The sequence below is a fragment of the Lissotriton vulgaris genome, unplaced genomic scaffold (genome assembly GCF_964263255.1).
Source record: "Lissotriton vulgaris unplaced genomic scaffold, aLisVul1.2 SCAFFOLD_235, whole genome shotgun sequence".
Classification (NCBI taxonomy): Eukaryota; Metazoa; Chordata; class Amphibia; order Caudata; family Salamandridae; genus Lissotriton; species Lissotriton vulgaris.
Genome location: NW_028253230.1, coordinates 78375 through 222553, shown reverse-complemented (window position 1 = coordinate 222553; position 144179 = coordinate 78375). Strand labels below are relative to the sequence as shown.

The following is a 144179-nucleotide window of genomic DNA, read 5'->3' as shown; positions in this document are numbered from 1 at the left end:
TTCTGGCAGCGGTAGTGATGGAGTGATATCCAGAACAGGGACCGGGTCTGTTTCAATATGCAATCATCATCACCAACGAGGCTGAGACTAAGGGGAATGGGTTGGTACAAGTACGAGTGTGCATTTAGGAAGGAGATGGCCATGTGCCCAGAACTGGGGTGAGACTAGATGGAAGTGTGTCTTTGGATGCAGCATATGGGCAAAGGTAGGGTGGAGCCTGGCGAGAAGACTAGTACTAACTATAAGAAAGGGGAGACAAGCAAGGGACAGAAGCAGGATAAGAAGGGTCAGTTTAGGCAGCCCTTTCGGGGAGGGTGTGGCTGGGGGCGGAAGCAAGGAACTAGAAGACCCTTTAATGGGATAAGCAGCCTTCATAGTAGGGGGACATGCTCCTGGGGGAAGGCTTGTAGGTTCTTTCACACCTGCAGCAAGTGTGGCGGTACACACCCCACCACCTCGTGTGACAAGCGCGAGCCCGCCACGTGGTCTGCTAGACAAGACAAGTAGGCTCTCTGACCGGCCGACCCTGGCTAGGTCCCGCCCACCCCCGCCCTTCTCCCCACCTTGGCTACCCCTGCATGTCACCCTCCTGCTAATATGACCACTGTTGCAATTCCTCCCCCTGGTTCGCTTCCCGGAACTCTCCTGGCCAAAGGCCCGTCACCCATTGACATTCCGAACTTGCTACAGGAGTATCCTAATGCTTAGGACAGAACTGTGTTAGCGCACGGGTTCTTGGAAGGATTCAAAATTCCTTATCAGGGGCCAATGTTTGGCAGGGATTCTGTGAACCTCAGGTCGACTAGGGATCACCCCGAAGTGATAGGAGCCAAGGTTAGGAAGGAAGTGGCCCTGGGGAGGGTGGTACTCCCCTTTCTGCAACCTCCTATTCCACACTCTGTGGTCTCTCCCTTAGGGGGGTGGTCCCTAAGAAGGAACCAGGGGCCTTCAGGTTGATTCAGCATCTGTCCTACCCGGAGGGTGACTCGGTGAACTTCTGGTTGGAGGAGGGCTTATGCTCGCTTTCATACTGTTCCCTTGACATGGCTGTCGACATGGTTAGGAGGGCAGGGAAGGGAGCATGGTTGGCCAAGGCTGATATCGAGTCAGCATTCCGACTACCGCCAGTCCACCCAGAAAGCCAGCACCTCTTGTGCCTTCTTTGAGGCCTTCAGCTCATTCCTTCAGTGGGCACTCTCAGGAAAGTTTAACGTGGAGGGGGTGACCCACTACCTGGACGATTCCCTGTTCATCTGGGAGTTGGTACGCAGAAGTGCAGCAGGGGACTACAATGCTTTCAGGATTTGGTCCGACACCTGGGGGTGCCGTTAGAACCTGGCAAGATGGAAGGCCCTGCGCAGGTTCTCACTTTTCTGGGCATTGAGTTGGACAAGGCGATGGGTGTGTCGAGACTCCCTGCTGAGAAGTTGCAGGCATTGCAACAGGTTATCCGGTCACTGCTGGGGACAGACATGGCGCCTCTAGGTGTCATCCAGAGCCTCTTGGGCAAGCTTAACTTCACAGCCAGAGTCATTCCAGTGGGGAGGGTGTTTGCCAGGAGATTGACCAGGGCCACTGCTAAGGTTTCCAAGAGGCACCACTTTGTTAAGCTGTCATTATGTCTGAAGAAGGACGAGTTTCTGTCTCATTTCAATGGCACGGTTATCTGGATGGCTCCATGGGTTGACAGTCCTGAGCTTAGCTTGTTTACTGATGCATCAGGGAGGGAGGGCTTTGGGGCAAATCCTGGAAGAGCAATGGTGTGCACAGGAGTGGCCCAACGCCTGGCGTACGTGCAGCCTTACGTCCAAGATCACTGTCCTGGAGCTGTTCCCCATCGTCATCGCACTCCACCTTTGGCCAGATATCCTGTCAGACAGAAAGGTCCTATTCTGGTCTGACAACATGGCGGTGGTACAGGTGATCAATGGGCAGACAGCCAAGTGCCCACTAGTGCTGTGCTTGCTAGGGGAGCTAGCCAGAGGGAGCCTGCGCTGCAACATCGAGTGTAGGGCTAGACATATTGAGGGGTCAAGAATGTGGCAGCTGATGCTCTCTCTCATTTTCAGTGGCACCGTTTCCTGGAGGCATGGCCGCAGGCGAGAGCAGAGATGACCCCCTTCCCGCCAACCCTCTGGCGAATCTTGGAGTGGAACAAAAGTTGAGAGTACTGGGGGGGCGGTTCTTGGCCCCAGGTACTAGGAAGCGTTACTTGGCCCAGCTGGCTGCGTTCAACAAAGTGGTGGATGCTTTGGGCTTATCTGAGATACCCATGAAGGGAAAAGTATAGGCTTTTGTAGTTTGGGCGAAGAAACAGGACCCAGCTAAATCCTTTGTCATCAGGGCGGCCTTGAAAGGGTGGGCCAGAGAGGAGCCTAGGGTTCCAGACAGCAGGTCCCCTATCGATTTTACCATGCTACAGGCCATGCTGGATGTCCTAGGAGTTGTCACCCACTCGCCCTTTGAGGCTTCCCTATTTGCAGTGGCATTCTACTTGGCCTTTTTTGGAGCCTTCCGCATTAGTGAGCTAGTGGCGCGCTCTAAAACTGACAGTTCAGGGGACGCCTTGTGCATAGCGGATATCGGTTTGGAGGACAGGTTGACTATCCACCTCAGGTAGTCTAAAACAGATCAGGCAGGGAAGGGCGTAGAGGTGGTGTTAAGGCTGTTGGGTGACCCCAGGTAATGCCCGGTCTTCAAGGTCAGGGAGTATGTAACGCTGCGCCCAGTGACACCTGGCTAATTATTGATCCGTGCAGACCGGGGGCCTTAAACTAAGTATCAGATGGAGGGTATATTGGGGGCATGCTTGTCTAGGGCTGGCCTCCTTCGCACTGGCAAAAAATATTCCAGCCATTCATTCAGGATTAGGGCCACTTCCTCTGCATTTAAATCAGGCATTGAACCGGCAGGTGTGAAGAAAGTGGGACGCTGGGAGTCCCAATGTTACAAACGCTATATCCTCCCTTGAAGGCGCCTGTGTTGTAGAAAGTAGTTTTGCAGTGTTGTGTGATAATATGGTTTGCTGTGTTTTGCAGTGTTTGTGCAATGGCATAATGGAGGCGAATAATAAAAATAATGAGGTGAAACGTGTCCTTTGTTTTATCAGGGTCATGAGTGTGGGTCATTGGGCGCACATCCATCTCCAGGTTAGCCCGTTGGGCATCGATCAGGAACTGGATGCTTGGATTTTCACAGACAAAGTTTGAGTGGTTGGGTTACCCGGGAATGCAACGGAGCAGCCTCATGAACAGACTTGAGCACTCGCTAGCTACACTAGGGGCCCGCCCCAATTGTTTGGTGGTACATCTGGGGGGCAATGACCTCACTACCTCTGGGAGGACTTTACTGCAGCAAATGATGAAATCCGATTTGAGGGAGGTCAGCAAGCGCATGGGGCAGTGTGAGCTCTGGTGGTCAGATATTGTGCCGCGTAGGGTGTGTCACGGGGCAAAATCCTGCGAGGCGGTGGAGTGCTCCAGGAGATTTGTTAACAGTTCACTGAGCAGAGCGGCCTGGGTCTCATTAGACATGAAATGATCCAAGAGAGGGTCAAAGGATATTATGAAGTGGATGGGGTCCACCTATCACCAGTAGGGATGGACTTGTCCCTATTAGACTTGCAGGAAGCTTTAGTGCAGAAGGGTTGCAGGTAAAAAGACAAGAGCGGTTTAGTGGGGGGCTTTGGGGACGACAGTGGCTGCCTCCAGGGTTGTGTCTGACTTACAGGGTAATCTGGAAGCATATGAGTTCAGAGGGGTACCTCAGTGCGGCACAGAGGGGTGCCAGAGCCTAACCCCAGGGGCCTCATGGGAGGTTCCTGGAACATGTGTCGGCGCCCCGTTAGTCCTTCAGGCAGTTGACTTTTCAGCGATATTCATGCATTGCGGCCGATTTTTATCGCATTTGCGATAAACTTTGGTAATACCAAAGTTTATTTGCGATAAAAATCGCCGCAGCTTAGAGGTAATTTTTTGTCTCTAACCAAGCAATAGCGATAATTATCCCACATTTATTTGCGGGATGCATGCTAAGAGGGGTGGGGGCCTTTTGCCATGGTGGTACTATGCGGCGGCTCGGAGCAGGGTGTTTTACCTAACAGCAGCTGCCCCCTTTCAGTCCATCTGGAAAAACTCGGCAGGACTGAGAGATATGAATTTCACTCTTATCAGTGAATCCCTCAAACCAGGTCCTTTCTCCCTATCTGGAGTAGAGATAGGCTGTGACTGTATCCCTAACCTATTGTGGGAGAGAGACACCACAGCAGAAAGGTTGCCTGTCATGGCACCAGCAGCCCGGAAAAACCTCAGAGAGGACAGCTGAGCTGGTCTGAGAGGAACTGAGAGCTGTAGTGTGAGAGAGTTACTGCTCCGCTGCAAGGCCATCCCTTCAATATTAGTGTGAAGCTGTCTGGGATATGCAGCTGTGGCTGAGTTACAAGCTCTTCAATAGGAGGCCCTCTGTTGTAAATAAAGTCTCCAGACTTCTCAAGCTTCATCAATAGGTTTAATCAGGAGCACAGCAAAGTATAACACAACACCTGCTGACGGGTCTTCCAACTGACCCACAGCAGAACATAGAATGTACAAAGTGAACATGCTAACTCTAGAACAGAAAAAGTACATAGATAAATAGGATCATAGAGATGTAATGCAAAAACACAGATAGTATATTTACAACACATCTTCCCTCTTTGCAAAGAAAACAAAAACAAAACATTAATTACAGACATGGTCAATTAAGTAAGAAGGTGGTTTACGATACCTTTGAATTTTTGGACTAAGATTCTCAATGATGGAACTTTGAGAACTTGTAAAATCAGAATCAGATACATCACCACCCCTTCACCATTCCTGTCAGAAGGAGAAGAAAATGGAACACAATCTTCTGAAGATGAAAGCATATAACCACTACTCTTGTCATTATGAGAGTCAAAAATAGAATCTTTCAATGAACTAGAAACATGTGAACCATTTCTTTGATACAGAGCAACCCTCTTCATGTTCCACTTTTCCCCATTTGAAAGAACAACATAATGAGGAAACACCTCTGTAACACAGAAAGGACCTCTAAATTTGGTTAAACCTTTAGAGATCCTTCCAGATTTAACCTTTATAAAATCACCTTTTGAAATCTTGGAGATTACTTTAATGTCATTTCCCTGGGGGTTGTACAGAGAGGTGCGAAGATGAGACACACCGCAATGGGAAACGAAAGAACACATGCTGTGTGAAACTAACTGTGTACCATTATCCGTAACCATGACACTCGGGAAACCTTCTGCTTGGAAGAGTAACTTCAGAAATGTGATGGTAGTGTCTGTGGTAATATCTTTTACAAACTCCACAACCAACCATTTGCTGTAAACATCCACACACACTATAGCAAACCGTTGATGTAAATTGAGTTCCTCCATTGGTCCAATAAAATCTAAGCAAATAGTATGCCACGGGATATCAGGAGATGAAATCTTACCCATGGTTGACCCAACAGCAAGTTTCAACCTTTTTTCTCTTTCTCTACATGTTTCACAACACTCCACCCAGTGAGAAACCTGAGAATCCATCCCCAGCCACCAGTAATGTGCTTTTAACCTTTGTTGTGTTAACGTTTGGCCAAGGTGTCCCTCATGGGCAATAGAGAAAAGCTTATTCCTAAGACCTAAAGGAGGAACAATTTTGTCATTACGTAAAAGCAACTTGTCGTCACAACTAGAAAGTTCATCCAAGACCTTAACATAAGGACGAACGGCAACCTAAAGACAACTCTCCTTCCTGGAACCATGTTTAATCATACCAACAACCTCCTTCAAAACATGATCATCTTGCATGGCTTTAATCCATTCATCTTGCGAAAAGGAACCCTCACCAAAGGAAACAACATCTTGAAGCCAAGCTACACTTTCATCCATGAAATCAAATTGTGAGACTTCCTCCTCTGAATTGATAGCAAGTCTAGAAAAACAATCGGCTTGAACATTCCTCCAACCTTGGACATGTTGTGTCTCAAAATGAAAATCCTGCAGCTTTGCTGCCAATCTAGCCAACCTGGGTGACCCCTTGATCACACCACCCAGGGATAGAATGCGAATCAACAGTTTGTGATCCGTCTTGAGAATAAAATTCAACCCCCAAAAATAAGTCCGAAAATAGTGAGCACCCCACACAGCTGCCAATGCCTCCTTTCTCTATCACACTGTAATTCAGTTCAGACACTGACAATGTCCTTGAAGCAAAAGCAACGGGGCGTTCCTCTGAACCATGTTTCTGTAGGAGGACTGCCCCCAAACCAGTTGCACTAACATCAACCATGAGTGTGGAAGTACGTTTGGTATCAAAAGGTGCCAGAACATTGGCTTCACAAATATCATTTTTAATTTGTTTGAAAGCAGAATCCTGTTCTGAACACCAGACAAACTTACAGCCTTTCTTGAGAAGAGCCCTTAAACAAATTGTTTTCTCTGAGAAATCTTTGACAAATTTAGAGTAATACTCTATCAACCCCATGAATGATCTAAGCTGGTCTTTGTCCATGGGAGAAGGAGCTGAACGATTAGCTAATAAGAGATCCTTCGTAGGCTTAATTCCAGAGGCTGAGATTTCATGACCCAAATACTGGATCTGTTCCAAAAGGAATGCACATTTATCCTTACGTAATGTAAGACCAGCATCCCTTATTCTACTTAAAACTTCTTTTAACACATGATTATGATCAGAAACTGCGTTACCAAAAACAAAAATATTATCTTGAAAATAAACTACTTTTTGTAATCCTTTGAAGATTTCTGACACCATGCGCTGGAACACACTGGCCTCTGAAATAAGCCCAAATGGAAGGCGTGTAAATTGAAACATACCTTCGGTGGTAATAAAGGCAGTGAAATGTTTGCAAGTATCATGCAACTTTATTTGATGGTATGCACTCTTGAGGTCTAGTTTGAGGAGAATCTAGCACCATCAAGAGTGGAAACCAATTCACCTATATTAGGTAAGGGAAACGTGTCAGTGATATCACATTTGGTCAAAGACCTGAGATCAACACAGAAGCTCTATTTTCCATCAGATTTTTCAGAAATCACGACCGGAGAAACCCAAGAAGAGCCTTCCACAGTTTCTATGACTCCAGTTTGTAACATCTCTTCTAACAAAATTTTCACATCATGTCTAATGGCTAAATGAATCCTTCTTAATTTATGCTGAACAGGTAAGCAATTATCTATTACTCTAATTAGGTGAGAGTACCTCTTCAATTCTCTAAGTTAATTTTTCAAAACAGAACAAAAATCTTCAAAAATGGATCGAATAGAGTCATCTTCTAGAACCATGACCTGGTCAGGTGCTCTAGGATTAATGAGTATATACACATCATATTGATAGATCCACCCCAAGATCGGAGGATCATCAAATGACACGTAAACCTTACCACAGGTGGATCTATTTTTAAAAACAATGTCTGACTCAAAGTACCCCACAATATCTATACTTTCCCCTTGTAATCCCTTTGGAGAAATGTCACTCTTGAGTAAGACCTTATTATCCCACAATTCCTTGAAAGTAGATTGAGGAATAATTGTATAGCGTGATCCAGTATCCACCATGAGTGAAACTTCACGCCCATCTATACCAAACATAGCTTTTGGCCTATTCTGCCTTCTATCATCAGCATTGACAACATCAACATCATTAATCACTAACAGTTTGTTTCTTACAGACGGATAATTGTCTGTGTTATATTCAACCACAGCAACTTTTTGTTTATTTTTAGTCTTGCAGATTTTTGAGAAATGACCTAGGCGACCACATTTGAGACATTCCCAAATGGCCGCAAAGCAGAACCTAGTGGAGATGGTTCTCTTGACATTAGTTTTAACTTTACTTTTGACTACAGCTACAGAGTCATTTGCACCATATTCAGTATCGAAGTCGCAATCCTTTTCAGAAACCTCAGAAATTTCTTGTTCCATGCTCTTTTTTTCAAACTTTTACTTACTTTTAAGCACTTCTCAGACTCTTCAATCACTTTAGCAAGCTCAATTGCTGTTTTTAATGTGGGATTCTTCGCTGCCCACAATCTCTCTTCAATCTTGCGATTGTTGCTTTGTACAATTAACTGGTCACAAATTAGTTCGTCACTCATAGCCCCAAATCTGCATTTTATGGAAAGCTCTCTTAGACATGCAACGAAAACATCAAGTGACTCATCCATTTTTTGTTAATGAGTATAAAATTTGTAGAGGTTCATAACAAGATTCTCCTCTTTCGCAAATCTAACTTCAAGCCTTGCTATCGCTTCCTTGTACTCAACAGGCATAGCTTGGCCATTGGCTTGCAAAGCAATCGGTAGAAATCTAAAGATTTTTTGTCCCTCCTTTCCCAAAGTAATTAATAGAATTGCCTTTTTCCTCTTAGATGAGATTTCCTGGCTATCAAGTGCCTCCAAGTAATTATCAAATATGATGAACAAATCTTCCCACGAAATAAAAGGATTTCCGGGCTCATTTAAAAATGGAGGTGGTAGAGTAACATTGATCTGTTGTGCCATATTTTGATAACACTTTGAAAATAATTTATTTTGACAAGGTGACTATAATATAAGCGAGTACTTTCTTATTTTAGAGAGAATCCAGTGAAACAAATTGCTTTAAAAACAAAACTGTTATTCAAAATAAAACATCACAATATGATCAATAAAGGTTACCTCACGCGCAACTCTGCGAAAATGTAACTGTCCAAAAGGAGCAGAATTGTTGAAAATCCGACACTGAACGGTGAAATGAATCGGACTGTGTAAACATGAACAGTTAAAATGGCCGCCGGTCAAATCGAGGCTTGAAATGCACGTTGACAGCAGCGTCATGCGTCACTACCGGCAAACGTAATACATCATCCGTGCACAGAAATGGATCAATCAATCAATCAATCAAAGACATTTATAGAGCGCACTACTTACCCGTAGGGTCTCAAGGCGCTGGGGGGAGGGGGGTGCTGCTACTGCTCGAACAGCCAGGTCTTCAGCTTCTTCCTGAAGGAGAGGTGGTCTTGGGTCAGGCGCAGGTTGGTCGGGAGGGAGTTCCAGGTCTTGGCGGCCAGGTAGGAGAAGGACCTTCCTCCTGTAGTCGCTCTTCGGATGCGGGGGACGGCGGCGAGGGAGTGGTTGGCTGATCGGAGGTGGCGTTTGGGAGCGTAGAAGTTTATTCGGTTGTTGAGGTAGCTCGGGCCTTGGTCGTGTAGGGCTTTGTGTGCGTGGGTGAGGAGGCGGAAGGTGATTCTTTTGTTGACTGGAAGCCAATGTAGGTCTCTCAGATGTCCGGAGATGTGGCTGGTTCGTGGGATGTCGAGGATGAGTCTGGCTGATGTGTTCTGGATCCGTTGGAGTCTCTTCTGGAGCTTGGCGGTGGTACCGGCGTAGAGGGCGTTGCCGTAGTCCAGTCGACTAGTGACGAGGGCCTGGGTGACGGTCTTCCTGGTCTCGGTGGGGATCCACCAGAAGATCTTCCGTAGCATGCGTAGGATGTTGAAGCACGCCGAGGAGACGTTGTTGACTTGTCTGGTCATGGAGAGGGAGGAGTCCAGGATGAAGCCCAGGTTTCGTGCGTGGTCTGTCGGTTTGGGTGCGGTGCCCAGGGCGGGAGGCCACCAGGAGTCGTCCCAGGCGGAGGGTGAGGAGCCCAGGATGAGGACCTCCGTCTTGTCTGAGTTCAGTTTCAGGCGGCTGGTCGTCATCCACTCGGCTACCTCTTTCATCCCTTCGTGCAGGTTGGCTCTGGCGGCGGCGGGGTCGTTGGTCAGGGAGAGGATCAGCTGGGTGTCGTCGGCGTAGGAGATTATGCTGAGGTTGTGTTGGCATGCGATGGCTGCGAGGGGGCTCATGTAGACGTTGAATAGGGTGGGGCTCAGCGAGGATCCTTGAGGGACGCCGCAGATGACTTCAGTGGCCTCTGACTTGTACGGTGGTAGGCGGACTCTCTGTGTTCTTCCGTCGAGGAAGGAGATGATCCATTCCAGAGCCTTCTCCTGGATTCCGACGTTGCTGAGGCGCTGTACTAGGGTGCGGTGGCAGACAGTGTCGAATGCCGCGGAGAGGTCTAGGAGGATGAGGGCCGCTGTTTCTCCGTTGTCCATCAGGGCTCGGATGTCATCGGTGGCGGCGATGAGGGCGGTCTCGGTGCTGTGGTTGGCTCGGAAGCCAGACTGTGAGGGGTCGAGGGATCCATTCGTCTCAAGGAAGGTGGCCAGCTGCTTGTTGACGGTCTTTTCGATGACTTTGGCTGGAAACGGGAGGAGCGAGATGGGGCGGTAATTCTTGAGTTCGGTGGGGTCCGCTGTGGGTTTCTTGAGTAGAGCGCTGAGATTGGCGTGCTTCCAGCTCTCAGGGAAGGTGGCGGTGTCGAAGGATGTGTTGATGATGTCTCGCAGGTGGGGTGCGATGACAGCGTCGGCCTTGTTGAAGACGTGGTGAGGGCAGGGGTCGGTCGGCGATCCGGAGTGGATGGAGTTCATCGTGCGGATGGTGTCTCCGGTGCTGATCGGAGTCCAGGCGTGGAGGGTGGTGGTGGGGGGTGGTTGTTCGGTCTTGGTGTGCGTTGGTTGGTTGTTGAAGCTGTTGTGTATGTCCGCGATCTTGTTGTGGAAGTATGAGGCGAGGGAGTTGCAGAGGTCTTGCGATGGGGTGATGTCGATGTTTCCTGCGCTGGGGTTGGAAAGCTCTTTCACGATGTTGAAGAGTTCCTTGCAGTTGTGTGCGTTGTTGCCCAGCCGGTCCTTGAATGCAGTTTTCTTGGCGGCGCGGATCAGCTGGTGGTGCTTCCGGGTGGCAAGCTTGAAGGTGGTCATGTTGTCCGGTGTTGGTTCCCTTCTCCAGACTTTCTCGAGGGCTCGGCAGTTCTTCTTGGAGCTCTTGAGTTCGTCGATGAACCATGGGGCTTTCTTGCTGCTGGGTCTGCTGGGCGGGGTCCTCAGCGGGGCGAGCTCGTCTGCGCAGTTGCTGATCCACTTCGTGAGGTTGTCGGCGGCCTGGCTGGGGTTCGCTGAGCTGGCAGGCGGGTGCTGGCTCAGTGAGGTGGCGAGCTGGTCGGCTGTGATCTTGTTCCAGCTTCTGCGGGCAGCCTGTTGCTGGTAGTGGTGGGTCCTCGTTCTTTTGAAGGTGAAGTGGACGCAGCTGTGGTCCGTCCATTGAAGCTCTGTGGCATGGCTGAAGTCGATGTCTGTGCTGGATGAGAAGACTGCGTCGAGTGTGTGTCCGGCGAGGTGGGTGGGGGTGGACACCAGTTGCTTGAGTCCGAGATTGGCGAGGTTGTCGAGCAGGGTGCTGGTGTTGTGGTCGTTGTTGTTCTCCAGGTGGAAGTTGAGGTCCCCCAGTAGGATGTAGTCAGTGGAGGGGAGGGCATGAGGGCTGATGAAGTCGGCGATGTCCTCGCTGAATTGGGTGCGTGGTCCCGGAGGTCGGTAGATCAGGGTGCCTCTGAGGGTGGTCTTCGGGTCGGTGTGGATCTGGAAATGCAGGTGTTCGGCGGTGGTCAGGGTGTTGTCGGTGCTGGTCGTGAGACGGATGGTGTTCCTGTGGATGATGGCGATGCCTCCTCCCACCTGGTTGGCGGTGCGGTCCCTCCGGGTGATCTTGTAGCCCTCTGGGATGGCGATGGCGATGTCGGGAGCTGAAGAGGCGTTCATCCAGGTCTCCGTGAGGAAGGCAACGTCAGGAGCTGTGGTGTCGAGGAGGTTCCAGAGTTCGATGGCGTGTCTGTGGACGGAGCGGGTGTTGAGCAGGATGCACTTGAGGTGGGTGCTGCTGGTGTTCGACTTGGCTGGTGCTGGTGCGAGGCAGGTCCGGATGCAGGTGAACTTGCAGGCGTGGCAGCTGAAGGGTCCGTGGGTGCGTCGTGGTGTGGCTCGGTAGCATCCTGGGAATCGGCCGGTGTTGAGAGCGATGAGGGTGGCGGCGGTGTACGTCAGGCGGGTCGGTCGGTGTCTTCGTGGGCCAGGGGTCCTGGCGCTGGGCGCGGTCCGGTCGCGGACGGGCGCAGACGGGCTTACCTTTGGCGCGCCTTCGGCGCACAATCGGCGCACCCGCTGCGCGTGACCGCTGCGCGTGACCGCTGCGCGTTCGCACGGTCGCCATATATGGCGAAGTGCGCGGGGGGGCGGAGCAGCTGGGAGGCGGGAGCGTGGAGGGTACAGAAGGCAAAAGGGGCGGGGTTAGCGGAGGTGGCGGGAAGCGGGGAGGGAGGGCGTATGGCGGCAGGTAACAGGGGGAAAAACAAATTACAAATAAACAAGCTATACTAAACGACTAAACTATCTAAAGACGGCAAAAAGCAGCAGGGGCAGGGAAATACGATCACAGAAAAACAAGCAAAAATGAACGACAAAACCAGACAGAATACGGCAAAAAACAGCAGGGGCAGGGAAATACGATCACAGAGAAACAGGCAATAATGAACGACAAAAACAGACGGAAAACGGCAAAAAACAGCAGGGGCAGGTCAGCCGATCACGGACCACGCCGCTCGGGGGCAGGGGGCGTGGTCACGCGGCGGCAGGCAGCAGCGAGGCAGTCATGCAGGGGAGGCACTCGCAGCAGCTGGTGGCCGTGCGGCGCGGGGGTGTCCTAGAGCTTCTTGACAAGAAGAAAGAACTTCAACGCGTTGCCAAGGAATGCGCGCGCATTACTCACAAGTAAGTGGTTGCCATGTATTATCTTAGCAGATTTAAAATGTGTAGGTCCCAAATCGACCGGAACACTTGCTGAAGCTTCACTGCTTACCAGTTGAAAGGAGGAAAGGCAATGCTAGGTTCGTTTCTGTTGGGTAACTCTGCTGAAACAACACATGCATTAAATCTGCATGAATCCGATATGGCTTCCTTTAGAGTCGCTGGACAGCAGGCTAACGTCACCACAAATGTTGTAAATAAAGTCTCCAGACTTCTCAAGCTTCAGCAAGAGGTTTAATCAGGAGCACAGCAAAGTATAACCCAACGACTGCTGACCGGTCTTCCAACTGACCCACATCAGAACATAGAATGTACAAAGTGAACATGCTAACTCTAGAACAGAAAAGGTACATAGAGAAATAGGATCATAGAGATGTAATGCATAAACACAGATAGTATATTTACAACACCCTCCTGCAAAGTTACTGCTCTTCCATTTATGGCACTTTTCATCAGATTTTAGGTCTTCTAAGTCGCTCAAATAGGTGTATTTTGTGATATATATAATGTTTCCCTTGTCTTCATTGCCTGATTAGCTCACATGAAAGTGTCACTCATAACTGTTGAATGTCACTCATAATTACTCTGATGTTATGAAAATATCACACATAGCAATCTGAAACCTTGGCAGCTATGGTGGCTCCTCTGGAAGGCCATGGGTGCTCTGCTGGAGCTGGAGCCTGCCGCAGGAGACCAACCAGATAAAGTCGGAGTGTGTAGAGGGGCACCTATAGAGCCATGCAGTTTTTCAAAAAACATGGGGGGATGTGGGGCTAGAATAGTGAAACACAACTTGTTTTGGGGCCTTCTACCCTCCCTCCAGTTCTCGTGCCTTTTCCCCCCTCCACCTTCTCTCCTGTTGTCCATGCCTTTTTTTCCTCTCCCCGACCTCCCTCCCATTGTACCTAACTTCTCCTGTCCTCCACCACCCCCGCCAACCCGCCCTCCTGTTGTCTGTGCCTTTTCCCCCCGCCCTCCCTCCCTTCATACCGATGTCTGTGCCTTCGCCCCCCGCCCTCCCTCCCATTGTCCGTGATGCTAAGTGACAACCATTTGCAATACAATAGGTCTTGCATAAATTGGAGCCCAATTGTATTGCAAATGCTTTTTTTCCTTCTAGTCGGAGAGCAGTGAAAGGCATGATGTATTCTTTTTGCTTATGAGATGCTGAATACGGCAAATTCCTGTCCTAGAACCATCTTCATGTATTTGAATGCTGTATTATCATTATTTTTCTTATTATTCTTATTATTCTTATTATTATTAATATTATAAGAGTAAGTTAGAGGCCATTAAATTCCAACTCAACCATGGGGTATCCCACATCACAATATTTTTGTGTGCTGGCATGGTAATGAGCATTAATATGAATATGTATGACTAGGTCACTGTAGGTTTAGGGATTTATAAAGCACATGGCTATCCACAGACATCCCAGTGCTGAAAAGAAACAGGTAACAAAACTATCTTGTGAAAGGTTAGGGGAACAGCCATGTTTTAAGTTTATTTTTAAAGGATTGTTTGTCTCCAATCAGTCGCAGCTCTGGGTCCATAATGTTCCAGTGTTTGGGCACCAGGTGTATGAAAGACCTTCCACCCCACCTAGATCCCTTGATTCTACTAGTGTTCATCAGAAAATTCGACCCTGATCTGAGAAAGCGACAAGGTGAATAGTTGGAGATCAGAGTTCGTAACAAGGCAGAGCCTCTCGCATTCATGGCTCTGGGGGCCAAGCAGAGGGACTTGGAATTTAATCCTGGCCTGAACCGAAAGCCAGTGTAGCTCGCTCAAGGAGGCTCTCACAGACTGGTGCCTGGGTATCTTGAGAAGCACTCCAGCTGCTGCATTCTGTACTACTTGTAATCTGTCCATGACGTATTTGAGGGAGCCAAGGTATAACGAGTTGCCGTACTCAAGTCTCAAAACTACCCAGGTTTGTACCAGCGTCTTTCTTGAGGTCTCTGGGAGTAAGCTCATAATTTTCCTAATCATCCGAAGTATTCCACAACAAGTTTTTGGGCTTGTGCCTCCATGCCTGTACAAATAATTACTTTCTTAAGTGCCAAAAACAGCTATCCATTAGAACATGGTTGTCAAATAAAACAGGTTTGAAGTGATGTGGCATGCGTTGGCGCCTGCTCGTGTGTACATGGATCTATGAAACAAGAAAATGGAAAACTGTGCCACAGGCAGGGGGATAACCCAAACCCCCAAGGTAGACACAAAGTCTCTGAAGAAATGAAGCAAGTGGCCTGTGCACACCTGATAAATAAAGGCGGAGCAAATGCTGCGAATCTAGAATACAGGTCTATGCAATACAACAATCACAGTAGTCCAAAGTTGCGTTTTGTCCTTCGTTTAGTGCCAATATGATACCCAGCCAACACGTGTTTCATCAGGGTATTGGACCCTCGACTTCATCAGGGCTATTAGGCCGATGGGCTAGGAAGGGATCTATCTCTCAGCGAGTACCCCGACAACAGTCCTGAGACCTGTGAGTGTTCCTGTGCTCACTCACAAGTCTTAGGACTGTTGTCGGCTTACTCGCTGCCCTGATTTTACTCCTACGACCAGTGTATTCCTTGATGGTACTGACCACTGTATTTGATTCCCATTGTGGTGGACACACTCACCCACAGCAGCTGAGACGGAAGTACAACCGGCGGAGAGATAGATCCCCACCTAGCCCATCGCCCTAATTGCCCTGAAGAAGTCAAGAATCTAATACCCTGACGAAACACGTCTTGGATGGGCATCCTATCGGCATTAAACGAAAGACAAAATGCAACTTTGGACTACTTAGATTGTTGTGTTGCTGCTTTTATTTATCATGTGTGCTCAGGCCACATGCAAAGGGTGTAATATGTATTTGGAAAATATAGCCATGCAAGGGAATCCGGAGGTAGGACACTCTTGATGTATTGAGGTGAAATATAAATGAACCAAAACAATGTGACTCATGGATGTAAATTGTTTTCAAAATAAGAAGTACATTCAGGGGACAATAAAAGTAAAATATATGAAATAACCACATCATTAGGAACTAAAAATATTAAATGCTACAAACTATGTTTGTTATGGAGTCAAAAAGATAATAAGACAAACATCATAAAAATAAACAAATAGATCCAGAATTAAAAGATTATACACAAAACACTGGCAGAATTGGGCAGAATTGGAACAAAGTTGTCTATATTATATTACTAGAAGTGCAGAACATGCAAATGCAGCTAAAAGATTTTTCTTTCAGCTAGCCAGATGTTATTAAAGTGGATTTAAAGGTTGATGTTTGCCTGCATGGAAATGTGTCTGGAGGTCAAAAGGGTCCAGGGAATTAAGCATGGATTCATTACTAGCAAGGGTTCTGAAACACGGGTGGAGTGTCCTTGTCTTGGCATTAATGTCTTCACCAAAAACTCCAAAGAAAACTAAACATTAGCATGATACCATCAAAGCTGTTTATTTTTCAGGAAGTGTCCTTGTCCCCAAACAGGCTTGCTGTAAACCTTCTAGTGCCACTGCTACCTTCACGTAGGTGTACCCATTTAACAAATGTGGTGGACATTCCGACTGGCATATTACAAATGGATTATAGCCTATGAAACTTTTATTATGGTGGATTAGATATCCATCACATATTGATGAAGAATCCATCTCACCAAACTCTAAATAAGACCAAAGTCCCCTATTTTGAAGACTGTTTTTCAGATCCAGTATATGCGTTCCTGTTTGAAGAAGGGTCGCCAAACTCCTGTGTTCTACATATCATCATGTATACCCCCAGAAAGCAAGAGCATTCTCTGATTTCAGGATTTGCTATATTATTCAGTCACAGGGAAAACAATATCTATACCGACAAACAGGACACATTTCCAGTTGTGACAGGCCCACTGGCATTCTCTTAAGTAGGACATATCTTCCTCTGATTCACGACTTTCTGATTTCTACAGCCAAAGGAGGGATGTACCACACAGGAAAGGTGACTCCACTGGTAGGCCCTGGCCCCTTAAATCTTGTTTTTCAGTGGGGTCAGAATCACTTTAAGCAGAAAAGTGCAGGAGCAGAGATGAAAGACTGAGTTGGGGATACATTTCTACGATTTCCAGTCAAGCACATAGACTTTTTACAGTGGAGAAGCAGGCCTTCTTGAGCCTTCTTTTGGTGGAAGATTCTAGTGAATGTTGAGCAGAGTATTTCAAATGATAAACTAGTCAGTGATTCAGGATGAGGCCTAGCATTGTCATAAAAAAGTTCCTGGATGTCCTGGTCTCAGCATTTAAGCATTGTGGTGCATTTTCTATCAGACGTGTTGTGACTTAATTCCCCCTGGTGCATCCTCTTCTTAGTTGCTCAGCCAGAATAAATGTGATGTCTGCGTGGAATGTTGGAATGCCTGATGACAGTGTGATTGGAATGTGAGTGTGCTTGTTGGTATATGAGGAATGACTGTTGACGAGTTTCGGCTGAGCAACAACCATCAAGCTCCTGGTGGGATTCCCTTTTGGACATCTAATGAAATTAACTTGACTTATAACTTATATCTAGTGAAGCAACTAATAAACCTCTACATGGTAATACTTTATGGCTACCTCTTGTCATACTTGGAATTACTTATGACAACATTCTTGAAGGGGACAGGACTATGCCAGAGTTCAATGTTTCCAATAACCAAAATGACACAGCTACATCCCTGAATGACACAGTTAATTCCTTGATTGTTCAAAAGCTATCCCCTCACATAAGCACCCATTTGGCATTCTCATTTTATAGTGTCTGGCTCAAGTAAGGCTTCAAATGCATCTGTGCAGAGACGACATGGTCCCATAGACTACTGTTCTAAGATAAATGTCCCCTTAGTAAGCATGTGAAACCTCAGTGCCTTCCATTATGGCTATTTTGTAGCAAATCCTTCAGAGGACAGCATGTGCTAGAAATGGGATTCCTAGTTGGCTTTGGTATGCAACCGCCACTCTAGTCGGGGTAAGCTAGATACACTCTAAAGGATAACTTGTGCTCATCTCCTGGTAACTCAGGCTTATCTAAACCGGCAATGTGTAAAGTGTTTGTGCAACACACACAGTAACACAATGAATACACCACGAAAGAACTCCATGCAGCTTTAGAAACATATAGAATATTTATCTGAGCTAACAAAATCCAATCAGTAGAAGTTATGATATGAATTTTCAAAGATTAAGGGCCTGATTTAAATCTCAGCAGATGGGTTACTCCATCACAACGGTGAGAAATATAAATCCCATTATATCCTATGGGATTTATATTGCGTCTGACTCGTTATCTATCACCGTAGTAATGGAGTAAGACATCCGCTGAGATCTAAATCAGGCCCTAAATGCAAAAACAGTCCTTAGAAGACAGTAGCGGTCAAAAGGTTACTTGAGGTTTTGAGGGACCTATGCAAATTCAAAGTTCAGGCCAGTCATGATGGAGAGCTTGCTGGCTACATGACCCAATCAGGGCCTGCTGAGGAAGTACCTTGGATGGAGCAAATCATTGATGCTGAGGACACGCAGTTGGATGGCTGAGTCGGTGTCAAGCTTCACTGAAGTAAAAGCAATGCATTGTCATCGATCCACAAAGAGCATCATGGTCATCAGCGCAGGCTACAGAACTGCTGTTGTTGAGCAGCCTCTGCATCAGCATCGAAGGGCGATGGGTCCGTTTTGATGCTTGTAGTGGGGACAATGCGTCAAAACAACTGCAGGCACAACTTCTGAGGCCAAGAACTTGGGGAGGGCACCTCAGGAAAGGACAGGACTCACAAATTGCAGAGTCCAGCATCACAAGCAGGATTGCAGGAAGTCTTTTGTGCCCCTGGGACTTCAGAAAACAGGAGGCAAGCCAGCAAGCCCTTGGAGTTTACATGGAGGGAAGGCAGAAGCCAGCTCTCCTGCAGCAGAGTTAAAGAGCAGCAGGCAGCTGGGCAACAACCAGAAAAGCAGACCAGTTGAGTCCTTTAAGCAGCACAGCAGTCCTTCTGACAAAGATTCAATTCAAGTTCCAGAAGTGTCTGATTTTAGGGGGTCAGGCACCCAGTACTTATACCAAAAAGTACCTTTGATGTAGGGGTGACCTCAAAGCATCTCTCAGAAGTACACAAGGATCTCTTGCAACCATTTCTCATCTGACAGGCAATCTGTGTGGAGAAGCTTTGTGTGTGGACAGGACACTCCCTATTGAGGTGTTTGTGTCAGCCCCTCCCATTCCTCCTCGACCACGAAGGCCCATTAGAATGCAGATGAATGCTCAGAATGCACATGAGCCTCACCTTCCTGTGTTTTGACTGCCTGGAGGGAATGCACAAAGTGTAGCTGACGTGTATTGGAGACAGGCTGTAGGGCTCAAAAGAGCTTAGAGCAGAGAAATGTTCACTTTCTGAAAGTAGCATTTCGAAAACAGTAATGTTAAATCCAACTTCACAAGTAAGACGGATTTATCAAGACCTTACAAAACATATGAAACATGATAAAACTACTCCTCTCTAATCAGGAATTATGTCTTAAAAGTGTATTAAGGAGTTCCCTATGCTAACATATGAGAGGATTAGGCCTCACAGGAGAGAAAATTAAAATATGCAGTTTGTCACTACCAGGACATTCAAAATAAAAATGTGCATGTCCTACCTTTTACTTACATAGTACCCTGCACTTAGGGCTACTTAGGGTCTAACTTAGGGGTGATGTATACGTAATAAAAGGGGAGTTTAACTCTTGGTTAGTAGTTTTATATACCAAGTCAATGTGACAGTAAACTGCCAACACAGGCACTGCAGTGGTAGACCTAAGACAAGTATAAAATGCTACTTCAATTGGTAGCACAAGCTGTGCTGCATGCCCAATAGTAGCATTTAATTTACAGGCAACCTGCCTCTCTGTGGGAGAGAAGCTGGGCCCAGCCTCATTTAAACCTTAAAAAACTGTGTCCTTTCTCCACACAAAGGGCTGCATATCCTCATAGTTAGTATGGAGCCAGGGCTTCAAAGGGAAACCTCAAGAAGCTTCTTCCCCACTTCAACAGCACAACTGGGTATCAATATGGACCTCAAACACAACCACTTCAGTACACATCGGGGGATACTCTGCCAGAAAGAAGGGCTGTTGTACTGCTGAAGGACTGTCACTATCCTGGACTGCAATCTGCTGGATTTCTGCTTGGCTGTGCTAACCTGCTGCGTGTTGCCCTCTTGCCTGAGTGAGAAGTACTGGACCTGCATCTCTTTAACCCAGAGTGATTCCAAGGGCTAGTTGGCTGATCTCCTGATCTGAAGCCTCAGGGACATAACATGCTTCCAACAACTTTGCATCTGCATCTGCACTCTGCCATCTGTGAGTCTACCCTGGCAAATGGTGCCACCACAGTCCTGGAACTTTGGAAGTGGGCTTATGGTACTTTATCAGCATCTGCAGATCCAGGCAGAACTGAGCAGAACAGATGCATTTCTGCTTCTGCAGCGATTGGACCCCTTACAAAGACTCTTTTTTAAAAATATTTTTTATTGGAACACGACAAAAAAAAAAAGTACCCATAATAATCATCACACAAGACATAATACATAATTCATTACAAATTTCCCACACTACTTTTGATAAAGAATACATACGAGCGTACTACAAATACTAATTAGGAGAAAAAAACTATACAGTAAAAGATACACACAAATATACACACATCATAGGTTCTTTAAGTCTCATAAAAATCAGAAAAAATCCCCCATATTTTCCATCCCAATCTTTTTTTCCGTCTTGATTCGGATAACGAAAAGAGACTCCATTCTAACTTATACAATTTATATAACCGGGCTTGCCATTGTTGAAATAGTGGAGGTTTTTCTTGAAGCCATTCTACTGCAATACATAATCGAGCTACTGTCATTATAAAAAAAATAAAATGTCGAAAACGATAAAGTTCATTATTTTGAACATCACCAGGAATCTTCCCTAAAATCATCATTGATGGGGTAATTTTTAGATTGACCTTTAGAATTATTGACACAAACTTTTCAATATCTTGAATACATTTTCCTAGTATAGGACAAGCAAAAAAATATATATATACTATCTGCATTGTCCACTTTGCAACGAAAACATTTGCCATCATGACCTCTTCCCCACTTTAACATTCGAACCGGTGTATAGTATAAATCAAAGAGGCTTTTAAAAAATTGAGCTTTTAAATTAGCAGACATCAAAACATCTTTAGACAGCAAAATCAAATTTTCCACTTCTATATCATTGTCTCCCAATAGTTCCCTCCACTTTTCTTGTATTTTATCCAAATCATCAGGTTTCTCTTCCAAAAGCATGCAATAGAGAACACCTATCTTAACTTGTTGTGCAATACCCTCTACAATTTCATGCTTTTTTAGGGATATTTTATGTCTTGTGAAATAGTCTCGTATTTGTAAAAACTTAAAGAAATAATTTCTGGGTAAGCCGATTTCCTCACCCATTTCTGAAAAAGACTTGCATTCCCCTGCACTCGAAAAAAAATCTCCCAACCTAAACACCCTTTTTTTTGCAGATTCCGAGCCGCTCCATCCAAAAATATCATGGGTAAAAATCTAACCAAAATATGGAGTATAATATGACAATTTCCTTATATCAATAAGACGGGTCACCTACTTCCAAGTTTTATAAGCACTAACAAGAACCTTAAATCGTGTGCTTTTATAGTAATTGCCATCAATTTCATTGAAGAACATTTGTTTTGTATGTGAACCCATCAAGATCTCAAATATGGAGGGATAATTATGCATATGCTCCCTGGCGTCTCTTATTAATAAACATCTCATTTTTAACAAAAAACATACTACATAATATAAAAAAAGTCAGGTACCCCTAACCCTCCCCTTTCAATTGGTAAAGTAAGATATTTCATCGCCCGCCTAGGTTTTCCGGGACTCCAAATGAATTTACCACAGAGAGATTGCAAAGCCTGCAATTTGGGTTTCGGAAATTCCAAAGGTATAGATCGGAATAGATAAAGAATTTTCGGGAGGACATTCATTTTGATGACATTGGTCCTACCAATAATAGTCAAATATAGCCTCTCCCATTTCTCCAAGGAAGTTTTAATTTTATGGAAAACATTACTCCAATTAGCATTAACCAATTCATCCATATCAGTTTTAATATGTATCCCTAAATAAGTAACTTCTTCAACCACCCTCTCATCCTCCCAAGTTATGGCTTCAGAACAGAGAATTTGTGTTTTGGAAGCATTGAGTTTATATCCCGTTATCATGCCAAATTCCTTGGCTAACCTCTCAATTTCCAAACTAGCAGTTTCCGGGGTATCCGTAGCTACTGCTATATCGTCCGCATAAGCGAAGACTGAAAAAGAAAAATCAGTAACCATAAAGGGGGGAATCAACATATTCTGACTTAATAACTCAATAAAAGGATTAATGTATAATGCAAATAATATAGGGGAGCAGGGGCAGCCTTGACGGGTCCCTCTGGTAATATTTACCACTTCAGCGAGTCCGCCCAAAGTAGATATCTTTGCATTGGGTTTGAGATAGAGTGTTTTTATAGCTTTAATATATCTCTGACCAAAGCCCATTTTGTCCATTAAAATCCAGAGATACTCCCATGCCACTCGATCGAACGCTTTTTCCGCGTCTAATAAAAAAAGCGCTAATGTTCTTTTGTTAACAGCAGCCAAATCAAACAGTGTGATAACTTTATTATTATGTTCAATGGTACTCCTTTTAGGAATGAACCCATGTTGATGTCTGGACACTAAGGATGACACTACCCCAGATAATCGGTTAGCTAAAATCTTTGAGTATATCTTATTGTCCACATTCAACAAGGATATGGGTCTGTAAGATCCAACACTGTCAGTGGGTTTATCTTTTTTACAAAATACTACAATTGTTGCTTCGGCCCATGTGTCAGGGGGATTGCCATCTTGAGCTGTCAAGATTACCTTACAAAGACTCTCATCGCTGCCGCAACCATCATCGCCTTTGGAACTGCCGCTGTACAACGCATCCATGGCACAGTCCCTCACATCTGACATAGATGGCAGCCTCAACAACAGAATGTACATCACAGTCCTGCAGCTCTTGGAAAACCGACGCATCACCCAGCCTGCGCTCCACATTTCCGACACCAGACTTCACATCACAAGCCCTGTCGAAAGGATCCTCGAAGCAACAAGACCTCACACCACAGCCTTGCTGCATCTTGGAACTGATGCATTGGTTGGATTTTGGGGCACTGTTCTACAAAACGTAATTAAGGTATTTTGTACAGCAGGCCTAACTGGGACCCTGTAGCCTGTCTGCACTCCATCACAGTCGTACTGAACTTGATTTTTTGTCCAGTTTTGGCACAAACTGATGTCCACAGTCGGTGCGTAGTGCTTTTTGGTGCTATTTTCACTGAAACCTTAAAAATGTAATATCTCTGGGTCTACTGATAGGAATAATTTTATCTTGGTCTGGTTTTATTAATTGAAAATGACTTTATGTATATAGATCCGCTGTGGGCTCCTGTTGTGTCATGTTTTTACTGAGTTACTTTTTGAAGAGTTGCACAAATACTTTACACATTGCCTGTAAGTTAATCCTGGCTGCTCTCTGACAAGTTACCAGAGGGTTGAGCATAGGTTAATTTGGGGTTTGCTTGTGCCTTACCTTGACAGAATTTGTGGTTGCTGCTTGGCAAGGGCACACACTCCAGTCAACCAACAACATCATGTCTTAGTAGGGCTTATGCCAGTGGCTGAGCCTGCTTCACAGTATGTGCATTATTGATTGGGGCTTTTGATAAATGTAATTAAACTAACCACCACTGCCACAAATTCACTGTGAAATTAACTGTTGGGCGTTCCTATCTCTCATCCACCCACATGTTTTCACCTATTTTGCAGCTCTAATGTATGTAAAACACATATTTTAACATTATGTTCTAAAACATTCTGGAAGAATATTTACTAATATAATTGTAAGGTTTATTTAAAATTAGTGGCATATGAAATTAAAGCTTTTCCCACTTCACCCTTCATGAAAACAGATAAAGTTTAATGACTTTGCCTTACATGAAGTTTATCCATTTTGGGTGTTCAGGATAACAATTCATTTATGTAAATTGACCTGGATACATTATCCCTTGGAAAGCTGGATATCCACTAACTTAGGTAGGAGGTGCAGGACAAGGGCTCCCTGTAGAGGCCAGCATATTTTTTTTTCAAGGAACATCACAAGCTTCAAAGTTCATTACGAATGAAAAGTCTAAAAAAATACAAAAACCTGTTTGTATGTCTTTGTATGTGTATAATATTTCTATATTGCCAACCTAGTGAAATGGAAGCAGAACGCTGTACAGAGTCAAATGTAAGTATACAGTCAACAAGTGATTGGAGAGGAAGTCGGATTGTGAATTGCTTTTGCATTGTGATATTCTGTTATTTAAAGCGGTGAGCCTTCATATCTTTTTTAAATTGGAGTAGAAATGGGGTAGTCCAGATGGACACAGATATGTTGTTCAAGATCATGAGAGTATAGACTGAAAAGTAACTGTGGGTGTAAACTCTGTTCCGCTTGCGGAGTTTGTAGATTTATGGTAACTCTGCATTTTGTGTGGAACGCGGAGTTACCCACACCTCTGCGCTCCACAGCTGAGCGGAATTATTTTAGTGTTTGCACTCTCAAAATGCGCTTTTGCACGTGTGGGAGCAACTTACTGGAATGCTTGCAATCGCCAACGAGATTTACCATCTATTCGCAGATGCCAAACGATTTGGTAGCTGGCCGCACGGGCCGGGAGAGTGTACGATCATGAACACATCATTCGGGCATGCCATCGGACTTCCCGCAGAAGTTTTGCAAAGATCGCCATCCCAATCACAGAATTTGCAATCTGGAGAAGAATCTCGCTCAAGCAGCATCAAAACCTTATCGAAATGATGATTTGGACTAAAAAAAACAAATTTGATTGACATTTGGCTGTACTTTTCTGTGCAAGGAGTTCTTGTTCTTTTTTTACTTTTTTTTATAAGAGGATGGAAGTGCCCCAGACTCTCCATATTCCTGTTCCTGTCCAGATGGCTTCTCCCAGTGCTTTGTCCATCTCCTATTCACTCTTCATTTGGATTTGGAGCTGGAAGGATCACTCTTTGAGGCTGCTGTATCCTATATCATTGGATTTGAGTACTTTTGGATCTGAGATTTCACAAGTAAGTTGGAAAATTGGTGTTTGTTTGATTGGGGCATTGCACCTCCGTTTTTTTGTTATTTTCCTTTTTTTATTGTTCCACAGTATCTCAACAAAACAATTAATATAATACACACATTTATGTTACTTCAGACATGCATCTGCTTAGAAAACAACCCCCAAATACCTAAGCCAATATTCTGTTTCTTCACCCCTTTCACTGAATATAGACTAAACTCTAAATTAAATAGATTATACATCTTTGCCTTCCAACGTTCAAAAGAGGTCAGCTTGAAGCCATTCTGGCGCAATAGACAGCCGAGCGACAGTCATGGCAATGAAGATCAGATATCGGTGTTTGAATAAGGGGGTACCCTTTCCTAGTTGAGGCCCCGAACCCAAAAGCATAATTACAGAGGTTATAACAACCGGCATCCCAATAATTCTACTTTAAAAAAATGCTCCATACTGACAATAAAATTCGTCAAGTGGTAACAACTAAAAATTATATGTAACATATCCGCATTATCTCCCCCACATCGAAAACATTTACCATCTTCTCCTGTACCCCATTGAGCCGGCATATAATACAAATGGAAAAACGTTTTATAACATTGCACTCGCAAATTGGCAGAAAGCAAGGTTTCCATAGATCTTAAAATAGCATCTTTTAAGGATATGTTATCTACCCCCAGAATTGTAGACCATTTACCATTATGTTTCTCTAGATCATCCTTTCTGTGTGACAACAATAACTGATAGACCTCCCCAATTTTAACTTGTCGCTGAATGGCCACAACTACTATATTAGGAATCAATGTAATTCTTTTCCGAGTAATAAAGTCTCGAATTTGCAAATACTTAAAAAATTGTGACTTAGACAGGTTGAACAGTCTAGACATGTCCTCAAAAGAGATCAAAGAGCAATCTGTATTGACGAAATCTCCCAATTGGACAATGCCTTTTACTAGCCAGCCCACAGCGACACCATCCCAAAAAATAGGGGGAAGAAGCCTTACAGCGTTAGTAGTGGCATACTAAGATAATTTCTCAACTTGGCACAACTTACGTACTCTTTTCCAGACATTGAAAGCAGCTATCAACAACTTAAACCTTGTCCGTTTAAAATAACTTCCATCCATTTCTTTAAATAAACATTGTCGTGCCTCTGGTTCCAACAGAATCTGAAAAATTGAAGGGGCCTGTAACGACCGGATTCTCGGACCAGATAGAATCAGCTCACCAGAGCACCACCAATCCAGCCGAAATGTAACCACCTCCCTCGTTAGGACCTATTTACATCAGGTATCTATGTCTCCTACCCAAGGATGGGGAATTAGCAATATACATGCCTAAGTCTTCTACAATACCACACTCATACCATATAATCTCGCGGCAACTCAGACCCAGACTATTCTACCCTAGGGCAGTTCTGATTACTTACCATTACACACTGACTGCAACCAGTGCTCGCTCAAGCCACAATCCTGTGGGTACAGGCATCAGTATCCCCCCTGATGCCCTCTCTCTTTCCTTACAAGCCACAATCTTGTGGGTATAAACACCAGTGTCCCCCCTGGTGCTCTCATACTTCCCTTACAGGCCACAATCCTGTGGGTATAAACACCAGTGTCCCCCCTGGTGCTCTCATTAACGCCGCCTCACAACGACGATCACTTTCCTATGAATACCGTTAGCTTTTCATGTTGGGGAATCTTTCGCTATTTACTAGAGGTACAATACTACAATATTATAGATCACACAATGATAGCTAAATTATACAATTTACAACTTATTCTCTATTTCAAGGGCTCCTCTCTCCCTCATTATTCAGTTACCATTTACCTGATCGGGGGGTAGCGTCTGTTCGTGAAACAGTACCTGACTAGAAGAACGGGTTACCTTTACTATACAAGAACAAGAGGCACATGCTGGTTCACTAAGAACGGGGGTACTTTATTTATAACAATAACAATAACAATATAACACTATACTATAACATATAGCCTGCAAAGGAAAATGAAAGGTTAGAATGTGTGCACGCTAATAAGAAAGGGTTGACGCCACCTTGTTAATATGAAGTCTGGACTCAGCAGTCATCTGGGTTCCCTTCTCGTCTGTGCCTTGGCTCGTCTTAGGGTCACACCTCTGCAGTCACGGATTAACGTTTGCACCTCTATGCTCTGTCTCCTTTACTTCCCTCCAAGTCACTGGAACCTTCCTCTTATCAGCTGCTTTCTCTCTGGCTGTTCTGCACTACTCCTCTCTCCTCTCAATCACGAACCATCTTCACTTCTCGGCTTCGATCTTATAACTCAGTTTCTGCCACTCTAGTATTCGTTCCCTCAACTAACTGCTTCACTCTGTATGCTCTGATCTTAATGTCAAAGCTCGCCAGCTGCTCCAACTAAAATAACTTCAATCTTTCTAAGAGAGTATCAGCTTCTCGGTCTTTCTCGGACTTCAAAATGGCGACTGCCTGCCTTGGAATAATTAATGGCATTGATGCTAACGACTAGCTGCCGCCTACAGACTGACTGATTCACTACCTCATGCTTTTACTAATATGGATTTGCAAAAATAACAGGTGATGGACCGAATGAGGATCAATGTCACACATTCAACCCAGTCAAAAGATCTGGGTCCTAATCCATCGTTTTTTTGCACTCCACACCACCCTGGGTTAGACAATGGCGATATGCAAATCAGCTCTGACCCTGTGCCCCATGGGAACAGTCCAGTCCGAACTACAAAAGCCATGTCCTTCCCAGAACGGAATCAAGCATCCGAGGACCGGACCGGTTTCGAGGTAACACCTCTCATCAGCCCGGCTAGCTTGACTCCAGTGGTGTGGAGTGCCTGGGACCCACGTCTGGGCATCCCCAGTACACTTATAGCGGATTTGCAAAAATAACAGGTGATGGACCGAATGAGGATCAATGTCACACATTCAACCCAGTCAAAAGATCTGGGTCCTAATCCATCGTTTTTTTGCACTCCACACCACCCTGGGTTAGACAATGGCGATATGCAAATCAGCTCTGACCCTGTGCCCCATGGGAACAGTCCAGTCCGAACTACAAAAGCCATGTCCTTCCCAGAACGGAATCAAGCATCCGAGGACCGGACCGGTTTCGAGGTAACACCTCTCATCAGCCCGGCTAGCTTGACTCCAGTGGTGTGGAGTGCCTGGGACCCACGTCTGGGCATCCCCAGTACACTTATAGCGGATTTGCAAAAATAACAGGTGATGGACCGAATGAGGATCAATGTCACACATTCAACCCAGTCAAAAGATCTGGGTCCTAATCCATCGTTTTTTTGCACTCCACACCACCCTGGGTTAGACAATGGCGATATGCAAATCAGCTCTGACCCTGTGCCCCATGGGAACAGTCCAGTCCGAACTACAAAAGCCATGTCCTTCCCAGAACGGAATCAAGCATCCGAGGACCGGACCGGTTTCGAGGTAACACCTCTCATCAGCCCGGCTAGCTTGACTCCAGTGGTGTGGAGTGCCTGGGACCCACGTCTGGGCATCCCCAGTACACTTATAGCGGATTTGCAAAAATAACAGGTGATGGACCGAATGAGGATCAATGTCACACATTCAACCCAGTCAAAAGATCTGGGTCCTAATCCATCGTTTTTTTGCACTCCACACCACCCTGGGTTAGACAATGGCGATATGCAAATCAGCTCTGACCCTGTGCCCCATGGGAACAGTCCAGTCCGAACTACAAAAGCCATGTCCTTCCCAGAACGGAATCAAGCATCCGAGGACCGGACCGGTTTCGAGGTAACACCTCTCATCAGCCCGGCTAGCTTGACTCCAGTGGTGTGGAGTGCCTGGGACCCACGTCTGGGCATCCCCAGTACACTTATAGCGGATTTGCAAAAATAACAGGTGATGGACCGAATGAGGATCAATGTCACACATTCAACCCAGTCAAAAGATCTGGGTCCTAATCCATCGTTTTTTTGCACTCCACACCACCCTGGGTTAGACAATGGCGATATGCAAATCAGCTCTGACCCTGTGCCCCATGGGAACAGTCCAGTCCGAACTACAAAAGCCATGTCCTTCCCAGAACGGAATCAAGCATCCGAGGACCGGACCGGTTTCGAGGTAACACCTCTCATCAGCCCGGCTAGCTTGACTCCAGTGGTGTGGAGTGCCTGGGACCCACGTCTGGGCATCCCCAGTACACTTATAGCGGATTTGCAAAAATAACAGGTGATGGACCGAATGAGGATCAATGTCACACATTCAACCCAGTCAAAAGATCTGGGTCCTAATCCATCGTTTTTTTGCACTCCACACCACCCTGGGTTAGACAATGGCGATATGCAAATCAGCTCTGACCCTGTGCCCCATGGGAACAGTCCAGTCCGAACTACAAAAGCCATGTCCTTCCCAGAACGGAATCAAGCATCCGAGGACCGGACCGGTTTCGAGGTAACACCTCCCATCAGCCCGGCTAGCTTGACTCCAGTGGTGTGGAGTGCCTGGGACCCACGTCTGGGCATCCCCAGTACACTTATAGCGGATTTGCAAAAATAACAGGTGATGGACCGAATGAGGATCAATGTCACACATTCAACCCAGTCAAAAGATCTGGGTCCTAATCCATCGTTTTTTTGCACTCCACACCACCCTGGGTTAGACAATGGCGATATGCAAATCAGCTCTGACCCTGTGCCCCATGGGAACAGTCCAGTCCGATTTACAAAAGCCATGTCCTTCCCAGAACGGAATCAAGCATCCGAGGACCGGACCGGTTTCGAGGTAACACCTCTCATCAGCCCGGCTTGCTTGACTCCAGTGGTGTGGAGTGCCTGGGACCCACGCTGGGCATCCCCAGTACACTTATAGCGGATTTGCAAAAATAACAGGTGATGGACCGAATGAGGATCAATGTCACACATTCAACCCAGTCAAAAGATCTGGGTCCTAATCCATCGTTTTTTTGCACTCCACACCACCCTGGGTTAGACAATGGCGATATGCAAATCAGCTCTGACCCTGTGCCCCATGGGAACAGTCCAGTCCGAACTACAAAAGCCATGTCCTTCCCAGAACGGAATCAAGCATCCGAGGACCGGACCGGACCGGTTTCGAGGTAACACCTCTCATCAGCCCGGCTAGCTTGACTCCAGTGGTGTGAAGTGCCTGGGACCCACGTCTGGGCATCCCCAGTACACTTATAGCGGATTTGCAAAAATAACAGGTGATGGACCGAATGAGGATCAATGTCACACATTCAACCCAGTCAAAAGATCTGGGTCCTAATCCATCGTTTTTTTGCACTCCACACCACCCTGGGTTAGACAATGGCGATATGCAAATCAGCTCTGACCCTGTGCCCCATGGGAACAGTCCAGTCCGAACTACAAAAGCCATGTCCTTCCCAGAACGGAATCAAGCATCCGAGGACCGGACCGGTTTCGAGGTAACACCTCTCATCAGCCCGGCTAGCTTGACTCCAGTGGTGTGGAGTGCCTGGGACCCACGTCTGGGCATCCCCAGTACACTTATAGCGGATTTGCAAAAATAACAGGTGATGGACCGAATGAGGATCAATGTCACACATTCAACCCAGTCAAAAGATCTGGGTCCTAATCCATCGTTTTTTTGCACTCCACACCACCCTGGGTTAGACAATGGCGATATGCAAATCAGCTCTGACCCTGTGCCCCATGGGAACAGTCCAGTCCGAACTACAAAAGCCATGTCCTTCCCAGAACGGAATCAAGCATCCGAGGACCGGACCGGTTTCGAGGTAACACCTCTCATCAGCCCGGCTAGCTTGACTCCAGTGGTGTGGAGTGCCTGGGACCCACGTCTGGGCATCCCCAGTACACTTATAGCGGATTTGCAAAAATAACAGGTGATGGACCGAATGAGGATCAATGTCACACATTCAACCCAGTCAAAAGATCTGGGTCCTAATCCATCGTTTTTTTGCACTCCACACCACCCTGGGTTAGACAATAGCGATATGCAAATCAGCTCTGACCCTGTGCCCCATGGGAACAGTCCAGTCCGAACTACAAAAGCCATGTCCTTCCCAGAACGGAATCAAGCATCCGAGGACCGGACCGGTTTCGAGGTAACACCTCTCATCAGCCCGGCTAGCTTGACTCCAGTGGTGTGGAGTGCCTGGGACCCACGTCTGGGCATCCCCAGTACACTTATAGCGGATTTGCAAAAATAACAGGTGATGGACCGAATGAGGATCAATGTCACACATTCAACCCAGTCAAAAGATCTGGGTCCTAATCCATCGTTTTTTTGCACTCCACACCACCCTGGGTTAGACAATGACGATATGCAAATCAGCTCTGACCCTGTGCCCCATGGGAACAGTCCAGTCCGAACTACAAAAGCCATGTCCTTCCCAGAACGGAATCAAGCATCCGAGGACCGGACCGGTTTCGAGGTAACACCTCTCATCAGCCCGGCTAGCTTGACTCCAGTGGTGTGGAGTGCCTGGGACCCACGTCTGGGCATCCCCAGTACACTTATAGCGGATTTGCAAAAATAACAGGTGATGGACCGAATGAGGATCAATGTCACACATTCAACCCAGTCAAAAGATCTGGGTCCTAATCCATCGTTTTTTTGCACTCCACACCACCCTGGGTTAGACAATGGCGATATGCAAATCAGCTCTGACCCTGTGCCCCATGGGAACAGTCCAGTCCGAACTACAAAAGCCATGTCCTTCCCAGAACGGAATCAAGCATCCGAGGACCGGACCGGTTTCGAGGTAACACCTCTCATCAGCCCGGCTAGCTTGACTCCAGTGGTGTGGAGTGCCTGGGACCCACGTCTGGGCATCCCCAGTACACTTATAGCGGATTTGCAAAAATAACAGGTGATGGACCGAATGAGGATCAATGTCACACATTCAACCCAGTCAAAAGATCTGGGTCCTAATCCATCGTTTTTTTGCACTCCACACCACCCTGGGTTAGACAATGGCGATATGCAAATCAGCTCTGACCCTGTGCCCCATGGGAACAGTCCAGTCCGAACTACAAAAGCCATGTCCTTCCCAGAACGGAATCAAGCATCCGAGGACCGGACCGGTTTCGAGGTAACACCTCTCATCAGCCCGGCTAGCTTGACTCCAGTGGTGTGGAGTGCCTGGGACCCACGTCTGGGCATCCCCAGTACACTTATAGCGGATTTGCAAAAATAACAGGTGATGGACCGAATGAGGATCAATGTCACACATTCAACCCAGTCAAAAGATCTGGGTCCTAATCCATCGTTTTTTTGCACTCCACACCACCCTGGGTTAGACAATGGCGATATGCAAATCAGCTCTGACCCTGTGCCCCATGGGAACAGTCCAGTCCGAACTACAAAAGCCATGTCCTTCCCAGAACGGAATCAAGCATCCGAGGACCGGACCGGTTTCGAGGTAACACCTCTCATCAGCCCGGCTAGCTTGACTCCAGTGGTGTGGAGTGCCTGGGACCCACGTCTGGGCATCCCCAGTACACTTATAGCGGATTTGCAAAAATAACAGGTGATGGACCGAATGAGGATCAATGTCACACATTCAACCCAGTCAAAAGATCTGGGTCCTAATCCATCGTTTTTTTGCACTCCACACCACCCTGGGTTAGACAAGTATTCGTTCCCTCAACTAACTGCTTCACTCTGTATGCTCTGATCTTAATGTCAAAGCTCGCCAGCTGCTCCAACTAAAATAACTTCAATCTTTCTAAGAGAGTATCAGCTTCTCGGTCTTTCTCGGACTTCAAAATGGCGACTGCCTGCCTTGGAATAATTAATGGCATTGATGCTAACGACTAGCTGCCGCCTACAGACTGACTGATTCACTACCTCATGCTTTTACTAATATGGAAGCTTGTCCCTTCATGGAAAGTTACGGCCAGTAACCTGCCGCCCACCAAATTCTTGTACCTCCCAGTACCAAGGACACGTTCTCAGCCGGCTGGCCTGATGTTATGTCTTCGGAATGGAGAAAAATACAGTCTTTCGATAAGGGCCAGCCTGAGCTGGTTCTCTCCAAGCGAACAACACCTCGTAACTAAAACATTACATTTGACCTAGAAGCATCTCAAGCTGCCGGAGTAGTAAGAAAGATGGAGTCTCTCCCGTTTGAGGCCTACAAGGCCCAAAATAAGCATAACTCCATGGAAAGTATACTAACACTCTTACAAAAGGACGGATTATCACTAGTACTAATGAATCTATCCCCTAACATAAGTTTATAAGCCCTGATCTAAAGAAAAGGGTACGAAATTATATCAACACGCCTTGTGAATAGGCTCTATTTACGGTTCTAATCCCTTTATTAGAATGATAGTAGACTGAAGTCACCTCCAGTCACCTTTTCTCAAGGAAGGGCCGAAAAAGTCAGTCAGAACACTTCAACCTTGACTTTAGGCTACTAATCATTCGCTAAATGGAACTAACATCTGTAGAGGAATAATATGATACAAAACTAACTGATTTATTTCTCGTGCCAAATCTACAGTACTGGAGTAAGGAAGGAATGCACTGAATAAAGCAGCAAATAGCTACTAAAATGCTAATAGTAATCATAATACCCCCTAATATTTGTCGTAGAGAATGTAAGTCAGGTAACCAATTGAAGAGCCAGTCAAACCAGCCCTGGTCAATGTGTTTTCTAACCTCCTCAGTCAAGTCATGAAGTTTGTCAATATGAGCCTGAATGGATCTAGTATGATCTGATAAGTTGAAACAACAAAGGCCCTCAAAGTCAGAACAGTCATGTCCATGCTTGAGCAAAAGATAGTCAATGGCAGCCCGGTTCTGCAAGATAGCTCTGCGTTCACCCTGGGCGTCTAATAACATGTCAGATAGAATTGTAGAAGAATGATTGATGGACTTAACCATCCAGCAGGCCATTTTCCCAATAGATTTAGCCTTGTAAACTGCTAAAGCTGGGACAGCAATAATTGAAAAAGCTAAACTAAGGTATTCGGATTTGGAATATAAATGTAGTGAAGAATCACAATCTTCATGTAACATTACAGCATCACGAACAACACGGGAATATGTATTAGGATGTGAAGAAAACAACAATAGGCTCAGTCTAGTGATGGCACAAGGTCCTCCAGAAATGTTTGCGGGAATGTAGGGCCAGAAGGTATTACCACAAGAGAAAAGCCATCCAGAAGGTAACAACATTGTACGATAATGGCTGGGGGTAACTACTAAACTCTTACAGGTCATATTATTTCTAACAGAAGTGCATGATTTCGGGGGTCTTCGGGAACATAAAGTTCGTTCATGAGCAGAAAAGGAAGTTGCTGCTTTCAATTTTAAACGCACACATTCAGTAATTGCATTGGGATCGCAGGTAAGGAAAAAGCACAAGTCACCTTGTGTGATATTATATGTAGTTATTTGGGAATGAATCGGTGGTATTGGTTCTAAAAGTACAGTACACAAAGGACAGTATTCATGGGTAGCGAAATCTCCAAGGATAACATTGGGACGGGCATTTGATATACTAAAGATATGGGCTAGAGTCTCCAACAAAGCAGGGACAGCAACCAAACAGGTCGCTAGAATGTCAGTCACCGAACGCATCGGTGTTAAACAGAAATGTGGAAAGTTGGTAACTCGTTTAGCTAAAGTAGTCCAAAAGTTAGATGAAGAATCCCACGCAGCAAAGGAACGCGGTACTCGGGTTATCGAATCAACTAAAGTCTGAGGGTTCCCTCCTCTCCCGACGTAGCAGACCAAAAGGAGTCCAACGCCGACACATCCTTCAGCAACAGTCCAGAGAATGATCTGAAAGAAAATCAAATACAGGCATTATTCATTCTCGTAAGTAACATTTATCAGCCGGGACAGCTTCCCAGCTATCTTTCCCTGGTCTCATGACAAGAATTGTGTTATCATGACCGGTTGCAATAATTTCAGCTTGTTCAGGGGGATTTTTAGGCGATTGCACCCACACTCTTGGTCCTTGATTATCCGTGGAGCCTAAACCTTTTTGTCCTCGTACAGTTAGCAAAGTTGGGGCAGTGCCTTTTTGAATCTCACCACTGAAAACAGGCATTATTAGCAACTGAGCAATTCGGTCAGTTTTGTGAATTGGTAAATCAACCTCACTGCTATTCCGCAGGAGCACCTTAACCGCTCCCTGATAATCGCTGTCAATGACTCCTCCGAGTACTTGAATGCCTTTTAAGGCCAGGCCCGATCTAGGGGCAATCAGTCCAAAATTTCCAGTTGGTTTACAGACACCAATACCAGTCTCAATGATGACTCGATCTCTGCTTTTTATGGTAATATCATTCATGGCATGCAGGTCCGAGCCTGCGGAACCTGGGGTTGCTCTGCATGGAGCTAATGCTCCGGGGGAAATATCCCAGTACATTACAGTATTGTCAATTGAGTTAGGCTTCGCATCAATAGCTGGAGGAAACAAACGCATTAATGGAGATTCAGCATTCAAAAAGGGATGATTATTCAAAATTAACAATGCTTGAAACAAGTAATCTCTCCAATTTTTGTATTTATTGTCAGTTAATTTTCGTAATTGATCTTTTAGCAAACCATTCATTCTCTCAATAAGACCCGCTGCCTGTGGATAATATGGTATATGAAACACCCATTCGAGGTTATTCTCCACACAAAATTCCTGCACCAATCTTCCCCTAAAATGGGATGCATTGTCAGATTGAATTTGAAATGGAACACCATAATAGAGCATAATCAATTCCAATGTTTTAATGGTATTCACTTGGGTAGCTCGTTTACAGGGAAAGGCCACTAAAAGGCCACTGTATGTGTCAACAATGGTGCAAACATATTGGCAGTTTTTACTCATAGGGAGTGGACCAATATAATCAATCTGCCAAATTTGAGCGGGCAATTTTCCTCAATGTAAATGACCTTTAACAATTTGGGGTACTTTTCGTTGTCTAGAATGTTGACAGATAGGACAATGCAATATTGTGTCTTTAATCAGATTTAAAGGAATATAAATTCCTCAATCGGCGGCCCACCTGCTAGTGGCTCTCTCTCCAAAATGTCCTGCTTTCTGGTGGGCCCATTTCGCCAATCCCGCCAAATCAGAATCTTGCATGTCCACCACTGCCTCAGCAATTTTAGATTTCTCATCTGCAATGTTATGAAAGAATTTGTCAAGGGAGTCTATCGGTGTATGAGCATCCACATGAAAGATTGTAAAAGTACTTTGTGGGAGCATTTCCCAAATTTCTTGCCATAATTCTTTTCCCCACAGTTCTTTAGAATGCAATTCCCAATTATGAGAATGCCAAGTTGGTAGCCAAACCGCCAGTCCATTAGCAGTGGACCAGGAATCAGTGAAAATGTGACATGTACCAGGTAACTCTTGTTTCAAAACTTGATAAACAGCATATAATTCAGCAAATTGACTGCTCTTTCCTTCACCAGTTGTACTCAGCAATTTTTGTGTGATGGGATTATAGGACACTGCCTTCCAATGCCGTTTCTCTCCTATGTACCTCGCTGAACCATCCGTAAACCACACATGGTTTCTGTCCTCCGCGGACAGATCTTCAAATGGCTTACCCCATTTAACAGGGGATTCCTGTACTACAGGTACGGAGCAATCACTCCCAATCTCAATCGATGGCGCCTGCGCCACTTGCTCATGTAATGATGCTACACCTTTCGGTCCCACACGTGCCCTGTCTTGTATGTACCATTTCCATTTAATCACACTCGCCTCTAGAGCATGTCCAATTCGATGAGTTTTCGGCGAACTCAAAACCCACTGCATGATAGGAATTTCAGGTCTTAAAATTACATCATGTCCCAAAGTTAATTGCTCGGTATCCACCAGAGCCCAGTAACATGCAAGCAACTGTTTCTCAAAAGGTGTATAATGCTCACCAGCATCGGGTAACTTTTTAGTCCAAAAACCTAATGGTACTTTATTTTTGCCTTGTTTTTGCCACAAACTCCGATTTGCATAGAGACCTTGCACGGACACATTCAAATCCACATCACCATCGCACACAAGCCATAAATCCAAAGCATACTGAATCGCTTCTTTAGCCAAATTAAACGCATCCTGCTGTGGTTTACCCCATTAAAACACGTTCTTTTTACGAGTGACTTTGTATAAAGGGGCCAATATCTGACTCAAATGTGGAATATGCTGACGCCAAAAGCCAAATAAGCCAATAAAGCTTTGGGCTTCTTTCCTATTTCTTGGAACTGCAAAATCAAGAATTTTCTGCTTCACTTGTGGAATCACCTCTCTGTGACCTTCATGCCAATTGATGCATAAAAATTTTACATTTTGAGATGGACCTTGCAATTTATCGGGATTGATTTCCCAACCTTTTTCGCGTAAGCAATCAATAATCTGATCTAACTGAGTCTGGACTTGGTCTTGTGTCTCACCTTGAATCAAAATGTCATCAATATAGTGACATATCTGAATTTGCGGGTGTACAGGTACTTCGGACAAATGTTCCGCCACCAGCCGGTGACAAATCGTAGGACTATGTACATAGCCTTGGGGAAGACTTCTAAACGTCATTTGACGTCCATTCCATGTAAAACTGAATTGTTCCTGACACTCGGGGGCAATCGGAATTGAAAAGAAAGCATTGGCAATATCAATAGACGCATACCATGTACCTGGATGCTTTTGAATTCTTTCAATTAAAGTAATGATGTCTGGTACTGCAACAGTCAAAGGGGGTGTATGTTTATTCAATTTGCGGTAATCAACAGTCATGCGCCAAGAATTATCACTCTTACGCACGGGCCAAACGGGATTATTCCAAGCAGAAGTAACTGGAGTTATAACTCCTGCGTCCACTAAATCCTGTACCGTAGCACTAATTTCTTCATGGCCACCTGGGATACGATACTGCTTTTGAGAGACAACCTGTGTAGCCTGAGGAATTTTTATAGGTGGCATTTTTAAACGACCAACTCATACAGGCCTGGACGATATATAATTTTTACTTCCAAATGGATAACAGCCGTCATCTAAATTCAATGTCATTCCTTTCAAAATGTCAATTCCAATTATGTATTCCAGAAGTGGCACAACTAACACAGAATATTCTTTCCGGGGAATTCTACCTATTCTCATTTCAAGTGTAGTTTGCACTGCAGGGGTTTCCTTTCCACCTAAACCAGTAATTGTAAAATATTGACCTTTAAATTTCTTTGATTTTCCATGAATAGGAGTGGCCTCCGCTCCCGTATCTACCAATGCTCGGGCCCTTTGGATATTACGATGTTTCCAAAAAATGTCAATATCTACATAGGGTCTATTATCTTTGTGAGCCCACCTGCGTACTGGAGCTTGACCTATTTCCATATACATTTTTACTGCGTTCTGTTAACCAGGACAAATCAGGGTAAATGCTCTCATATTTCTTGGGTGTTAAAACATCATGTTCATATCCATCTCCATGACGAAATGGATTCCTGTCGTCTGCATGGTACTGTGAATTTCGATCAGAAAGTCTGTGTCGATCCTCCCTTCTCCTCAACTCAGGGGACCGATCCCTTTCATCTCTATATCTGCTGTTAACACGGTCATCTCTCCCCCTTTCTCTTTCCCCCTCTCGCCCTCTCTCTCTTTCACGCCGAGGGGACACATCAAGTTCATGCCGACGTCCATCACGACGATCAGAATCATTACGACGTCTATCGTCTCCACTGTCATCAGAGTATTCACGGTCACAGTCATTCTTTCGCACACGTCGGGCACCCTCCTTTCGATCCAGACCACGCTTGCGAAACATGTCCCACAAGCGATTATTAGGTTCACCATCAATGTCTTCCTTTTTCACACCATCAGCTAATAGGGCAAGAAACATATCACGTCTAGAAAATTTATAATCACCAGCAGTACGACCCTCAGGTCTGGACTGTCTTTCAGGTTTGAACCAGTCACCCAACTCACCAAGCTGACGGACAGATTCAAGCACCATAGACAAAGCATTGCCAGTTTGATTGATCAACGAAGTCATCATAACCTGCTTATAAGCAACAGGGGAAGAACGGATGATGCGATTGCGCACAGAAGATGTTAACAAACCATCCAATAATCTTTCAGCTGTACTCAAAAAAATTGCAGTTTTCATCACCTCCTCTTTCAGCCATTGCACCGCATCGCGCAAGGTGTACCGCGGCTTGTCATTCACAGGCCAATCAGATTCAGTGGGGTATTTGTGATTACAGCCATCAGTCGCTAACTGGAGTAGACTAGTCTGACCGGCACCATTAAAATTCCGAAAATTATCTTGCACAGTAGAATCGGAACTCAAAGAACAAAATTTCAAGGCATCTCCTGCATCTAACATGATACCTGCAGCGCCTAACTCATAAAGGAGCACCATCCACGTAAGCAAGGCCTCACCAGGCCGTTGTCGAAATTGTTGCAAAATGTCACTAACTTCCTGTTGCGTAAAATCTTCTAAACTATCCAAAGGAATACCATTTGGATTACCAGGAGCTTGTTGTAATTTTTGTTGAAAAACCGGATGCGCAGAAACCTCCGGACGAGCATCCGAAGAAGCCCGATCCATAGATTTAGAGGAACAATCAGAATGAGAGATTTCAGTACAATGGGAAGAGCGACCACGGTCGCCGGAATCATCATGTTTTTCACAAGAAATAGATTTACAATCACGTCCGGAGCGAGAAGACTCAAGCCTGTCAGACTCCTCAGCCGAGGAACCAGAATCAATCGAGTCCCAGATATTGCTGTCCCATTCATCGTGGTTCCAGTCCAGTCCGGCTTTCGCCACGACCAAACGTACCTTCCGTTTACAAACACGACCACGACGATTCTTATACTTGTATTTTGCAATTCGAACTGCAGCCCTTTCGGCTATTGTCTGATAAGTCTCAAGTTTGTCAGCAAGCAATTTATTTTGACATCGCAAAAGAGTATGAGCATTCTGCACTTCAACAAACTTTTCTTCCATATCCACATATTGGTTCTGTAATTTCAAAAATTTCTCATGTACAATCCTCTACGCAGTCACAACAATCCAACCTCTGCGTCCTAAAATAGGAAGCTCATCACCCTTCACTACCAGCGCTTTCTGCAAACAAGCAATCACATGAGCCGGCTCCGCCAGCTCCAAACAAGAACTCCAATTTTCACTCAAAGCAGTAGAATCGGCCAACTCACGGGCCAAGGCCTCGTAAGGCATTGATTCCCAGCCGGGAATTTCAACAGGCAATTTGAAAGTAGATCTCGATCTCCGCAAAAACATTTTGACAAACCAAAAAGATATATACAACTATAAACAAATAATATATAAAATAAAATTCGTACAAGCCGAGCGCAAACCAGCAAGATAAAAACAATACAGCGCACACAGGCTTCGTAAACAGTTCGCGACGCCAGATGTAACGATCGGATTCTCGGACCAGATAGAATCAGCTCACCAGAGCACCACCAATCCAGCCGAAACGTAACCACCTCCCTCCTTAGGACCTATTTACAACAGGTATCTATGTCTCCTACCCAAGGATGGGGAATTAGCAATATACATGCCTAAGTCTTCTACAATACCACACTCATACCATATAGTCTCGTGGCAACTCAGACCTAAGCTATTCTACCCTAGGGCAGTTCTGATTACTTACCATTACACACTGACTGCAACCAGTGCTCGCTCAAGCCACAATCCTGTGGGTACAGGCATCAGTATCCCCCCTGATGCCCTCTCTCTTTCCTTACAAGCCACAATCTTGTGGGTATAAACACCAGTGTCTCCCCTGGTACACTCTTACTTCCCTTACAAGCCACAATCCTGTGGGTATAAACACCAGTGTCCCCCCTAGTGCTCTCATTAACGCCGGCTCACAACGACGATCACTTTCCTATGAATACCGTTAGGTTTTCATGTTGGGGAATCTCTGCCAATTTACTAGAGGTACAATACTACAATATTATAGATCACACAATGATAGCCAAATTATACAATGTACAACTTATTCTCTATTTCAAAGGCTCCTCTCTCCCTCATTATTCAGTTACCATTTACCTGATCGGGGGTGGCGTCCGTTCTTTAAACAGTACCTGACTAGAAGAACAGGTTACCTTTACTATACAAGAACAAGAGGCACATGCTGGTTCACTAAGAACGGGGGTACTTTATTTATAACAATAACAATAACAATATAACACTATACTATAACATATAGCCTGCAAAGGAAAATGAAAGGTTAGAATGTGTGCACGCTAATAAGAAAGGGTCGACGTCACCTTATTAATATGAAGTCTGGACTCAGCAGTTATCTGGGTTCCCTTCTCGTCTGTGCCTTGGCTCGTCTTAGGGTCACTCAGTTTCTGCCACTCTGGTATTCGTTCCCTCAACTAACTGCTTCACTCTGTATGCTCTGATCTTAATGTCAAAGCTCGCCAGCTGCTCCAACTAAAATACCTTCAATCTTTCTAAGAGAGTATCAGCTTCTCGGTCTTTCTCGGACTTCAAAATGGCGACTGCCTGCCTTGGAATAATTAATGGCATTGATGCTAACGACTAGCTGCCGCCTACAGACTGACTGATTCACTACCTCATGCTTTTACTAATATGGAAGCTTGTCACTTCATGGAAAGTTACGGCCAGTAACCTGCCGCCCACCAAATTCTTGTACCTCCCAGTACCAAGGACACGTTCTCAGCCGGCCGGCCTGATGTTATGTCTTCGGAATGGAGAAAAATACAGTCTTTCAATAAGGGCCAGCCTGAGCCGGTTCTCTCCAAGCGAACAACACCTCGTAACTAAAACATTACATTTGACCTAGAAGCATCTCAAGCTGCCGGAGCCGAAAGAAAGATGGAGTCTCTCTCGTTTGAGGCCTACAAGGCCCGAAATAAGCATAATTCCACGGAAAGTATACTAACACTCTTACAAAAGGACGGATTATCACTAGTACTAATGAATCTATCCCCTAACATAAGTTTATAAGCCCTGATCTAAAGAAAAGGGTACGGAATTATATCAACACGCCTTGTGAATAGGCTCTATTTTAAGTTCTAATCCCTTCATTAGAATGATAGTGGACTGAAGTCACCTCCAGTCACCTTTCCTCAAGGAAGGGCCGAAAAAGTCGGTCAGAACAGGGCCTCCGCAGCATTACCTATTTCTTCCCCGGTCAATAAGATCTGCATCTTTAACAAAAAACATGTATAAAAATAAAAGGTAAAATCAGGAATTGCTAATCCCCCACGTTCAATTGGTAGAGTCAGGAATCGCATAGCCCTTCTCGGTTTACTAGGTGCCCACAAAAATTTAGAACAAATTGACCCTTGACCCGGTCACTCTACTACCGCACGGCCCGTGTGCCCAGATTCTGCTGCCACTGCCTGCTTGGCCCTCTTGCTGCCGCCGCTCCTTAGGGCCCCTGCTCTCCAGGCTTGCCCTCGCTCCCCAGGCTTGCCCAGGCTTGCCCTCGCTCTCCAGGCTTGCCAAGGCTTACCCTCGCTCTCCCCCACTCCGCTTTCCCGCTCTTTCCAACCACCCCTCTGCTCCCTGCCACTGCTCTCCTGCAGCCCCACCCCCTTCTCCTGTCTCCCGCTCCCCATTCGCTGCTACGCTCCCGCCTCCCAGCTGCTCCTCTCTCCCACTTTGCCATAAATGGCGGGGACTGCGCGTACGCGTAGCGGACACACTCAGCAGGCGAGACGATTGCGCGCCAAAGGCAAGCCAAAGTCAAGCCTGTCTACGCCCGTCCGCACCAGGACCGCGCCCAGCGCCAGAACGCCTGGACCCCGCCAGAGCCAGCCAACTCAACTGAGCTACGACACCGCCACCCTCCACGCACTCAACAACGGCAGACATCCAGCCTGCTGCCAAGGGTCCCTGAATCGCACCCACGGAGCCTTCACCTGCCACGCTTGCTACTTCACCTGCACTCGGTCCTGCACCGTGCCAGCCAAAACAGGCGCCAACAACAAACACCTCAAGTGCATCTTGCTCAACACCTGCTCCATCGACAGGCACGCCGTCGAACTACTGCACCAGTTGTCGCCTTCTTCACGGAAACCTGGATGAACGCCTCCTCAGCCCCCGACATCGCCATTGCCATCCCGGACTGCTACAAGATCATCCGGAGGGACTGCGCCAACCAGAACGGAGGAGGCATCGCCATCGCCCACAGAAACAGTATCCGCATAACGACCAACACCGATGACACCCTCGCCACCGCAAAGCACCTGCACTTCCAGATTCACACTGACCCCAAGACCACCCTCAGAGGAACCCTCATCTACAGACCCCCAGGACCACGCTCACACTTCATTGAGACCATCGCAGACTTCAGCAGCCCACTCGCCCTCGCCTCCCCTGACTACATCCTCCTAGGAGACCTCAATTTCCACCTGGAGAACGACCAGGACAACAACAACACCACCGCCCTACTAGACAACCTCACCAACCTCGGATTCAAGCAACTGGTCAACACCCCCACCCATTACGCCGGCCACACGCTCAACCCTGTATTCTCCTCCAGCAACCACATCTCCTTAAGCCACACCACCGAGCTCCACTGGACCGACCACAGCTGCATACACTTCAACTTCAGGAAAACAACGACCCACCACCGCCCTCAACAAACCCCCCGAAGATGCTGGAGCAAGATCCCCACCGACAAACTCACCACCTCCTTGCACCTAAACCCTCCCACCAACACCACAGACCCCAACGAAGGAGCCCGCAACCTAACACAGTGGATAACTGACTGCGCCAACACCCTTGCTCCACTGAAAAACTCTCCCAGCAACCTCAACAGCAAGAAAGCCTCATGGTTCACCAACGATCTCAAAGACTCCAAGAAATCCTGCTGTAACCTCGAGAAAGCCTGGTGCCACAACCAGTCAATGGACAACATGACAGCCCTCAAGAACACCACCCGCAAACACCACCAACTGATCCGCACCACCAAAAGTTCATCCTTCAGAGAACGACTGGACAACCACACCCACAATAGCAAGGAACTCTTCAACGTTGTGAATGAGCTCTCCAACCCCAAGGCCAGCAACAATGACATCACGCCTTCTCAAGACCTCTGCAACTCTCTGGCGACCTTTCTTCACCGTAAAATTGTCGACATACACAACAGCTTCGTCACTCAGAACACGTACCCCACGACCGAACCTAAACCCCCAACCACCACCATGTGCGCCTGGACTCAGGTCAGCACGGAAGATACCACCCACACGATGAACATCATCCACTCAGGCTCCCCAGCCGATCCCTGCCCACACCACATATTCAACAAAACCGACTCCATCATCGCACCCAAACTTCGGGACATCATCAGCAACTCCTTCATATCTGCCACCTTCCCGGAGAGCTGGAAGCACGCAGAAATCAGCGCCCTCCTGAAGAAACTCACCGCAGACCCCCTCAGACCTCAAGAACCTCCGCCCCATCTCGCTCCTCCTATTCCCTGCAAAAGTAATCGAGAGACCGTCAACAAACAGCTGACAGCCTTCCTGGAGACGAACGGCTCCCTCGACCCATCGCAGTCCAAATTCTGAGCGAACCACAGCACCGAGACCGCCCTCATCGGGGCCACCGACGACATCCGGACCCTGCCGGACAACGGAGAAACCACCGCCCTCAATCTGCTTGACCTTTCAGTTGTGCTCGACACGGTCTGCCACCGCACCCTGACAACCCGCCTCCACCACGCCGGGATCCAAGGAAAGGCCCTGGAATGGATCACCTCCTTCCTCTCCGACAGAACCCAAAGAGTCCGGCTCCCACCCTTCCTCGTAGAAGCCACCAAGATCATCGGCGGCGTACCTCAAGGCTCCTCGCTCAGCCCCACCCTCTTCAACGTCTACATGAGCCCCCTCGCAGCCATCGCACGCAAGCACAACCTCAACATCATCTCCTACGCCGACGATACCCAACTGATCCTCTCCCTCACCAACGACCCCACATCCACCAGAGCCAGCTTCCAGGACGGAATGAAAGACATCACAGACTGGATGAAGCTCAGCTGGACTGAAACTGAACTCAGACAAGACGGAAGTCCTCATCCTCGGCCCATCCATCTCCACCTGGGACAACTCCTGGTGGCCCCCTGCTCTGGGCCCCTCACCCAAGCCCACAACCACGCACGCAACCTGGGCTTCATCCTTGACTCCTCCCTCACGATGACCAAGCAAGTTAACGCAGTTACCTCCTCCTGTTTCAACACCCTCCGCATGCTCCGCAAGATCTTCCGCTGGATCCCCACTGGAACCAGGATAAACGGTCACCCAGGCTCTCGTCACCAGCCGTCTGGCCTACGCGAACACCCTCTATGCTGGGACCACCGCCAAACTACAGAAAAGACTCCAGAGCATCCAGAACGCCTCAGCCTGACTCGTCTTGGACATCCCCCGACACAGCCACCTCTCCGCCCACCTGAGTGACCTGCACTAGCTCCCTGTCAGCAAAAGGATCACGTTCAGACTCCTCACCCACGCACACAAGGCTCTCCACGACTTGGGCCCCGAATACCTCAACAACCGCCTCACGTTTTACATGCCAACCCGCCAGCTCTGCTCCTCCAGACTCGCCCTCGCCACCATCCCACGGATCCGCAGAACCACCACCGGAGGAAGATCCTACACCTACCTGGCGGTCAAGACCTGGAACACCCTCCCCACCCACCTATGACTCACCCAGGACCATCTCTCCTTCAGGAAGCAACTCAAGACCTGGCTTTTCGAGCAGTAGCAGCCCCCCTCCAGCGCCTTGAGACCCTAGAGGGTGAGTAGCGCGCTTTACAAATGCTCTTGATTGATTGACTGCAGATGTTGTCATTGGGATACAGTAAATTTTAATGGTACCGCTCTAAACAAATATAATACATTGGCTAACACATTCATCTTAATAATATTACTTCTACCAATCAGTGTAAGGTAAAGGCATCACCACTTATCTAGTGATTACTGAATATTATGTAATAACTTGATCCAATTGACATCAGCTAATTCCTGCAGAGACGATCTAATTTTGATACCCAAGCATCTCACTTCTCTTTCAACTCGAGCTTCATCCAGAGTTACTGTTTCAGAGATTAATACTTGTGTTTTAGCTACGTTTAGTTTATAACCCGATACCTGGCTGAATACTGTAGCAAGCCACTCTATTTCTTGGAGTGCTGAATAGGGATCCGAAGTAGTTATTGCAATGTTGTCTGCATATGCAAATACAGAGTACGAGATATTATGTACCGTGAAGGGTTTAATCGTAGGCATTGTTAACTAGCTGTTCAATAAATGGATTAATGTGTAATGCAAACAGCAATGGTGAAAAAGGGCACCTCTGTCGTGTACCCCTTGTGATGTTCACTGTCTCTGATAATAATCCCATTGAGGCGATTTTAGCGACCAGTAAAGTGTAAAAAACCTGGAGGGAGGTGACAAAACATTGACTAAAACCCAGACAAAACATCAATTCCCACAGGTATGCCTTCTCCACACGTTGAACGCCTTTTCTGTGTCCAATAGGATTAAGCCCAAATCCCGTGTTTCCATCAGGGCAACATCGAACAGCGTCACTACCTTGTTAACGTGCGTAACTGTACTGTGCTCGGGAATAAAACCATGTTGAGTCTGTGATACCAAAGAGCTGATGATTTCAGACAAACGGATAGCCAATATCTTTGAATAGATTTTGCTATCATAATTCAGTAATGAAATTGGCCTATACGACCCAACCAATTCAGGATCTTTCAGCCACATTCATCAAAGGAAAATGCATTCGCAAAAGGTGCGAATCGCAAAATTCGGCTATTTGGGAATGCAATTTCTATTTTTGGGAAGCATTAACATTTTTGTTATTTTCGCAATTTAAGAAATCTCAAAATTGTGATTTCTTAAATTGCGATTGCATTTAAGGAATCTCAAATTAAGATTCCTTAAATGTAATGCATCAAACTTTAAAAATTTACGACTTCGCAACTACGGGGAGCAAATTACAATGAAGTTGACCTTTATGGTAATTTGCGAAAACTTTGAAAAATGCACTAAAGTGCATTTTTCAAAGTTCCATTTATGAGTGTGCAAAATGTACTCCTAAGCAGATTTCAGAGTTACAACAGGGTGTCCTTTGGACACCCTTGCACCCTTGAAATTGCATTCTTAATTTGCGAATTTTCAATGGTGAATTGCAAATTAAGAATGTCTTTCCATTCATTCCTATGGGCCTCTAGGCCCATAGGAATGGATGGGGAAGTATTCCTTAATTGCGATTCCCAATTAGAGAATCGCAATTAAGGAATTTTAAGAAATCTCTATTTTTTTTTGCGATTTCTTGATGCATTGCAGTTTGCAATTCCTTAATTGCGATTCCTTATTTTTCGCAATTATGGAATCGCAAAATGCAATATTGATGTATGTGCCTGTTTGTCCGTTTTACTGAAAACTACTATAGCAGCCTCTGCCCAAGATAAAGGGGCAAATCCCTCTTGTGCAGCCCTGAATGTGCTCAACATGTCAATTTTAATTAGGCTAAAAAAAAGCTTATAAACCTCTGTAGGCAGTCTATTGGGTCTGGTGGCCTTCCCTAAAGCTTAACCACTTTTCATTGTTTTTTTAAAACTTATTGTGGTGGTTGGCCTGTAGTTCAGTTGGAGCCAAGTTGTTTCTTTGTAAGTAATGTCTTATCTTTTATAAAGGAAACATTTTGCACAGTTCATTGCATTTTCTCCAACTTTTGAAATTAATTTGCAATATTTATTTTATTCACTAGTTCAGTAGTCTGCCAATAGGCCTTTCAGCCAGTAGGCCCAGAGCTCCTCATTGGCGTATGAAACAACTGCGTCTGTGGTGTCTATTGAATTTAAACATCATTTAGGGCATGGATGACATTGGATTGAATTGCTAAATATGTATTTTGGGGAAACTTCACTTTTTTTGTGTGTTCATTAAATGCCTATGTTGGATGTGTGTGGTGTGGTTGTTGTATAACTTGCAAACCTTGTATAGCCCTGTGAAGTTTTGTGTTTGCATTGTTGCATTAAAGCTGTGTTGGTGGGGCCTAGCCATGTGGCTGGTGGCCATTTTGTGAATGCAGTCAGTGTGCTTTTGCCATAGGCCTGCTGTAACAAATAAAGTCCTTAAATCCAGTATGTATAAATAGGTATGATTTATTGAAGTTAAGTTCCAGATTAAGATAATAATAAAGACATAAGTAGATGTAAATATAAACCCCACCAGGAGCAGTTCTTCTGTCGCTCAGCCTGCCTGCCATCAACTGCCTCTCCACACTCCAGTCAGGTACCAAACATTCTAAGGTGTCATCAAACATTCTACCAGATACAGTGGCTAAGCAATGGGGAAATCTAAGCAAGGGAAAAGCCAGACATAAGCCAGATGTAACACATCCCCCTTCCTTAGAAAACAACAAACTGAAATTAAGAAAATATATATACAAATCAAAAAAAACACAACGCAATGTGAAAGGAACACATTACATTGCATTCTTAAATCTAGTTAAAATATAATAACAGTTGCATTTTCAAATATAATCACAATTGCATTCTCAAATATAATTTCATTCTCAAATATAACAACAATTGCACTCACAAAAATAATGACAATTGCATTCTCAAATATAATGACCCCATCCCTCTCCCTGGGGAAAATCAAATTAAACCATGCTGCCCCACAGTGGCACATCACTAACACATTCTAAGAAATTTTCCTGTAATCCAGCACTGGAACACACAGGTCCCTAAACCTCTTAAATAAAATTGAAGAACACTGCTCCCATAGCCTGGGATGCACAGGTACCTAAACTTCTTACATTGAATTGGAGAACACTGCTCCCATAACCTCTACATCCCTACAATAAATACAATATGAACTCCTCTAAAACCTTAGAGCACTTGCGTGGTTCATATCAGCCAAATAGAGTAACCTACGGCTCTTCACAACATTAAACAATTGAACTCCTCAGAGTTCATATCAAGAAAATTGAGCAATCTACGGCTCTTCGCAACCTAAAACTAGAAAAATGGAGCGCCTCAACATGAGCAACGAAGTGGCTCCCCCAAAAGTACATATTCAAAATGTCCAAATACAAGAAACTAATCATCAGAAAATTAAAATAGAAATAAACACCTCAAAAACTATTTGAGCACAAATGTGGTTCGAACAAGTATATCAGTATTAACACTTCAGCAAATATCATGAGAAATAAACAAGTATATCAGTATCAACACTTCAGCAAATATCATGAGAAATCAACAAATTGAGCACCCCAACAAAAGTTGAGCACACAAGTGGCTCAATCCAATAAAAGTAAACCAACACGAATTGAGCGCCCCAACAAAAGTTGAGCACATAAGTGGCTCAATCCAATAAAAGTAAACAACACAACACCATTCATAAGTAAGAAGTAGAGATACGTAAAAGTAACATAGACATCACCAACACTGTGAATTATGTTATCAACAATAGAATAGGCAAGTTAGTAAATATGAATAGTAAAGCATATTGAACAGTTTCCAAAATAAGAATTTAAAACAACAAAAGAAGTCACCGAAGTCTGATTGTTGAAATGCCGACAGTGTGATCTCTCACCCGAACTCCGAAATCTGATTGTTGAAATGCTGACAGTGTGATCCCTCACTCGAACTCATCATCAAGGACCAGAACAAGCAAAGTCCTCACCAGCAAAAACTTCGAAAACTTAACCAATGTTGAACCTATTAGAAGATCGTGATGCCACATTACTAGTAGTCCGCCTGAAGAAAACACATCGGTGTTGGCAATGCGAGTGAAAAACATATCGGAATTAAAGAAAACAAAGTCTTTAGGAATGCGAGTCCTAAAATGGCGGCACGCCACGTAAGCAATACCGGGTGGCTCTCGGCACGTTGTTGCTTGAAGACGTCTATAGGCAGCAATGACGACTGGAAGAAATGAAACGTCACACAAGACTCTCCAGAGGTCCTGCAGGCAGAGGTGAGAAGCGCACGGTAAAGCTTGCTGCGCACATTTGAATATTCAAATGTTGCACGGAGAATTATAACGGCCAATTAATACTTCTTTATAATTAAAAAGAGTCACTCACCAAAGTTTCAGACAAAAGCCCACAAGTACATATCCTGTCTGTGCTCCCGCAAACAAGGGCTGAATTGCGCTCCCATTAAACAAAACACCTCAGGACCAATGCCTCCACTCAATTGCAGAAACGCCGGTCCTGACTTCCCTCACAGGACAAAAGGCACAGGTGAAAATGAAAACGAAAACGAAGCTGCCAAGGTTCTCTTGTAAATGTCACTGAAGATACTGCTGCCGATTTTCCCTTCCAAGTGCGTTCTTACACACATCTCATTCCTCATAAGAAAAAACTGTTTCTTAACATCCAATGTGGCTCTAACATCAAATATAACGATTGTACTCCATAAAGACTGTTTGTGGTGTTTGTTGGACCAATCTTCCCAGGTAGAATATTAACAACAGGATACACAGTAGTTGCACGATTAAAGCTGTAGAATGGAAAACGCCTTGGGATGCAGGCTGTCCAGATGACCAGGGACACTGGTGGGGCTAACCAGGGCGTTTCTGTTAATTTACCTTTTCCTTTACAGCTTTAAGTAGTTCCTCAGTTGCAGTAGTAATTCATTAAATCAGTTTTCTTTCCACGCATAGGTTCTGTTCTGTACCTCGTCGCCAATTGTAACAAATAAAGTCCTTAAATCCAGTATGTATAAATAGGTATGATTTATTGAAGTTAAGTTCCAGATTAAGATAATAATAAAGATATAAGTAGATGTAAATATAAACCCCACCAGGAGCAGTTCTTCTGTCGCTCATCCTGCCTGCCATCAACTGCCTCTCCACACACCAGTCAGGTACCAAACATTCTAAGGTGTCATCAAACATTCTACCAGATACAGTGGCTAAGCAATGGGGAAATCTAAGCAAGGGAAAAGCCAGACATAAGCCAGATGTAACACCTGCATTATCTGTCTTACCTTTCTTGTTGTTGTGGTGGCCTGGTCATGTGGCTGGTGGCCATTTTGTGAAGGCAGCCACTGTGCCTCTGCATTAGACCTGCAACCCTTCTTTGTGGTGCCCATGCCTTATTCTTGATTTGCAAGCAATTATTTTCTTCTTTTATCGAGGAAAAAAAATGCAGCACATTTCACTACATTTTCTAATACCTTTGTAATAAAATTGCTTTGAATTGATTCACTATGTGGCCTAGTCTGCCAATGGGTTTTCCAACCAATAGGTTCAGAGCTACTCATGGGTGCCTGAAACCACTGTTTCCGTGGTGTCTGTTGTATTTAAACAGTATTTAGGGCATGGGTGGCATTGGATTGAATTGCTAAATGTGTTTTTTGGGTGTATTTCACTTTTTCCGTGTGTGTTAAACAATACATGCCTTAGTTGTATGTATGTGGTGTGGTTGTTGTGTAACTTGCATACCGTTTTCAACCCTGTGGATTATCCTTTTTGCATTGTTGCTTTAAAGCTGTGTTGTTTATTAGCATGCCTCCGTTGTCTGGTCATATAGGCCTGCTTGAGTTCATTGTTTTCTAGGCCTCCTGCTTGTTTTGAGGGACAATATTGCTGGTGGCCCTTTTATGGTGGTAGTTAGTGTGCTGCTTTTTCCACAGGCCTGGATCGCTTTCCGGTATTCCTCTTGGCTTACTGCTTGCATCCCCATTGCCAGCTACAGCTCCCTGAAGGCTGCATCCCATGTTATACACAATGCCAAACAGGTTCCATTACATTTGTATTTTTGTTTTTGTTCTTCTTCTTTCTTATCCTTCCTAAGGGTACACAGTACACCATGGAAGCTCTTGTTGTCAAAGTCTCACAAAGTGGCTACACTGTTTTTCTTTAAACTGAGTTAATAACATGTAATATTGTTAACAATAGCACAAACAAGTGTGACCACACACTAAGTTGAAGATTATATTTGTTTGCTTGTACTAGTAGTAATTGAACCACAACAATAAATGCCATGTTTCAATGATGTTCTTCTTGCTTCTTTGCTTTTAGGTGCAAAAAAGAGGAGGACGCGTCATCACCCATTGAACTGCCAGACAGAAGTCGTGCTGCACACAACGGCACGTGACATTTTTACCACAGACATCTCTTCAACTTGTGCTACTGTGTGCTGCTGACATCTGAAGAAGATGGCCCCTAAGAAAGGTACCAGTTCCTCCAGTACCAAGAAAGTTGCCATTGAGAAGAAGGAAATTCCACTTACCAAGACCGGTGTGCCATCCAAGATCTTTTTTGGGAAACCAAAAATTACACCTGCAGCAGTGGGATCCGCGGAGTAAGCTGGGAGCAGCACCCCCATATCAGTGGACCTACCCCACCAACCTAGGCCCAAGCCCATGTCTGTCACAGAGGCAGCCAGTCTAATCACGACAATGCTAATGAGCAGTGATGTTGAAATTGACTTATCGGTATTGGAAAGTAGTACCCAATCAACGCTGGAAACTCAGATAATTGGACAACAACAGCTGCAACCACCACCCACAATAGTAGTTGTTCTTCTTGAAGTAGGGGCGATTAAGGAAATAGAGCTTCCTGCAGAAGAAGAAGAAGAAGAAGAACAAGACACTCTTTCCCATTGTCTTCTAGATCCCTAGCAAGGAAAAGGACGGTTAGTCCAACAAGTTCTTCTGCAAGTCTCCCTTCTGAAGATCTACATGTCACTTGGAAGCCACTACCTCAGTCTGAGAGTGAAACATGCCACAAGACTAGGCTAGCGAAAAGGAATGTGTGAGAAAGCCTTAGAGTTATGGAGGTAGATGTAGAAAAAGAGGAGGATGATGATGACCAGCCAGTCATCAAGGACATTAGTCACGCCCCAGTGGAGACCAACATTACCCTATCTAAAATTGCTGGGAGGGATGTGGCATGGATACCACCAACACAGATACCATCAACACCACCTCCTGCTTCCATATTTGCATTTGCAAAGGCCCGGCAGCGACCTATATCCAGCACAACCACTGCAGTAGATGTAGGTACTGTAGAGAGTCAAACTCCTCTCCCGCCTACCAGTTCATCTAGCATTGAAAGTTGCACCAGCAGCTCCAGAAAGTTGACCTCCCCAGTTGGGGACTTCTTTTTTTTTTGCAGAAAGGAGGTGAACATTGTGATATGCTACATTTGTGGACAAGATGTTGGTCAGGGTAAGCTTGGTACAAACTATGGTACCAAAGGCCAAACAATCCATCTGAAAAAACACCACATGATCCAGTGGAAGGTGCACCGTAGCAGCCAAAAAACTGCACCCATTGTTGTTGGTGGATATGAAGGAGTAGAAGATCCAATTATGGTGGAAGGTGAACAAGAGGGAAACATTTTCTCTGGTACCCAAAGTAGCCGTGTCCCAAGCAGTGCAGTGGTACCGGCGTCAAGAAGATGTCACCTCCATCAGTGGCACCAGAAAAGAAAAAAATCCAGGCTACCATTCTCAGCATGTTTAGGTCAGAGGGGCAGTACGAACGCAACCACCCATTGGCACATTTGTACAATGAGAAACCGGCTAAAAGTATAGCGCTCCACTTTCTACCTTTTTCTTTTGCGGAAGGGGTGGGTTTCTTTGAATTTGCGACAGCCATCTGCCCAAAATAGAAGCTTTCCAGCCGGTCCTATTTCGCCAGAGTTACTGTTCCAGCACTACATCGCAATGTGCTGGAATTGCTTGGACATGTTTTGCAGCAGAGTGCTGTCCACACTATCCACCTGACAACTGACATGTGGGGATTAGAGAAAAGATATCTGCAGGTGTTAACACTGCTGAGATGTAATGCCACTCGGAAACATGCAACTGTAGCCATGTTTGCCATGGAGAAATCTCATACTGCTGCAAACATTTTGAAAGAGTTTAACAGCAAGGTCTTTGAATGGCTTCAACCTAGAGGGCTTAACATTGGTTGTGTTGCCACTGACAATGGCAGTAATATAGTTAGGGCCATGTACGATGGTGGCAATTTCAGGGTCCTGTTTTTTGTGCCCTGCATTAACATTATTATTCAAGACTTTCTTAAAAAAGAAAACCAAGTCAGCAGTTTGCTGACCACCTGCAGAATAATCTGCACACATTTCAGCCATTCTTTTAAAGTCCGGAAGCAGGAGAGGATCGTTCAACGTGAGCATAGAGTGCCAGTTAAAGCACTCATCCAGCAGGTGGCAACACGTTGGAACTCAACTTATTACATGCTTGAACGTCTGTTTGAGCAGTATAGACCAATCAATGAATATGTCATCAAAAGTGGGGATGCTACTGTGAAAGGCATGACCGTTGAGATGGACCAATGGGGCCTAGTTATATGCCTGACAGAGCTGCTACTTCCTTTCGAGCTGATATCTGATTTCGCCATCAGCGTCCCGGGCCCCAGGCGATTCAAAATGGCTACGGCTTCATCGAATGATGCGTACCGCACCGAACATACCTCTGGATCAATTGCATCGTTTACAGAAAGACCATGAGGAGCTGATAAATTATGAATCAATCGAAACTCACCTGGGTCCTTCTTGGGGACCACCCCTAAAGGAGAACAGACAAAATTCTGTACCGGGGGTACACTAAACGGGCCGGCGACCCGACCTCGGATAACCTCTTTCCGGATCTTATCCTGCACTACGGTCGTATGCTGCAAGACGGAAAGTTGATTTTTGCACGTCCCAACACCCTGAAAGTCCCCTACCGGGATGCGGAAACCATATGAAAAACCGTTCCGCAGCACCCCAGCAGAAGTACGATCCGGGTATTCACTGAGCCAGGGAATCATCGCCAAGGTATCAATCGGGGTTGGTAAAGGCGCCCCTCGGACTACATTAGACCTGTTTGGCGCCTCCTCTACCCCCATTCTCACCCGTTCTGGCTCTGCACGAGGACTCAGGATGGGGCGACCCGCAACCACTACATTCGTGCTTGAACTTGCACGATCCCTGGGGCCTAGTACATTTACCTTTGTTGAAATTGAAACAGAAACCCCTTTTCCCTGTATTGCCGGCAGGTCTCGAGTAATCGTCGGTACCCGCACCTGACCGAAAGGGCGTCCCTGCATATTGGCGGGAGGACTCGCCAACATTGCCCCCCACCAACGGCATTTTCAACATTCCTGATTCTTTCATTTTATCCCATGTTAAAGAATCATAACAGTCCCAGGTTAAACTTTTGTTATGCTCCATCGCCTTCCTGAAAAGGTTATCATAACAGAACCAATGGTTACCTTGGTGCGATGTCGAGTACCCCATAATTCGTGACTGATAAACTGGAAACTCAGGAAGCAATTCAGGCCTACGTTCCCCCAAAATCGACGTAAAAATTCCCCATGCATTGCCCCAGTTGCCAATATTCTCATTCATTTTAAAGGCGGCCATTTTTGCGCGCCAAACACTCGGATGCATTAGATCCTTTTGACCCTTAACATTTTCCACCTCATAATGATCGACAAGCAAGGAGAAAATATTCACGTATTCCCCCGCCCAGATCTTTTCCTTTATTGCCAAAGGAACATGTTGCCCCAATTTTTCTCTACGAGAGGGTGCTGACTCATCCCTCGCGATCGGCAATGGCCGCTTACCTGCACCGGACGCTGCTTCCGCCACTCGTGGCTTGTCTATCACTGCAGCCGGCGCGGGCACCTTGGCTGCATCTCGTTTCTCGCGTAACTGTTTCATCAGCGCTTGTGCCTCGGCAGCTGTGGCGCCCTCGCTACTGTCGCCCAACCACGCTGCTAGCTGTGCCGCCAACTCGGGAGGCATATCCTCAGTGGATGTCGGGGTGACCACAACGGGAATCGGATTCCCCTCCACCGGTACCGGGGCTGGCGCCTCGAGCGGGGCACAGGGAACCGGGACGTCTCCCCCGGCTGGTCCCCTTCTTGGCCTCTTGGGCTTCCCTCCAGGAGCTGCTCCAGCCGATGGACGCCCCGATCCCCCCTCCCCGTCTCGCTCCGCCATCCGCTTCTTTATTTCGGACATCTCCTTCACGAGGACCCGAACCATCTGGTCAGTCGTCATTCTCTTCGCGCCTTTCTTGGGCATCTTTCCGACAAAGTATCTGGAAGACAAAAAGAAAGATCAAAAACGCTCAAAATTGGCTCTTCGTTCTGTCTCGAGCTCACGTGCAGCGAGGAGGTGCAGCTTCAGAGCACAAGAACAAGAGGACGTCTTCTGGTCTTGCGTCCCTTTTATCCGTCTTCAGGGCGGGCGTAAACCCGCCCCTGCCTGCCCCGAGGGCGTGGCTGGCTGCGTCAGTGTCTAGGCCAGCCCACTCTAGGGCGGGAAAAGGCGCGCCCCGGCTACGCCGCTTCGGGCATACCAGCCGAGACGCGCCTCCCGCCCAAAAATGGCTTCCCGGGGGGATCGAGGCACTCCGCCATACGTTCGGGGGGACCGAGTGGTCGCCCCTTTCCAATATCAGTGGACCTACCCCACCAACCTAGGCCCAAGCCCATGTCTGTCACAGAGGCAGCCAGTCTAATCACGACAATGCTAATGAGCAGTGATGTTGAAATTGACTTATCGGTATTGGAAAGTAGTACCCAATCAACGCTGGAAACTCAGATAATTGGACAACAACAGCTGCAACCACCACCCACAATAGTAGTTGTTCTTCTTGAAGTAGGGGCGATTCAGGAAATAGAGCTTCCTGCAGAAGAAGAAGAAGAAGAAGAAGAAGAACAAGACACTCTTTCCCATTGTCTTCTAGATCCCTAGCAAGGAAAAGGACGGTTAGTCCAACAAGTTCTTCTGCAAGTCTCCCTTCTGAAGATCTACATGTCACTTGGAAGCCACTACCTCAGTCTGAGAGTGAAACATGCCACAAGACTAGGCTAGCGAAAAGGAATGTGTGAGAAAGCCTTAGAGTTATGGAGGTAGATGTAGAAAAAGAGGAGGATGATGATGACCAGCCAGTCATCAAGGACATTAGTCACGCCCCAGTGGAGACCAACATTACCCTATCTAAAATTGCTGGGAGGGATGTGGCATGGATACCACCAACACAGATACCATCAACACCACCTCCTGCTTCCATATTTGCATTTGCAAAGGCCCGGCAGCGACCTATATCCAGCACAACCACTGCAGTAGATGTAGGTACTGTAGAGAGTCAAACTCCTCTCCCGCCTACCAGTTCATCTAGCATTGAAAGTTGCACCAGCAGCTCCAGAAAGTTGACCTCCCCAGTTGGGGACTTCTTTTTTTTTTGCAGAAAGGAGGTGAACATTGTGATATGCTACATTTGTGGACAAGATGTTGGTCAGGGTAAGCTTGGTACAAACTATGGTACCAAAGGCCAAACAATCCATCTGAAAAAACACCACATGATCCAGTGGAAGGTGCACCGTAGCAGCCAAAAAACTGCACCCATTGTTGTTGGTGGGGATGAAGGAGTAGAAGATCCAATTATGGTGGAAGGTGAACAAGAGGGAAACATTTTCTCTGGTACCCAAAGTAGCCGTGTCCCAAGCAGTGCAGTGGTACCGGCGTCAAGAAGATGTCACCTCCATCAGTGGCACCAGAAAAGAAAAAAATCCAGGCTACCATTCTCAGCATGTTTAGGTCAGAGGGGCAGTACGAACGCAACCACCCATTGGCACATTTGTACAATGAGAAACCGGCTAAAAGTATAGCGCTCCACTTTCTACCTTTCTCTTTTGCGGAAGGGGTGGGTTTCTTTGAATTTGCGACAGCCATCTGCCCAAAATAGAAGCTTTCCAGCCGGTCCTATTTCGCCAGAGTTACTGTTCCAGCACTACATCGCAATGTGCTGGAATTGCTTGGACATGTTTTGCAGCAGAGTGCTGTCCACACTATCCACCTGACAACTGACATGTGGGGATTAGAGAAAAGATATCTGCAGGTGTTAACACTGCTGAGATTTAATGCCACTCGGAAACATGCAACTGTAGCCATGTTTGCCATGGAGAAATCTCATACTGCTGCAAACATTTTGAAAGAGTTTAACAGCAAGGTCTTTGAATGGCTTCAACCTAGAGGGCTTAACATTGGTTGTGTTGCCACTGACAATGGCAGTAATATAGTTAGGGCCATGTACGATGGTGGCAATTTCAGGGTCCTGTTTTTTGTGCCCTGCATTAACATTATTATTCAAGACTTTCTTAAAAAAGAAAACCAAGTCAGCAGTTTGCTGACCACCTGCAGAATAATCTGCACACATTTCAGCCATTCTTTTAAAGTCCGGAAGCAGGAGAGGATCGTTCAACGTGAGCATAGAGTGCCAGTTAAAGCACTCATCCAGCAGGTGGCAACACGTTGGAACTCAACTTATTACATGCTTGAACGTCTGTTTGAGCAGTATAGACCAATCAATGAATATGTCATCAAAAGTGGGGATGCTACTGTGAAAGGCATGACCGTTGAGATGGACCAATGGGGCCTAGTTATATGCCTGACAGAGCTGCTACTTCCTTTCGAGCTTTTCACACAATAAGTCAGCAAGGAATACTGTACTATGGGCCAAGCTATACCATTGTTGAACATGCTACAGGAACAGCTGCTGAAGGGGGTGTCTGCAATGTACGCAGGTGTGGAGGAAAAAAAGAAGCATATGAGTTGGTCTAGAGCTTAACCCTAGGCATATCTGAAAATACAAGGGTTCAAAGAGGCATTGTGTCATCCAACCATTACATTTCTGAAACGATTCTGGATCCAGGGTACAAAGCAGTACTGAACACTAACACATTGATTCCTTTTTCAGAAGTGGATATTGCCAAGTATAAAACCTGGATAGCTGCGGAAGCCAGTTGCTTGGAAAAAGAAAGGCTGGGAATTAAAGGCTCGCTACTCCAGCCCACAACAAGTACTGCAGGGCAGCCGGCGTCAAGTTCAATTTCAGAGCCTGAGGACAGTGCGGTTGTCTCACAGCAGTCAAAACCACAAACAACACCAAGAACAATATCAACAACAGCAAGAACAGGATCATCAGCCCCGTTAAATTGGCACAGGAATGGTATGTATGGCTAGGGCTTGTTAGGTCCAGTGCTGAAGCAAAGGCAAAAGAGGCTGAGCAAAGCGGAGCACCCCTGAGCATAAAGCAGATGGGCCAGGCCTGTCTGGATGACCCAACAGAGGTCTATATTGATCAAAACCCATTGGTGTATTGGTTTGGAAAAAGGGGCCGATAGCCAGTGCTCAGCAGGCTGGCGATCAATCAATCATAGGCATTTATATAGCGCTCTACTTACCCGGAGGGTCTCAAGGCGCTGGGGGCGGGGGTGCTGCTACTACCCGAACAGCCAGGTCTTGAGCTTCTTCCTGAAGGTGAGGTGGTCATGGGTCAGGCGCAGGTCGGTCGGGAGGGAGTTCCAGGTCTTAGCGGCCTGGTATGAGAAGGAAATTCCTCCTGTTGTCGTTCTTCGGATGCGGGGGACGGCGGCGAGGGCGTGACTGGCTGATCGGACGTTTCGTTTGGGAGCGTAGAAGTTGATGCGGTTGTTGAGGTAGCTCGGGCCTTGATCGTGAAGAGCTTTGTGTGCGTGGGTAAGGAGACGGAAGGTGATTCTCTTGTTGACCGGGTGCCAGTGCAGGTCTCTTAGGTGTCCGGAGATGTGGCTGTGTCGTGGGATGTCGAGGATGAGTCTGGCTGAGGCGTTCTGGATCCGTTGGAGTCTCTTCTGGAGCTTGGCGGTGGTTCCGGCGCAGAGGGCATTGCCGTAGTCCAGTCGGCTGGTGACGAGTGCCTGGGTGACAGTCTTCCTGGTCTCGGTGGGGATCCACCGGAAGATCTTCCGTAGCATGCGCAGGGTGTTGAAGCATGACGAGGAGACGGCGTTGACTTGCTTGGTCATGGAGAGGGAGGAGTCCAGGATGAAGCCCAGGTTGCGTGCGTGGTCTGTCGGTTTGGGTGCGGTGCCCAGGGCGGGGGGCCACCAGTAGTCGTCCCAGGCAGAGGGCGAGGATCCCAGGATGAGGACTTCCGTCTTGTCCGAGTTCAGCTTCAGGCGGCTGGTCGACATCCACTCGGCTACCTCTTTCATTCCTTCGTGAAGGTTGGCTCTGGCGGCGGCGGGGTCGTTGGTCAGGGAGAGGATCAGCTGGGTATCGTCGGCGTAGGAGATGATGTTGAGGTTGTGTTGGCGTGCGATGGCCACGAGGGGGCTCATGTAGACGTTGAAGAGGGTTGGGCTCAGCGAGGATCCTTGAGGGACGCCGCAGATGACTTCGGTGGCCTCTGACTTGTACGGTGGTAGACGGACTCTCTGTGTTCTTCCGTCGAGGAAGGAGATGATCCATTCCAGTGCCTTCTCCTGGATTCCGACGTTGCTGAGGCGCTGCACTAGGCTGCGGTGGCAGACGGTGTCGAAGGCCGCGGAGAGGTCTAGTAGGATGAGGGCCGCTGTTTCTCCGTTGTCCATCAGGGTTCGGATGTCATCGGTGGCAGCGATGAGGGCGGTCTCGGTGCTGTGGTTGGCTCGGAAGCCAGACTGTGAGGGGTCGAGGGATCCGTTCGTCTCGAGGAAGGCGGCCAGTTGCTTGTTGACGGTCTTCTCGATGACTTCCGCTGGGAACGGGAGCAGCGAGATGGGGCGGTAATTCTTGAGTTCGGTGGGGTCCGCTGTTTGTTTCTTGAGTAGAGCGCTGAGTTTGGCATGCTTCCAGCTCTCAGGGAAGGTGGCGGTGGTGAAGGAGGTGTTGGTGATGTCCCGCAGGTGGGGTGCGATGACGGCGTCGGCTTTGTTGAAGACGTGTTGAGGGCAGGGGTCGGTCGGAGATCCGGAGTGGATGGAGTTCATCATGCGGACGGTTTCATCGGTGCAGATCGGGGTCCAGGCGCGGAGGGTGGTGGTGGGGGGCGGTGGTTCGGTCGAGTTGGAAGTGGCGTTCGTCGGTTGGGTGTTGAAGCTGTTGTGTATGTCCGCGATCCTGTTGTGGAAGTAGGAGGCGAGGGAGTTGCAGAGTTCTTGCGATGGGGTGATGTCGTTGTTTCCGGCGTTGGGGTTGGAGAGCTCTTTCATGATGTTGAAGAGTTCCTTGCTGTTGTGTGCGTTGTTATCCAGCCGGTCCTTGAATGCAGTTTTCTTGGTGCCGCGGATCAGTTGGTGGTGCTTCCGGGTGGCAAGCTTGAGGGTGGTCATGTTGTCCGGTGTTGGCTCCCTTCTCCAGGCTAAACTCTGTGCTTTGCCCTGTCGCAAGAGTTTCTTCTGAGAATGTTTTCAGTGCTGCTGGTGTTCTTGTAACAGTGAAATGTACCAGTCTCTTGCCGCACAATGTGGAGAGGTTAACCATGATAAAAATTAATCAGCACTTTATACCACCGGATTACACAATACCTGAAGTAGCACAGCAGGAAGATTATGACAGTGTCTTAGTTCTTGTAAGTAATTTGTTAGATTACCTACTTCTGGGTGAACCACAAGAGTTTGAGGACAAGCTCTACTTCCCTGACAACTAGGCGTTCAACTTGTTAGTTTCTTTCTTCCTTATTTACTTGTATTATTTGTGTGTGTCTCTGTCTTTCTGGTTCGAATCAAAACAAATCCATCACCACCGTCTTACTTTTTTATTGCCGTATTGAAGTTGAAACTGTGTGCAGTCATCAAATAAGTAAGTCCACTCCTACAAGTCCTGATCAAATCCACTCCTCCTGACTCTCCCTAAATCAGTTTCCCTCAAGCCAGACATTGAAGAGAATAGTACAAGAACTTTGACTATAGCTATCCTCCTTTCCAAGCTGAGAGGGACTGACCCTTTAGAACAGGTAATGATGATGGGATGCATTGGACGCTGACTCGGAGTGATTGGTGTTTGTGTTGTTGTTGTTGTGCATGAAGTTTACTAGTATTTATTCTACACACACAAAAAGTGACTCAGGTCAATGTTTCCCTTCTTGTTGTTTAATATTAAAATTGTACTTCTACTGCAGGCCGATCCATTGCATTTTTGAATATGGAATCTATTCTGTACTAACTCAGAACTCTACAGAGTTAGACACCATGAAGATGATGACCATACTATACTCGCCACAGTCAGTCAGTAGTGTGGTGGTATGACTGACATTGATGCATTGATTTAGTTAGTTATTTTGAAAAATCCCATGTTGTTGCATTGGGTGCTCTGTCTTGCTCAAAATCAAAGCTAAGTGGAGGTTCGTTGAACGCCACGGGCATGCTCTGTCCTGTTGTTCTTGTAGGTTAATGCTGGAAACAGAGTAGTCATGATTTAGCCATGCCGCCTCTGAAAGTGATCTTGTTGCACTCCTCCATAATTTATGCATTTGAACTTTACTTTTCTCCTCGATTTTTCAATATCTCTATTGTTTTTCCATCTGCACTTACAGGCTGGCATTTACCCTGTGCTATACTGGGAAAACAACTCACACTTACATTACCAATCGGCATCCCCCAGTTCGGCAGTGGCACCCAAGATTGACATACGGAACGTCCATTGAAGGAAGGACCAAGAGGAGTGTCGAGATGCAACTCCCAATTTGACCATAACATGGTACCTTTTTGTATTGTCTTCTTTTATTTCATTTGATTTATCATTAACCAAAAAGTCATGATCATGCATGCTTTCCCTTTTCTCCCTTAATAGAATTATGATGGCCGTCTACCAAGATTTTGTGTTGTCCATGTGTAGTGTTTGTCTTTGTACAACCTTTCCCTCAAATACCCCTTCACAATAATTCATCAAACCCTAACCCTCTTCCCCCGGGCTGTGTGATTTATATTGAGGTATGACTAAATTAAATTAATTTATACCAATAATTCTTCACACACTTGCTGGAGGGCATGTGGTGAAAGCAACACTAACTCAAGGCAGGGCAAGGATCTTTTTCTGCTTGCCCACCCATGCTCAGTATTTGAAATTCAATTTCTTTCAGGAGGAACATAATCTATCATAATTTATTGCCAACACCGATTTATCATCCTTACAGCACTATAGGTTACGCTTGTCCACTTTATAGGTCAAGTCAACTACAGTTTGTAACTTGTAATAGGCTATCCCCACCACCCTTATGTTTTATTTTACTTTAGAATTGCTCATCATCGTGGGTTCTTGTTTGGCAGCCTTCTTGTGAACTGTAATTCATTCTACTACTGCTTCCCAAATATCCCTCAGGCGACTGACTGTCTAATTTTCTTTTTTTGCAAATGCTACTGCGTGTCTACTACTACTACCACCACCACCATGACATCTTGGGGAACCAAACTATCATCACCATGCAGCGATCGCTCTTCCTAAGTTCAAGTAAACATCAATCGCAGGTAGCAGAAGAAGTTTGGGGGAGGCATACTTAACAATATGGAAATGATTTAATTTATTCACTCACCCACACCCTACCGTTCTGAGGCCAGTTGCAGACTTCATAGATTAGGAGGAGAGACCGACAGTACTAGTAGGAGATGTCACTCACAAGTGAGAAAACTACATCTATCTGTTCGTGTGTTACACTATAGGCGGACTATTTAAATAAAAAACTGGCTGCTGCTCAGCAAAGAAAACCGTGTGAAGTAAAAGAGTAACCCCCCACAAAACATTTACATTGTATGTCAACTTTAAGTATAAGTAATGTATTCCCCTAACAAAATAAAGCAATGTAAAAATCCCACAACACCTGACCCCACTTAATCCCAACCAATGTCCAAAGATAAGGAAAGAGTCCAACCAATGTTTGCTCGAGTCCATTGTCCATAATAAATATAAACCCCAACTTTTCCCCAACGTCCAATTTCTACTCAGCAAAAAAAAAGATTAAAAAAGGGGCAATATGACTGAGTTCTAGCAGTGGGCTAGCTTGTTATTCTCCAGGACCTTTAGCCGCTTCTCTGGGCACGGCACCCAGAGGAACATGCAGTGCTTGAATGCTTTACAATTACATCCACATGGAGGGGAAGCAGTGTTGAATGAAGTGCGGTGGCCGGCTGCCAGACCGCAGTGCCGTACCACTGGGGGAGCCTGGCTGGGGCCCATGGCATTAGAGGAACCACCAGCCGCTGATATTCTTTGCGAATGGCCTCCAGCTCCTGGCGCTGGGCCATAGCAGCCAACTTCTTTCTGTTTGGATGTGCTTTTTATTAGGAAGGAGTAACTATATCAAGGAAGAAAAAAGACAATTGTAACCAATACTCTTAGCAAAACAGTAACACTAAAAAGCACAGTACATAACATTTCTGGTATCCTCCCACTTCCTTGGCCTCTACAATTTGTGGGCGTTTCAGCCATTACTACTACTAGGCCCTATGAAATAGACAAGTCTTCTTCTCTCTCTTGGTTAGCTAAATAAACCTTGTTGTAGGCATTCCAGCCCAGTCAGCTTGCGGCCTAGGCAAACACACTTGTGTCGCAGACTCAAGTTTTTTTTTTATTTACTACTGTCAGCAGGTGGGGAAGCTAAAGTCTACAACTACACAATTACCTTATGTTTCTATTATGGGCGGCCATTCTCTGTTACATCAATGGCAACTACTCCATTTATCTTTGACCCTGACTACTACAACAAAGTAGATGTTATCTGATCCAAATGATCATTGATTATATATGGGACAACATGAGGCACTTTGATTGATTGTGCCATGCAGCCAATAGTCCACCCATGGCAGGCTGATACAGTCGAAAATAAGTGACATAGGTAGGGAGTGGGCCTCTGAGTCGGAGGGAGGAATTTGATAACATACATACACAATATATGTGCTGTGCTGGCAAACTACTTTGAGTCAAGGGAGTATTCTGAAAATACAACCTTGAATCAAAAATGTTGCAAAAAAACAATCCCGTTGCTTTCTCGTCCCAGCGATTTTTCCATTTATCAATCATTGCATTGATCTTCTAGCCTTATATCTTTCTATTTCTAATCTTCTACTCTCCTTGGCTTTGCTACTCTGGCACAGTTTATTTTTTCTTTTACACTCTCTTCAAAGACTCTACATCCAGTGACAGTCTCTACCTATGCTATGATGATTGAATAACCATCCAGGCATCCAAATTAAACATGTCTATCATTCTTCTTAATCTTTCAACAAACCTTAGTTTCACCAACAACATACATTTGTCATTTTTTTATACCACCACCCATGTGTCCTTCCTTGCTTGCCTTTGAGTCTGACTCATAACTCCCCTGGAGGAGTCTTCCTATCACCCATATAGTTTCGCCCACCCAGGCAGACATATTTTCTTTCACCTTCCACTCATCCTTCAACGACCCATGCATCCGATTCCTATCAGCCACCTATGCATCCCACGCATCCTTCTCTGCCAGTCATATAGTACATCTCACCCATCCTTCCTCCCTCATTCCTTCTTACCCTTTTCGTTCAACCCATCCATCAAGGTTGCCTGACTCTTAGCCTTCACCATAAAACTTTCCCAGTTGAGTTGAAGTCAGATAGAAAAGGCAATTAGTTACTCAACTACTGCTGCTAATGCTATTGCTAATGCCAAGTAAAGGGTGTCTTCTTCATCCGTTGTTCAGAAGAACTTAGTCTTTCTCAACAAGACGTGTACACCCTTGCAGCAAGTGTGCAACTATTACTAATACGTAAGGAATATAAGTATAACGTACCCCTGCCTGCCACTGCTGCTGGCTCACCCACCACTGCGGCAGCTGGTACATCCGCTGCTCCCTCATCCGCTGCTCCCTCCTGGTTGGCATCGCCTGCCCCACCGCTGGCTCCGGCACAGGTGGTCGGTATGCCTACAAAAAACATTACACATTTTTTTTATGCCATATACGCCTCAAGCTGTTTATTCTTTTTCACTAGCAAGATTGAAAATGCTTAATAGAATAAATACATACACCACATACATCCCTAGTGCAAACTGGGTACTAGAGTTTAGTAGTAAGTGTTAGTATGTCCTATACTATCCTAAAAATAGGAAAATATCTGGTTGGGCATTTTGTTGGTGGCAATTGTCGAAAACAAGCCTATCAAGGTTAAAAAGAGGACAACCCAAAGGACTTGACTCAGTGGCTAGATCTATTGATGAATCTGAGTTTTAAAACTTTTAAAAAATAAAGAGTGGCCAACTGGGCATGGTACAGACAGACTAATAGTAGTAGTACAGAGTCGGAGGCAGTTAAAGGCAGAGATACCAATAATTTAGAAACAGATAGATCGAAGATGATTTGGTAAAGAATGGAATTAGGAAACAGAAATATTAGTTCAGAAAAATAAGGTGCAGTAAAAGTAAGGAAATGTAAATATTAATATTAACAACAGGAGGACCTACTGGGGCCAGCAGCAGAGCCCTCGGTAGAAGAGCGGTCCTGGCCCTGGGAGGCATCTCTAGCTCCCACTTCAGACCCCGTCGTTTTCTTGCCCCTGGCTGCTGATCATGTAAGATATAATAAAGAAAGAGACAAACATTGATGATTGGTGTGAAACAAATGAAATAATTTAAAAAACGTTCTAAAACATTTTTGGAAACTACCATTGCGATAAAATTGACCTAGCTAATCTGATTGAGTAGTAGTATTGCGGGATTCGCGGACCGTCTAGTTATTATTTATTAATTTAGTGTTCCATTCTGACTCCAGAATCCTAAACCTAAGTACCACCTGACCTAGCCCACCTATTCCAAAGACATTGGAAATGAATTGGCAAAAATATATTTGCTTCGTCTAAGTTTCAATCTCATTCGAAATCATCAATGAATCAACCCGCTTTGACTTCCCAATTAATCACTAAGTCTTCATTTCCATTTATTTTGGTCCTCAAAAATGCATAGATGGACACATGCATAAATTTGCATTCACCAAATTGTCGGTTGGCTGCTGCTGATCTGCTGATGACTTATTTTTATTTTTTATTTGTAAAGTTTTATATAGCGCGAACTAGATCCCAAAGGATATCAGAGCGCTTTACAAGAGAGACCAAGAGTGTAATGACAACAACAAATTAGTAAAAGACCGGGCTCATACAGTAAACAGAAGTAAGCGGGCCATGAGGGGGGCAATAATATGCATAGCAAAAAAAGGGGATCATATAATAAACAAGAGTAAGCGGGTCAAGAGAGGGGCAGTAATATACATAGTAAACAAGCCGTATCAAATGAAGGTACCATAGTAATAATAACAAAAGTCACCCAATCCCGTGAGTCTAACCCACTAGGGTAAGAATTTGCTCTTTAGGAATCTTTTGGTTTCCAATTTGAACGCTGTTGTCGAGGTGAGTTTGCGTACTTCTGGTGGTAGAGAGTTCCAAATCTTTGAGGCAGCACCTGAGAAATCTCAGAGACAAGTTCTCTTTTTGCTAAAGATGCAAGGTTTCAAGAAGAAAGTAGATGCGCTTGTTGATGCTCTCGCCCCACAAGATAGGTAAAGTTACCTTGGAGTATTGAAGTGAAGGGCTTTGTGTGCTAGAACTGCAATCTTCAGCTGGATTTGTACTACATAGGTAGGTTGTGGGGTTTTAGGTTTAGACCTATAATAACTGATAAAACCCCACTGAAAGAGAAATAGCTCTCACCAGTGAAAACATATGAACACTGAAAAAACACCTGCACAACCACAAACTAAATACCATTCAAAGAAAGGGAAAAGAGAGTGAAAAGTCTTTTTTTTTCTTCCTGAAGGGGCCAGTACAATGTAACTTTGTTATGCAAGCTAGCGGTAAGAAAGACTGGGCTTAATTATTCTGTTTGAGTTTTATTGTTTAGGAATGCCACTAATATATTGTTTCTTCTTCTTTCTGCTTTTTTCAGTTTTTTGGTCTTTGGTCTAAGGTTGCAGGGTTTAGAAGCATGTTTTAGGTGTTATTTAATTATTCTAAAAAATGTAGAGAATCAGGAAATATCAAAATCATATTTGATTTTTGGCTGTGTTTGATTCTTTCACTGATAGGTAAAATAGCTGGTTTCATGAGAATCTTTCCTAATATGTGTCATCACATTTACCCACAGAGAATGGATAAAAACCCTTAATACATCAGCCCACAGTTTTGAGTGGGTCACTATTGATAGTAGGTGAATTGCCAACACCTCAGGGTTTAAACATTCAATGCAAGGTATAGTGACAAGTATATGTATAGAGATTGCTATCACCAAGCATCTGGGATAGTGGTGAAAACATGACACCATACTTTTGGAAAACATGGAAGGCAGTAACACCTGGAATGCTCTCAAAAAAGGTTCTTTCCAAGTTCAACAAAGATTCAAGTGATATTGTTTGTATTTGCAGTGATTCAGCTACGTATATTAGAAAGTTGTGTGATGACCTGTCAAAATTGACACCCGAGCTGAAGTGATTCCCTTTAGGAGATCCTTGCCACTTGTTACATGGTATGCTGAAAGCATATTTACATTCTTCAGAGTTAATGAGGGTTGCTATTGACATTTTAGTCCATTCTGGTGCACTGTTTTCTTATGCACAGGAACTAAAATGTGAATATTTATAATATTGTGTTTTGTGTGACATCAAAGAAAGAGTCATCCTAACTGTGTCCCTTAGCTGATTTTTTTCAGTCCAAGGGGCTATGAATTCTATATTATCCATGTGGCAACCATTTACAGAATTGTTACTGAGTAATGATACCAAAGGGAAGAAATGTGTGGATCTTTGGTAGCATAAAGATAGTGATGTGAAAAAGTGCACTCTACTGTATTATTAGATTTTTACAGGAAAACATAACTGCTGTAGTGAACATAATAAAAAACTAGAGTCTCAAAAAACCCTTGTCTGCCAACTGTTCAGCATAATTGGTGTAGATGTGAAACATCTCTTTGAGAGTAGGCTGGGTGACACCTTTAGTGACTTTGACACTGCAACATGTTCCATGTTAGAGTGCTTGCCACTTGGTAAGAAAAGCAATGTTGGAGAGCAATTCAGAAACGTTTATGTGACAATGTATGAGAAATGGCTTGCCATGATGCATAGAAATGTCCCTTCACCACCAATGGCATTTGAAGTCAATGAAACCTCACTGTGGTACTCTGTATAAGTTCTAGATCCCTTCAGTTAAGAGGAATTTCCTCCGTAGTTTCAAAAGTGCTACTTCATTTTTGACTGCTTTAATAACTCTGAGGGCATAAGTGCCCAGCTCAATGTAAATGTTGCAGAACCTGCCCTGAGAATCGCAATCTTCAAGTGCACCAGTATTGGCACGGAAAGCTATGTTGGCGGCCAGAGTTAACAATCTGTGTACTGGCTGTTTTTGCGTTGCCCTCCTTAAGTGCCAATGTTGAGAGGGCCTTTTCACAGAGGTTTACATGGGAAGGAAAGAGCAAGCGCACATGATCAAAGACTCACTGAAGAAATATTGTATGGTGTACTACAATAAGCTTACTTTGCATAGTCTTTTTGGACCTCATATACACTGTCCATATACCATGTTCTATCAATGCCAAAAGCAAGCAATAATAAAAGCAAAATGTTCCATAAACACCGGAAAAACACTTTTTCTGTTGTTTTTAGTGGAGCAAAAATGTGTAACAACTGATAACAACAGTTTTTTTAGGTATTGAAGCCACTTGAAGACATTGAAAAAACCCCACCAGAATTTACCAAAACTAGAAACTGAAAACAGGAAAGTCTATTCATAGGGTAGCCAGTTGAGAGATTTAAGGACTGGTGAAATGTGCTCCTTTTGTTTGGCACCAGTAACTAGTCTTGCTGCGGAGTTCAGTGAGGCCCTTAGTGGTGTCAAGACGTATTTGGGAGGGCCGCAGAGAGTACCACTGCCATAGTCTAACCTCGACAGGACAAGTGGTTGTACCACCTGTTTGAAGTCATTTTGTGACAGGAAAGGTTTGATGTTTCTAAGAGTCCTTATCAAGTGGTTTGTCCCTTTACAAACATTTCTGATGTGATTGTTCATATTCAGGTGCTTGTCCATAGTGAATCCCGGGAGATTTGGCTGAGTCTATGATAATCGGAGTGCAGCTGAAGGCAGTGAAGTGAGTTAGCCAGAGATCTAGCTTGGGGATGTGATTTGATGGGGAGATGAGCAGGAACTCAGTTTTAGAAGAGTTGAGCAAGAGATGATTCTGGGTTAACCAATTTTGAGTAGATGTTATGATAGTATTGAGCGAGATTATATTTTTCAGGGAAGACATTTTCAGTTAGAGTTGTGTGTCGTCGGCATACATGTAGAAGAAAACATTTGTGGAGTTTAGTGCGTTAGCAAGAGGTTCCAAGAAGTGGTAGAAGAGGATGGGAGAAAGTATGGATCCTAGGGGGACCCCGATGATTACTAAGGAAGGCTTGGAGACGGAGTGGTTTGCCTTTAATCTTTGTGATCTGTGCTGGAGGAAGAATGAGAACCATAGAAGCACCAAATCTGAGAAACATATTCTATATTGCAAGATGGATAGGAGATTTTCATGATTAACCATGTTGAAAGCTGAGGAAAGGTCCAGGAGGATCAGTATGCAAGAATCATTATGATCAAGCATTTTTAAAATGTCATCCATAATGTGTGTGAGGGCCAATCCAGTGCTGTCCCCCCTCCGAAAACCTGATTGATGCTGGTCTAGTAGTTGGTACTTCTCTATGTGAGCACAGATTTGGTATTGAACACATTTTTCAAGGAGTTTCACTAGAGTGGGGATGTTGGAGATGGGACAGACGTTATTGAGTTCGGATTTGTCAGATTTGTTTTTTTTGTAGAATAGGTGAGACCTTAGCTGCTTTTAGGCAGTGAGGGACCATGCCTTGCGCTAAGGAAGCATTTACAATCTTCGTCCAGGTGGGGATGAGAGCGAACTTGATCACTTTGAATATGGTTGTGGGCAACGGGTCACAGAAGTGGTTGGACGGGTTGATAGTCTGAAGAATTTTGTTGATGTGTTTTTCAGTAAATTGGGAAAAGGTGCCCCATGACGCATTGTTCTTAGTGTTCAGGTGGGATGAGTTATACTTTTCAAAGAGGTCAGAGGGTGAGGTGGCAATAGAGGAGGGTAATAATAGGGCCTTCTTAGAAGCGAGGTCAATAGCGATGAGCTGTGATTTCTCCGTGAAGAAGGCATCAAAATCTTCACAGGAGGGAGGGTTGCCAACTGGGTCTGAGAGAATTGGAGTAGAAACAGATTGCTGTTTGACCAATTTGAAAAGTTTCTTGGGGCGGTTTGCAGCTTGGTCTAATTGTAGTCTAAAATAGTAAGTCTTAGCTCGCTTGATCAATTTGTTGTAGAGGCTCCTGACCTCTCTGAGTAGTTTTAGTTGGTCTGAGGAGGGATTGAATCGCCAAGAACATTCAGCTGCTCTAAGGTTGCGACGTTCTGTGTTTAAGTTATCGTTATACCATGGTTTGATATTTTAGATAAGGCATTTTTAAGTTGGAGTGGTGCAATGTCATCCATGATGAGGTAATGGTTGAATTGTAGGTGTCAGTGAGTGTTTGCACCTCGTTCTAGTTGGCCTGAAAGGAGAGGACAGATTTACAGTGGTCAGCGAGATTGCAGAGGTTTATTGATCCGAGGTCCCTTTTGCATACCTTTGATTTCAGAGATTAAGTCTTCTTCATCACCGCCTCCCTGTTAATAAAGAAAAGGATGCTGTGGTGGTCAGACCAGTCACAAGGGGTTATGGAGTTTTAGGTGATAGTCTGTTCCTTGGAGATGATGAGGTCAAGAGTTTCTCCTTTAGCATGTGTTGGTTTGTTACAGTGCTGAGTCAATTCATGAGCATTTAGAAATGATTTAAGGCAGCCTACCGCTGGATAATTGGGGTTAGACCAATGCAGGTTGAAATCACCCAGACGGATTTGTGATACAGCAGAGTCGATATTACTAGAGATGATTTCCAACAATTGTTCAATAAATGGAGGTTGTCCCCAGGGGGTTGGTTGAAGATGTGCAGTTTGCAGATCGGTAGGTTCTTACTTGAGATGCTTAGACCTAGGTATTCACAAGTATAAGGGGAAGAAGATTCCACGTCAGAGATCAAGAGAGTGTTCCTGTGGATACAAGCTAGCCCTCCACCCGTCTTTAGCGCTCTATCAAGCCTCATAATATCATGACAGGGAGGAACTAGGAGGTCTAAGATAGGGGTGGAGGCTGGATTTAACCAAGTTTCAGTGAGTAAGATAATAGCTAAGTCATTGTGTTGGATGAGGTCAAAGATGTCTGATGCGTGTTTATTGGCTGATCTGCAGTTTAGTAATTCACACTTGAGACGTAGTGGTGAGGGGGGAGAGAGTCTGGGAGATGTTCAGCCTGCTGAGGTTGTCAGAGATGCTGCATCTCAGATTGCGGGGAGGTTCTCTGTCCGAGTTGGAAGGATGGGGTGAATTTGCCTCGGCTGGGTCATGGTAGAATTGGCATTGGACGCAGGGTGGCACTCACTTTTCCTTGGGCAGAGTTGGGAGGGAATAGTGTTCATAATGAAGGGGGCTAACAGCTGAACTTTGTGCTCACTATCCATAGTGGATGTTCTGGGCCAGTTTGTAGAGCTGAAAAGAGAGCTCATCATGGTGAAAAGATCATTTGCTAGGTCTTTCAAGTCATGTAGCTCCATCGTGAGAAGGAGCAATTGTTGAGATTTGTCCTCTAAGTGCATCGTCAAATCTGAGTAGTGGGAGAGGGGGTGTAGAGTGTAAAGGAGAGTCCAGTGGCATCGGGGGGACTTGGAGAGAGCCTATGAGGTTTGTGGTGGTGGAGTATAATTCCTGAGTAGGGAGCTGATCAGTGGGTACTAGAGGACCATTTGACGTTGAGGTTGTAGTCTTCTCGATGGGGGAGGTCATTGAGCTGAGGTTTGTGTAGAACAGGGGTTGATGTGGAACGTTTCCCCGATTCTAGCCTAAAGGAGGGCAGGGTTAAAGGGATGGGTGATGAGGCAATGCAATATAGTCGACGAGACTGTGGTGCTTGAGGGGTCCACCCAGCAAGAGAGTCATCCTGTATTGGACGGATAGTCGGTGAAGGGATTGCGTCTGAATTAATGTCAGGCAGCTGAGAGGGAGAATTAGAGGATAGACATAGTCCTAACATGGGCGATACGTTACTGGGGTCACCAGATGGGGAGGGGTTTAAGGAGAGTGGAGAACTCACAACTATTAGAGATGTAGTACTAGATAAACTCATCGAGGAGGTAGTGCTTTGGTAGGGGTTGGTGGCGTTGCTGTAAACTGCTTTTTTGAGGGTGGGGTAGATATTGCCCATCTTAGCTAGATTGTCATTAGATGCTTGTATTAGGATGATCCCATTATTGTAGAAAGTGATAGTGGTGGTGGCCTTGAGGGATGGCGAGGGCAACGTTGTTAGCTTAAGACAATGCAGTGTTTTCTTAGATCCTGTTATTCGCGGCGTGGCGTACAGCACGGGTTGCCAGCATGCCCGTTTTCGGGTATAGAAGATGAGGTCATTAACCAGAGTACCCTTGTTCATGCAGACTTAGTTGCTATATTACTCACTCACTAACAAACTACAAAAGGTTCTACTAAGGACTGGAGTCAGCACTCTGCCGCATGTGACGTGACAGAGGACACATAATGCAGACCCCTAAAAAATTACCAACTAATACTAACTGACTAAACTACCTATCAATCCACCACTATGTTAGTGACAGGAGGACAAAGGAAAGGATTAGAGACTCTCTAGCATTACCTAACTTAAGTTCTGTAAACTCTCTTACATAATCAGCCCAAGCTAGCGTAAAGTTGCAAACAAGTAAGATTTGAAGCCCCGAGCACGGGTCTAGTATCTAGAAGAATAACAATCACATAAGATATTTAAATGTAACTTACCTGCATGCAAGCAGCAGCATTCTTGCTATTTGAGAAAAAATAATATTCGCAAAAACAATAACACAGAACTGAACACACAATACTACTATAATTAGCAACTCACTAAGCCCCACGATCTCAACACCTAGCATGTCCAGCAGGTCCTGTTCCCGGTCCAAAATGTCTGAGTCAGCTGGTTATGAGTGTGCTGACCCTAAAGCATTGAAACACTGCTCGCGCAGCCTCGCCCACCGGTGGTGACACTCCTGGGTATCGTAACCGGAGCCAACACTGCCACCTGCTGCTAAGGTTATGGGGGGGGTGGCGCTGTACAAAAAAAAAAAGGGCAGCCACCTCCACCTCAGTGAAAAGGGCCCGGGGCTACACCAATTCTTGGCGCCGTCTGTCGGAGGAAGGAGGCTCTTGGGTACAGACGCCGTCCCCTTCCACTTACTATTAGAGGTAGAAGCGGCCTTAGCTATGGTTCTGGGTGGACGGGGCAGAATAGAAAATGTAGGAGTAAAAAATTAAAGGCAGGACCAGAAGTAGGAAAGTAAAAAAGTAAGTAATATAAAAGAGTAGAAAAAGTAAAAAAACACAGTAAAAGTAGAAATGAAAAACAAAATATACATTTAGGGAGAGAGAGGGATAGATAATAAATAAAAAAAAGATCAGAAAAACAGTGTAAAAGCAAACAATTGAAAAGATTAGAGAAGGATGAAAAAGAGGCCAGGAACCATGAAAATACAAGGAAAACAAGATGGCCGCACCAATTGGCGACCGCGTGGTGAAATTTGTTCGATATTTCCCCCAAACAAGCAATCCGCATTGCCGAATGTCAAAAACATCTTGCGAGCATGCGTGAGCGTACGCGAACATACAGAACAAGCATCTTCTTATGCTTGGGTATCTCCGCATAGCATTGCAGAGTTACTTCCAGCTTTGCATAGACTCGTGTAGTGCAAACTCCACGAACTCCGCCTGGGGTTACTGAAAAGGCTTTATGCCGTATTATTTTTTTTTTACACCCTTTAGTATACTGTCAGTTTTATGAGAAGAACCACAAGACATGGTGAGGTTGTCCGAAAGAGAATTGGAAATGCTGATTGTGATTGCTTTGTAAATTATGCAGCAGGTTTTGAAGTTGCAAGTCTTCTGTAAGTCTGTCACTGTACAACTTCATACACTCCTACTTAAAATTGAAATTGATTGGAACTTATAATACGTGCCTCTACTCCAGAGAGTGTCCCTGCGCAGGACCAGCTGAAAGGTCAGAAAGAAAGCATGCTCAATTTAATGGGAAAAAAAATGATGTTCAGTTTCTTTTCAAACAGCCTTTGATCTCTTAAAGCACGTAATTCCAGGGAGAGCTGATTCCATGCCGTTGGCCAACATAAAGTCAGTGTTCTGCCTCCAGCTCTCTGTCTATGAATTCTGGGGGTGCATACCATGAATTTATTGGAAGTTCAAAGTTGTCTTAGCAGCTTGTAGAAACTAAATTTGGTACTCAAGTAAATAGTACCTGTGCCATGAAGGGCAGCACGATCCAGCACCAAAGACTTAAATTTCACTTTCTCCCTAATAGGCAGCCAATGGGGATCCCAAAGATGCAGCCTGATGCATGCCCTTCTTGGTAAATTGAGCTGGAGTCAAACTGCTGCATTCTGGATGACCTGAAGGTTAAGCAGGAGATATTCTGGAAGGTCTGCATACAGTGCATTGCCATGGTGGATACAGGATGTGATTAGTGCTAGAATGACTGTTTTCTTAGCTTAGATCAAAATGAGATGCAGATATTTCTTCAGAGATCTCATGATCCCAAAATAAGTTCCCACAAACCTTTTGATTTGGGGACCAAATGACAGAGTGTTATCAAACCATATCCCCAAACATTTTACCAGATCTTTTTGCCAACACTTCAACTAGCCATCTTGGGATCAGCCGAGTCCCACAAAAATGTAAAAGATAAAGAAAAGGGGGTGTGGTGGTCTGTTCCCACAGGGACCCTGCAGGGGAATAAAAAATGTTTGAATAAATGAATGAATTTGATATTTATTCAATTAGATATCATAATCATGAAAGATAAAAAAAATATATGTATACATAAAAATACATTAAAACCATAAAAGCCCTATTAAACGTGATGCAGTACAGTTCATTACTAAAAACAATGTGTGGACAATTAAAAATATTCCTGTGTAAGCCACCTTTTAAATAACCAAGAACTGCCAACATCACCTCCTGATCAAATAAGACGAAATTGGGTAAAGCCCTTCACTTTTAATAGTGGCAATAAGTACCTTCTACGTAAAAAATCATAATATTTACAGAACAAATCCAGGTGCATCAAGGTCTGGGGTGAACCATTATCACAAAGGCAGGTTAAAAGAGTGTGGGGATCGAAATGACCCAGAGGGAATCCGACCATTGTACATTAGAAACACAAACAAAATTTAGCAAGCAGTGATCTGCTCCTGGGATGTTTAACTGCTGTGAGATAAGGTCCGATGCCAACAACCGATTTCAGCAATAGATAGGATCTATTGGAGTGTTGCTCGAGCTCTCAAGCTTCTCTATCATCTTTGAACTGACTTAAAATGTGTTGCTTAACCCCTTCACTGCGGTTGCTATTCCGCCTCAGTGCTAAGGGGGGCGGGCGGAAATGCGGCGGGCGCATGCTGGTGACGGAACCGCTCCGTCACCAGCGTCGGTTGCGCTGTGCTTATGATGGAGCGGTTCCGTCATGGCCCGCCCGCTCAATAGAACGCTCAGCGTAGGCGCAGAATTTGCGCCGTGCAGGAGCATCGGGCGGGCCATGACGGAACCGCTCCGTCATCAGCACAGCGCCACCGCAGCTGATGATGGAGCGATTCCGTCATCAGCATGCAAAGGGTTAAAAATACCACAGTCAACCTTTGTAAGTAGGTATGGTGGGTTAAAAATGTCTATACAGTCTAGGGAGCGGGCAACTGATTTTGTGTAATTAATCCACAGTATCTTATGGCCTGACGTGCATTCCATGCAATCCTCAATCACACTCCTGTTGAACCCCAATCTCCCGTCTACCCAGACAGGTATCCAGAGTAACAGTGGAGCCAGTTTAACCTGATCCTACATGCAGTTCAAACCCAGTTCCTCATGGTTTGCAAACCAGGGGCTATTTGGACACAGCAACAAAGGTTTTCTACAAAATCGTTCCTCTTAAAAACATTTTGCTTTTGAAATTTTGCCAGAAAATTGCAGTAAAATTGAAAAAAGAAACAAGCTCAGTCTCCAACACAGTGCAGGGGAGAAACAACTCAAGGTGGGGTTTTTCTAGTGTGTACCACGTGTTTTTCAAATGACAAGCATCATATATAAAGACTTGGTAATATATAAATAAGAGTGAATGACAAACCATGTAACTGAAAGGTTAAATAAAATGCACCCTAGGATTGGAAAATGCTTGCGCAAGAGGGCTGTTTATAGGCCCTGCACATACCAGCAATGCAAATGTAACGGAATGGGCCTTTCATTCTGCAAGTTTCATCAGTGTCTTGATTGAGACCTCAGTGGCACCACCTACCAGATTGACTGTTGATTTTGAGGGGAGCATGTAGCGTTTGATTCAAAGCACAGTATGCATGAAGCAGGGGCTGTTTCTAAAGTTTTCCCACTTCATCTGTCTTTATCAATGCTTGCTGATGCATTTCCAGCCCAACACCATGTGTCACCTTCTCTCAGTGAGAAAAATATGGGATGTATGAATGGCCTACTGCTTGGGTCCCAAATGCACTTATGAGATTTACAATATGTAATCTTCAATAGGGCACACAAAACACAGCTTAGTTAGTAAATAATTGTAGTTAGTTTTTTATACACCGCAAACTAGACCTGAATGTGTTGGAGCATTTTACATGAGCATCAGGTGCATTGCAGATGGTCGCATTCACTTTTTAGGCACAGCGGGCCGGATTCACAGAATGAACTTAAGACTCAATCCTAAACTTAGTACTGTTTTGGTATTCACAGATTGCACTTACTACTTTACTACTTAAAATTAGGATTTTTCTCAATTTAGTAGTAGTAAATTTAGGACTCCTAACTTCAGGACTCCTAAATGCCATCTGTGAATACCGAAAGTCCTAAACGTACAATTTTTCTCAATTTAGTAGTAGTAAAGTTAGGACTACTAACTTTAGGACGCCTAAATGCCTTCTGTGAATACCGAAAGTCTTAAAATTAGGATTTTTCTCAATTTAGTAGTAGTAAAGTTAGGAGTCCTAACTTTACTACTACTAAATTGAGAAAAATCCTAATTTTAAGACTTTCGGTATTCACAGAAGGCATTTAGGAGTCCTAAAGTTAGGAGTCCTAACTTCTGTGAATACCGAAATGAGTAAGTTCATTCTGTGAATACCAAAAGTAGTAAGTGCATTCTGTGAATGCCAAAAGTAGTAAGTTCATTCTGTGAATACCAAAAGTAGTAAGTGCAATCTGTGAATACCAAAACAGTAGTAAGTTTAGGATTGAGTCTTAAGTTCATTCTGTGAATCGGGCCCACTGACATTAAGTGATTTGCCTAGAATCACAGGATGCCGAGACTCCTGCCAAGACCAAAACCTGGTTCCCCAGCTTCACAATCGGCTGTTCTAGGCATTATGTTACATACTCTTCATAACTAACCATTTGAATGTGGTTTACAGAGGAGGAGCACCTATATTTTGTAAAATGTATACATGTCCCTTTAGAAGGATCTTGCTCCTACTGGTCCTCAAGCTTGTCTTTGGCGGGCTATACAACCAGTGAACAACAACATAAAACACAGCTATTGCACTCATAAGTATAGGGTTTTCAAGGATAGAAAGGAGATCAGGTCAAAGGAACCAACATGTGCACAGGGGAGACAGGTCTTCAAGTGAAAGGTACTCAAAATTGTGGAATCCTTCCCTATAAACAAATGAGGGTAGACAGGGGGTGTGCAAACAAAATATAAAATACTGATAAATAACCTCTCAACAAGTGTGTGTGTTTGAGGGTGGGGTACCTGATGGAATTACAAGCAGTGTAAACTGCAATGCAGACTTGGGTTCAAGACGAGAAATCACAAAGCAATGGAAAAACAAACCAGCATATATGACATGATAAAAACTATTTCTTATAGTTTGGTATATGGATGTGATAGCGCGCGCGGGATCACCAGCTCAATTTTAACGTACTCACCTGGGCCCATAACACATTCACACCTTTGAACTAGTAATCCTTCTTAACTAAACTTTCTTTTATTTGCCTGTCAGTAAATTGATGCCATTTCAGGACCTATACCTGTAAACCATGACTTACCAATCCTTGGCACCTTGGCTACAAGTCCTGTGGATCGTAAAGGGAGTTAGCATAAAACAGGCATTTACTTATAACATTTATCCTATCCTGAAATAACCACAGACTCAGGAGAACGTTTTAAAGGTTTATCTCTGCAACGTTTAAGTGAGTCTTTCACCAAATTACAGAAATCATGAATTTCATGAGTAAGAATATAATTAATAAAAGGTAAAGTTTGCAAGAAATCACAGTAACACCTTTAGACATTGGTACCTGGGAAAGGTGAGAAAGGGAAATAGCACAAGGACATCCCACATGGATTATATTTAACTAGAATGATGCAATGACCAATCCTGATCACGGGCTGGGTCAATATCAGGACCAGCACCCGACAAAGTAGGCGCTTTCGGGACAAGAAAGGTGCAGTTCAGGACATGTGACCTCCACCAAAGTACAACGCCAGTGTCACACCCCTCTCTCTGGATAAGCCAATTTTAATACCCCGAATGGGTAATCGATAACCTGGAATGTTCTGACAGAGTGCTCTGTCAGCACCTCTGTTCTCGATCTCCTATAGCAGTCGTTGGGTCAGTGACAGGTCAGCTATTCGGACAAGTTGAACAATTTCTCTATCTAAGCATACCTTAGTTATACCATTTTGAGGGCAATTTACCACCCCTAAATGTTGCAAATGTATGTGTTCCCCTTCAATGATTGGTTGGAAAGACGAGTAGAGGTCATCACATCATACTAAGATTAGATCATTTCTATGCGTTTCATATTGATTGAATCCCCTCCCACAATTTATTTCCCATGACTTTATTCCGCCCAACAATATTGTCATACAAATTATATACATTGTATTTATTTGAATCTTCTTACTTCCTCTTTAAAGGTCAGTAGAGAAGGTTCCCAGGAACATCGTGGGTAAGAAGAGTCTTGGCACTTATTCTATGCCAATGCTTCAGCAATTTCGTTGTCATAGTGCGCTTGCACAGAACTTTCAAAGATGGGGACTCTCAGAACATTCAGGGCCAAGTACGAGCTAGCAGCGTAATCAAAGAAAGACACATTAGAATACAAAAATAAATGATCTGCACTATATACCTCCTATCTCTACTCTAACCCCATTACTTTATTATAACTTTTGGATTAACGGTTAGGCAGAACGAACACGTTTTAGTACAAGCAGCTGCGTAGTGTTACCATGTGAAATTTAAAGTGGTAATTTTGGCACTAGTGTGCAGAAGCAAAGATTTCCCACTAAAGCAGAGGTATGTCATGTCACGTAGATGTGACTGACGCATTAAGACACTCAGGTTACTGTTAGTAAAAGCACATAGGTAAGCTTCCCCTAGATACTAGAATTGTTGTCTTTGTGCAAATATTAGTAAACAAAACATGTTGGTTAATATATTACAGGTTATTTAGAGAGGGGTGAGTACAAGCATGTTTCGATATATCTGAAACCTTGCTCCATCAATCCCCTCTTTGATAATATTTTAGATCATCACAAATTAAGGAACCAGATGCCAACTTCAACACTTTCCCAATTCAATATCCTCTATCACTTGAGGAGTTTTCTTTTTACCATTTTTCTGATAAACTTTCATCTTTTTGTATATATCCCCCTTCACCTCTTCCATTTGCGTTTCTTCATTTTCTCATTCATAGTAGTCAAAAATACTTTATTTCGGCTTTGCAGCCATAAAAGCACAGACCATTTTACATTCAGTAAAATAAAGTAAAATATTATAATAAAAAGGACAATTTAGTATGAGAATTCAGAGCGACCATTCCTTTGTCAACAAAATATATTAAATCTTCAGCTCAACTTTGGCAGACATAGAATGAGTGCCTGGCCCCCTAGATGGTAGCGTGCAGGTTGTCAGTAAGACCAGAGTCACTTAATTGAAAATTATAAAACAGTTTAAAAGCAATATCAAAACATTTTCAGAATTAGATAAACTTCTTATTAAAAAAATATTTTAGAATAATAAACAATAAAAGTTACATTCCTACGTAACCAAAGTAAACACAATTATTGTCATCAAATTTTCTGGACAATACCATATAGCAACAAGGGGCAGTGGGAGTAAAATGTAAGGGGAAACATCATCTATTGCCTAATTCTTTCCCCTTCAAAATTCGTCTACGTCCGCACCACATTGCAAAGAGGAATTTCGAGGTGGCAACTACAAATTATGGTGTTGTTTCAACTTTAAGTAGCCTAAAAACCTCAATGTGGTTTCTGAGCCCTACGTTTCTGCATAGTTGAAGGACCCACTTTGATCTCGACCTATGATATGCAGGACAGAAAAGCATTACATGGCACTCTGCTTCTTCCGAAGCAGAGCAGCCAGAGCAATCTAATTTTACTGCACCCTTCCATTTGTTTGTGAATGCACGCAACAGGAGTGTGCCATGCCTGAACTGTAAGAACAGTTTTTTTGCCATAAATGGCTGAATACTGTCCAAGGTCGTTTCAAGTTTATATTGCTGCTTCACATTCAGAAACCTTGATGTCAAGGAGCATGAGATCGAGCTTCGGGCTAGTTGAGCCATCTTAAAATCCTTTTCGGCTAAAACTAACGTTTTATTTTTTGAGATTCTGGAACAGGTCTCTTCTGGAATTGATCACATGTTGCCACACCCCAGTGCAAAGCAAAGGACAGCCATGGTGAGTTAATAGCGCACAATTTACACATGACATCCCTCAATTCCTCCCTGTAGTTAATTAACTCTGGCGTGCTCCAGATGCGACGCCAGAATAGGAGAGGGAGGGAGGCGATTAAATCTGAGATGGGGCCCATCTCCAAGTACATCCTGAGCGGGGTCATGGGCGTACTTTTAGGGAGACTCAATAGTTGCCTGATAAATGTATTCTCAGTTGTCAATAAGGAGTGAGATGAACAGTGACCCCAAAGTTCTGCACCATAATGTGATGCTCCCCTTGCTTGGGTTTTATAGATTTCGGCAGGGGGACCAATCACGTTTTGGGAACACTTTTTCTGAGCCTTAAGAATACCTCCCGTTGATTGGGTTAGTTTCAAATTAGCCTTCGTTATTTGGGTCCTCCAGTCCATTTTATCATTCAGCCTAATGCCCAAATAATCAAAAATGGGAACTCTCTCTAGGGGTCAGCAATCCATTTGGGGGTGTGGGTAATTAGTGGTTTTAGCGTGGAAGGCCATATATTTGTTTTTTTATGTTAATCACCAAATTCCTTTTCCTACAAAATGCACTAAACTCATCCAAAACACACTGCATCCCCATAGATGATTTAGCCAGGAGCAGTTTGTCGTCAGCAAACATTAAAGCTGCAATTTTCATATTTGATAAACTTGGTGAGTCTATATTCTTCACAGCAGAAGGGTATCAATTGAGCCGTTCAGGAAAAGAGAGAAAAGGGTAGGCGCTAACAAGCATCCCTGCCTCACCCCTTTCTCCACAGGAAAAGGGGCAGTCAGTACTCCATTCTTGCCGAATCTTACCCTTGCATAGGTGCCTTTGTAAAGGCATTTTAGAAGCTGGCAAAGGTAGACAGGCACCCCCAAATCATATAAGAGTCCCCATAGCTGCTCATGGTGGTCCATATCAAAAGCGGACTTAAGGTCCACAAATATCAAGTAAAGGCTACCCCCTCACAAGGTTATTGTATTCCAATAGATTAGCTGCAATCTGAAGATTTGGGGCCAGATGTAGGTAAATCTCATTTACGGATTCATAAATACCGAATTTTACCGATTCAGTATTTATGAATCTGTAAATGAGATGTAGGTAAAAAATCGATATTTTTTACCGAATCGGTAAGATTCGGTATTTACCGATTTGCTATTGAATCCTGTGGGCCTTGAAGCCCATAGGATTCAATAGCACATACCGATTCGGTATTTACCGAATCGGTAAAAATACCGAATTGTTAAGGGGGACAGGGTGTCACTTTGACACCCTGTTGCACCCCTGTAACTGGCTTTTGCGCCATGTGGCACACAGACATGCCCTTAGGGCATGTCTGTGTGCCACATGGCACAGGTGTACATGCACAGATGTGCATGTACACAGGAATTCGTAATTTACCATGCAATTGTATTGCATGGTAAATACCGAATTCTAAAGGCCCTGTAGCACTGAAAGAAGTGCTACCTACATCACAAAATACATTTTCGGTATTTTTACCGAATGGTAAATTTACCGAATCGGTAAAATGTACAAAATCGGTAAATTTGCTGATTTTGTAATTTTACCGATTCGGTAAAATTACCGAAAATGTACGTCTTTTTAGCCCCTACATCTGCATAGCCCTTTACCGGTCGGAAACGGCCGAAAATCGGTATTTTCCGGCCGGTAAAGGGCTACCAACATCTGGCCCTTGGTCTATAGTTGAAGTTTTGGACCTAAATCCCGCTTTTGAGGGGTTAGAACTTTTGACTTGTCCATCAATGATTGCAGACGCCCCATAAGAACCCAAGCAAATATCTTTTGGGTGACATCAATAAGGGTAATAGGCGGATAATTTTCCGGGTCTAACGGGGAACCTTTTTTGGATATATGGATAATCTCCGCACCAGCCCACATTGTGGGGAGCTCCATGCCTTGGATGATAGCATTGAATATGAACTGCAAGTAAGGTGCCCAGACAGAATGTTCTGTTCTGAACAGGTCGGCATGGATTCTGTCCAAACCCGGTGCCTTGTTTCGAAGTATCTTGCCCAAAGCCTAAGAGACGTCCAGCAATGTACAAGGTGGTGGGTCCATTGTGTAAGGGGATATGATAGACATCCACCAATCCTTGTGCCATGGTATCATCAAGAGACTTGGAGTATAACATTTTAAAATGCGATCTCCATGCTTCTTCTGCTTTATTTGGAACAATAGCCGAGTTGCCTTTGGAATACCCAGTCTTCACTAGGCTCCAGAAGGATCTTGTGTCTCTAGAGTCCAAAACTTTCCTGATCACTTCCCATTTTTTATTCTCCCAGGCTATTTTAGCTTCTGCCAAGGTATTTTTATGATGAAACATGGCTACTCTGGTGCCTAGGTCATCTTTATTTTTTATTCTAAATATCAGTACACTTTTAGCTTCCCTGAACGCCTTATTAAACCATTGATGTTTCAATTTAGGGTCAGGCTTGTTATCATTTTCATGTTTATAAAAAAAGCCTGCCAACTTTTAGAACAACTCATGATTATTAGCTTTCATAAGCAACATAGATTCTTGGCCTTGGTAGTTTCCGAAAGCTTTGAAAGCAACCTCTAGAAGGGGGATAATCTCAGAATACAAATGGGCTATTTTTTTATCTGATGCAGCTAATGTACCCCAGCGAACTCTTATTCCACCTTCTCTTACTAATACATTTGGAGGGGGTTTGATTGGTTGGCCATAGGCTTTCCTGAATTAGGAAATACTCAACTCCAATATTAGTGGGTTGTGATCGCTTTCACATCGAGTTTGGACAGTAAAGTCACTAATTTTGGACCAATACGCAACGTCAACCAAAATATATTCAATTATAGAGGCCTGTCCTATTTTATTCAAAGTAGGGTTTCCCGGGCTATCTGAAGGAAATCGACCATTACAGGCCCTAAGTGAATAGGTAATTATAAGTGAGGTCAGCCGGAGAACAAGGGGGGACCACTCCATAGTTGGATAGGTGTTACAATCTGGAATAGACCAAGCAGAATCTTCTTCACTCGTAATGTTGGAACTAATGCCGTTGAGGAGTTCGAAATGGCAATTAAAATCCCCCCAACAACTAAATGAACAGATTCCGGTAGATTCAACAAAAAAGAAAACAAAGAGTCCAGGGTCTGTGAGATATGCCCCGGCTTCACTGGGCGGGAATACACATTTATATTAGCCACTTGGAATGGTCATCAAACAGCAGGAGTATACAAAGTATGTTGCGAGAACCAGTGTCCAGAACTTTAATCGAACAACCCAAGTGAGTGGCAAACCAGATACATAAGCCCCCTGATGGTCTACCCCTAGGGCCCTGAAGAGCTGGGATTGAGTAAGTTGCATATCCTTGCCTATATAATGGATTAACAGACCATGTCTCTTGAAAGAGACAAAAGTCATGCTTTTCAATGTATGTACCCCAATCAGGATGGTCCATTTTAGAAACAAGACCTGCTATATTCCACTAGAGAACCTTTGTATTATATGTATCTATTATAACTTCGGTCAGGAGGTCAGAAATGTCCACCTCTTGCCAAAGTGTGTATCAGACTGTCCCCTCATGGACTTAGGTGATTCCCGATGGATCCCCCGAAGTATTCAGCGGGACTCCCTGTCCACCCCGGGCTAACATGACCTCTTGTGTTTCTGCAGGGGGACAAGCCCCGGACTCATATCTTTCACAATCTTGTAGGAGTGGTGGCTGGATGGCTATGCCTTCTACCCTATCTACTACGGGGTCCAGTCAATCCACTAAGTCTAGGCTGCTGTATCTATTACTAACTGGAATATGAAAGAGCAGTGTTGTTCCAAGGCCCTGTACCCTGTTTAACAGGTGGTCAGTATGAGCTCTTTGTTCGTATTTTTTATATATACCTCCAATTCTTTCTATCAGGGGAGTAGAAGGATAGAAATAACCAAGAGGGAGTGTCCTTATGCCACTAACCTCCCTTCCATGGTCCCAATTTAAAATGTAGTCGACCACGCTGGGGTCCTTGCAGTTAATCAATACACAGCCCCCCTGGATATCTTTCTTCCTCTGGCCCAGCCATCCACCCCCCTTCTCTAGAGCCCCAGGTTGTAAGCCGCCCAAATCTGTAAAGTGATTAAGTGGAGGGGGGCCCCAATACAAAATGTACTTCTCTAGAGATGATATGAGGGGTTGTCGTCACACTATTGCTCTGGAATATAGGCGCCTGTTCTAAAGCCTTGGAACTGACCAAGGTTTTGCAGAGGTTGTCAATTTTTGTACCCCATAGGTCAATCGGCAAAGTAAGCTTGAACAAATCAAAAAACTAATACATAGGATTTTCGTCCTACTCAGTTATGGCGGATATCTTATCCTTTAACCCACTCCAGACACCTATTGGAGTATTTTACGGGATAAAGGGGGTCTCTGAGAAAAGCATGATTGAGTTACTCTAGTATCTAGTGTTAAATTAGTGCCTTACCAAATGTTGGGCGCCATGTAGTGTAGTTCCTATATTCCCAATAGGCTCTGTGCATTGGACTAATATAGCCTATAGAATTGACGTAGGACTTAGGTCGACTAGGTCTCTATTGAATATATTAGACTTAATAGTGAGTGCCAGCTAGCTCAGAGGTCACTAGAAACTTTCTCGAATAAACAAGAAGGGATTCGTTTCTGACAACCACATAAACATAACAACTTTGTTTCCCCAAGAATAAGAAATGTATCTTCAGAGTTGTGGAAACAATAGATGGATATTTTACTCAGTCAATCGTGCATGCTTAGTTTCATCAGAGTTGCAGAGAAATAGAGAGACGGACTTTTTCAATAAAAGGTTTATTGAACAGTCTTCTTTCTCATGCAGATGAAATTAACTGCTACAATCGTAATACTGGCGGTAAAGTATAATAAAATAATACTGTAAATGCATGGTATGGTTTCTAAGCCATATAATCCATACATCAATAACAAAGACTCAACTGGTGCTTCTAAAATACGCCTACCCTAATGTACCTAACCTAAGTCTAGTACGAGGGAAGAAGTAAGTATGGTGTAGCATAGGTTTTAGTTTCTTTGCCAAGAATCTATCCAAGATTTCTCTTAGGGTCTAATCAGCTCAGTACCTTGGCTTTAGAATGAAGGAGGTCTGGTATCTCTCTGTCTCTGAACTCGATTTCCCAACACCCTGCAAGGGGAGCTTGGAAACACTGGAGCTGGATTCTCAGCAAGAGAAAGGCATCCTCTCTGTCAGTGCGTCAGCTGGAGGGTCAGCTTCCTTCGGCACTTCGGCACTTGCTGTAGCGAGCTGTAGCGAGCTGCGTCGGGCAAGTAGATAGTCGAACTGCTCCAAACCACTGTGTGTTTGCTACGGCATGTGAAGGCATATTTATATCTTGAAGGTGCCTGGTTTGACCAAAGTTGGACATAATAACGTCATCAAAGAACTCCAAGGGAATGGTAGTTCTTTGAAAACTCCATGATTTCTAGGACAAATCAATATTCAAGCAAGGGTATGTCACTGACTGCTGAAGCTGAGTTTTCCAAGAAATCGTTGTGGCATTTCGGAACTAGTGGAAGTATCCATTCTTGTATTTGAACTGCATGGGCTATGTCTAAATATGGTTATGATTTATATGCCTATATAAGGGCTATGTGAATTATACCTATATTAGGGCATGAATCTGGAAAATTACACTAGTGTCCTAAAACGCTATACAACACTGCGACTGACAAGGAGGACAGTCGGGTCTAGAAAAGAGGCGGAGGAAGAAAACCATGCCAGCAACAATGACTAAAACCAGCAAAGCTGAACTTTGAAAAACAGACCGCGGACAATGCACCACAGAAGCGGGCATGGCCTGCGCCTAGGGACATAATCTATCTTCAGCTGTATCCTTTACCTCGATTTTAGAACTGGAAGCTGATGTTGTGACTTACTTGAACTGCCATTTTTGACTGGCTACTTACACTTGCGAACCTTGCCTTGCTGCCGGACTTTCGCCGACGGGCATGCCGGGCTCTCATCACTTCCCACTGGGGTGTTCCCCTTGCGATGCACAAGAATGCACACATGTTGGGGCGGTGGAAGGGTAGGGTTATATACTCAGCCTGATTGGGGGGCTGGAGTGGGTGGGCTGTGGGTTGGGTATTTACAGATAGCAACTGTAGCCCAGAATAGCCTGGGAGATTCTGACCCTACCATTAGAGCAGGGCAGCCTGGGTGCATCAGACTTCGACTCGTACTATGGGTGTGCCCATTGTAAATACCCCATGCAATTCATGGTGCACAATATGATCAGGTGGCCCGCTTCCGCTCTCTCTGACACAGTACCAGGCCCGCCCGAACATCACAAGGATATTGATATGGTGAGATGCACAGTTAGCACAGTTAGGTCAAGGCATGAGTGTGTGACAGGATGTGATGTATGCTCCGATGGTCCCCTTGCCCAGACACCCGGCATTGCAATTCCTGGCAGACGCAGGCCATTGCATTAGATTGCATGCAATAAAGATTACTAAGAAGGGAGATGCATTCCATGAAGGCACGTTTATCGCACCATACAAGGTGAAGGAAGGGGAAGAGCTAACTGTGCTGGAGCTAATTACATATTACCAATTGCGCTTCTCGCTACGAGCTTACCTCCCCTCTTTTCCAGCCTCACCCCCACATTCCAGACGATGGAGCGCTTTCGTCAATACTCGCAACGCAGAGCCCCAGTTTGCACACTGCTCGCGCATCGAGAGTGGAAGGCTGCGTTGGGTATTTCAATCACACAGGAACAATGGACATTCTGCTGCATGCAGGCACGCGCACTCCCTCTCAAATTACAGACTACGCCATATACACTTTAAGTTCCTCTAGTGCCTTTACAGAGGCCAGCTTGGCTTCAGAGGATAAGACTGTTCCCTGAGATTTTCCTTCACCTTGCATGGGAGTGCCCCCAAATACAACACTACTGGGTGACCATTATTGATTCTATTGAGGAAATGACAGGCCTGTCCATGGAGAGAGCCCCCCTGACAGTGCTACTTGGCTAGGTTAGAGAACTCCCATCTGCAAGTAGAAAGTTGACAGCTATGCTTCTTTTGCACACTAAGAGACGTATAGCAATGAGTTGGGGTGGGACTTGGACACCACATAGAGAGGAATGGCTAAGGTATGCAGCATTCTGCCAAGAGCAATTGGCGGCGAATTGGGACCTAATTCCTGCACAGTCCCAACCTAAAGACACATGGAGCCTGCTGCAAAAATATATCTGATTGCACGAAGAAAGCGAGGACCCTTCATGTCCCCAGACCCCGGGAGAGCAGGGGTAACTAGACAGGCACCAGCTGCGCACAAAGGCGCGGTGAATATCAATAGCCTTAATGGACTGACACTAATAGGTCTTACACCTCCCCTACCTACCCTCTCCCTTTCCTCCCCGTCACCTGTTTAACATAATGACAACTGTTGGTTTGTTTTGGAATCACAAAATGTATCCTGTAACTAGATATTGATAGTTGAAAAGAAGTGCATTAAATACGTGTACAGAGAGCGACTGGAACAAGGTCATAAGAACAGAAAATTGTAATATACGGATTATTCTTTGTCACTGAGGAAAGTAGGCCTGTTAACAGTATTGTGAAAACTCATTCATGCACTTTGGATAATTGAAACTTTGAATAAAAATAATTATAAAAAGAAAACTTCCGCGCCCCAACACCCTCCCCTGTGTATTTACTTGCTGACCCCATGGCAAACCAGGACAGCGGCTGGAAGCAGCAGGTCCTTTACAGATTGCAAGGGTTGTGACCCCAAGATCCCCTATCCTCTCCGTCCCAGGAGGGAATAAGTCACAGTCAGATTGATGAAGGCAGTATCAGCATGGACAATGACAAAAAATGCTATCCAGCTGTGTATCATTGTGCCTACTGGCATGGTTTGTTATATGCTGAAAATGAGTCTTTCATGCCTCAGGTCTTGGCATTTACCTGCTGCTATGTGGACGGCCATGCCTTAAGTGTGACTTCTCACCGAACATACCCTGGAAATGTGAGTTTAACAAACCACTGGTGCTTCCATTCCATTTTAGGTGAAATCTGCATGCACATGAGTTTCCCATTCAGTGCAAATCATTCTGCTCTCATCAATGCAGAGCATGCTTCCCTACAACACCCATGGATAGGATAAGCAGAGTAACAAAAGTAAGACATAACATATAAACCCAGGGGTCAAAGTAGACAATTCATAATTATATGTCCCACATCAAGAAGGAAAAGGGGGTAACTCCAACAACCATACAGATACTCTGATACCTATTCACATACCCATGCAGATACTCTCACAACCACGCTGACATCTATACAGATACTCATACCCACTCACATACCCTTCCAGACACTCTCACACCCGTTCTTACACTCCAGACATTCCTATACCCACTCACACACACAGACAGACACTCTTACACCCACTCACATTCCCATCCAGACACTCTCATACCCACTCAGACACACATACAGATACCTACTCATAGGAAACTCATGCATCGACTCACAGACCCATTCATGTACCCACTCACAGACCTACTCTGAGGCTCATGCACCCACTCACAGACCAACTTCAGACTCGTACCCATTCACAGAAATTCTTAGAGACTCACATACCCACTCACAGACACACTCGGGCACTTACTCACTGACCCACTCAGACACTGGAATGCCAGAAACCGGTCCTCGGAAGCTTGTTTCCGGTCCAGGGAAGACATGGCTTGGCAGTTCGGGCTGGACTGTTCCCATGAGGCACAGGGTCAGACTGATTTGCATATAGCCATGTCTGAACTGGGGTGGCAGGGTGGGCTAAAGAACGCTGATGGATTAAACCCAGATCTTTTGACTAGGTGTGAGTGTTTGATTGATTCAGATGCTCTGTCCATCACCACCCCCTTTTGTACCACTCAGACACGCAGGCACCCACCTACAGATCCACTGAGACACTCGCACACCCATGCACACTCACAAAGACACTCATGCACCCACTCACATACCCAGTCACTGGTTACATTTAGGAAATAAAATGAAGAAAAGCTTAGAAATCGACTGAAAAAAGCAAAGGTTACAGGGACATTGTAGGTAGGCTCAGATTTCATGCATACAAAACAGGTGAAATTCAGCAATTATAGTTAACTGAGCTAACTATAACTTACACCCCACAATGCACTGCTTAAGACCTCACATATTACATCACTCATTACATGACATCACCGATGACATCAGAAATAGCATCAATGATGACATCACTGATGATATCATCCACAGTGCTACTCGAACACCCACTCACATACCCATACAAACTCTCATACACCCACTCACACACCCACACAACCACTCACATACCAATTCACAGACCCATACAAGTACTAACACAACTATTCACACATCCCCTCACTCAACCATACAGCTACCCACATAGCCATACATTCACCCATACAGCTACTCACACACATACTTATTCACCTATACAGTCTCTCACATACCCACTCACTCACCCAGTCTCTCAACACAGCCACTCACTCACCCATTCTACCACTCACACACTCAATCACACACCCACACAACTAGTTACATACCCATCCACACATCCATACAACCACTCACACATCCACTCACTCATCTATACATCCACTTATACAAACACTCACTCTCCAATACAGCCACCCCCACACAAACCTATTTAATCAAACAGCCACTCAAACAGCCACTCACTCACCTATACAGCCACTTGCACAGCCGGCTTTTCACTTATACAGCTATTCATATACCTAACTACTCACCCATGCATTAACTCACACACCCACTTACCTAGCTATACAGCCAATCTGTATAGCGTGCCTGTAGACAAGCTTGAGGACCAGGAAGTGCAGAATCTGTCCAAAGATACATATGTACATTTTACAACACATAGGTGTTCCTCCCCTGTAAACCATGTTCAAACAGTATGCAGCCAAATGCCTAGAGTGGGCAACTCTGAAGCTGGGGAATCAGGTTTGAGTCTTGGAGGGAGGCACAATATCTTGTGATTCTGGGCAAAATACTTAATCTCTCTATGACCAAAAAATGTATGTCTCCTTCTGTAATGCAACTGATGCTAATGTGAAGCGCTCCAATACCTTTAAGCTGATTTTGTGGTATATAAACAAGCTACAAATAATTAATAACAAGGTTGTGCTGGTGTGCCTATTTCAAGATTACATATTGTACATCCCATTAGTGCATATGAGAGCTGAGCAGTAGACCATGCATACAGCTCATATTTTGCTCACTGAGGGAAGGAAATCACATGGAGTTGGACTGGTAATGCATCGGCAAACATTGATAAAGAAAGATGGAGTACGAAAACATTGAAAAGAGCACTCAGGTGCATGCACACTGCACTTTCAATGGGGCACCACATGCTCACTCAGACCTCGAAATCAAATGTCGATTTGACAGGTGGTGCCACTGATATATTGATCAAGACACTTATGACAGTGACAGAACAAAGGCCCAATTGCTTTTGTATTATGTGTGCATTGGTCATATGTGCTGTGTCTATGAGCTGCTTTCCTGCTCAAGCGTTTTCCAATCACATGGTTCACAAAATTCTAATGAGTGTGGCATTTTATTCATCTTTTTAGTTAAGTGCTTTGTCGATTTTTGCTTATTTAGGTATTGCCAATTCTTTTATATGATAGTTGTCATTTAAAACACACGTTATGCTCTAGGAAAATCCCAGATTGAGGTTTTTGTCCCCTGTACTGTCTGGTACACCACAATTTTTCCATAAATTTGTGGATCCACCTGCATTTCTGTGGCAAAATTGTAAAAAAAAAATGTTTATTCCCCAGCGGGGTTCCTGTGGAGCCCACCACCACACCTAGAGGGTCAGGGTATTCTTTTTCTTTCCCCTTTTCTTAATCTTTGATGTTGTTCTGAGGGACTCGGCAGAAGCTGAGTTCCAAGATGGATGCCAATTCTTCCTGGTTGTAGTGTTGGAAGCCAAACAGATTTCAGCACAGGGACTGTCTTTTCCATGGAGGGTCACAACCCCTCAATGTACACATTTCAGTTTCTGTTAATATATCGAAAACAACTGAACAGATTTACACCAAACTACTAAAGGCACTACTATGGACCAAGATCTAGCTTTTGATCAAATTTGCTGTAGTTTTGTGCAGTGGTGCAGACTGTAGACTTCTACAACAACCCTATGGGAATTAACATGGGCAAAAAAAATGTTGGTGCCCTCTTTTTCTCTGCATTTCCTTAACAGCAGCTGAAGTGAGCGGTTAATTGTTTTGGAAAATTGCATGCCAAAGATAAATGCAGGAAAAAAAACACTTTTCCAATGGAAACTAGGTCCTAACTATAACTATCTACTAGAGACTGCCAGTAGGTAACATATATGGTGGTCGTAACGGGATAGTTATAGTTAAGTCGCTTTTCCATTGAAAGTGCATTTTTTGGTTTGCGAATATCTTAGGCCCCGTTTGGCGAATCTTTACGAAACATTTCAATAATAAAGTTAATCTATCTGAGATCCTTCTTGAAAAATTCAGGATGATCTGTCAAGTGAGGGGCAACAAAGAAGGGGGTTCCTAAAAAATAAAATCATCATTCATTTCCTGTGGACTTCTTTAAAATGGGCTACAGCAAAAACTGCAGAATGGAATTATACCAAATTTGGCATTGAGCTAGAGCTTGGTCCACAGATTGTGCTTTCTATGATTTGGTGTAAATCCATTCTATAGTATTGAGAAATTTAGGCTAAAAGAAATTAAATATTTAGGCATTTGGGTCTGCAAGTGTCTTGAGCACCAATTAAAAAATGTGTTCTGATTGGCCCAATGAGCTTTATGTCTCTTGGGATACCTCGCTCCTGTGGGAGTTAGACTTCCATCAGAGTGATCGCTCTGACTGACTGCCAGCAACATGAGGGAAATTTTGCTGCCAGCCTTTGCTGGAGTCAGGGATTAAGGATTTAGATCTCGATAGTAATGGCCCCGCCGTCGCTTCGTCAGCATTTTGACCGCCCACCTACTTGGCATTCCACCCACCTAATTTAGATGTTGGTGAGTCCTTAGACAAAAGACCACCAGAGTTGCTTTAAGTCCGCCAGCTTTTCATCCCTGACTCAATGGTGTCAGAGGTAGAAGCGGCTGGCAGCAAGAGTCCAGGCAGGATTCCCGCCACGCTAATCAAGAAGTTCCTTTCAGCCAAGTAAACTGTGGAAGGAAGACCTCCTACTTTTAGTTGGCTGAATCAAAGGAAATGATGTAAAAACATACCAATTTTTCTGCTTCAGAATTCCATTTTCACCTTAAACCCCATTGTCAAGGTCCCTCCTTCACTGAGACTTCTTGACTACGACAACAAACCACTCAGTTTTTTTCCAGGATAACAGGTCTGTTTTTCAAAGCCTGTCTTACAATGTGTTAACTTTTGCTGTAGCCTTGTGTATTTTTGCATTGCCCCTACATGCAATTTATGTGTCAAGCATTAGTGTTCATCTTGTCACCTATCGTAGTAAAATATATACACCTGTATTGACATATAAATATATATTTATTTACAGTTGGTGGTTGTGGGTGTTGTGCTTGTGGTGCCTGTGGTTGAGCATTCAATAGTGTGTTTATGCTATTTGTGTGGTATGCAATATGTAAATATAAGTGGCATAACACATCACTTACAACTTTATTAGAAGCACACACAATGCATTTGTATTGACACATTGAAGGTAGTACTTCTCAGTCTCCACTCCACCAGGGAGTCACTCCATCGCAAAACCACTAGCAGCACAATTGAGACATCTAAATAGACTTGGCGCAACACTGCAGGCGTGATGGTGATGGAGTACTGGCAGTGCGCAGAGGAGTCCACTGAATGTGGTTCATACAGCACACATCTTAATACAACAGATGGGACTCCATTGACTTGATAGAGTACATGAGACTGTCAAGTCAGTGGAATAACACTAGTCCTGCCAACATCTTAATCAGACCCTTAATCCCTCAGGCCCTGTGACTCTCACAAGATTGAGAAAAAGAATGTCAGCTGGGCCGCATTAATTAATTATAAGCCCTGGGGTGCCCACCCCCGGGGCTCAATTAATTAAGGGGAAGGGGGCTATGTGGCCTCCTCTCCAAGATCTAGAGCCTCTGGCAAGCCTACCCCTTGGGATTATATGAGGATGGGGTCCACAAGGCTTCCATCTCTGAGACTTGAGAGGCCAAAGGTAACCCACCCCCGGCCAAAGATAATTTATATGGGGACCAGGCTAGATGGCCCCCCTCGCTAAGCCTCAGAAGGCCCCCAGGGAGCCCATCACAGTGCTGTAATTTGTGGAAATAGGGCTGATTACTGTAAGGAAGGGGGCATGCGGCCCCCTCCCTGAGCCAATAATGGCCCGGCAAACCTCTCCCCAGGGCAAGCACAGTAGCTATACCCCATGTGGCCCACCTCCCTGGTCCTAATTAGTTATGGTACCCCATCCCTAAGGGCCAAAATGCAAATAAAAGGGGAAGAGGTTGTGCAGCATCCCTCACCGAACCATTATAGACACGGAGACCCCATCACCTGGGACCATGCCTTATTTAAATGGTGAAGGGGCAATGTGGCCCCCTCTCAAATCCTTTTCAAGGCTGGGGACCTCATCCACCACCCCCTAGTATTTAATAAAGGGGGCGTGGCTCCCTGAGCCCATTATTCTGTGGGGATCTCATAACAGAGGTTGTGTGTTTTTTTTAAAGGGGAGGGACTGCCTGCTCCCCCTCCTCAAGCCCTTTGAGGCCCCAGGAATCCCATCCCCTGGAAAATGGGGTCCCCGGGGCCCAAATGGCTCGGAAGGGGGTTGTGGGACATGGCCATGTTATAAATGGTGAATTAAGTACTCTGGTTCTAAGAGTAATTTGCGAACGAAGGAGCTCTGAATGGCAGAGCATTTTTGTGAACGTTCCACCAGTAAACAGGCCACTTCATTTCTATGTGCTCACTGTTCATATGTTAAAATTCAAGATTGGATAAGTAGGCTAAAGAAGCATTCCTACCAAAAATCTTTAGAATTATGACTTGTTGACTAACCTAATTAGTAGTTATTGCAGCTGGTTCCGAACCATAAAGGTTTTCAGTGTGTACAGACAAAGATTTTAAACAAGCATTTGCAATGCAATAGGTCTCGCATTATGAAAGTTTGAACTATTGGTCTTGTAAATGACATTTTTTTTATTTATGTGTTGGTTTTGAAAATAGCTAAATTAATAGCTTTGTCATTTACAATGCCAATAGTTATAACTTTCGCAAATGTGACACCTATAACCTGGGGTTGCGCTGAGTGATGCTGTGGTGGCGCTGAGTGATGCTGGTGTGGCGCTGAGTGGTGCTGTGATGGTGCTGAGTGGTGCTGTGGTGGTGGTGAGTGATGCTGTGGTGGTGCTGAGTGATGTTGTAGTAGTGCTGAGTGGTGCTGTGGTGGTGCTGAGTGATGCTGTGTTGGTGCTGAGTGGTGCTGTGGTGGTGCTGAGTGATGCCGTGGTGGTGCTGAGTGGTGCTGTGGTGGTACTGAGATGCTGTGGTGGTGCTTAATGGTGCTGTGGAGGTGCTGAGTGATAATGTGGTGGTGCTGAGTGATAATGTGATGGTGCTGAGTGGTGCTGCAGTGGTGCTGAGTGATGCTGTGGTGGTGCTGAGTGGTGCTGTTGTGGTGCTGAGTGATAATGTGGTAGTGCTGAGTGATGCTGTGGTGGTGCTGAGTGATGCTGGGGTGGTGCTGAGTGATGCTGTGGTGACGCTGAGTGGTGCTCTGGTGGTGCTAAGTGGTGCTGTGTTGGTACCGAGTGATGCTGTGGTGGCACTGAGTGATGCTGTGGTGCTGCTGAGTGGGGCTGTGGTGGTGCTGAGTGATAATGTGGTGGTGCTGAGTGATGCTATGGTGGTGCTGAGTGATACTGTGGTGGCGCTGAGTGATGCTGGGGTGGCGCTGAGTGATGCTGTGGTGATGCTGAGTGGTTCTGTGGTGGTGCTGAGTGGTGCTGTGGTGGTGCTGAGTGATGCTGGGGTGGCACTGAGTGATGCTGTGGTGCTGCTGAGTGGTGCTGTGGTGGTACTGAGTGATGCTGTGGTGGTGCTGAGTGTTGCTGAGGTGGTGCTGAGTGATGCTGTGGTGGTGCTGAGTGATAATGTGGTGGTGCTGAGTGATAATGTGGTGGTGCTGAGTGATTCTGTGGTTGTGCTGAGTGATGCTCTGGTGGTGCTGAGTGATGCTGGGGTTGCGCTGAGTGATGCTGGGGGGTGCTGAGTGGTGATGTGGTATTCCAGAGTGATGCTGTGGTGGTGCTGAGTGGTGCTGTGGTGGTGCTGAGTGATGCTGGGATGGCGCTGAGTGGTGCTGAGTGATAATGTGGTGGTGCTGAGTGATGCTGTGGTGGTGCTGAGTGATGCTGTGGTGGTGCTGAATGATGCTGGGGTGGCGCTGGGTGATGTTGGGGTGGCGCTGAGTGGTGCTGTGGTGGTGCTGAGTGATGCTGTGGTGGTGCTGAGTGGTGCTGTGGTGGTGCTGAGTGATGCTGTGGTGGTGCTAAGTGATGCTGGGGTGACACTGAGTGATGCTGGGGTAGCGCTGAGTGATGCTGGGGTATCGCTGAGTGATGCTGGGGTGGCACTGAGTGAAGCTGGGATAGCGCTTAGTGATGCTGGGGTATTGCTGAGTGATGCTGGAGTGGCGCTGAGTGATGCTGGGGTCACGCTGAGTGATACTGTGGTAGCGTTGAGTGATGCTGGGGTAGCGCTGAGTGATGCTGGTGAACAAACGTGGAACATTAAATTAAAAACATAAATGCGGCTTAAAGCCGAAGCTGGATAGGGAAGTGCACTGAACAGATGCCCCTGTACCGCTTTGATAAAAGTAAACAAACAAATGCTGGTGGAAAGCCATAGCGGAACGGGGAATTGCACGGAAGACACAAGGCCGTCATTGCTATTAAAAATTATGCAATGGAGGGCGAGGCGCGTATTTTGTAAATAAAGGCAAGCGTTATTCACAGAGCTTATAAATGCATAGTGTGAAAAAAAAGGAATATTAATCATCCCCGGAGTATGGATCTATTATCTTGATACACAATTACACACGATGTAGGGAATGCCTGTAAACCATCCAGGAACTGGTGATCACGTAGTGGAGCATTAAAAACAGAGAAGTGCAAATGTTGCTCAAGTGGGAGGGGAAAGAGCACGGAACAGGCACCCTTATACCGCTCTGATGAAAGTAAGCAAAGACATGCAAATGCTGGTGGAAAGCCAAAGCGGGAGAGAGAAGTTCACGGAAGACGCAAGGCTGCCATTGCTAATAAAAAAAAAGTTTAAAAAAACAGTAGCATTGAATTGATGAAAGCATCTTCATCTGCACCAAGGGTGAATTGTAACTTATCAAAATGTCTCTGATATGGGGTGAAGGACTACAAAGGAAAATCGGCAATCGTCTCCGCAATGCCTCAGAAGTCCTACAGAACAAGGGCAGCGCCAAACACCTAATCCGAGCCAGGGTCACTCAACAGTAGGATGCGGTATGTGCATGCCCCAGGGCTGGTCATTCTCTGAGGCAACAGCGAGGGACAGTGAACGAGGCTGTAGGATGTGAAACATCACTCTAGAGACCGTGCCGGAGCTAGAGGGGGAAGCCAAAACTAGTAACACTAGTATTGATGCAGTGGCAGGCATAATCCAGGAAGTTGTAACAGATAACAAAGTGTGAGGTGCTTCCTTCCTTCTGGCCATTTTAACTCATGAGACGGGCTGGTACAAGAAAGGATACACACTAAAAAAACAGCAGTAGCAACTGGAAAAATGTGTACCCCAAAACAAAGGCAAATATTTCCTTTTAGAGAGGCCGGAGCGCACACATTAGGGAAGCATGCTTATACAGCAGGCACACAATGCCAATAGTGCTCAAATGGCTTTAGCCCCTCCTCCCCCTCGTCTTGCGTGTCAGCCCACGCTGGTATGTTAAAAAGATGGTAAAACAAACGGCAGCTGCTCAAGACTGCCGAACCGACAGGATGCACGAAAATGTCTCCGATATGGGTTGAAGGGCTACAAAGGAAAACAAGGAGGCAGTAAAGAATGCGAAAGTAAGAACGTGGGCGTAACAACTTGAGAAAGATTATATTTTTTTAAGTAAAAGAAAGAGAGACAAACAGCCGGAGAAATAGGAGAGTGAAATGAGGGAAGATGTGAATGGGAGGAAAATAGGAAGAATAGAAAGACAACAAGCAGAACGTGATAAAACAAGCTCTTGGCATTGCTGTGGGTGGCGGGGGGAGAGGATTCATTTGAAGTGTGAAGCAGGGGACGGGGAGCGAATCCCTTTGAAGCACGGCCTCGCGGCCGTGAAAGTGAAACAGCCTGAGGCCGAGCGCATGCTGGGGAAGCTTCAGATGCCTGTGGGAGGGAGGCTGATGGGTTTGATGTGGAGGCGCGTTCCGAACGAGTGCACCACATGAACTGGACGAAATCCACGATGGTTTCAGAGCTTGGTTTGCACTCTATACTCTTGTCTACTTATCCCTTACGGGATAGAATCGTCGAGACCTAAAAAAAAAACCATAGTTGTATTATGCACATGGGGAATAATCGAAGAACAAATCTTGGCATTTCTTATTTTGTTTGAGCTGTATTGTTACAATGTGTTAGTATTTACATATATTTGTCAAGGACTTCAAGCCCTACACAAGTTCCCATAAATGTTATTTATGTATTTAGCTGAAAATATATAAATAAATATTATTCTCCTGGCAGATTCTTATAGAAATTACATTTTTCGAAGATCTCATTACTAAATAAAAATTGTCAATGTGCAAATGTTTAACAATTAGAATCTTTCAGTATCACATTGAGTTCAATGACCTATATATAATCTGGTTTCCTAAAACTATGAGCATGATTCCGAAGTTGTTAAATTTTTTGCTTTTCTCTTTTTACAGATCTTTGTCAATGAAGTCATTCATGCCATGGCTCTTCTTGTTTGCCTCAAATGATTCCCACGCCCACCCATCCACCTTTGTTCTCCTCGGAATTCCAGGCCTAGAGAATGACTACCTTTGGATCTCAGTGCCTTTCTTGGTGATGTATGTGATAGCACTGCTAGGAAATGGAGCTATGCTTCTCCTCATAGGGATAGACAGAGGGCTTCATGCACCTATGTATTATTTCCTCTGTATGCTGGCCTTCACTGATGCAGTCCTATCCAGTTGCATCATGCCAAAATTGTTGAGCATCTTCTGGTTCGGTTCTATGATTATATATTTTGAAGCTTGTCTATTTCAGATGTTTGTGATTCACACGTTTACATCATTAGAATCAGGGGTCCTGTTGGCCATGGCTTTTGACCGATATGTTGCCATATGTAACCCACTGAGATATACAACAATCTTAACTAATCCAATCATATTGAAAATCTACGTTGCAAATGTTATCAGGGGTGTTCTCATAGTCATCCCCTGCCCTGCTATGGCTAGCAGGCTTCCATACTGCATGACCAACATCATCCATCATTCATACTGTGATCACATGGCAGTGGTGAAGCTTGCCTGTGTGGATACTACAATAAACAGTGCTTATGGTTTAACTGTAGTTCTATTGGTGATTGTGTTTGATGTTATATTCATCACTTTCTCCTACGTTTTGATACTGAGGACAATTTACAACCTTCCATCAAAGGCTGCACGCAGCAAGGCAATCAACACCTGTACTGCCCACATCTGCATTATTCTACTGTTTTATACACTTGGGCTCTTCTCCTTTTTAACTCACAGGGTGGGTCACAATGTATCTCCTTATGTTCACATCCTCCTGGCTAACTTCTATCTGCTCATACCACCAGTGATAAATCCTATTGTGTATGGAATAAAGACAAAGGAGATACAAGAGAAAGCTTTTAAAATATTCTACAAAAATGCCTTGCCAACTTGTTATTAAAGATTACTGCACTTACTTGAACATTATTACTTGTTTTTGCTACATATTTTTATTATGTTGTAATACTTCCACTATAAGATTAATTGTTTGATCACTACAATTGTAACTGCAATATTGGCTTACAAACTAAAAAGCATAAAAAGGTGGTAAATGTTGGCTACTGGCTTGAGCTGCTGACTTTGGAACCTATGGACCCAGATACAAATGGTGGTTTCTGGCTTGGCAGAACATTGTGTGATTTTGGGCAGATGACTAAATCTCACTTAAAAATACATTTGTATTGCCCCCCCCCCCCGATTTACGGCATCTTGTGGACCAACTCCCATTTTGTCATTTAGAATACATTGCTCCATTGCTTCTAAGGTAGGATTAAGCTATACTAATGCATACAATAATTTCAATTGACTACAGTTCATATTACCATTCTTACTCTTAATAATCATTGCTGACCTTTTCCATGCACAATCTAAAATGTACCTTAATAAAAACCACTACACCAACAAATCATCCTATGAACATAATCAAAAGCACTCCTGACAACTCCAGATAGAGGCACTCTACAATCCCTTCCTACACAAGAGTACATTTCCCTTCTTTCACTTGGAAAGCTATCTACTGGACAAAGGCATTTGAGGTATGTCAACATAAACTCTCATAGGCACTTAATCCATTTTTTTAACAACTTTATTTCTTTTTTTGCAAAATGCACTACTGCTCCAACTGGGGCATCCTACTAGTGGAAGTATGCTCAGAATACAATTGAAAGTTACTGTTGGAAGAGCCAGGTTTTTATTTGTTTCCTAAAGTGGCTTTGAAGTCACAGAGTCATTTATTCAAAGGTAAACTATTCCAGTGAGGGATCCTCCACACTGTTTGCAAATGTTCTTGGATGGAAGGTTTTGAGCAGGAGAATAGGCTTTAATGAACAGTCTATTATACAAAGGCCTGTGTCCAGGCATGGCGTAGGGCACAACACAGGGAGGCTTGAAAATGACTCATTCTGCCACAGGAAGCCAGTGCAGATCACTGATTTGAGAGCAGATGATTATATAGAAAGGAATATTGAGATGTACCTGGGTCATGACGTTTTGGATGATTAGTAATAGGCATATGAGAGCTTGGGAAATACTCAGGAGCAGAACATTAGACCAGACAGGAGATAAGTGGCATGGGTTGATCAGTGGGCTAGGGAAGAGGGGGGATAATTTTAGTCACTGTGTGAAGAAGACCAAGGCAACTGTTAGGATGATTACTATTGGCACAGAAGGCAAATGTTTTGATTTCTGGTTTAGGGTGGGGCTAAGTACCAAGATTGCTGGGGTAATAGTTGAAAGAGCATGGTGAAGGCTGGTTACCCATTAGCAACATCTATTTCTTATCTCACTCTTAAGGAAGTTTGCACCTGGCAATGCTGCAACTGCTGACAAATTATGTTTGAGTTGCCCTAAAGTGAAATCAGTACAATCTATAAGAGACACAATGAGCTGAGTGTCATCAACATTTGAACACATTGTGAAATTAAAGGATCTTATGGTAGATGCTGGAGGAAGGAGATACTGATTGAAGAATGTGTGGCTCAAGGACAAGCCTTGTGGATCGCCAAAGGTTAAGGAATATGAAGAGGAAAAGATGGAGTTCAAGCTGACCACACAGGATTTATCAGTGAACATTTTTAAAACAAATATAAGATCAAATTGACAATTGTCTTGCTCATAAAGCAGATTTAGAAAATCAGCATAAGCCACAATATCGAACACTGGTGACAGATATAAGAGTATACGAGTAGTGGTAACTCTTTGTTCTAGAGAAGCATATAGATGTTTAGTGATGGCTAGCTGGGTGGATAAGGTGCTATGAATGTGATGGAAATTAGATGGGGCTGTCTCCAGATGATTGTTGACTGCTGGATACTGAGAAAGAAGTGAATTGACTTCATTTTCCATTATTCCAGCAGGAAAAGGCAATCAGAAGAGGGACCTGTAGCTGAATAATACAGATACATACAGCATAGTTGTTTTCAATAGAGGGACAACCCTCACATGTTTTCATTTAGCAGAGATGGTGGAAGCCTTTAGTTATCTGTTAATTCTGCTAGTGTAAAACATGTCTGCGGAACAAATAGCAATATACTTGATTTTAAAAGCCAGTTTGTAGTTCAAGTCTAATTGTCAGTTTGTAGATAGTTTTGGCCATGAGATAACAATAAGTCTTCCAAACTCACCGGAGGGCTCTAGACTTATATTTCAGAGATTTGAGAGCATCGTCATGTGAATGGTCTGTGGGCTGATGCTTGAAAGTAGGTCGTTTTGCCAAGGAATAGTATAATTTACAGCCAGAGAGATTTAGTTATTGAAATTAGAAGTAGCCGCACTGAATTCCCTAGGATCAAGTTTGAACTTGAGATCCTCATAATTACCTTCGGAATCTTTTATTCCTCAGGCCCACACTATCTACGGCCTAGGTTTATACGCTATCTGCCATGCCGAACCCTCGGATCTTTGAATGCTAATCTACTAAACCCCCTGTTTTCAGATACATCTCAAAAGGGGGGAAATCAATTGCAGTTCTAGGGACAAAAGCCTGAAACCAATTTCCTAACCACCTATGTTTCATCCAATCGAAAACCCTCTTCAGAAAAGCTCTGAAAACAAGGATTTTATGGCACCTGATGCGCTATGTAAAGCACTTATCTAAAATCTCTGTCCCTACTCTCAGCCATCCTGTCTGTTAGCAACTTGCTCAGCGCCAGGATTCTCCTCGGAGTGAAATTTACGCTTTACAAATACCATATAACATAACACAGCATAACCAGGCACAAATACTTACAGGACCAGGGAAGAAAGAACTAGTGGGAGTGGAGGTCTGATGTTCTTGGTGATTGGCGAAGAGTTGGAATCAACTTCCAGATCATATTCGGCTCAAGACCAATCATTCCTCCTTCCATAAATCTCTGAAAACCCTGCTGTTCCCTTGATGCTCCTCTTGTCGGTAATTGGCTCTGTAATTAGCGCTGGAAGGCCTTTGGTAGCCATGTGCTTTACAAGTACTTATTCATTCATTTATGCACAAAAGTGTCATGCATCACAGTGCAGCACCCAAAGAGGCTGCGCTGCTTTGAATGACAGGAAGAGAGTAGGAGAATATCATATCTACAGAGATATGGCACTCTCCTCTCCTCTCCATAGTGCTGGTGCTGATTTGTGTTGCCGAGCCCCCCCACACACACACACCTTAACACCATAGTGCAAGAATGTGTGTGTGCATCTAGCAAAGGTTTTGTACTGGAAGGATACCCTTACTGTACAAAATACTATGCCTAGACAGGTTTAAAACCGTATCCTACTCTGTGTGTGTGCTGTAAAGTACAGCACACACGGAAAGTCAGAAAAGCAAGGAAAAAATAAATAATTTCTCCTTTTAGCACCTGCTTTCCAGCAGCGTTAGTTTTTGGTGCAATACCGCGTCTACTAATGTTAGTAAAATGGAGTTTGCATCCAAAAACATGGCTAGTTGCATGGGAACACCTATGACCTACCCAAGTAACACCCCCTTGACGCACAGAAGCATTTTAAGTTGTTTTGCATTACTTTTCCATACAAACCAATGCAAATACCAATTTGCATTGAATTCTTAATGTCCATAAAGGTTTTGCATTGGGCTAGCATTAAACAAAAATTCTACCCTGACGCAAATCCAGCATCCCTTAATTGTATTGTAAATCTGAAAAGTAATTTCTTTGATATATTCAATTATGTGTGGGCTCGGCTGGTGCTAAGGCTCAGGGTGCCCCCAGAAGGAGACATGAATACTACAGGTCATAAGGTATTGATATGGAGCAGCATGGACTGTACCTAATCTGGGGATGCATGATATGAAGCACAATGAAGTGGACTTTGAAATTACCCAGGTTGTGTGCTACCCTTGTTGTACATAACAACTCATAAACTGCCGTCATGATGACTTTGTATTGATTGCCTGATTTGAGAGTTGATGTATGATTTGGCAGTCTAGAATTAAGTTTTTTGGGGGAAGAAAAGTATTCCCTTTGGTGCACTATTCACAAATAAAAGTGAGGGTTATGTGGTTTGCACAGTGTTAATCTTACAAAAGGGTGGATACTCGGTTACTCACAGCTCTCCCACTAAGTATAGGTGATAGAACCTAAACTCAAGGTTGGTTCATGTTAGGAGTAGTCCACACAAATATTGCTACTACAAGCGTATTTTTCTAGTTACAGGGAAGGGTGGGAAGGTTGTGTTTCATGTTGCTCTTATAACAAGAAGCCTGTCATGCAATCACTGGACGGCACACGGTTTCCAATTTATAATTGTGGTTGCCAGTGGGTCTGACCAGGGATGGAAAAGTGTTAACTTGTTGTCTAACTATAAACTTACCAGTCATGTGAAGTGTATAGCATTTTAGGACCCAAGTGTAATTTTCCCGTTTCATGCCCTTATATAGGGTGTAGAGCGGGAATATCGACGGGAAAATATCGAGTTACCTTAATATTGCCGCAGAAATATCTACAAGAAGAAATATCGATGTCAAAAATATAGTTTGACCAGAATATCGACAGACAGGGAAGTAATATCGATAACAGTAATATAGTTGTTATAAATATTGTTTACAAAAACATAGTTTACAAAAATATCGTTTTTTTAATAATTATAAGTAATTTAGTGTTTTTAATGAGTATTGTTTGTGAAATTAGTATATTTTGCAGCATTTTATTAGATAATAATGTATTTTATGTTGAATTTAGTGTTAATAGTTCCGTAGTGGGTTGTGGGTTTATAGGGGAATAGGGTGGGAAGTAATTTAAATATAATTAAATAATTGATTAATTAATGTGTTAATTTAATATAAATAGTTTATTAATTATTAGTTAATTAATTTCAATTAGTTAATTTATAATTAATTATGTTAATTAATTATGTTAATTGTTTGATTAATTTTAGGTGTGTGTACCGGAATTTTGTAAGTGAAAATGTAGCGAAGTAATTACATTTTAATTGAATAATTAAATAATTAATGATTAATTAATTATAATTAAATAATTTTTTTTTAAACGAGTAAATAAATTTTAGTTTGTGTTGTGGTGTTTATAAGTGTATATGGAGTGAAATCTGTCAATTAATTAATTATGTAAATATTTTGAAAATACAATACTAATCAATAATTAATTAGTAAATATTAAATGTAATTGAGTAATTAATTTTAGGTGTGTAGGTGTTTGTTAATAATAATATATTTTAATGTATATATTAAATAAGTTTATAATCTACATTAAATTTAATACTAAATTTGACAGATGGTTTATTATTTCTTTTGAGTTCCTGTGCTTTCCCTACTGTTGTAGTCACTGGAGTGGGAATAGTAATTTTTACCACTATGCTATCCAACGTTTTCCCCACTGTTGCACCCGCTGGAGTGGGAATAGTAATTTTTACCCCTACGCTATCCAGCCCTTTCCCTACTGTTGCACCCTTTGGAGTGGGAATAGTCATTTTTACCACTACGCTATCCAACGCTTTCCCTACTGTTGCACCCTCTGGAGTGGGAATAATAATTTTTACCCCTACGCTATCCAGCGCTTTCCCTACTGTTGCACCCTTTGGAGTGGGAATAGTAATTTTTACCCCTACGCTATCCAACGCTTTCCCTACTGTTGCACCCTCTGGAGTGGGAATAGTAATTTTTACCCCTACGCTATCCAGCGCTTTCCCTACTGTTGCACCCTTTGGAGTGGGAATAGTAATTTTTACCCCTACGCTATCCAACGTTTTCCCCACAGTTGCACCCTCTGGAGTGAGAATAGTAATTTTTACCCCAACGCTATCCAACGCTTTCCCTACTGTTGCACCCTCTGGAGTGGGAATAGTCATTTTTACCCCTACGCTATCCAACGCTTTCCCTACTGTTGTACCCTGTGGAGTGGAAATAGTAATTTTTACCCCTTCGCTATCAAATGTTTTAACTAATAATATTTTTTATATATTAAATAAATGTATGTATTATTGTTGTTATATAATTTTATGTGTTAAATATATGTATATGTACACATTCATTAAGTTTATAATGAAAAAGCTTACTTAATCTGTTATAAATAGTTAAAATATAAAAGTCATGTAATGTATTTTGTTAATAGTACTTATATTTTTTAATTATTTAATGTAATTTTAAATAATTTAAAAAGTCGATATTTTTAACATCTATATTTATTACATCGATATTTTTGAGTAGATATTTATGTACTTACCTGTTTAGGTATAGGGTGTCGATATTTTTGTAAACGATATTTATACAACTATATTTTTGTCAACTATATTTTTGTAATCAATATTTAAACACCCTACCCTTATATAGGTATAAATCACCTTGTCCTTATATAGGTATAGAAATCATAACCATATTTAGACATAGCTCATGCAGTCCATATACGGCATGGCTACTTCCACTAGTTCAGAAAATCCACAATGATTTCTTAGAAAACTCGCCTTCAGCAGTCAGGGACTTCCCCTTGCTTGAATATTGATTTGTCCAAGAACTCATGGAGTTTTCAAAGAACTGAGTCTCTCTGATGACATTATTATGTCCAACCTTACATCAAACTCAGCAACTTCAAGGTATGAATATGCCCACCCTTTCCCCTAGCAAACACACGGTGGTTTGGAACAGTTCGACTATCTACTTGCCCGACGTAGCTCGCTACAGCAAGTGCCGCAGGAAGCCGACCCTCCAGCAGAAGCACTGAGAGAGACGCTGTCTTTTCTATTGCCGAGAAATCTAGCTCCAGTGTTTCCAAGCTCCCCTTGTGGTATGTTGGGAAATCAAGTCCTGAGACAGAGACATACCAGACCTCCTTCATTCTAAACCAAGGTACAGAGCTGATTAAACCCTAAGAGAATTCCTGGATAGATTCTTGGCAAAAAGAATACTAAACCTATGTTACACCACACTTACTTCTTCCATCTTACTAGACCTAGGTTAGGTACATCGGGGTAGGCGTATTTTAGAAGCACCATTTGAGTACTTTTAATATTTATTTATTTATGTATGTTATTTTATATGGCTTAGAAATCATACCATGCTTTTACAGTATTATTTCATAATACTCTTCGTACTGTACGCATTATACTTTGCAACCAGTATTACGATTGTAACAGTTCATTTCTTCTGCATGAGAAAGAAGACTGTTCAATAAATTTTTTTTATTGAAAACTCCCGTCTCTCTATTTCTCTGCACCTCTGGTGAAACAAAGCATGCACGATTGACTGAGTGAAATATCTATCTATTGTTTCCACAACTCTGAAGATACGTTTTATCTTGGGGTTTTCATGTTTATGCGGTTGCCAGAAACTAATCCCTTCTTGTTTATTCGAGAACGTTTCTAGTGACCTCTGAGCTAGCTGGCACTCACAATTTAGTCTAATATATTCGAAATAGACCCCAGTCCAACGTTAATTCTATAGTATATATTATTCCAATGCGCAGAGCCTATTGGGAATATAGGAAGTACACTACATAAGTTAATAGTTTATTGCCACAAGACACTTAATGATGGTCATTCAGAATACACATCAAACTGGTCAGGGCTAGGTTTGATAAATACTACATCTGTTATGTTATATTGATTTGTACACTGCACTAATCACCCAAGAGGATATCCAGGCTCCAGTGCAGGTATGTAAGTTTGTGATGCCCAAGGATTTTACATGAAGAGCCACATCGTCAGCTTTTTGAGCAAGTGAGGGGAAGGCTCTGATGTGTTAAAGGAAGTAATTGCATGTCTTGGATGCGATGTAGGAGAATTAACAGCCTTCAGTTTTGCTTTTGTGGATGCAGGGAATGTGTGTGTGTGTGAGAGTGAGGTAAAGCATAGGTGTCTGGTGGGTTAGTGAAAGTGTATGCCACTGTTCAGGTATTCTGGTCCTGTGTTGTCTAGCGCACTGTATGTGTGCATGAGAAGTTTGAATTGACTGCACTTGTGAATGTGGAGCCGGCAAATCTTCCTGAGGTGCGATATGATGAGGCTGCTGTGGGGGTTGTTTTAAGTAAGCATGGGCGAAATTTGCGAATTCGAGTTCCGCGAATTCGCAGATTTCCCTGCGAAATCGCAAAAAAATCCGCGAATTCACGAATTTTCCAGCGAAATCGCGGATTTTTTTGCGATTTGCCCTTGAGTACTTTCTACTGGCTAATCCAGTAAGTGCTCCCTCATTGGGTAAATTTATATTGCTTTTACTACACTGCAGCTGCGTAAAGGGCCAGAAGATGTGTCTCCAGTGACCATGTGTGCCTGTAACACAAGCACAGGCACACATGGTCACTGGAGACACATCTTCTGGCCCTTTACGCAGCTACAGTGTAGTAAAAGCACTATGGGGTAGATTTACAAGCCGCTTGCGCCTCTTTTGCGCCGCAGTTGCGTCACTTTTGTGACGCAGCGGCAGCCCAAAAGATGCGCCATGGTGCTGGGTATTGACAACGTGATGCATCTGAGAGATGCGTCACGTTGTAAAGCCCTGCGCCATCAGGAGGCCTTCCGGCGCAGGGGAGGGCGTTCCTGCGCAGGAACGCCTCCTAAAAGTGGCTGAGTGAAATCTACAAGATTTTACTCAGTCACTTTTAGGCCAATGCTGCGTCAAAACCCTGCGCCTGCTTGAAGCAGGCGCAAGTCTTGACGCAGCATTGGGGAGATAGGGCCCCCCAGAGCATTGCTGGAGCTGCGTCGTGCTTGCGACGCAGCTCCAGCAATGCGCTGCTTTTACGGCACAGATGCGTGACGAATCTGTGCCGTTTTTGCCACATGGTGCGCCGCATTGTAAATGCGGCACACCATGGGTGGCAGAGCTGCGGCGCACAATAACTGGCGCATCCCTGGGGATGCGCCAGTTATTGTAAATCTGCCCCTATACATTTAGCCAATGAGGGAGCACTTACTGATTAGACAGTAGAAAGTACTCTAGTTGAGTAGAGGTATTGCACAAAAAGGTGGCATCTTTGTGGACAAACACGCAGGGCGGGATTCATTCTGCCCCCTGTTAGACTCGTTTTTTGTGCCCTTCTGCCCTCTGTTAGACTAATTTTTCACTTGTTTTTCTGCCCTTCTGCCCTCTGTTAGACTCGTTTTTTGTGTCCTTCTGCCCTCTGTTATTCCCTTGTTTTTGTGCCCTTCTGCCCTCTGTTAGACTCGTTTTTTGTGCCCTTCTGCCCTCTGTTAGACTCGTTTTTGTGCCTTTCTGCCCCCTGTTAGACTCGTTTTTTGGGCCCTTCTGCCCTCTGTTAGACTCGTTTTTCCCTTGTTTTTCTGCCCTTCTGTCCTCTGTTAGACTGTTTTTTTTGTGCCCTTCTGTCCTCTGTTAGACTCATTTTTCCCTTGTTTTTCAGCCCTTCTGCCCTTTGTTAGACTGCTTATTGTGCCTTTCTGCCCTCTGCATCACATCATCACTCAGCGCTACCCCAGCATCACTCAGCACCACCACATTATCACTCAGCACCACCACATTATCACTCAGCACCACCACAGCACCACTCAGCACCACCACAACATCACTCAGCACCACCACAGCATCACTCAGCACCAATACAGCACCACTCAGTGCCACCACAGCATCACTCAGCACCACCACAACATCACTCAGCACCACCACATTATCACTCAGCACCACCACAGCACCACTCAGCACCACCACAGCATCACTCAGCACCACCACAGCACCACTCAGCACCACCACAGCATCACTCAGCACCACCACAGCACCACTCAACACCACCACAGCACCACTCAGCCCCACCACAGATTCAATCAGCGCCACCGCAGCATCACTCAGCGCCACCACATTATCACTCAGCACCACCACAGCACCACTCAGAACCACCACAGCATCACTCAGCACCACCACATCATCACTCAGCACCACCACATTATCACTCAGCACCACCACAACATCACTCAGCACCACCACAGCATCACTCAGCACCACCACAGCACCACTCAGCACCAATACAGCACCACTCAGTGCCACCACAGCATCACTCAGCACCACCACAACATCACTCAGCACCACCACATTATCACTCAGCACCACCACAGCACCACTCAGCACCACCACAGCATCACTCAGCACCACCACAGCACCACTCAGCACCACCACAGCATCACTCAGCACCACCACAGCACCACTCAACACCACCACAGCACCACTCAGCCCCACCACAGATTCAATCAGCGCCACCGCAGCATCACTCAGCGCCACCACATTATCACTCAGCACCACCACAGCACCACTCAGAACCACCACAGCATCACTCAGCACCACCACAGCATCACTCAGCACCACCACAGCATCACTCAGCACCACCACAGCATCACTCAGCACACCACAGCACCACTCAGCACCACCCCAGCATCACTCAGCACCATCCCAGTACCATTCAGCACCACAACAGCAACACTCAGCATCACCACAGCACCACTCAGCACCACCCCAGCATCAATCTGCGCAACCATTCAACAACAACTGGTTCAAATATGTTCTCTCAATGTTTTTAGCTTTATTACAAATGTCACAAAAAGATGTTAATATTTCACTTCTGTTCTTGGATTTTCGTCACAATAAAATACACTGGACATAATATTCACAAAAGGTATTTACTAAAGTTTAAGCTATTGCCATTATAATTTAAAATCACTTTTATTTCAGTATTAATTATTTAAAAAAATTAAAAGCCATTGTAATATGTAATATCAATGTATCTAAGTCACGTAAATACAAAATATGTTGCATTACAAATGCTATAGGTGTCACATTTGCGAAAGTTATAACTATTGGCATTGTAAATGACAAAGCTATTAATTTAGCTATTTTCAAAACCAACACATAAATAAAAAAAATTGTAATTTACAAGACCAATAGCTCAAACTTTCCTAATGCGAGACCTATTGCATTGCAAATGATTGTTTTTATATCTGTCAGTGCTTCCTGTTGAGGTTTAATTTTCGTGACAGGCGCCTCATTGCCTACTTGTAACTATTCTCTTACCCTGCTTCAAGGGTCAGAGCAGGGTCAGAGAATAGTTGCAAGTAGGCAATGAGGCGCCAGGAAGCACTTACATGCTTACAGCAGCCGGTGCCCAAGTTGAAGTTATTTTCTTTGTAACCCTTTTGTAAAAGGTTACAAAAAATTTGCTTCAACTTTTGCACCTGCTGCTGTAACCCTGTAAGTGCTTGGCTGAAAATGTGTCCCCGCTGATTCGCGGATGTTACCGCGATTTCGAGAGATTCGCGGATCGCGAAATCCCAGAAAATCCGCAAATTCCGCGAGCGGAACGAATTTTCAGCCCATGCTTAGTGTCAAGTATGAGTCTTGCAGCTGTGATCTGGATGGTCTGGAGTCTGTGTAGGAGATTCCATCGTAGAGACAGTTGCAGTATTCCAGCCTGCTGCATCTCAACTCTATATAACAAATACTTGTTGGAGACAAATAAAACATTATTTTCCTAGAATGTACATGCTCTGAATCACCACCCAAAATCACTGTAGAATATGTGCTTATCCTAAACAACTCACAATTGGAATATTACAGAAAATACCCTTATTGCAACGAGAGCTGGAAAAATTGTGAAAAAATTAAGAGAACAAATAACTGCAGCGCAGGTGTACTCTTTCAGAAAGATGAGACCATTGCAGACCCACAGGGCTGATATGTTGTGGGCATCCTGTTCTTACAGAAGATAAATACATCTTTAGGGAATTAGCATGAATTGTGCCTTCTCACCTATGAACTAGACTTATTTGGGCAGGGGACTGTAATTACACCCTTAATGTGCAGCTGGATAGATTCACAGGCATGATATCAGCACTGAACCAAATAATGTCCAAAATAGACATGATGGATGGTAAACAATGTTCATGCTACTCTCCCACAGACCATTAGACCTATGGAAGAATTTACTATATTTTGACAACACAGTGTAATTTACAGGATTTCAACTTAGCTGCATATCTAATCAGATTGCTTCCAGACCACTCACCAGTGGTGCTTGTACTGAGAAAGATACAAGCCTGTCAGAGAATCACTTTGTGTAGACGGGCTTGAGGCCATAACAGATGCATCATTTATATACCTGTCACGTCTCACCGCTAGGGTGTACGTATAACACTGTAGAGACGCGTAGCATTGGAGCACATACTCACGGGTACCCAACGTCTGTGACATCATCACATTCACGGAGGTATGGATAAAAGTGCTTCCAGGGCACCGGCTTGGTGCCGCTTACTTTTGCAGTTGAGCTTCGATCCCGCAACGGGAGGTGGTCCGGTAAGGGTGCTACGTGCACCAACGATTCCTTGTCCTTTTGCTTGCCTTTTGACTTTGCTCAGTCTGCTGTAGCCAGAATATTCTTGTGCGCTGTATTTGCTAGCCTTGTTGCTCCATTGGGTGAACCATCATTCCAGTTCTTTGCGGAGCAATCCACGAGCAGCAAATATCCTGAAACTGCTGAGGGCTTATTATGGGGGTATACGTGGTGGGAACACCTTGCGGGTGTGTCTGCTGCCATCTTTTCTCCCCTGCCTACACACTTGTGCACTTGCAGCCCACTGTTGATAAGTGGTTGTGGTCTATTTATCTCAGGGTGCTTTGTAGTGTTCCCTCGTGTTGGAGAGCTGGGACGCAGCTCATGCAGAGAGAGTACATGGCCAAATTTTCCCTGGCTGACTTTGACTTTAATTTTCACTAGTAAGGAGATTGCCATCTAAAACACTCAGTGATATATCTCATTTCATTTGTGACATGATTACATGAGCATTCATACGCATGAGGATACTCTGACCAAGGTGTTCTGGTGTTCTCAGTGAAGGGGATACTTTGGAGGTAACAGATCAGACATTCTATTTTTATGTGAGAAGTGTGTAATCCAGCAACTTTCCAAGAAGTATTGTGATTTTGTGCATGGATTCTATGTGAGGCCTTTTCCTCTGGAGGGATCTAAATCTCTATTCCTCATACTTCATGAGCTATGGTCAATTGTTTTGTTTCCTTTTGTTTTTACAACAGGGGTATTGAGAGTGCAGGAGGACAGCTCTTCCCCCCCTGTTCCAGCCCTCACCGCAAAACCATTGGTAGGTCTTGTTTCTAGAGTGATAGAGTCCCTGTTGGAAGAGGGTAGTAACAGGAAAGGTTACTGATTATGTAGTGCCATCTTTAGATCATAGTGGAGCCATACAAAACGCTCATTCGTCTATGCGTCAATAAGATAGTTTCTTTTACAGGTATTGTTGCACATACTATGAGGATAGTCTGTGTTGTCAATGTATATGTACATATAGGACTGCTGTTTTCTCAACGTTCTTGTTCTCATTACAGGTCTCCATCTGCACTGTCCCCATCCTTCCCTTCTCCCACTTGATCACTCCATTGAGTCTGTTCACACAATCAGACTGTGGGGATATCAGGAGGTGGACCATATAAAGCAACATACGATCCTGAGCATTCGAGGCCACGCCAATACCATATGAAATATTACAATACAGATGTTTTTAATAATAACAATGGTACAACATAGTGTAAGTCAGTGAAATGTGAGACCTAAAGGGTTGTCTGGAGAGGGGAAAAGACCTCCTAGATTGCAGGAGTCAGGAGGACAGTTGTGTGTACACCCCGAGACAAGGAACCACACTTGCTGCAGGCCAAAAAGCATCTGGCTAACACTAGTGACAGACTAGACACTTTCACCCAAAAGAGACTATACAGAGAAAATTATAAGTCTGACCAGATGTTGACTTGGAAGTTAAAAAAGGAACAGCCTTATACACGTATACTGAAGCTATAGCAGGCGAGAGATGCGAATATTGTGGCATATTTATGATGTTTTTGCATCGCCTTTGTACCACGCAAAGGGGCACACAGGCGATGCAAAACCTAAGTGGGGTTTATCAAGTCACACAAGGCCACCTTGCAAAGCCCTGCATGACTCAATAGATCCAGAGTAATGCAGCGCAAATTTCTGAGTTGCGTTACTTTGCCCCAGGAAGCCATTCCATGTGTGGAGTTTGGGTGTTCCCTGGCAGTGACATCAGCGAGGGGTGGCGCTGAGACCATCAGAGTATATTTGGCAAGTGACTTCTGGGTGATGCCATCTTGAAGTATCACTGAAGGCTGTGCAGGAAGGTTGAAACAGGGGCGGAGAAGTGTGGCACCTGAAGATAGGCCGGAGGTGCATCCCTGCTGGAACCTCTCTGTAGAAAGAGGGTTCTTGTGTTAAAGTGATGATCCTTATGCTTGGTTAAGTTTGCAGACCTTTATTAGGTTTTAAGCATGGAGAATATTCCTTTAAGTACAATTTGTCTGTCGCACGCCTGTTCTTGGGCGCTGTTGTCATTTGTATATGGCAATCGTTCTGGAGCTCTTGGGCTTTTGTGCGCGGGAACTCCAGGATGAGAGGTTGTGGGTTTTTCTTTCTCCATGCTTAAAACCTAATAAAGGTCTACAAACTAAACCAAGCATAAGGATCATCATTTTAACACAAGAACCCTCTTTCTACACTCCCTAACACCCTTAAAAGGTCTTGTGCAGGGGGAAGAGCTCTCTTAGTTATGCTTTTCTGCTAGACACTGGGACTGGATGTGACACCACTGACAATTGGAAGGAAGATCTTCCGTACTGGTATTAGGACTAAGGACTCTGACTCTGATTGACCCGAGGACCAGTGGGGCACTCCACAGGACCAGGGACGCTGGTCCGTTTAACCCCCTGAGGACCAGTTGGGGCAAGACAGGGCTTCTGCACAAGGAGGCAAAAAAGCCCAGAGGAAAACAAAGTAAAAAGCTGGCACAAGTAGCAAGTAAAACCAGCTCTCTAGAAAGTTTATCATCCTTTGAGAATTGGAGGAGTGAAGAAGGTACTACGGGTGGCTAGAGCTCATCACCAATAACAAAACAAAGATCGTTAAAATCGGCCTAACAGGGCCCAAATTAGTCCTAAGTCCAAATAATGGTAAGGCTCACGCACTCATGTGTAGGTGTTGTAATTAAGTATTCCCTTTGTTGGTACAGAGTGTTTAGTCCTCCTGAGTATGAGGTACTAGTGAACCCAAAAATGCTATATCCCCAACACGTGTGGAGCGCCCCTAATCCGCACTCTAACTCAAATAATTAAAATGATTCAAAATGTAGTCTAAATGTGATTCAAAGAAATTTCTTTTATTTTCTTGTGTTTTCTTTTCTTTCTGTTATCTGGTTCATTTAAACCTTCAGCGCCCGATTCACAGAATGAACTTAAGACTAAATCCTAAACTTACTACTATTTGGTATTCACAGAATGCACTTACTACATTCGGGATTCACAGAGTGAACTTACTACTTTCGGGATTCACAGAATGAACTTGCGATGCGATGGCCCTGCGACAATGTCCGCAGCGACGTGATGCGGTCCGCAAGCAAGCGGTGCAGTGATCTCACCCAGCAGCGACAGGCTCTGCGACGACACTCGCAGCGATGTTAGTCTTCCCACACCTGTCTAGTGTGTCCTGCAAACGAAGGATGCGACGGCTCTGGCAGCGGCAACAGGTGCTGCGACGATCTCGGCCTTCATAGCAGCGGGAATTTCCTCGCACTGTCGGGGATGCGCAAACGATGCGATAACTTTTCTGTAGCAAAGTCTTTAAAGCTTGATTTCCAGCTTCCCAACACAGGTACAACTTCCAGAGGCACCACACATGAGCCACGCACTCCAGGAAGGACAGAACTCTCTCAGTAGAGCTCATGGGAAGCTGGGGGTGAAGTCCTTTTGTTCCTGAGACTTCAAAAACAGGGAGCCAGCTCTTCTCAGGCACTTGGAAATTCCTTCAAGCAAGGGGACACAGCACAAAGCAAAGTCCTTCCCCTCTCCTTGGCAGCAAAGCAACAGCAGGGCAATCTTCCTTCTTCAGTTTCAGCTTTCTCCTTGGCAAAGGTTCCTTCTTGATTCCAGGATGATCCAATTTTCTGTAGTCAGGGGTCCTGTACTTATACCCCTAAAAGTCTTTGTTGCCTTTGTGCAGGAGGGCTCTGAGCCCGGTCTTAACCAGTTCTGGGTGTTCCTTGAGCACTTTGTTTTCCTGGCTTCTCCTTTCCTTTCAGAGTGAGGGGCAGGGTCGTCAGCCACCCAGCAGGAGGTGGAGCCAGCATTGTGGAAGGCAGGCACAGCCCTATTCAGGCCCAGGGGCTATCTCCTCCCACCACTCAAGTTGCAAATGCAGTCATTCAGCCTAGGGCTGACTCAGCCAGCCTCCTGTTGAATCCCCAACCCCTGTCACTCTCAAACCAGACAGTCAATACACAAACAGGCCAAGGCACACAGAAAGGTCAGACAAGAGAACAGCAACTTTCTAAAAGTGCTATTCTCAAACACAGGAGTTAAAAAACACTTTTCCGAAAAGATGTGTTATTAAATTCTGAGTTCAGGGATACCAGACTTTTATGTCCTATCTTGCTCCTATGGGAAGATATGCTGGTAGCCACTGTAGCCAGCATCCCCCAAGATAGCCTATGGAGCAAGATAGCCTTGCAGCAGTGAAAAACGAAAATGGCTGTAATTCACTACCAGAGCATGTCACCTGCACAAGTACATGCTCCACCTTTCACATACACTGCACCCTACCCAAGGTGGTACCTTGGGCCTTCCATAGGGGTGACCAATGTGCACAGAAAGGGAAGGGTTAGGCCTGGTCAGTGGGGACACTGACCAGAAGGACATGGCAGTTCACAGACTGCACACAGGCACTGCGGTGGCAGGCCTGAGAAACCATTTTAGGGCTACTCATGTGGGTGGCACAATTAGTGCTGCAGGCCCACTAGTAGCATTTGTCATCACCAGCCCTGGCACACCCAATGCACTTTACTAGGGACTTCATGGTGATACAAATATGCCCCTCAGGTATATCCACTCACAATATCAATTTACCCAGGGAGTACTTACACTCTGACACTGATCAGCAGTGGCAGAGTGTCCAAAGCATGTAAAAGAGCAAAAACGAAATCCAGCACAACATCAAAAATACAGGAGGTAGAGGCAAAAAGACATGGGAGACCACGCCAACAGATGCCAGGTCTAACAGTATGCTTCATGCTAAACATGTTTAATCACTGTGAAACAAGAACCTGTGAAATACAAATAAAATACCATGAAAAAACATGTGTTACATGCTTTACGTGACGGTTTCAAATATCAATGAAAGCGAATATAGAATGTAATTCGCACTCAGCCAATAAACATACTTCGTCGGTATGGTAAAGCCCGTGAAGTTAAAAACCGTGGGAACAAATCCGGGTCACTAATCATGACAGTATCACGGGGAAACCTGAGAACGCGTTATATGCCTCACCGCTTCACCTACCTTGTTGGACACACAGGCGTTACACGTCGTAACGAGTAAGCACATTGGGGGAAATACGAAACTGTGGAATTTAACTTGCCTGACCATAAAGTAATTTTACACTGTTATAATTGCAGAGTCATATTTTTGGACAGAGCAAAGTGTTTTAATTGACAAACAACACAATCATACCGACAAGGTATGATTATTGGCCGAGAGCTTATTACACTCTACAATCACTTCCATTGATATGTGAAATCGGCACATAAAGCATGTAACATACGTTAATGCAAGGTTTTTTAACTTCACTGGTTTTACCATACCGACGAGGTATGTTTATTAGCGGAGAGCAAACTACAATAAAATAACATAGATTTCTTTGAATCACATTCGGACTACATTTTGAATCATTTAAATATTGGAACTAGAGTGCAGATTGAGGACACTTCTCACAAGTTGGGGATATCGCATTATTTGGTTCACTTTGTTAAAATAGCCATCAATATCGCAACTAAGTAGATAGCTAACCTGTTCCACGGGGCTGGGTGGAAACCCAAAGCAGCCCTGGAAAATGTTGTCAGACCAGCTCAAGGAGGTTTGGAAAAAGTTTGTCCGCCTAAGAATATTTGAGAAAATGGTGCACTCTACAACACATTTTTCATTATATATTCAATTGTATTGGTATTTACAGCATAGTAAATGATGACCTTACAGGGCACCAGGATACAACAATCTTCACTTAAGTCCATAACTATCACCCTCCAACAGTGCCTCCCATCTCTCTATAGCCGCTCTCTCACATGTATTTCATTTGTTTTTATAGCACCTCTCATACAAGTGTAGGGTGCTGGAGAATTTAACATCAAACACACACACAGAGACAATGAAAAATACTTGTGTAAATCAGTGTATAGGAAATGATACATAAGACAAAGGGGACTAAAGGTGTAGGATTCATATGTCATCCACACTGGTAGGTACTCAGGATTCAGAACGTAATACAGTGGCTAGAGTTGACTTTACTATTTGAAATGTATTTCTACCTAAACACTTTTAGCAAAAGTAGGATGATGATAGATACAGTTTTAACCTAGATTACAATAGTAACTTATGAACTTCACAGTAACAATAGGATCTTTGTGACAGAAGCACTGATCCACCGACCTATGCACATAAAATACAGTTCTGTCATCTCCATAGGTCACACTCTTTGCAGCAGGCATAATACCCCTCTACCCTACCTTAGATGAGTCAACGTTGTCACTAGACAAAACTTTGATCTCTTTCCAGCAGATACATTAATCAGCCGAGTTATCTTGGCACTTTTATTGTTGCCTTAAAACTGCTGGATATACAAGGAACTCTGCAGTGCTTGTAAAAGTGCGGAAGTGCTACAAAACCGGCTTCAAATAAGAAAAGTAGCCCCAACCCTTCCAGCCTCCCGGGGCAACGCCTGATGGCCTTTACGGCCTTTCTGGCCTTGCAATTCCATGTAAACACTCAATCATCCTACCATCCGTTTAGCCACATTTTGATGGTATTGTTATAACAATCGTCTCCCTTAAGACTTTGAGTAGAACACAACAGACTTGTTCAATGTCTTCTTTGTCCTTGGTTGTAGTATCTGATGAGACATTGTTGTTTGTTACATAAATCGGGTCCACCGGCATGTATGTTAACCCTGGGCGTAGTTCGCGGAGTCGCACTCTGCGGAGCTACGCGAAGACGCACTTGCACTCCACGACCTACGCGTTGCTCCGCAGCCATGCGTAGTTGCTTGCTAGACCCGTTCGCGTGCCGTTTTTCGTCTTCGGGAGCGCGGTGCGCGTGTTCGGGGCGTTGCCTGCATGCTCGGGATGGCTAGCGCGCTAAGTTACTCAAGAGGTTTGTCCCGCCCGCTTGCGTTCCCTTATTTCCTGTTCCGGGTCACAAGTAACGTGTTCGGGTTGTGCAAGACATGTTCGGGAACTCATCTTCTCGTTCGTACTACAAAAGTGCGTGATCGCGCTAAATATCGCGCGAACCTACCCACGCGGTCGCAATGGGCGCAGCCATCTTGGATCACACACTCTGGCTATGGTTTGGGGCCTACTTTAGCATCTAGCTGATATCTCTTCAATCCTGGTCTTTTTACCCACTTTTTCAAACTTTCTTTAGTTATTACCTATCTCTCTCTGTGCCTAGGTTTATATTTTTAATTTTATTTCTACTTTTACAACTTTTCTATTGTTTTATTTTACTTCCTTCTTTTACCTTGCTTCTTCTTTCCCCTACCTTTTTGTCTTGAACTTTTCTTCTCCCCTCCACCCAGAACCATGGTCAAGGGCGCCAGCAGCAGCGGCGGCTCAAAGGGCAAGGCGCCTGTGCCCCAAAAAACCTGGCTGCCTTGCGGCAGAATGCGCCCCCTAGGGGTGAGGGCCCGCCAACTTTTTGGGGAGGAGGAGGTGGCTGCCCTGGTCTTTTTTATCCAGCGCCACCTCCCCTTGATCTTGGCAGCAGGCGGCAGGCCCGGCTCCGGCTACCACCAGATTGAAGAGCGTCTCCGGCGGGGGGCGAAGGTGCGCCGGGCAGTCTTCCGCTGCTCCGGTATCCGGCGTACCCACCATCAGCTGTCCCACCGCTGGGCAGACATTTTGGACCGGGAGCAGGACCTGTTGGACCTGCTTGGTGTCGAGGTCGTGGGTCTTGGTGAGTGGCTACCCAAAAAAAAAAGTGTGTGTATATATATCTATAGTAGTATAAGTATTGTTATTGTATCTTTTTAAATCTTGGCTGAATAAGTAACGCGATGACTGGTGCTCCTAGTTACATTTCCGATGTATTCCGTTATATCTACTGTAATTGTATGACACTGGTTTGTGCTGCGCTTCTTCACTGACTCTTGCGTGTTCAATTTGGCGCTAGCTTTTGCTGTTTATTGATGTGAGATTTTCTTTATTGTAGAGAACTGAAGTTAGTTAATGCTATTAATAGAGTCTTGTTCTTCCTTTGTCCGTCAGTGAAATAGCGGTTGATGGATAATTGTACGTAGTTTGCATATTGTATCATTTTTTTTTCACAGCCTTCTCTTCTGCATGAATCCTCCTCTGGCAATGAATGCTAAAGTTACTTTGTTCTTTTTACCTCAGCCAGGGCCGGCTTTAGGCATGTGCAAGCGGTGCAACTGCACAGGGCCACCAAACGCCAGGGGCCACCACAGCAATATATATCCTTAATTTAATAATCCTCTGAGGATGGATACATATTTGCGTGGCGGCCCCTGGCAGGGATTTGGTGCCTCCGGCTCTGTTCCACTTCCAAACACCCTGACTCCCCCCTCTTCACTGGCCTCCGTGCTCCGCCCCGACCTCCTCTTCCGGGCCCCCCTACCTACGCTCCCTGCCCAGGACCACCATGAGCCTAGAGCCGCCCCTGCCTCAGCCCTCCATAGAACTGATGTAGATTGTTTAGTGAGTGGGTAGGCTTAGCAGCAGTAGCATTCAGTCAGTAGCAGAACAAAATATGATGCAACGAACGTACAATTTCGTGTTAGTATGCACAAAGTTAAGCATGTCTCCTCCTTGTGATCTATGCATTTTGCTGGCAAAAATAAAAAAGAAATGCCTACTTACAGATAATTGATTACCCCATTCTTGAATCGGTGGTGTTGTTCAGGTGTTACTGCCTCTGTGTTACTTAGTAATCTGCAATCAGAATGTTTATGGAACATTTGATTTGTTTTCTCCAAGTATATACAGTCAGTGAATCATGCAAGGCAGTAGTCATTTGGTAGATCAATGTTTGTTTCTTTTAATGTTCTTGCAGTGGTTTTTGAAATGATGTCTATGTTTCACAGCACTCAATGTTTTTCTCTTTCTTTATTATTTCTTACATGAACCACAGAACCCAGGGGCAAGCAGAAGGCTGGGACCGAGTCGGCGGGTGAACCACAGGCACAGAGCTCCTCTACTGAGGATCCTGCTGCTGTCCCCAGTAAGTCCAACAGTGCTTTCTTTTGGAACAATGATATTTCCCTAACTTTCTAACGGAGCTTTTTTTTCCAACCGATTAATGACATTTCATTCCTAAATAAATTTTGACAAATGCTTTTTTGATTTTGATTATGTTTTCAAAATTTTGGGTATCTGTCCCTGCCTTTCTGTTCCTTCAAAGAGCCTCTGCTATGACTCTCTGTGCTACTACTAGACTGTCTGTAGGTAAGCTTGCCCTGTTGCCCACTCTTTAGTTAAGGTATTAATCTTTTCAAAAAATCTGTGATAGAATAGCTGTAGGCACAGGGTCCACTCCTGTCTTATGCTTTTTCCTCTGTAATGTCTCTTCTTTGCCAATTGACACCAACCAAGTATGCATCCAGATGTTGGTCTTGTATTTTGTAAACGTTAGTATACCACTACTACTCTTGCGGGTATTCTTCTATGCAGTCACATACATAACTATGTATGCACCAGAAAATTAGATGTTGGTGATAGGCAGGTTGGACCTTACTTACTTACACCTCAGTCACAGAACTCTGAGGAACCCACAATTCACTGAACGACAACCTATATGGGCTCAGTCATTGGTCAATTATTCAATTATCCCACTCCTGAACCCCAATACCAAGATGCCCAATGCTTTTATTACACAATCCATAACCTAAGTAACCCCCTTTTGCTCACTCACTCGTGTAAGCCTACAAGACAACAGACACTGAAAATATACTTCCGAGTCAATGTGGTACTTCAAAAGCTTTATTTTGTTAGAAGTAACTAAGTAAGTAACATCAATGTTTTTAAGTTGTTCCGTGAAATACGTCAAGGCTCACCGGAAAAAATCCAGAGTTAAAAAAGGCTGAATAAAGTAATCTACATTTGTACAGCTACCAGTGCACGATAGGGAAATGTGGGAAATGTCGGAGACCCCTCACCATTGAACGTATACTGGTTACATACGCCTCTTTTTGGTAAGCTCTGGAAATCTCTGCTTCGTAGAAGGAAATCTTCTCATCTGCCGAAAAATAATGACAAAAGTGGTGCGCGTTAGGCAGTATGAAAATAAATACATTTATGCAAGTTTTTAGCAGTCATGCTAAAAAAAAAGGTGTAACCTGAGGCTGTAAGCAAACTCGATTCCACAATCCACATTCAAAAAGTAAATACGGGCCTGTTTATTTTCCAAACTCTTCAGGTGTATGCTTTGAACAATCATGTGGCCTCAAAGGCGTCTTCTCGTACTGCGCAACAAGCTGCGAGGTAGCATGCGCAAAACTGTAGACATTGATGTACAAACTGGTTACATGGTTCAGTCTAAATTTCCAAGGACTAGAGTAGCAGTAGAGATGAGCTTGAGTACCATACCATAACAAATGAATGCTAATATGTGTAGTGACTCTGCTGTACTAGGCAATGTGGACTACTACTGATTACGTTGTACTTAACTGTTTTGCAGAACTCCATTCTTGCTGAACAAGTACAATGGGGGCTGTGCATCCATCTAAAAAGGTGTACTTATTTTTATAGGTGCAGAACCGGTACCATCCACCAGTGCTGACGGGGACAGCGGCGCAGCGTCAGCAGAGGCAATCCCGGAGGGGACAGGACCAGAGGCACCTACACCAGCACCAGCAGCAGTGGGGGAGGAGCCAACAACGGTGGGCGATGGTAAGTTACATTCAATAGTGATCCGCATTACTTGGTGGGTGGGGAAAACTTCCTCACTGTACTCTGATATTTATAATGAACTTAAAGTTCTACTGGACAATATATGATGCCACCTTTATTTGTCATTACCAAGCTTAGCATTACCACCGGCGAGAATTGATAAAATAACAGGCCTCTTCTATCTGACTACAACTCAGCTGTGAAAGGTTGGTGGCAGACTAAAAATCTTATCCACAACATTACATGACCGCGATGGATTAACAATAAGGAGATCGATTTTAAGTATGATGAAAGGAGCAAGGAAAAAACACCAATCATCTAATATAGAAGGATACTTTGGAATCAGCAATGCAGGTGGCTGATAGCAGTCGGATGCATGGGTTGCTGTGGAAGCATGGAAAGGGGAAAACACAGCTGCCTGCGTGGGTGGGAGACACACCCAATATCGGTGGGTAGTGGATAGTCTCAGCAGCGGTGTTTTGGTCAAACCCAAAGGCAAGGGAAGGAGGGGACGACTGGCTGCATTCCGGGTCGTTGCTGGCGAAACACAAACCACCTAAGGTTTGTTGCGCGATATAAAAAATGATAGTCTCTACTAGACATTTACTAGTACTAGCTGGCCCCTGTTAATTAATGTTAGTTTGAGACTGCCACTGTTCCCGGAAACACAGAGTATATGATATAAAACGAGATATGAAAAAGACAGGTGTTCGTATGTGTGTGACCATTGAAGTACACCCATGCTATTAGGGCAGGCATAATGCTGTGCCAAAAAGTCCAACAAATTAATTATATAGGCCGTAGAATGTTCAAGATAGATACAACACCATTTTTTGTACTCAGCTTGCTTGCTAGTGCTACTGTACTGTGCCACTATGTGTTGAATAAATTTTGTGTTCTTGATTTGCTGGGATTTTGGATTACAACAATTCTGTCTCTTTCTTTATAGTTACTCCTTCAAAACCAACAAGAAAGGAGTTGGCAGTCCGGGCCCGGCAGCGGAACTGCAGGCCATCGTTGAGGCCTAGTGCCGGCTGGTGTCTCAGGCCGAGGAGGAGGAGGAGGCGGCGGCAGCAGCTGCTGCCTCTTCCAATGCCCCGGCCCCCAAGCCTGCAGGAGTACGTCGCCGTGGTCAGGCAGCCGCCAGATTTTTTCAGCATCGGCCACCCCCCACAACATGCATGCCAATGTAGGTGCCGTCAATTCCAAACAAAGATTCTCCTCCGGGTAGCGAGGCTTGAGGATGAAATAGAGGAGTGGGTGAAGCTCATTGTGGACAAACACTTGAAAGCCCGCCGGCTTTGAGATGGACCCTGTTTGTTTGCCCCTTTTTCAATCCCTTTGTTGGTGGGTGGGAATTGGGTGTTAGGGTTTACATTACATTGAACGTGGAAATTTAGTTGGGGTTAGGGGAGGGTAGGGACAGCTGTGGGGTAAGATTTAATATATATTTTATTTTTGTATCATCTTTATTTATATTATGTTAAAATAAATGAGACACAAAGTTATGTTCAAAAGAAAACATTTGAAGTTCATTTGTGTTTGTTGGGGGGGTGGAGGGGTTCCACCAAATAATGTACGTTGTGCAACATCGCAAGGTTTAATTGGCCATGCAGGTCAGCGGACAGTGCTTTCGCATAAAAAAATATATTGGCCACATCTTTAACATGCAGACAGATAGATGCGATAAACCCTCACCAAGTTATATTTGTAGTATTAGAAGAACTACCAGTCTGTCTTGCGTTATACCTCATAGCAAACTTATCTTACCTGTGATTGCTGATGATGATTGATGATGAAGTGTGGCACTGCAAGGGCTGCATTTGTTTCCCAAGACAATGGAGAAGAATCTGTGGTTCTGAACTTCTGTGATAGTACTAGTAGTAGACAGACCCTGCCAGTAGCATTTTGAGACAAAAAGAAAGAGGCAGTCATTTGCGTGACAGACAATGTGGGGGTAGTATAAGTATTAAGTACAGTACATTACACGACTGACCCAAAAACAATATTGCAACTGCTAAACTGAAACAAAACAATGGTCTTGGGGACTGGAAACTAAGTGCAAGAGAAGATAAGAAGTTCAACTGTAGTTGTAGTACTCACGGCAACGTCAAACTTTTCTAAATCATAATGCTGTAAACTTAAACCCAAACAATGATGCCAATTCATTAGATGTATTCGTTGTTTGATGGTAATGGTAAATTATTTGGCATTATACACAGAGCTTGAGTTGGGAAGCCGAAGAAGATCCTGGCCATGCCTTGTTGAAATTTCACTATTGTTGCTTTCACCACATCTGCCCCAGCAAGCGCGTGATCAAATTGTTGGTGTATATTTAATGTAACAAACATCACACCTCAATGAAACCACGCAGCCCGGGGGAAGAGGGTTAGGGTTTGTTGAATGGATGGGTACGGGGGTTTTGGGAAAGGTTTGAGAAAGAAAAACAGTACGCATGGAGACAACAAAAGCAAAACAATGAAGACGATGATTTATGATGTTGATCCACTAGCCAATGAATGTAAGGAATAAACGTAGGAAAAGGACACGCTGAATATCATTCTTGGTTTCCCGCCATCCAATTGCTTGATGATGAGGATTAGTGGTAAGGGTGAGTTGATGCTCATAGTATAATAGCAGTGGGTGAAAAACGTCCAGCCTGAAAAAGAAAAGGCAAATACAAAAGAATGTGAATGACCTAAACAAATTGTAATACAGTGAAGATCAAAAAAATAATACAAGAGGAGTAGTCATAAGAGAGGACTTTCAGACTGAGGCGGCTTCGATATAATATGTATAAGTCTACTAGTTGCACATCATTATTAATCTAGAAGTACAAGAAAAAATAGGAGCCAGCACAGAACAGGCCCACGACACAGGGTCGCCCGGCCGTAACACAAACTGCATTTCCCTAAAAATTTCACTAAGCCACAGAAAGGGGCATAAAAAAGCAACCTAGCATTTACAAAATTAATCAACAAAATCAATGCGTCATTCTCAGTCATCAATCATACCACTATTGTACTCTACCACTGCACAGTGCACACACATGTAGTAGCCTGGGTCTACTGTGCTGTGCCTCTTATTTGTATTTATTACCTTGTATTCCACTCCAAGAAACATTGTACATCAATCAGCTCAGTTCCAACTGCCTGACAGCGTGCAAAGATATGGTGGTCACCATCATTATCAGGTGTGGCACGTCTAGTCCAACAGCAACAGCAACTCAGTCTGTAGTGAGTGACTACGATAAATTAAGTACTGACTGCACCTATAGTAGTAGGAACACAAGTGCGTAAATAATGTATATTATTAAATAACATGGGAAAATTGGCTATCACGTGAGCATGAAGTTACTAGTATACTTCAACTCCATGCACATTTGCTCAGAGTCAGCAAAACACCAAATGCAATGCATGGCATCATTCATTTAATATACCTGTCTTGCTCTTCTCTTTCACTGTCAGATGATTGATCACAGATGCTGCCAAGCCTTTTAAAAGTAATGACGAGTCACAACAAGTTGACTTCAGTTGTGGATGCCTGCTCAAGTTTTGACACTGAAGAGTCGTCTATGAATGCCTGCAGACAGAGGTGGTAGCCTTAAGAGTAAGACAGTGATGAGTTGCAGATTTCAAATGAAATAGAGGATGACTGTAGTCATGTACGGTTCACTTGTTATGGAGGGACTGTTAGAGGCTACATTATTGTACTATACTCCATCTACAACATCCAATGTATGGCTGGCAAGATGGAATTGTATTGACTTGAGTGGGAGTCAAGAAGATGGAGCAAGACTCTGAGGAGTGCAGTCAACATGGAACATAAATGCACAGGTGTGCAACTCCAGGAGGTAAATAAAAAAATACAGTGAAAATAAATGCACAGGCGTGCAACTCCAGTAGGTACATAAAAAGAATCAGTGGTGGGGATGGATTTGGTTGTGGTTTTTATTAGCAGTTTTGCACCAGAAAGCCATTGTTAATAAGAAAATAAATAACACAAATAAAGCAAGGGAGAAAGTAACAATTTAAAAGCCTAGTTGTCAGGGAAGAGGAGCTCGTCCTCAAACTCTGGGGGTTCGGACAGAAGTAGGTCATGTAACACAGTAGTGATGATGTCTTCGGACTCGCTTTCTTCATCCTGCTCTGATTCACGTACTTTATAGTCTGGTGGTATGAAGTGTTGATTCATTTTTATCATTGTCACCCTCTCCACGCTTTTGGGGGAGAGACTGGTCCTTTTCGATGTCACAATGGCACCAGCAGCACTGAAAACCCGCTCAGAAGGGACACTGGCTACATGACAAGCCAGATACTTTATCGCCAGCCTGCTCAGCACTGGCCACTGTCTCCTTCTTTCATACCAATAGACCAATGGGCTTTGCTCCATGAACACCTCTGTTGTGTCATCCAGATAGGCCTGAACCATCCGCTCAGTGTTCATTGGTGCTCGACTTTGCTGATCCTCTTTCCCCTTTGCAACAGCAACGGACTTACCCATCCCTTTCTGTAGAAAAAAAGCAGTTATGCTTTTGGTTGTGTCTGCTGAATCAGATAGTGTAGGTGCTGCTTTTAGTACCGTTGGTGCCTGCTGGGAAGCAGACGCACTGCTCTCATGCTCTGAAGAACTTGCCTCAGGAGGATGGCCTGGAGTACTTTGACTGTCCTGGGCTGGCACTGGCAGGCCTTTAAGTAACAGCCGTTCAGTTTCTAAATTTTTAGCTTCCACAGCTATGGAAGTTTTGTAATTGGCAACATCCCCATCTGAAAAAGGAATTACTGCGCTACTGCTGACAAATAATTTGTACCGTGGATCCAACATTGTTGCAGTTATGTAATGTTGATCTGACAAAATCATTTGAAGCCTTGCATTTAGAGATAAGCGGTTGGCTAAGGCCTTGGCCAAGGTATATGCATCAACTTTTTCTTCGTCACCTTCGTATGTTTCACAGACCTCCTTCAGCTGTTGCTCAAGCATGTACAACAATGGGATGGCTTGGCCCGTAGTACAGTCCTCCCTGCTAACTGCACGTGTGAAGACCTCAAAAGGTAGTAGCATCTCTGTCAAGCATTTAATGATGTCCCACTGCCACATCTCAACGGTCAGGGTTTTAAGATTAACAGTAGGATCCCCTAATCTTCTTGACATGACATAAGCATTCAGTGTTATGTACTGCTCAAAGAGACGCTCAAGCATGAAATAAGTAGAGTTCCAACGTGTTTGGACCTCCTGGATCAGTGCTTTGACTGGCAATTTATGCTCACGCTGAATGACCCGTAGCAGCTTCCGTGCTTTAAAAGAATGGTTAAAATGCGTGCATATTCTTCTGCAGATGGTCAGTATGTTGCTGACTTTAGCTTCAGTTTTCAGAAAGTCTTGCACGACTAAGTTAATGCAGTGTGCCAAACAGGGTACCCTGAAATAATGTCCTTCTCTCATTGCCTTCACTACATTACTGCCATTGTCGGTGGCAACAAAACCAATCTTAAGGCCTCTTGGTTGCAGCCATTCAAAGACCTTGCTGTTAAACTCAGACAAAATGTTTTCAGCAGTATGAGTTTTCTCCATACCAAACATGGCTACAGTTGCATGTCTGCGAGTATCATTAAAAATCCCAGCAACGTCAAGGCCTGAAGTTAACTTGTCTTTAACACCTGCAAAAGAGATCCAGTGTGTGGTGATGCACATGTAATCTGTGGCTTCGCAACTGCTCCACATGTCTGTTGTCAGGTGGATACAATGGACAACACTCTGTTGTAAGGCTTTCCCAATCAATTCCAGCACGTCGTGGTGTAGTGCTGGAATAGCAACTCTTGCAAAATAGTAGCAACTGGGAACGTTCCATTTTGGGCAGAGTGTTGCCACTAATTCCCGAAATCCCACTGCCTCAACAAATGAAAATGGGAGAAGGTCGAGTGCCAACATTTTTGCAAGTTTCGCATTGTACAAACGTGCTATTGGGTGGTTCCGCTCGTACTTTCCCTCCTGCCTAAACATGCTAGTAATGGTACGCTGCTTGGTATTTCTTTCAGTTATGCTAGACGGACCACCTTGCATCTCAGACTTTGCACTCCTTGGTGTCTCCGGCTGACTCTGGTGCCACTGAGAAGTTGCTGATGCGGAGGATGTGGACTGTACCACTCCAGTGCTGGCGACAGGGCTCATTTGTATACCACTCCCAGATAGAAGGTCATCGTCTCCCTCTTCTTCCTCCTGGTCAACCATGAGTGGACCTTGTAGTACTGTATCCCCACCAACACCAGTGCTTACATTTTTTAAGCTTGCAAGGTGGTTCTCCCACGTGATTAAGTGTGTTTTTTTCAAATGGGTTGTTTGGCCTCCAGTACCATAGTTTGTACCAATCTTACCTCGACTAACATTGACATGACAAATGGTGCATATAGCAATGTTCTCCTGATGTGGGTGAACCGTAAAGAAGTCCACACTGGGGAGGTAAACTTTTGTCTCCTGCCATAGGAAGAGGACCCACTTCCAATGCCGGATGAACTGGAGGATTTTTGTTGAATTTCCCTATGTGACAGCTCAGTACTAATACTGCCACTACCTCCTTCTGTTGAGGTGGCGCTTGTGCTGGATGTCGGACGCTGCCGGGCCTTCGCTGATAAAAAATGGGAGCTGGTGTTACTTTGGGTGCTGAGTGTGTAGGAGTTATACGTGCTACCTGCTCATCACTAATCGCAGCCCTTCTGGATAGGGTGAAAATGTTGGTCTCTACATCCTCTGCACCAGGAATAACACTCGTGATGATGACAGTGTCAGACCCGTTTTTATCACCAGCAGTATCCTGCTCACCTATATCGACCTCCATAAGTTCAAGCCTTGGTGGATCCTTCCTTTTTCCTAGCCTGGTCTTGGGATGTCTCTCCTTTGAATGCTCAGATAGTCGTGGATGCCAATCCTTATCAAGGTCATCTGAAGGGATGCTTGGCGAAGAACTCGATGCACTGCCACTAACCCTCCTTTCCCTTGGTGAATTGAAAGAAAATAGATCACCTCTAGAAGTGGCTTCCTCTTCTTCTTGCTCGGAATGAGGCTCTACTTCCTGAACTGCCCCGACTTCGGGAGGAACAACTACTACTGTTGCGTGCTGAGATGGTGGTTGTTGTTCTTGAGGAAGTACTATTGCGGGCTGTGGTTCTTCAACAACTACTATTGTGGGATTTGGTTGTTGTTGTTGTTGTTGAACAACAATTGCGGGTGGTGGTTGTGGTTGTTCAACAACTATTGCGGGAAGTGGTTGTGGTTGTTGAACATCTACTGCTGGCGGTGGTTGTTGAGCACTTTCATCTTGCGTGGATTGTGTACTACTTTGAGACAGCGATAAGTTTAGTTCAGGCTCAGTATCACTGCTTTGTAACACTAGGCTGGCTACCTCTTCGACCCTCATGTGCTTGGCCCTGGGTTGGTGGCTTGCCCCCGCTAATGCGATGTGCTGGCCCCTGCTTGCTCCCCGGACACCGCTGCTGCAGGCGTACCTTTTGGGGGCCCAAAAAAGGTTTGGGGGTCCATACCAGTCTTAAGTGACACTTCCTTCTTCTGTACCTTCTTCTCAGCAACTTTCTTGGTGGTGGAGGACCTGGTACCTGCTTTCTTAGGGCCCATCTTCTTCTGATGTCAGCACACAGCAGCACTCAGTAGCACAAATTTCAGAGATGTCTGGTCAGATGAGTCACACACCACACGTGGCGTACAACTGAAGGACGTCCGCCTGGCAGTAGAACGGGCGATGGATGAAAACAACCAGCACCTCCTCAGTCTTTTTTTGTGCACCTACAAGCAAAGAAGGCAGAACAACATCAGTCAAACAAGCAGTAAGCCAACATGAACAATTGAAAGACACACAGGCCAATGTATAAAACACAAAACAGAAGACTAATACTACCAGCACCACAGCTCCCAGCCACATGAAGTCCAGAAAGAACAAATAAAGTCAAGCAGGCCTATATATACCGATATGTACAGAAAAAGGAGGATGCCTGCTACACATGACAGGTTAATGCAAGGAATAAAATACCCCATGGCTAAGAGGTTGGAAACCTACACCGCAAAAACACATACAAGGCATAAAATTATTACACACACAAAAAAGTTACCTACACCCCTGCCCAGACAACACATTTGGGAATGCAATGCCATACACACATGCCCTAATGATGTTAATTGAAAAGACCAAATAGAAACAGCTACATAAAGCACCCCCGCTAACTACTACCTCTGGGACTCTGGCCTACTGTCAGATCAGACCAAAAGCAGGGATGCCAATGATAAATGCACAAAGGAAGTACCTACAAAATGGCCTCCACCATATGGCCTGGCCACCCACAGCAACATGAAAAGAAAGAGAAAAGAGAAGACAGACAATAAATGCCTATGGGAAAGGGACAATGCTTTGCTTTGCTTCACAAAGTAGCTGCACCACTGCACACGTGGCCAGCCCACCCAGAAACAAGAAGACAGACACAGGAATTGTTCCATGCTCCTAAAACTACAACCAAATGACAACTCCAGTTTTTTTGGGTGCACAAGAAACACATTCAACATTTTCGAGAAACTTTTATGCAACTCGGGACATATTGTTCGCGAGATTGCAAAATCGGTGTGTTCGGCAGCGCGAATTGAAGGAAACATTGTTTTCGCGTTCCCGAGCAAGTACATTGAGTGCGCGAACAAGACAAAAAATTTAATGTCGCGTGTCCACACTGTGCGACGTTACCAAAAGTACGCGAGCTGTATTCCTAAGGTTACCTACTGGCAGGGAGTGCCATATTAGTTACACACACACCCAAAAGCTGAAAGTACCAACATAAAAAAAAATGTGAAGCAATCCAAAGCCATACACAATGTAATTAAAGATACACCACAAAAAGAGTTGATTAACTTTAATGCACCTATGGCTATGAGTAGTAGTACCTCTGCCCTACTGCCAGAATAGTCAAAAAACTTGGATGCCTATAGCAAAAGCACAAAGGGAGGACACACAAAATGGCCGCCACCATAGGGCCTGGCCACCAACAACAACATGGAAAAAATCACAAAGGATGTATACACAAAATGGCCTCCACCACATGGCCTGGCCACCAACAACAACATGGCAAAATCAGTCACAAAGGAAGCATACACAAAATGGCCGTCACCACATGGCCTGGCCACCAACAACAACATGGCAAAATCATCACAAAGGAAGTACACACAAAATGGCCACCACCACATGGCCTGGCCACCCACAACAACATGAAAAGAAAGAGAAGACAGACAATAAATGCCTATGGCAAAGGGACAATGCCTGGCTTCACAAAAAGGACACACCACCGCCCAAATTGCTCACCCCACCCATAAACAAGAAATCATTACATAGAGGACAGAAACTGGAAGTGGTCCATGCTCCAATAAGAGAAAACTACAACCAAATGACACATAAATGAGGACTTTTTGTAGCACAAGAAACACATTCAACATTTTCGAGAAACTTTTATGCAACTCGGGACATATTGTTCGCGAGATTGCAAAATCGGCGTGTTCGGCAGCGCGAATTGAATGAAACATCGTTATCGCGTTCCCGAGCAAGTACATTGAGCGCACGAACAAGACAAAAAATTTAATGTCGCGTGTCCACACTGTGCGACGTTACCAAAAGTACGCGAGCTGTATTCCTAAAGTTACCTACTGGCAGGGAGTGCCATATTAGTTACACACACCCAAAAGCTGAAAGTACTAACATAAAAAAAAATGTGAAGCAATCCAAAGCCATACACGATGTAATTAAAGATACACCACAAAAAGAGTTGATTAACTTTAATGCACCTATGGCTATGAGTAGTAGTACCTCTGCCCTACTGCCTGAATAGTCAAAAACCTTGGATGCCTATGGCAAAAGCACAAAGGAAGGACACACAAAATGGCCGCCACCATAGGGCCTGGCCACCAACAACAACATGGAAAAATCACAAAGGATATATACACAAAATGGCCTCCACCACATGGCCTGGCCACCAATAACAACATGGCAAAATCATCACAAAGGAAGTACACACAAAATGGCCACCACCACATGGCCTGGCCACCCACAACAACATGAAAAGAAAGAGAAGCCAGACAATAAATGCCTATAGCAAAGGGACAATGCTTAGCTTCACAAAATGGACACACCACCGCCCAAATTGGTCACCCCACCCATAAACAAGAAATCATTACATAGAGGACAGAAACTGGAAGTGGTCCATGCTCCAATAAGAGAAAACTACAACCAAATGACACATAAATGAGGACTTTTTGTAGCACAAGAAACACATTCAACATTTTCGAGAAACTTTTATGCAACTCGGGACATATTGTTCGCGGGATTGCAAAATCGGCGTGTTTGGCAGCGCGAATTGAATGACACGTCGTTATCGCGTTCCCGAGCAAGTACATTGAGCGCGCGAACAAAACAAAAAAATTAATGTCGCGTGTCCACACTGTGCGACGTTACCAAAAGTACGCGAGCTGTATTCCTAAGGTTACCTACTGGCAGGGAGTGCCATATTAGTTACACACACCCAAAAGCTGAAAGTACCAACATAAAAAAAAATGTGAAGCAATCCAAAGCCATACACGATGTCATTAAAGATACACCACAAAAAGAGTTGATTAACTTTAATGCACCTATGGCTATGAGTAGTAGTACCTCTGCCGTACTGCCAGAATAGTCAAAAACCTTGGATGCCTTTGGCAAAAGCACAAAGGAAGGACACACCACATGGCCTGGCCACCCACAACAACATGAAAAGAAAGCGAAGACAGACAATAAATGCCTATGGCAAAGGGACAATGCTTAGCTTCACAAAATGGACACACCACCGCCCAAATTGGTCACCCCACCCATAAACAAGAAATCATTACATAGAGGACAGAAACTGGAAGTGGTTCATGCTCCAATAAGAGAAAAGTACAACCAAATGACACATAAATGAGGACTTTTTGTAGCACAAGAAACACATTCAAAATTTTCGAGAAACTTTTATGCAACTCGGGACATATTGTTCGCGAGATTGCAAAATCGGCGTGTTCGGCAGCGCGAATTCGTACAAACGTCGTTATCGAGTTCCCGAGCACGAACATTGAGCGCATGAACAAGACAAAAAATGTAAGGTCACGTTCTCACACTGTGCAAAGTTACCAAAACTACCCAAGCTGTATTCCTAGGGTTGCCTAATGGCAGAAATTGACAGATTAGTTAAACACACCCAAAACCCCACACATAAAAATAAGATTTTCTAAATCAATCCAAGCCATCCATGATTTTCTAATTAAGGGTACACCACAAAAACAGTTGATTAACTTTCATGACCCTATGAGTAGTACCTCTGGCCTACTGGCAGAGTAGGCCACAAGGTTGGAGGCCTATGGCAAGAGAAAAGTGGCTGGAAACATAAAATGGCCGCCAACACATGGCCAGGCCAACCACAGAAAGTGAATACAATGAACTCAAGCATGCCTACACACTAACTACATGGAGTACTAGGGTCAGCTATTGGCTTAAAAAAAATAAAAACATTTAAATTACACAAACAGAAATTCCACAGCAGACATTGCTATTGCATAATGACCATAATCCAATGCCATCCATGATTTTTGTTTACAAACTTGAATAAAAATTTAAACACAGACCACAGAAACATGATTGGACCCATGGGTACCTCTCTATGTAGCCTGGATGAAATTTAAAAGAAATACAAGTTGGGACCTCATAAAAGTACAGGCCCCCATCAATAATTTAAATCCAGGATTGAATACTGTAGTTAAAAAAAATCTCAAATCAAACAAACACAAGTCTACAACATCATACTCACTCATACATTACTCAAACTTACTTGAAAAAGAGAATTCCAAATCCAAAAGTCCTCAATAAAATCCAAGAAAAAGCAGTAATGCAGCCAACACACACAGAAAGTGATCCTTCCAGCTCAAAATCCAAATGAAAGTGAGCACCTCATGGACAAAGCACTGGGAGGAGCCTGGTGGACAGGAACAGGAAGTTGTAAACTCAAGGGCCCTTCCTCCTTACTCTTCAAAAAAAGAGTAGAAACAAAAAGAGGACTCCTTCCCCCCCAAAAATGCAGCCAAAGGTACAACTTTAAGGGGTTTCTCACTTTTTTGCTAACCAAAATGGTAATTTATTATTATGGTTTTACTTTTAACATGCTCGCGAGTTATTCTGTGCAAGATTGCAGTTTCTGCGTGTTCGGTAACTCGATCTTACCAACAAGCATCCTCGCGCGTCCTTATGACGCTATCGCACATCCAAATGACGTTATCGCGTTCGCATAGTCGCAGGGAATTGTGCGGGAGGGTTTACAAACATGGTGGCACACGCGACCGGGAAAAAGCAAACGCAGAACCAAGGTAAGCCATTGCCGCGCACGCGATAATGTTATTCAGCGCGCGAGAACTACGCTACGCACCGGATCGCGGAGTAATCGACAGCTACACGTTCTCCGCGGAATGCGGAGTTGCCGAAACTCCGCAAACTCCGCGAACGGAGCGTAGTTCTTCGCCCAGGGTTAGTACGAATCAGGCATGGGTGTGGACAGAGAGCCTGCATCTCCACTGGAGATAGTGCAGCAGTAAAAGGTAGAACAGTGGTTTCAAACTGCTGCTCCATGTTTCATTGATTCGGTTGTATGGCATTACAATGCGGGCTTTTACTATGCGTGCCATTCCAACGCTGTTTTTACAACGCAAGTCGTTACAACGACTTGCGCTGTAAGCGCTGGTTAGTGGAATAGTTTACTTTTCTATTCCAACTCCAGTCCACTTTACAGTAGGGAAGGTGTTGGAATAGAAAATGAAACTATTCCCTATCCAACAGGGCCCTCCAGCGCAAGTCGTTGTAATGACTTACGTTGTAATAGCAGCGTTGTAATGGTAGCGCGTCATAATACCCGCGTTGTAAAGGCTGTTCTCCATTGATTCTGGCCTGGCCTACCCTTAGCTGGTGCACCCGGGACTCCTCGTGACCTTCCATATCCCCTCTGGAGGGCACTTCCTACTTGGCACAATTTCTTGCAAGCTGAAGGGCAAAGGTTTTCCCTCATTTGAACGTGGCACGCCACCAATGAAATAAGGGGTTGCACTCTTGACATTGGACAAGAGTGGAATGTACACTTAAGCTTAGCCATTAAACAAAGGGATCTCCACGCATCTGCATCCCCTTCTATATAACACAAGAGTCAGGTTGAACAGAATGTTTTAGAAGATAGATGGGTGAATATTTCAAAAATGTAATACAATAAAATAGTCTAGCTTTGGACGATGCATATGTGTGGGTATGCAGGCCTTGTTTCTGCATATCTGTTGGTAAATCATTCCTCGGTTTGAAACTGGACTCTTTTGCCACGACTTCCCTGCATTCAGAGACTGGCCAAGCCCCTTGTGAGAGCGTCACTAAATAGATGCCTGTTCACTGATACATACTCAATGGTTCCCAACTAATATGCTAACTGCATTTACCTTTTGGAGAGTTAATATTCATGTTTGATGTGTTTCATTCCCAAGTGGCCATGTTACCTGGGGATTTTTCAAGAGTTTAGTGGATCATTTGCAGCCATGTTTAAACTTACATTGATTTCAAATATTGCTTATGTAAATCCACTAAGTCCAAGAAAAGTGCTAATCATGCGGTCTGTGTTACAAAAAGTGTTTAACTTTGAATCTGACCTCCTGTTGTAGCTGTGGAGGTTAGACGATGCCTCTTGTTGAAATTGAGATGTACTTGCTTTTGTAACTGTTGTTTCTTTTTATCATCTTTGCCCCATTGTTTGGGTTGTAACTGCAGTGAAGTCACTTTTATTATGTCATCAGAGTAAAATGTCATGTGACTTCCTAGCATGACAATGATAAAAGGTTCTTATGATGTCACCGACGCTAATATAATTGAGGGTCAAAGGGCAAGGGATGTCACTTCTCCTACCACTGGGATTTTGGTGAATTAGCGTTCTTGGGAAGACATCATTCTATACTGGAGTTCCATAGGAATCTTCCTCAAATATTGTCTCAGAAAATGCAGTCCCCGAGTGGATATCTCTGTCCACTCCCAGAGCACTTAGGCCCACATGCATCATTGTTTCATTTTGCACTTCCTAATTCGCAATTTTTAGGGAATCGCAAATTAGGAAATGCAAAATGGGATGCATGTACATTTTCGCAAATTATTTGAGAATCGGTAAAAATCGCAATTTTTACCGATTCTCAAATATTATGCGATTAGCAAAGTGCGAATTCGCAATTCCCATTCATTCCTATGGGCTAAAATGCCCATAGGAATGAATGGGAATTGCAAATTCGCAATTTGAAATCGCAATTCAGCAATGCATTTCAAGGGTGGAGAGGGGGGTCCAAATGACCCCCCCCTTCACCCATGAAATGTACTTTTGAGTATAAGTTACATACACACATGTCCTAAGGACATGTGTGTCTGTAACTTTACAGTTTAAAAAATGCATGTTTGTGCTTTTTTAAACAATTTCGCAAATTACCACGAGGTTCAACTTCGTGGTAATTTGCACTTGCAATTTCAAATTTCGCAATTTGAAATCAAATGATGCATAGCATTTTAGAAATCGCAAAATTGCGATTTCTGAAATGCTATCGCAATTTTAGAAATCGCAAAAAAGTTGCGATTTCTAAAAAAGCATGATGCATCTCAAAAAGCATTTTTGGAATCGCAAACGGCCGATTTTAAGGAATCGCACCGTTTGCGACTCCAAAAATGCTTGATGCATGTGGGCCTAGCTCTTTTACTGTAGCCCCGCAATGCTTGAATCTCCAATCTGCTTGACAACTTCAACATTACTCGTTCAAAATCCCTGGATAAATTTAAACTGTTTCACAGTGGGGTGAGAGGGTCAGACACGAGGCCTATTATATTGCCTAACACACCCATCTTTCATAAAAAAAGACGTATATTTGCAAAATGAAATTCACACTTTCTTATTTTCAAAGAGGCTCCAAACACACAAGTTGTTCTTCTATTTGTAGAACTAAACTTAGGTTTAAACAAATGTGCAGCTGGGAAGGTCTGCGGGTCATTCCTCATGAATCTGTGCACTCTTTGCTTGTATCACAAAGCATAGCTGTAAAATAAAAATCACCTTTCTACTTCATTTCAGAGGAAAGTAAACAAAAACACCAAAAAAGTAACAGACATTTGGTTGTGGAAGGATTCCTTCACAAATCCTTTTCAAGAACCTCAAAAAGACTTAGAAAAACAAATGATTTTTTTAAGGAGATTGATCTCGGCCTCTTCCCAGCCTTCCCCCTCTTGCATGTATTACTGGTTAGTGTTCAAGTGCCTATGACATGACAACATTTGCTTTTCCTTCACTGCACTATTATTAAACTCCCATATGCCTCTGTGCATTGCACAGTAAGACAGAAAACCAGTGTCTTGACAAATCAACATGCTTATTCCAAACTTAACCATAGAAGGCATCGCTCTTTTTTCAATGTCTGTAAATTAGAACTCGGCACATAATATCATAGGCGAGATATAACTTTTCATGTGCAGAGATTGCGGAGTCTCCTCACTAATAAAGTTACTATTAAGTCACAGTTTTGTGAATACCAAAAAAGAGGAAACGTGTAAGTTTATCTTTGTGAAACAGGCCCTCTCTGAGTACTTTTAGGAGGGAGGTTGAACTATGTTGTGCTGCAAAGGAAGACCTGAGTGTTATCTAGTGAAAGAGCCCAAATTAAAGCTAATCACCTTCTGAACTGGATCTCCATTTAAAGGTAATTTTCCCCTTATCATGGGGCTGGGAGTGCAGCCCTGTGCCAGGGTCCAGGATGTGTGTGTCAAATGGATGGGACTAAATGGCCAGGGCTGTGATTTGTAGGGCCAACACATGCAATGGTGGGTCCAGGGGTGGGCTGCTGGGGACTGTGTGGGCAGGGTTGCAACAGAGAGTGTGCCATCCTCAGTGTCAGGGCACTGTCAGATTAAGACAGAGGAGGTAGGGTCAGCATGTGGGCTGGAGGGGACTGAGAGGCCATGATAGTGGAGTTTGGGTCAAAGGCTGCTCTGTAGGGAACTGTGGGCCTAGAGGTGAGGACAAGAGTGGCTGGGCTGGGTACAGGGATGCATTGCAAGAGACAGTAGACCCCGGAGTAGGGAATTTTGGAGCAGGATGGGGGCTGTGGACAAAGTCAGGATAAGCTTTATTAAGGCATGGCCGTTGCTGGGCTACAGTTAGGGGACTGTGAGTCATGACTGCATCGGTGGCCACTATTTACTGGGGGTGGAGGGTGGAGTAAGGGATGGGGAGGGGGTAAATAACATTTAAAAAAAAATTAATTTCTGGCCTACCACCTGGCCGGCCGCAGCCTCTGAGTCTGCTCACCACGGCCTCTCGCTCCTGGGTGCAGGAAGCACCCAGGCCCTGACTACCTTAGCCAATCACAATGCTGCAAGGAAGCAGTGTTGTTGGTCTGAGCACCATGGATCGGGGCTCAGGCTGGGAATGGGAACCTGAGGCATGTTCTGACCCATGTTGTAATGCAGCCTAGGATCAGAACATGCAAAGTGCGCATGACAGCTTGGCCGGCATGAGAGGGCCATTCAAAGCGTCATTGCGCATCTTGGAGTGGGCAAACCACTCCTCCTCCCCTGCCCTGCTCTGGCAGTCCAGCCCAGCCCCACCTGCAAGGAAAGGAAAACTAAAATGATACTAAAACCACTTATCCTTATAGTTTTCTTTAACTACTGCTACCGAGCAGTGGAGCGACGCTCCTCCACCTTAGCAAAGGAGCCACCACTGCATGAAAGTTTTGCAAGGCATTGTGAAGTCGGGTCTGAGGCTTGTGTGGCCAGGTCAGGAATGCTGGGTGGAGAAGTGTGGCTCAAAGGTTAGAGCGGCAGACCCTGATGCAGAGGTCTGGCCCGGACCAGGGTTCAATTCCCACCTCGACTGGTCTTGGGCTCACTTTCCACGGACCTGATAATTCTCGCCTCGGTGCCTATTCTAATCATGGGTCCCACTCTGCAACTCTGGGCAATAGCTTGCTTAACCTCCACAACGGCCCCAACAGCGCTAGGATGCCTGGCTTCACCCAGGAGTGGACGCCTCACAGGGAAAGGCCAGGAAGGGTTCCACAGCGGTATTCGTACAAGCGCCTTGAGACCCCTTTGGGGGTGATTCGTGTGCTATATAAGCACTACATTTACATTTATTTTTTACAAAGTCAGTATGGAGGGAACTGTGATTGCAGGGCTTGCGCCTTTGGGTCTAATTCAGGGGACGCTGAGTCCAGAACAAGGCTTAAAGAGACAGTGGGGAGAGGACCGGGCTGTTGGGGATTGAAGGACTAGGGCTGGGTTGCTGGTGAGTGTGAAATTAAGGTTGGAGACAATGTGTCAAAGACTGGGCTGCACAAGACTGTGGTCCCAAGACAGGGGATAGGGAGTTAAAAGCAAGGTTGCAAGGGACGTCAGAGCATGCTGGCTTTATTTGCAAACACAGCCCAGCAGTGATACTATGTTTATATTCTTGTATCCATGAATTATAAGCTCGGCATTGATATACGGGCTGTCACGCTGTAGGTGATATGCACTTGCACCTCATAGAACCTAGCATTGTACTTTATTAAATACAAAACATGAGATGAATATATCTACAACTATTTTGAAAGATAGTACATTGTTGACAATTGTACTTCAATATTGAATTATTATGTTTGTACAAAAGAAAGACACGATTTCAGTATGTTCACTATATTCATGAATTCAAATACATATTTCTATGGCAAGTAGAGCACGTTGTGTAAGCTTGGCAAAGGCTGAGCAAGCTGAAACACGTTGTTATTGCGCAATAATTGAGTGAGCAACAATTTGATGTGCTGCATGCTTTCTGTCCTTTCTTGGATTAAAGTTCTGTGAAAAATGATTTAACAGGTGCTGTTCACCTTCGCTGGCAATGACATCACAAGTCAGTGCGTACAGCGTCTGAACAGCGGTGTAAGGATTGAGTCTGCCACTCCGTCCCGGCAGCTCCAAACCACCATTGGAAAACAGTGGCCGCTCGCTGAGGGAGTGCTGCAGGGCAGCGGGGGAGGGGCAGAGTGGGGGGTAGTGGAGTCTGACATATGATGGACAGGAGTAAGGTAAGTAATTAAATAAATAAACTCGGCAATGCAGCCAGCGCAAGGTAAATTGGTTTATTTTTATATTTAGATATGCTCCACCTTCCCAAACTGAAATATTATCACAGTTGATAATCTTTCCCATTCCCAGAATCAGCATATCATGAATTATATGTTATCTTTTTCACCTTCTCATATACACACTATTGGGTCTGCACACCTGTTTGAAAAGATATTACAATTATTAATTCTGCATATATGGTCAGGTTTCAGATGGATGGCTATTCTGGTTTGAGTAATCATGTATGGATTGATTGCATAAATGCATGCCATTGTAACATGCAATGGCTTTGGGAAAAAAAGAATGACATTGAAAATTTTCTCCATTACAAGGAATATTTTTGGGCACGTGGTCGTGAATTGTAATTACAATGTAATCCTTTATAAGTATTGTTTTCATGTAAATCCTATCCATAGGATTTAATTGTGCAACATGATTTACATATATAATTACTTGTTGAGGCCACTATTTGACATAAGGTCATGAAACGATCTCGTAATAGTGTGTTTTTTCTGCACATGTCTCTACTATTGTGTATTGACAAAACACACATAATTGTGCACAATTATTATTTTCCTTATATTTATTTACATTGAGAGTCCTCCGTATAAACATTAAATAGGATGTGGATGGTAGAGTGGACCGTTATAAATGATGGTGCCTATATATGCCCACTCACTATGAGGAGTTCAATTACACAATGTATTTCTTTTATATATATATAATTCTCTGTTGAAACTATATGGGTATGATTGCATATGTCGCACAATATGCATTGGATTGTTTTTCCTTTAATTGCAAACACAACTCAGCAGTGATACTCTAGTATGGTACTGTAGTGTTTGTCTTTGTCAAACCTTTTCCCAAATCCCCTTTCCCATCCATGCATCAAACCCTTAACCCTCTTCCCTTGGTCTCTCTGATTTATGGAGCTATGGCTTAATTTGCACCATCAATGGATCACACACTTAGATTTCCCTTTATTTTTATTTTTTTAAAAACCCCTCTCTACCACAAGACATTCTCACCCCTCTCCCCAAACAAAACTGACCCTAGCCTCAATGTCCTAAAACTCAAAGTGTGCAAGGAAAAAGTCTTCTAGACCAAACCCTCTTACCACCCGCTCCACCCAGCACCAACAAAGAATTGTCTCCCACCAAAACAATCTTTTTTTTAAAAGAGCTAGAAGAGAGCATTATGGATGTTGGTCTCAACCTGGTCCAGGCTCTGCTCCATCATGGTGAGCCGGCTCTCAATGGTTTCCATCCGCTGCAGGATGTGGCGCAGCAGTGGCCTGTTGTTGGCGTAGTCGTGGGCGGCAGCAGTTGGTAGGCAGCAGCACCGGCGATGGGATGGCCGGGAGACTGGCGGCTGAGGGGGACAGGCTGCACTGGGGCCTGACTGAGGTCCAATTGTTTTCTCCTCCTCCTCTTCCAGGGCCATCAGCCACCAGTACTCTTTCTGAATACGCTCCAGCCTTTACCGCTGCAAAAATGCAGCAGTCTCCGGCCTGTTGGGTTGTCCGTCTGGACCAGCAGGAGCAGTTATATTAAGAAAAGCAGAAAAGACTAAATCTAAATAATGCTCTGTGCAAACAATTGTATTTGATATGATTATGATTAAGAGAGTCACAAGGCCAATTTTCTGTTTTACCACATATGCCTTTCCTAAAATAAAACACTGACTGTGTGGCAGAAAAGTATTAAAAGACAGAATAACAGCACCCGATAAAAAAACATATTGATTTGATTGTTTTTTTCTCCTGAAGGCTTTTCACATAACTATAAACAGACACTTGGTGGTGAAAAGTAAATTACCCCTCATTAATGAGTACAGCATTATGCACTATATGGAGTACAAGTTGTGTGTTGTGCTAAAGTAATGAAGCCATGCCTTTGCTAGCCAGCATGCCTGGTAGGTTGCTACTGTCTACAGCTGGGACAGCTGTAGTTGACAATTATCTATTTTAAATTCCAATGACTGTGCTGTTCTTCAAATGCATGTCTTTCTTTGCCCTGACTCCAAAGAGGCAAATTAATAATAAATAAGATACTACGTTTCACACAGCACGTATCAAATACGGATATTAATATTATCCTACTTATTGTAAGTAGACATTGGAGAAAATGAATCGGATTGACTGCACTAAAGGGCTATATAGTTTGTATTTGGCACATTTATCACTGTGGCATCACTCCACATATTTCCAACAAATTCATTTGCCAGGCAATAAGCAAGGAAGGGAAACTTGATTTACTCTACTGCAGGGGGTAGGGTAGAGGTATTAGACAGGTAGGGTTGAGCTGTTGTGATATAGAAGAGAGGGGCTACTACACTGATCATCGATTCAACATATTTGGCTTATTCAGTCACTGTGCAATTCAAAAGGTAAGATAAATATGGTATGGGAAACCATTAAATATATTCTAGAATCACTTCACTTCACATGGTAATACCATGAGGCACATGCCAACAATGGATTTTCCAATTTGGTAGGCTGGGACAGAAGTACTTAGTAACAAT

The 144179-nt window shown here is 44.3% G+C and overlaps 1 protein-coding gene across 1 annotated transcript; it reads left to right on the top strand.

Annotated features, from left to right (window-relative positions):
- The first annotated feature begins 57218 nt into the window (after window positions 1-57218).
- Window positions 57219-100459, top strand: LOC147661090 (olfactory receptor 52K2-like). The gene is made up of 3 exons (XM_086951330.1): window positions 57219-57312; window positions 58616-58847; window positions 99466-100459. The coding sequence occupies exons 1-3, from the start codon at window positions 57219-57221 to the stop codon at window positions 100457-100459; spliced, it is 1320 nt and encodes a 439-aa protein (XP_086807456.1).
- Window positions 100460-144179: the final 43720 nt, after the last annotated feature.

What these genes read in the sequence shown, in the direction of transcription:
- LOC147661090 (XM_086951330.1), top strand. Translation starts at nt 57,219, where the DNA reads ATGATCCAGTGGAAGGTGCACCGTAGCAGCCAAAAAACTGCACCCATT. An exon ending in AGATCCAATTATGGTGGAAG is followed by an intron (nt 57,313 to 58,615) that starts GTGAACAAGAGG and finishes TTCCTTTTTCAG; the next exon opens with AAGTGGATATTGCCAAGTAT. An exon ending in AGAACAGGATCATCAGCCCC is followed by an intron (nt 58,848 to 99,465) that starts GTTAAATTGGCA and finishes CTCTTTTTACAG; the next exon opens with ATCTTTGTCAATGAAGTCAT.